Genomic DNA, 119,220 nt, shown 5'->3' on the forward strand with positions numbered 1-119,220 from the left:
TAGCGTCTATTAGCCATTAGTGTTTTTTTCTTTTTCTTTTTCTTTTAAAAAAAAGGGTTGATCCGAGGCTAATGGATATTGCTGTACTAGTCTAATAAAATATAAATTAGATGAAACGTTGGTCTTGTTTGGCAAAGACATGTACAGATCAGAGTAGTGAGTTGTTAATTTTGAAATTAGTAAAAAGTGATGATGTGATATAAAGTAAAAAGAATTTTTATAAAAAAGTGAAAAAACTTTGTATTGTAGTGAATTTTTTTATTTGAATAATAATAAAAAATTATTGATGCGATATAAAAAAGTGAAAAAAGTTGAAATGTTTTAATGTTGATTGTTATTGAAAAATGTAAAAATAAAATTAAAAAAACATGAACAGTAGCATCCACTATTGTGTACCGTTCCTGTCTTTGTCTATCAACCCCATTATTCTTCTTTTATTAATTAAGAACTGTGAAATCATTTTATAAAAAAGTTACAGTAAAAAATGTAGTACTTTAACATTTGGGATTTGATTCTTGTACAACACCAATACAACAACTGTACAACAACCCTTCACATGAGGGTGGGCCCCAGTATGTGGGACCCACCCTCATGTGAGGGATTGTTGTACAGTAGTTATATTGGTGTTGTAAATCTAACATTTTCTTTAACATTTTCCATTTGTTTAAGGAGGCATACAAAAACAAGGAGGAGGAAGATTTTAATCCTTATTAGCACTCACTTTCCACTTTTTTCGTTACAAATTACGAACATACAACGTGATAAAGAAACCTTTTTAGTCCTTTAATTCTCTCATTGTTTCAATCTTTTACAAACATCACAACGTGGTATTTTAGTTTTACTTATCCAATTAAAAGTAAAAGATTATTTCCACGCATAAAAGATTAACTAAAACACTTAATTACTCCGAAAATGGCAGGTTATCGTGGTTGATTTGTGCTACTTGTGTTAAAAGAATGGGAGTTTGTGATCATCTTTTGCTTCTCTTGTGTCATTTAGAATGTTTTCTTTCACTCGATTTAGGTTGTCTTGATGAGCAGTCGATTTGCATACTTGTTGGTTGATTGATGACAACATTCAAAGTGCTACTGTGTGGAAGACGGCATCTTCATGCCTTATATGGTGTCTATAGAAGAAAATGAATGATAGAAGTGTTGAGAATCGTGAGAAGATTTTGAAGGATATTAATTAAGTCTTTAATTTTCAACACAATATCTTTGGACAACTATTTTTGTTTCTCATTTGGTGATTAATTATTATGATTTTTTTATTCTTTTTGTCTTTACAAGCTAATCAGGAGAAAGTATAGACAAATTACACGTGATTCGATGTTAGACACTTACATTTATTACTAGAAAAAGTCTCAAAAAGATTACATCTTATTTCTTAATAAAGTTTACAATACAAAAATACCCCTATTTTTATAGGAGAATTGTAGTAGGTAAAGATAAAGATAAATTCTCTTAAAGATAATTATCTTATTATGGAACTATTTCATATATTCTTAGACTTGAAAAGGCCCTTAATTATTTGTCTTCTGCTAGCTGTAGGTTAAACATCATCTTCAGCTGCCTCCCTCGTTCATCAATCAGCAACAGTAAATTTCTCTGAAACTGATCCAGTGAAGTAAAGAGTAGATGTAAATATCATTTCAAAAAGTAACATTACACTGCACTTACATCGAGTAATTAAGAAAGTATAGTCAACGGTAATAATAAGAAAGTCAACAATTATTGTGGGATCAAAATCACATTATTAGGAGAAATTGCACAAATTGATTATGTTAGCTAGCTTGTAGAAATAGAGGCAAAATGATGAGGATAAGCATGATGCATAGGGCTTCTTATGCTTCCAAGAGAGAAACCATACATAGAGTCGCATGAAGCAAAGATTCATTTATTTTGGGAAAAAAATGTAAAATTAGTCAATGTGATTTACCTGATTTGCAATTAGCTTTTTATGGTATCAAAATGAACTTACAGGTACCTGAGGTATTTCAAATTTTGTCAATGTGACACTGACTTAAATAGGACATGCGTTATAATTTTATTAGCTATAACGTGTTACACTATCAGAATTTGCCTGTTGAAAGTAAATTATTTTTTCGACATACCTTATAAACGTTTGAGTTCATTTTGATACTACGTGGAGTTAACTACAAACTAGGTAAACCTTTATTTTGCATGCTGCAGCTAGGCATCACATGCAAACTCAAACAATAATATAGTTTGAAATTAATTAAAGGGATACAATACCTCTAATTGTTCATGAAGAAGCCTTTCAACATCAGCTTGCCGTTGCAGCACCTTGTTGATTTCCATATTAGTGCTGCAAGAGACGTTGTTAAGTAGGGTTAAGACACATTGAAGTGCCATGTTTGGCAGGTTTGTGCTGATTGAAAGGAAAGACTAAAGAGGAGAATAGATGAAGAGTAAAGATTACGAAGAGAAAGTTAATTTCTTTTATGAAGACTTATTGAAATGATGATGGCTGTTGATTAACTAGGAATTTTACATATTCATGTGAAGCTGAGGTATGCCATTTGCACCAGTTCTCTCACATTTTTCTGCAATCGAAACAGGTAGATTATCAGAAAAGTACTTTAATTGTGAATGAAGTAATTTTGCAAATACTATCTCAATGACAACACTGATTTGTGTGAAACAAGAAAGCCGTTGGCTTCAATTACAATTTGAACCAGAAACAGACTCGTAGCAAATTATGTCAAGATGCATGGAAGTAATCCCATGAGGATGGCCGTAGAAGCTTTCACTTCATATCAAACAAGCTAGGCATTAATTTTCTATGTTGTTTGGACAGTAAACGACATAAAAATAGTAATGTCGTTTACTGTTAAAACGACGTGTAAATGACACAAATTTGAATTTTTCGACCCTATGATTATTATCGTTCAGCAAACAACATAATAGAAACGACAGGAATCAAATATCGTCATTTTTTGGCATTAAGCATTACCATTCAACGACGCAAAATGCATTTTCTTTTTTTTTTTTCTTGGGTAGTATCATAATGAATTACCTTGCATATATTTTATAAAAAGAAGTGGAGCACGTAGCAGTAAAAGGCATCAGCCATGTCTCTCATGACAATTGCTACAGAGGTGCAAGATTAATTAATTTTCCCAACACTATATTCCGGACGGTTTTAAACCATTCAGAATAAACTGTCAGGAATTGATTCCTAACAGTTTTCACCTAATTCTGGACGGTAACCATCCAGAAATAGCCTAATTTTCGTAGTGTAAACAACGAATCTATATACCTCAAGGTACAGTTTCTGGGAAGATGCCCAATTGTTCAATCTGCTAAAGATAAAATGCAGAAAATATCACTTCCAAAAAAGAGTCAGAAAGGTGGCAAGCTATACATACCGAAGGCAGATTCTGGCATGTATTTTGTGGTTCTATATTTCTGCCATGCAGATGCAAAAGAAATGGTAAAGAACAAAAGTTCAGACATAAATTTTCAGAAGCTCACTAGTACAAAGGTTTCAAAATAACATCCATATATAGTTCTTAGGAAAGGCTACTTATACCTGCAAATGACTTTTCACATGAAAAATGGTCAATATATTTGAGTCCATCAGCTTCAGTATTGCTTTTGGAGTTGCCTCTGTGATCGATGAAGAAATTAAGATTATGATGAGTCTCTCAGCTGTCTCTGTCTCTTTTTTTTTTTTCAAATTAGAAAAGCTCATATCAAATTACTTACTTTCAGCACCACCAAGCAGATTGACACAGTCGACAAACTTCTCGTGAAGATCTTGGGTCCATCTGATCCGTTTCTTACTTGATATAGCTGCCCGGGATGATGAACTATGGCGACCCGGTTTGTAAATAGCATGCAACATGTTATGATCATGCGGAAGAAGCTCGCTTCCTGGCATATGGTGGCATTGATTGCCACACAGCGGAGAGTGGGAACCGGCTGAATGAATGGAAAATTTATCCCCAGAAGATCGATACAATATTGGGATTTGTGAACTGGAAGTGTTGGGAAGTTGTGAGGATTCCAAAGGAGAATTGCCTACTTCATGCTGATCATGAAACGCCAAGGCCGTTGATTCTAAAGGATGCTGATCAATGGTGCTGTATAATTTAGCCGGCCCAAAGTTATGCCGTTGTGATCCTTCCCTCATGGCTGGAGTACTCATGCAAACGTCCATGTTCCATGGCTGTAGATAATCATATAGTTCAGAAGAATAATCCATGAATTCGGTGAATTCATGTACTTGGAAATGAATCTTCCCTGTACTCCTTCAGTGATCTACTGCTGATAAAACTAGAATATATATATATAAATATATATATATATATCTCCTACAGGAATGCCAACCAGGGTAAAAAAATGTTCGCTTATTCATAAAAAAAAGAAAAGAAAAGGAATGCCAACCAGGGTAGGGCCGGTATCTGCTAACCTTGTTATACAAGTAACCACTTAAATAATGTTCTCTCACTTTAAGATTCCTTCAAGTTTTTAGTTTTGTGAGTACGAGGAAATTAATAAAAAGACATTGATTAAAGTAGTGAGGATATATATGCAACTTTTTTGTTAAATCGATCACTCATCACTCCTTTTTATCTGTGGCTTTAGACTCCTTGATAGGTGTAAAGTTCGAATTCATGGATTATTTTTTTTCCTTTTTTTTTTAATTTATTTTTTTAAATTTTTAAATTTTCAGTTATTTTTTCGTTTTTTTTTTCAAATTTATAAGGACATTTTTGTGTTACTGAAAAAATTTATTGTCATATATATATATATATATATATATATATATATATATATATATATATATATATATATATATATATATATTTTTGTTATTTTTTTGTCTTAGGAGAGACATTGACATATTTTAATAATTTGAAGAAAGATATTAACACAATTGATAATTTGAAAAAATAATGATAATTGTAGGGGTGTACAAATGAGGTGGTTATTAATCCGAAATAATCGGTAACCGCTAATAACCGCTAACCGGAAAAACCGTAAAACCGGAAAACCATAAATAACTACAACCGGATAATCGAGTACTTGGTTGCGGTTACCGGTAATTACATTCAAAAAAACCGGTTAATAAACGGATAACCGTAACCGATTTTTATTATTATATAAAATTTAATTATATATATATATATATATATATATATATATATATATATATATATATATATATATATATATATATATATATATACTTCTATCGACATTTTTGTGAAGGGTTTGTGCATATGATTTTGATAATTAAAATGAGAGATAGGAAAAAGGCTTTTGAAGAACTTGTTACGTACCAAGATGCACCGTAGTTGATAACTGCCTGAAAGGATTTCAATAAAAGGAAAGAATCATGAAACTGACGCCATTCAAATTATACACAAAATAAAAAATAAAAAAAACTTTTTGGCTTCAGTAAATAAATTCATCCATATTGCCTTTTCCGTCAGTCTATAAGGTCAGATTGCCCAAAAAAAAAAAAGGAAAAGGAAAAAAAAGAAGAAAAAAAAGTAAATTTTTCTTGGTGGGGAAGATTTTTAAATATTAGATTTAAAATAAAAAATAAAAAATTTAACATATATGAAAACCAATTATCTGGTTAATAACCGAATTAAAATAATCTGATAACCGATAATCGATAAAAACCACAATCAAACTATTGGTTATGATTGTGATTATTAAAATAAGAATAATCGAAAACTTCAATTGTAATTGAAATAAGAATAAGCTAATAGTCGATATCCGAACCAATTGTACAGTCCTACATAATTGAGTGTAGTTTAAAAATTATGTGAGCTTGAATATATAAATTGAAAAGGCACAACCTCCCACTCTGAAACCGTGGACGCATGGTTTTGTTGTTGATGCTGTACGATCTATAAAAGTTGTACTAACTGGGTACATAGTGGATGAACCAGTACGTACTACAGCTTTAAATTAAACGTCAACCTGAGTCCACCAGAGTACATCTTTTTTATTGTACATTCTCAAAGTACATGCATGTTTGAAGAATGCAGTAGTACATTGTAGTAGTAGTAGTAATGGGTCTTGTTGATGGTGCACGCATGCGAAGATCGAGCCCCAACAAATTAAGCACTCAACAAAACGACGTGGATTGCACCACGGTCTACTAAATAAACTATGTAAATATATATATGTGCGTACACCACCCACCAATTGTTAGGAAATATTTTCAACAGTGAACAAATGGGCTTGTTAAATCTTTGTAAGTCTATTCGCATATGAAACCTGAAAGGCTGACTAAGCTTAAAAGCCCATCAAGAGGCAATCTTGATAGAAGCTTGAAAATGTCTCGCAAGTACTAAATTCAGAATATTAACATCAGAAAGTATTAAATCCCAAGATACCAGGAGCTGTACGCCAGAGATGCAGATCCTGGATATATTAGGAAGAAATCTCGAAGTTAGGAAATTAGTTCCCACCTGATTTGGAGCAAAGGTTGAAACCCCTTCTATAAATAAGTACAAACTACCTAGCATGAGACAAATGAATTTTTGATAATTAAGACTTACTATAATTCTTTCCCAAATACTGATTTAAGCATCAGAGTGGGTTTTGATTGGCACTCCTGGCGAGCTTCCTTACTGATTTTTATTGTTTTGCAGAGGTCGAAGAAAGACTTTACTAAAGCCAGTGTCGCCATATTGGAAACTGTCCTAACAAAAATAATCACAAACTAGGGTACTTTGGCTCTATAGAGATCCAAACCATTCCTCATGTGCCACATCACCATAAACATTTTTAAAACATATTTAGAAAACAAAATTGATATCAGTCTCATGTTTATTGGGCCTTTGACCCATTTTTCTGAAGTACTTTAGGTCCAACTAAACATACTCTAAGGACTAAACATATACTACTTGTCGTATCAAAACCTAAGCATCCTCGGAACTTGTTGGATGGTCATTCTCAGATGTATTTGGATCCTCTCCAGGTCAAATGAACTGGAGAGTGTCTAGTCCTTGTAAAAGTAAGGGGAATTATAAGGGCTGGATACTCTCTAGTTCATTTGAACTGGAGAGTATCCGTTTCCAACTGGGACAAGAGTTCTGAGTCTTTTCAACAGGCTCTTGTATGTATCTATTTTGTTGCCGATCAAACTTCATCTTGAGCTTCCTCAATTCTTCTTTAATCAACGACTGTAAATTTTGTTGAAGCTGACCCACATAAGTAAACCGTAGTAAGGAAAGCCAGAATACGAAATTTTTAAAGAGAAATGATATTTTTAAAAGAGATTTTTAAAGAAAAATGCTATTTGAACCTCTAATTGTTGTTGAAGATGCCTCTCAAGTTCAAGTTGCAGTTGCAATACCTCCTTCGTTTGCATGTTGCTGCTATTAATATTACAAAGAAAAAAAAAACTAATTTCTTTAATGGCAATATATCAAAATAATGATGGAGTATTATTAATGCTTAATTAGGAATTTTACATTTCCATGGGGAGCTGAGGTGTGCCATTTGCACCGGTTCTCTTAGAGTTTTTTGCAATTGAGATGGATAGCGATATATATGAAAGCTTAATTATTAGTAAGGGAACAATTGTACATGACAAATTTGAGAAATTTAATGAAAAAGAAAAAAAAAATAAATTAAGAGTAGTATAATGCAAAACTGAACTAAAGTTGTCAATCTAAGCTAATAAAAATCTCAAACAGAACAGAAAATAGTTAGCCATAATCCTCTAGATTCATAGCATATATGCATGTCCATTACGCTTTTATGTTACTAACACGTAAAAACAGGAGTAAAAAAAAACAAAAAAAGGGTGTATGAAAGAAACTTTGTATTTATGTGTGATGCAAAAATAATTAATACAAACTAATATAACAAAATTAAGGAAAAATATATCAGCATTTGATATATACGTCGCATATATGGCAAGAGATTATGATATCGAGCCCATAATTAAGGTAAAGTATCCAAAATATTCTAACATTCCCACCTCAAACTCAAGGTGGTAGTGTTGAAGCCATATTGAGTTTAGAGATAAGATTACTGTCTTAATAGGACTTGGTAAACAGATCAGCAAGCTAATTAGAGGAAGCAATGGAGCACAAATGTTGATTACCCTTGCTGAAGATGAAGACGTATGAAGTGGCAGTCAATCTAAATATGTTTGGTACGCTCAAGAAAAATCGGTATGAGACCCATTGTCACTTTAAATAGGAGAACTAGTAATCTTAGAAGCACCCATGACATGTAATAACCATCACAGCCAAAAGAGTTCGCAGGTTGTCTCAGTGAGAGCTAAGTATTTAGCCTCCGTGTTGGATTGTAGGACAATAGATATATTGTTTCTTATTGAGCCAAGAGATAAGTAAATTCTCAAGTAAGTAGTAATTAGTGGTATATATACTATATGTCCGGCCGTCTTTGGGATCGTTAGCGCAAGTAGTCTACATCGGAATATGCTCGCAACTCCAAAAAGGTTTTTGAGAAGAAGTGAAGTACTCCATTGAAATAGTGTTCCCTTAACGTAGTGTAAGATATGAATTGTTGTGGTATAATGAGTAGAGGTTAGAGCAGTCATGCTGACTCACTAGATGAATAGCACACGAAATTAGTAGCATGTATTAATTTACAAGAACCGTTTTTGTGTTTTTAATTAGAAGTGTTTTGTGTTGTGAGTTGTTTGGTAATGTATTTGTCTTGTTAATAATAAAAAAAAAAAAAACGAAAGATGGAAAACAAAAACCAAACATGGTTCTCTTACACCGAGGGGTTTCGTTAAAGCTCAAACACATGACTCGAGGGGGAAATCCAGCTTTCTATCTGCTACATAATATATCGCATAGACAAGTCTTCTTCCGCATCCTCACGTATTCCTAATTTCCCTTCAAGCTGTTCCTATCAAAGTCGACACTAAGACTATTATCTTCCAAACACCTTAAGCTTGCTGTAATGGAGGTAGGAAGACAAGGTCAGACAGTAATGGAGTTGAACGTTGCTTTGTGGTTTGAACTGGTGAGACATTGGGCAGTGTAGCAATAAGGTGAGTTGATGGGGAGTGTCATCTCAGTCGTCAGAAGAAGAAGACTCTTTAGTGTTGATAGACAGCTTGATACGCACCGTTTCGAATAAGTCCTCAAGTGCACCGTTTTGATATTATATTCGCACCATTTCATTGTTGTAGTTGGGCTTCTTGTTAAAAGTTTGTTAGTTGGTTAGTTGATAGAAGAGTGATAAAAGCCCAGTTGTATCTTTGAGGAGTTTATGAAATTTGCTTGTAAGTTTTGTCTGAACTTTGGAGCCTTGGGGTGAGCTCGAATTCTCCCAGTTATGGAGTTTTGCTGAACTCGAATCAGCTATCTTTTCCGTTTCTTCAATTCATCAATACAATTACTTCTATTTTCTATCCATTTCTAATATCTCATCACAAATACAATTCTATAAATTTCTAAAAACAGAGAACTCCATTCCACTTTTGCGCTTTGAAAGGAGAGGCAATCCATGTCCACATGAAACCTCTGAAAGCCAACGCCATTTACACTCACAAAGCTTTGAGAAAAATCGTGGTCCATTGATGTATGCGGCCCTTGGTCTATTGATCGACAAGATGCGCCGCGGCCGCTTGATGATCTTCCAGGACCCCTGATCGGGGGCTGTTTGTTGATGAAGTTTTCAACTGAATACAGGGCCTCTTCTAGTTCCCGCCACACCTGGGTCATTGTAGGCCGTTGTTTGGGTACTTCCGTAACACATCTTAGGCCTAGTTGTCCCATCTTTAGCATCATCTCCATGTTGCATGGCTGTGATAGAAGATTAGCATCTAAAACATCTACAACGCTGCCTTGCTCTAAGCTTGGCCTTGCCTGCGTTTTGTACATACGACACAGTCCTATTTTATTCAAAACTTGTACAAGAGTTAATGCCTTAATGGCTATTCATTCATGCTAGGTTGGAATCTTCACGAATTTCTGGTCAGAATTTCAGAAAATTCAAGTGGGGAATGAGAGAGGGGATCCCGAGCCCCAAGGTGCTGAACAGGTGGGTCTGCACCCCAAATTCTCCAAAATTTTTAAGAGACCTTGAGTCCTGATGTGTTGGGCAGGTGGATTATACACCCTAAATTGCCAAAAAACCTACCTCGGCACTTTGAAGCTCGAGATTCCCTCTCTCATTTTCTTCTCGAATTTTTTGAAATCCGAGTAGGGAATTTCAGGATTCCGGTCTAATGAATAAAACATTTTATGATTGAGGCTAGATTCTTATATTGCTTACCCATTCAATGATATGATAATTGGATCGATTTTGGCATGTGTAAACCGCAGGCCGAGCAGCAACAAGTTGCAGTAGAATAACATCAAAGCTATAGACATCACTGAATGAGGTCAAATGGAAGCTCGAACAGTAAGCAGGATCCATGTATCCTGGTGTCCCTTTGACTTGGCTACTGACATGAGATTGGTCCTCAGTAGGCCCTGATTTGACCAACCCAAAAATCCGAAACCTTGGCTTCGAACCCCACTGGTGCTGATGGGAGTCCAAGGGGTTTCTTTCTTTAAGTTGACTGGTGCATAGTGAATTTGAGGTTGTGTCTGGTATGGAGCAGGTGCAGGAGGACTAGGGAAAGAAGGAGCAGGGTATGATGCTACAGTTTGAGGGTATGAGTAGCCAACAGGAAGAGTGCCAGCGTGTGCATTTCCAGGCTGTTGGTATGCAGCTGCCATAGGCAATGCCATTGGAACCACTGCTGTGGGTAACTGTGTTTGTTGCGATATCCCCTCCTGGGAATCAGCAAGCTTCACAATAATATTCCTCCCCTGCAAACAAAAAAAAAATTCACACAATTGCTTTTCATACTCCCTAGGGATGACACAGGAATAAACAAATTGATGCGATAATGAATATTATATTAAATAATGAAATTTGTTTAGATTGCCGCTAGGTATATAGTTTTGCTAAGTCTTTTATAAATTGATGCGATAATTTATAATTAGTGAAATACTTTAGTAAAAATTTAATCAATTAGTAGTTGAGTTATATATTAACAATACATTCTTAATCATTTTACTAAGAGAAATATCAAATAATATGCCCTCATCTAATTGAATTGATGCAGGGAAAGGAGAGTCTAGTGTGCAAACTGAGAATTTGATTGCTGGTTATGTACAGAAGCGTTTGCCAAAGAATTTAGTAACATGACTAGTAGTATTTACCATACATAGAGCTTGTTTGACAAATGGTTGTTACTGTGGAATATTTGTTTGAATAATAGTAAAAAATGATTAATGTGATATAAAGTATAAAAAAATTGAAATTGATGTATCTATTAGCCATTAGTTTTTTTTATTTTTTATTTTTGTAAAAAAATAAAAAGGCTTGATTCGAGGTTAATGGATAGTACTGCTGCACTAGTCCAGTAAAATATAAATTGGATGAAACATTATTCTTAATTGTTTTACAAATTAAGAACTGTGAAATCATTTTATAAAAAAGTTACAGTAAAAAATATATTACTTTTAACATTTTCCATTTGTTTAAGGAGGCATACGAAAACAGGGAGGCCAGGAACATTTTAATCCTTATTAGCACACACTTTCCACTTTTTTCGTTACAAATTACAAACATACAACGTGATAAAGAAACCTTTTTAGTCCTTTAATTCTCTCCTTGTTTCAATCTTTTACAAACATTACAACGTGGTATTTTAGTTTTACTTATCCAATTAAAAGAAAAGATTATTACCACGCATAAAAGATTAACTAAAACACTTACTCCGAAAATGGCAGGTTATTGTGGTTGATTTGTGCTACTTGTGTTAAAAGAATGGGAGTTTGTGACTGTCTTTTGCTTTGCTGGTGCCACTTAGAATGTTTTCTTTCACTCGATTTAGGTTGTCTTGATGAGCAGTCGATTTGTATACTGGTTGTGTAATGATCCACCCCCAATGACACAATACTGTCTGCTTTTGGCTCCCCATACCAGACTTTCCAGGAGGTCACCCATCCTGGGATTGCTCTCGCAGCGGCTCGCTTAACTGCGGAGTTCTGATAGGTTCATTGTCATCACGGCTTTAAAACGCGTTGTGTCATATATGGTGCATTTATACATATAAGCACATCCTCATTCCCAGGCGATGTGGGACGTCACAATCACCCCCCCTTGGGACCCAGCGTCCTCGCTGGCGACCCTCATGGGATCACCCCATTCTTAGCATCCCAGCGAGTGCCCGCCGGCAACCCTCTTGGGCTTGTGCACGCTCCCACCATCTCAGGCTGGGCAATGGCTCTGATACCATTTGTAACGATCCACCCCCAATGACACAATACTGTCCGCTTTTGGCTCCCCATACCAGACTTCCCAGGAGGTCACCCATCCTGGGATTGCTCTCGCAGCGGCTCACTTAACTGCGGAGTTCTGATAGGTTCATTGTCATCACGGCTTTAAAACGAGTTGTGTCATATATGGTGCATTTATACATATAAGCACATCTTCATTCCCAGGCGATGTGGGACGTCACAATCACCCCCCCTTGGGACCCAGCGTCCTCGCTGGCGACCCTCATGGGATCACCCCATTCTTAGCATCCCAGCGAGTGCCCGCCGGCAACCCTCTTGGGCTTGTGCACGCTTCCACCATCTCAGGCTGGGCAATAGCTCTGATACCATTTGTAACGATCCACCCCCAATGACACAATACTGTCCGCTTTTGGCTCCCCATACCAGACTTCCCAGGAAGTCACCCATCCTGGGATTGCTCTTGCAGCGGCTCGCTTAACTGCGGAGTTCTGATAGGTTCATTGTCATCACGGCTTTAAATCGCGTTGTGTCATATATGGTGCATTTATACATATAAGCACATCCTCATTCCCAGGCGATGTGGGACGTCACAAGTTGGTCGATTGATGACAACATTCAAAGTGCTACTGTGTGGAAGACGGGGTCTTCATGCCTTACATGGTGTCTATGGAAGAAAATGAATGATAGAAGTTTTGAGAATCGTGAGAAGATTTTGAAAGATATTAATTAAGTTTTTAATTTTCAACACAATATCTTTGGACAACTATTTTTGTTTCTCTTTTGGTGATTAATTATTATGATTTTCTTATTCTTTTTATCTTTACAAGCTAAACAGGAGAAAGCGGAGACAAATTACACGTGATTCGATATTAGACACCTATATTTATTACTAGAAAAAGTCCCAAAAAGGTTACATCTTATTTCTTAATAAAGTTTACAATACAAAATACTCTTATTTTTATAGGAGAATTGTAGTAGGTAAAGATAAAGATAAAGATAAATTCTCTTAAAGATAATTATCTTATTATGGAACTATTTCATATATTCTTAGACTTGAAAAGTCCCTTAATTATTTGTCTTCTGCTAGCTGTAGGTTAAACATCATCTTCAGCTGCCTCCCTCGTTCATCAATCAGCAACAGTAAATTTCTCTGAAACTGATCCAGTGAAGTAAAGAGTAGATGTAAATATCATTTCAAAAAGTAACATTACACTGCACTTACATCGAGTAATTAAGAAAGTATAGTCAACGGTAATAATAAGAAAGTCAACAATTATTGTGGGATCAAAATCACATTAGGAGAAAGTGCACAAATTGATTATGTTAGCTTGTAGAAAAAGAGGCAAAATGATGAGCATAAGCATGATGCATAGGGCTTCTTATATTTTCAAGAGAGAAACCATACATAGAGTTGCATGAAGAAAAGATTCATTTATTTTGAAAAAAAATGTAAAATTAGTCAATGTGGTTTACCTGATTTGTAATAACTTATTATGGTATCAAAATGAACTTACAGGTACCTGAGGTATTTCAAAAAAAGAATTTACTCCCTACAATCGAATTTCGTTGGTGTGACACCGACTTAAATAGGACATGCATTATAATTTTATTGGCTACACCATGTTACACGATCAGAATTTGTTAATTCAGTGGACGAAATTTGACTATTGAAAGTAAATTATTTTTTTGACATACCTAAAAAACGTATGAGTTCATTTTGATACCACGTGGAGTTAATTACAAACCAAGTAAACCAGAGTAATTGATTTTACATTTTTTCCTTTATTTTGCATGCTGCAGCTTGCCATCACATGCAAACTCAAACAATAATGTAGTTTGGCATTAAAGCGATACAATACCTCTAATTGTTCATGAAGAAGCCTTTCAACATCAGCTTGCCGTTGCAGTGCCTTGTTGATTTCCATATTAGTGCTGCAAGAGACGTTGTTAAGTAGGGTTAAGACACATTGAAGTGCCCTGTTTGGCAGGTTTGTGCTGATTGAAAGGAAAGCCTAAAGAGGAGAAAAGATGAAGAGTAAGGGTTAAATATCTAATTGCCCCCTGTGGTTTAAAAATTTTATTTTTTGTCCCTTCAGCTTTCATTTTTATCATAGGAGGTATTTGTGCTATGGAAAAAGACGGAAACAGTACCTCCATTCATTTTTTCGTCCTAAACTAATGTCCCGCCGTGCCATCTTACACGTGTCAGCATACATGTGCGACATCTATCCTCGGAGCCATGTCAGCACTGACGTGGCTACTATATATATATATATTTAAGGACTTAAAAAAAAAAAAAAAAAAATTCTAGGGGTGACTAAGCCACCCCCAAGGCCAGGGGCAAAAGTGAAAAAAAAAAAGAAAGAAAAGAAAATAGGTTTTGGCCTTTGGGGGTGGCCGAGCCACCCCCAGGGGCAAAAGTTTAAAAAAAAAAAAAAAAAGGTTTTGGCCCTTGGGGGTGGCTCAGCTACCCCATGGCCAAAATGGGGGTGACATGTGGCCCAAAGCCATTATATTCCTAGATTTTTTTTTTTTTTTTTTTTTTTTTTTTTTTTTTAAATATATATATATATATATATATATATATATATATATATATATATATATATATATATATATATATATATATATATATATATATAGTAGCCATGTCAGCGCTGACATGGCTCTGGGGACAAGTGTCGTATAGATACACCGACACATGTAGGATAACATGGCGAGATGATAGTTTAGAACGGAAAAATGAACGGAGGTACCATTTTCGTCTTTTTTTATAACACATGTACTTCCTATGATAAAAATGAAAACTGAGGGGGCAAAAAATAAAGTTTTAAAACTATAGGAGTGCATAAGGTATTTAACCCGAAGAGTAAAGATTACGAAGAGAAAGTTAATTTCTTTTATGAAGACTTATTGAAATGATGATGGCTGTGATTAATTAGGAATTTTACATATTCATGTGAAGCTGATCAGGTATGCCATTTGCACTAGTTCTCTCACATTTTTCTGCAATCGAAACAGGTAGCATTATCAGAAAAGTAATTTAATTATGAATGAAGTAATTTTGCAAATACTATCTCAATGTCAACACTGATTTTATGCATGAAACAAGAAAGCCGTTGGCTTCAATTAAAATTTGAACCAGAAACAGACTCGTAGCAAATTATGTCAAGATGCGCGCATGGAATAAATCCCATGGGGATGGCTGTAGAGGCTTTCGCTTCATATCAAACAAGGCATTAATTTTGTAGGTTGTTTGAATAGTAAACGACATAAAAATAGTACTAATGCCGTTTACTGTTCAAATGACGTGTAAATGACACAAATTTAAATTTTCGACTCTATGTTTATCGTCGTTTAGCAAACAACAAAATAGAAATGACGAGAATCAAATAACATCATTTTTTTTTTGGCATTAAGTGTGACTATTTGTTGGGAAAATAATTAGCTTCGAAGCCACGTGGCCTTCTATTCGACTCGGGTGTCAGAGCGTGTACCCGACCCGACCTGATAGGTTCGGCTCGGTCGGTGCCATACTAGTTCATCTCGGTCATATCACCTCGGTCATAACACATTTGTGGCTACTTCGGAACTCAAGACCCCGCAGAGTGCAGAATACACCGAGATCTTCTAGTCTGTACGGAGCCAACATATCTCGGATGTTTCTACCTCGGAGTTATGGGTAGTGTGTGCACTGTAAGATTATCTCCTCACCTTCAGCGAGTAAACATTTGTTAACTGATAAGATTCTATGACCAAGATTTATGCAGGTTCTGTTAAGATACCAAATCCTAAGATTTGGGGAACAAATCCGTATCCCAAGTTTAAAGGATAACAGATCTCTATCAGCGTGGAGTTCATTTGAAAAAAGAAGAGTCCTACTCAATTCAAACTTATTAAAGATAAGATAAAAATCTGCACGATCTATGGCCAAGACTCCAATTCCAGATATACTTTAGGGACTCTTGCAAGTCTATAAATAAGGAGATCATAACAGGTATGAGACATGCTCACTCTCTAGGCTCTGAGATTTCGAGTTGTCCCAAAAAAGTCATAAAGTTTGTACTAACTTAGTCATTGGAGTGGGCGTAGTCGGTGGCCCCGGCTAGTCGTTTGTTATTTTTGCAGATTTAGAGAAACGCAAGGAGGACGAGGAGTAACTACAGGCGAATCACAAGGCGACACATCACCATACCGAAAACTGTACCAACAGTTTGGCGTCGTCTGTGGGATCGACATTGTTCCTTCAAAAAATAAAATCCGTAGTGGTGAATGCGCGTCGTACCAATCCGGGTCAGAACAACACCCATGAAGACACAGAGTCCATTGGCCCTGAGGCCCGAATAGCCAATCTAAATCAACAGTTGGCTCAAGCACAGAAGAACGTTGAGGATCTATTGGCTCAGAATGCAGTGCTACTAGTTGCCAGAATGCTCGCACCATCACAACATGTAGAAGGGGGAGATAATAGTCAAAACGAAGGTGACCGAGTGGTTCCGGGCGAACACCCGGAAGGGTCTGGAGAACACGGCAATCCCCGGAGTGAGCTGCAGATGAATCAACCACCACCCCCATCAACCGAGGCAGAAAGAAGGTTACAGCAGATGGTCCAGGACTTGGGTGCAAAGTATGATATGCTGTCAAAGACTATGGCCGAGAAGCAAGGTGGGAAGGAGCCTCTAGCCAATATCTTCCAGAGTGTTGATTCCATGTTTACAGATGAGGTGGCTAACACGGCTCTTCCCGAGAAGTTCAAGATTCCAGATATCCCCATCTTTACGGGCAACGAGGATCCAATGGAGTACCTCATGACCTTTCGGTCGCATACATCTCTACACAAGACCCTTGATGCAGTGGCCTGTTGAGCCTTTCCACTCACCTTGTCAGGGAAAGCCCGTGACTAGCTCAGAAATCTTCCGCCGAGGTCTGTCGATAACTTCGACACCCTCGGGCAGAAGTTTCTGACACAGTTCATGTCAGGTAGGGTTAGGCGAAAACCCCGAGGGTACCTACTTTCCATGCGCCAAGGTCCCAATGAGTCTCTCGGGGACTATGTCTGGAGGTTCAACTAGGAGAAGTTGGACACCGAGAGCGCACCTAACGATTTCATCTACAGTGCCATGTTCCAAGGGCTGAAGAAGGATGGTCCCCTCATGGCAGAATTGGCATTAAAACCGCCAAAGGACTTGCATGCATTCATGATAAAGATTGATAGGTACATTAACCAGGAAGAAACGCTTCGGGCCTTTATGGGCCCCAAGGGAACCTAGCCAGAACCCTCTTCGTCTGGAAAGCCCAACAAAAAGGAAAAATCCGATATGGTGCAAGACAACAGCCCCTTGGACTATAAGAAGGAAAGAAAGAACTTCGGAGATTACAAGTGGACCCCTCTGAATGCCACAATCACTGAAGTTATGATGGCAATAGAGAACGACCCCGCTTTTCAAAGGCCGAAACCCCTCCCAGGGGTACCTCTAGCCAATCTTGCGGACCAGTATTGTGCCTTCCACGATTGCTATGGCCATCTCACCGAACAATGTATATCACTGCGACAACTGATCAAGAAGTTTATAGAGAACAGTAAGCTAGTTCGTTTTCTTGTTGGTGAAAAGAATCAGCAGGATCAAGCTCAGGCCCCGAGGCCAAGGGAAGAGGAAGAAAGGTGGTATATGAGGGATCATGCCCCGAGACAAGAAGAAAGAAGAGAAAGGGTAAGGGAGCCCACTCCTAGACCTCGGGGAGGAGAGAGACGCGAAAGAAGCAGGAGTAGGGCTCGAGAGAACGACAACATTCCTATAATCCATTCCATCTCGGGTGGGTTCAGTGGAGGAGGAGAGTCAAGTTTGGCTCAGAAGGCTTATGCTAAACAGTTGGACGATTTTGAGGTGTATTCGGTGTAGAAGCCTCCAAAAGCCCGAAGATGTGACCCTGTGGTTGTTGCGTTCTCGGACGAAGATTATGCCCGAGTTTCACTCCCGCATACCGACGCCTTCATAGTATCACTGACTATTGCCAACTTTCAACTTCGGCGGATACTAGTGAACACAGGAAGTTCGGTTGATATTCTATTTAAATCAGCTTTCGATCATATGAGTATTCCCTGGGGAAGGGTGATCCCCTGTTGTATGTCATTTGTTGGGCTTTGCAGGCGATAAGGTTTCGCCTCTCAGTTCCATCGAGCTTCCAGTCACGATAGGGACTTACCCAAGGCAGAAGGTCATCATGGTGAAATTCCTGATAGTGGACAGAGCATCGGCATATAACGCCATTTTTGGAAGAACCGCTCTTAATGAGCTGAAGGCCGTCACTTCAACTCCTCATTTGAGTATGAAGTTCCCGACCACTGAAGGCGTCAGGTTTGTGAAAAGAGACCAGATGGAGGCAAGAAGATGCTACAACCTCTCTTTGAAGAATCCTCCCGAGATTCACAACCTCGGGGAGAAAAACAAAGAAGAGGGGAGATAGCAATCACAGTTGGGAGAGCCTGTCGAAGACCTTGAAGAGTTTGAGGTCGGAGCTGTAGGGAGGAAAATACGAGAAGGCTTGCAACTTCCCCAACGAATAAAGGAAGAGCTAGTGGCGTTTTTGAGACATAACAGTGATGTATTTGCCTGGAGCCACAAAGATATGCCAGGGATTGATCCCTCGGTCATTGTCCACAAGCTAAATGTGGATCCTAACTACAGACCAGTGAAGCAAAGAAGGAGGACTTTCGCCGCAGAGTAGAATTAGGCTGTTGTAGAAGAGGTCGAGAAGCTACTAAAGGTCGAATTTATCCGAGAAGTGGATTACCCTGAGTGGCTAGCTAATGTAGTGCTAGTAAAGAAGTCAAGCGGCAAATGGAGGATGTGTGTAGATTTTACAGACCCGAACAAGGCCTGTCTGAAGTATAGTTTCCCATTGCGACGGATTGATCTTCTTGTGGACTCAATGTCCGGGCATCAACTCTTGAGTTTTATGGATGCCTTCTCGGGGTACAATCAAATCCACATGGATGAAACTGATCAAGAGAAGACTTCGTTCATTACCGACCGAGGACTCTACTGCTACAAGATGATGCCCTTCGGCCTGAAGAACGCTGGAGCCACGTATCAGAGGTTAGTAAATAAAATGTTTCAAAAACAAATTGGCAGGAATGTTGAAGTTTATGTAGATGATTATGCTAGTTAAGAGCATTCAGGCGACCGAGCAGATCGCAGATCTTGAAGAGACCTTCCACACGTTGCGGAAGCATCAGATGAAGCTCAATCGGACCAAGTGTGCTTTCAGTGTATCATTAGAAAAGTTATTGGAATTTCTGGTATCACACCGAGGCATTGAGGCAAATCCTGAGAAAGTAAAGGCAGTCCTCAAAATGCAACCTCGGAGGACCACTAAACAGCTTCAGCAGTTAACTGGAAGAATCGCAGCACTCAACCAATTCATCTCTCGGTCCACAGATAAGTGTCTCCCCTTCTTCAAGATCTTGAGGAAGGCCTTTATGTGGAGTAAAGAGTGTGAGGAGGCGTTCGACAAGTTGAATGAATACTTGATGAACTCGCCTCTACTAAGCCGACCCTCGGAGGGGGAAAAACTTTACCTATACCTTGCAGTTTCTCCCTCAACGGTAAGCTCAGCATTGGTAAGGGAAGAGGCAAGAGTGTAGAGACCTGTCTACTTCACGAGTAAGGCGCTTCATGGAGCAGAGGAGAGGTACCCTCGGATCGAGAAATTGGCTTTCGCCCTTGTTGTCTCGGCTCGGAGATTAAGGCCTTATTTCCAAGCTCATGTGATCCGAGTACTTACGGAGTACCCTTTAAGAAAAATCTTACAGAAGCCCGACCTCTCAGGGAGGTTAGTTAATTGGGCCGTGGAGCTTGGACAGTTTGATGTCGAATTTCACCCTCGGACAGCAATAAAGGGACAGGCTTTGGCAGATTTCTTAGTGGAATTATGCAACATTCTAGAAAGTGAAGAACTTCCCAAAGAATCTACTTGGGTTGTTTATGTTGATGGTTCCTCGGCCAGTAGAAGAAGCAGAGTTGGAGTCATGTTACAAAACCCCGAGGGCCAAGTTTTTCAATTTGTAGTCAAATTAGACTTCGTCACCACCAACAACAAAGCAGAGTATGAGACAGTTATTGCCGGCCTGTCCATATCCCGAGAAGTGGGCGCTACCAATGTAGAAATCCGTAGCGACTCTCAAGTAATTGTGGGCCAAGTCCAGGGATAGTTTGAAACACAGGAAGTCAGAATGGGCAGGTATCTAAAAAAGGTAGGCGAACTCCAATCTTGTTTTGACAGGGTTGTTATCACCAAAATACCAAGAGAAGCAAATATGGCAGCAGATGAGCTATCAAAATTGGCCTCGAGTAGTGAGCAAGAGATTGAGACCTCAGGTCAAAAGGTTATTTTTCTATCCGAACTGTCCATTGCCCCAAAGTCTGATGTTATGGAATTAGAAACGGTGCCAATTGAACCTGAATGGGCTGCAGATGTCATTTAGTATCTGAAAAACAGCCTCCTACCTGAAGAAAAGGTGGTAGCTCAGAAGATTAAGCTCCAGGCAGCTCGGTATAGTCTTATCGGTGGAATCCTTTATAAAAGGGGATATTCCGAACCTTTACTGAAGTGCCTCCCAAAGGATGAAGCGGGGTATGTGATGAGAGAAATCCAAGAAGGCATTTGTGGCAACCATTCAGGAGCTCGGATGTTGGCACACAAAGCAACTCGGGCCGGTTACTGTTGGCCTTCGATGAGCAAGGACGCAGCCCGAGTCGTGAAGTATTGTGATAAATGCCAAAGATTTCCAGAGTAGTAAATTCACACCCCGAGATGTTCACCGCCATTACGTCTCCATGGCCCTTTGCAAAATGGGGGGTAGACATTGTCGGGCCGATGCCCCCTGGTAAAGGCAGCAAATTTTTTTTGGTTGTGGCTGTTGACTATTTCACCAAATGGGCCGACGCAGAAGCAATGGCGGCTATAACTACTACAAACATAATTAGCTTCCTCTGGAGATCTGTGGTATGTCGATTCGGAATAACACATGCTTTGGTAACCGACAATGGGACACAGTTCGATTGCCAACAGTTCCGAAAGTGGTGCTCCGAGCTCCGTATTTGGAACTATTATTCCAGTGTACTACGTCCCAAGGCAAATGGGCAAGTAGAGGCAACGAACAAAACCCTGATGCGAACTTTGAAGAAGAAGCTCCAGAAGACGAAAGGAGCCTAGGTAGAGTACGTCCCCGAAGTGCTCTGGTCATATCGGACAACTGTCAGAACCCCAACTAGCGAGACCCCCTTCTCCCTCACTTATGGGACCGAGGCAATCCTCCCGGCAGAAGTGGGGTCTCTGAGCTTTAGGATAGCATACTACAACCCAGGGCTCAACGATGAAGGTATCAGGCTAAACCCGGATCTCTTGCAAGATGATGCTCAAGTTACCTAGGCAGCCTATCAGGATAGAACGGCTCAGTACTTTAACAAAGCAATAAAGCTCAGGAAGTTTCAAGTCGGTGATTGGGTCTTCAGGAAAGTGAGCTTGATGACCAAAGAAGCTACAGAAGGGAAACTAGCACCAAAGTGGGAGGGCCTCTAGCAGATAGTAAAGTGTCAGGGAAAGGGGGCCTATCATTTGAAGTCCGAGACAGGAAAGATGCTCCCGAGAGCATGGAATGCCGAGCATTTAAAAAAGTATTATATGTAGTCATTGTAGCTCGGCAATCATATCGTCAATAAAGAAATCTTCTTCTCAATTTATTGTCTATTGCAAAGTTATTGTGCTGCACCAACTATCCACCCGACTTCCTCCCCAAAAAACTCGGTCGAGTATTGGAGGAATACCCTGGGGACTATTTGCCAGACTCCCTTTCCAAAAAACTCGGTCGAGTATTGGAGGGATACTCAGGGAACTATCCACCCGACTTCCAAAAAAATTCGGTCGAGAATTGGAGGAATACCCAGGGGACTATCTGCCCGACTCTCTCAAAAAAAAAAAAACTCAGTCGAGTATGGGAGGGATACCCAGGGAACTATCCACCCGACTCCCTCCCTAAAAAACTTGGTCAAGTATTGGAGGGATACCCAGGGGACTATCTGCCTGACTTCCTCCCCAAAAAACTCGGTCGAGTATTGGAGGGAAACCCAAGGTACCTGACTACCCACCTAAGTTAAAGGTGGTAGCTCAGCAAAATATATGGATAAAGATACGGATAAAGATAAGGATATGACCAAGACAAAGACCAAGCTCTCAGACTCAAATCTCAAAGAAAGCATCTCGGAACAAGATATAAAATCATTAAGTTTCAAAACCTTCGGGGGTAAAGTTCAAAAACCCTCGGGGGTACATGTTTCAAGTTATTTTACAAGTTTTTAACTCTTGGGGGTAAAGTTCAAAAACCTCCAGGGGATACATGTTTTACTAGTATTAGTTCCTCTTGTTCAAAGCTAATATTTAAGAAATAGTAAGAGAAGAAGGATAAAAGTTAAAGTATTTGAAGAGTTTCTTTTACCATTAAAAACTTTTCCATTACAAAATTTGGTGCAAAAAAATACATTTTGAAACAAAAATTTGAAGTATTTATAGGTCGAAACCCCGAGCCCAATCTCGAATCTCAAGACCTATTGATTACCCCTGGGGTTTTCATCTCCTTCAAAAGGACTCGGGGCAGAATCGGTCCAGTCAGGTACATCAGGCATGAATGATGGACCAAACCCAGACATCTCCCTCACCGCATCCTCGGGAATTCTTTGGGGAACATACTGAACTGTGCGAGGGTCGAAGCCGGAAGGAGGGTCTTAGACGAGAGCTCGGAAGTTTTCGAAACCCCAGTTGAAGCCCCGAGCAAAACCAAATTCTTGGATATAGGGGACGTAACTCAGCTGCTTCAGAAGTCTTTTGATTTTCTCTTGATTAGCATCATAACGCCCCCGAATTCTAATTAAAAGGTTTTCGGCATGGTCTTGTGCTTTCAGGCTTTCGACTTTTCGGCCTCGAGCTTCTCCACTTCGGCTGTGAGCTTTTCCTTCTCTGCCACAGCAGCTGTCGCATTCTTGTTGGACTCAGACCATTCAGTTGTAATGGCCCGAAGTCCGACTTCTAGTGCTTCTCGGGCATTCAGCTCGATGGAGAGACTTACGACCGATTGCGTGCATTGTTCATTAGCCGCTTTAAGTTCTCTCTCTAGTCTAAGGATGGTCGACTTGCTCTTGGAGATGGCGGAATCCTTAGAAGTAATGCCACTGTCTTGGGTTTGTAGAAGAACCTTCTGATCAGCTACTTCTTTCTCAAGCTCTGAAATGCGATTTTGCATTTGTGAAGCAGCAAGATCCTTCGAAGTGATTTCCTCACCCCGGGCCTGTAGAAGGGCATTTTTCTCAGCCACTTCCCTCTCAAGCACTGAGATTCGAGCTTGTGCCGCAATGTTGGAGGCTTCTTGCTGAGCATCATGATGCTTCTCGAAATTCCGCCAGAGGGCAGTCATTTTTACCAAGAGCTAAAAAAAAAAAAAAAAGACAGAAGAAGAGTGAGAATTTATAAATGTACGAGTTAGTGGAAAATTCCTAAGGCAAGAGGAAACTACCTGATAATGGGAAATCATGATACCTTGTGCAATTTTTTTCGGGTGAAGTCACCCGAGCACCACCCAAAAAGTCTTCGGGGATCAAATTTTGCATGGCCTCCATCGGACGTCCCCGAATCCCTTGCCTAAGAATTTCAAAAGGTGACCTCGGTCTTGAAGTACTGGGGTCCTCGGTATTTGGAATTTGCTCCTCAAAAGAAACAGCCTCAGCCCCGGAATGTCTTGTACTTGCTTTCGGGACACTTTCAGCTTCAACATTTGGAGGGAGCTCGGACCTTTGAGGCTCTTCAGTCCCAACAGTGTCTCTAACGGTTACCTCGGGGACAAGCGGACCACCTCCCGAAATCCCTTCTTCAAAAAATTGCTGGGCTTGGGCACTTTGGGGTGAGGCCGAGGTGGTCCTCGAATTTGTCTCCACCCCTTCATTGTCTCTCTCTGAAGGTGGAGGGGAGCCCCTCGGTCCTGATATAGGCGTCAGAGGAGCTTCTTCTGCTTCGGTAGCTCCGGTCGCCAAAGAAACCTCGGGGGCTTCTTCCCCTTCGCATCCTTCCTCGGTGTTATCAGGAGATGCAAGCTTAGGCTGAAAGCCCTTAACCTCGGAAGGGCTGTATGTCGGTCTTCCCAGTATTTCTTCAGCTTCGGATATCAAACTAGCAAGGTAGCCTCGGGGTTCAAACTTCTTCCTCTTGGCCATATGTTTTACCTGATGCGGAGTTCGCTGGGGGTTTGTCTCGGGGTTATGTTCTGTCCCCTCTTCCGTCCTCAGAGATGTAGGGCTTGTTTCCCCAAAGGCCGCTCCCTCTGGCTCTTCAAGAGGAATCTCCGACCCATGATGCGATGCCTCGGAGCTAGTTTCGCCCCTTAGGTCGAAGGGTGGCAAGCTTCCCTCTCCTTGGTGTAGGGAAGCTTCGGGTACAAAACCTCGGAAGTTCATCGAACCTTCCTGTGTGCTGGTCACATGCACATTCCCCTATGGAGGAGTTCTCTTAGCACTAGATGCTGCTAATAGAATGCTTTTCTTCTTCTTCAAAGGAGCCCCCTCGGGGGTTGAAGCTACTGCTTCAGATGTCCTCTTCATGGTAGCTGGTCTCGGGGATGGAGGAGCGTCATCCTTTCTCTTGGCTGCGCCTCTGTTGGTCATTGTCTTCTTGTCTGACGGAATCTGGTACCCAAGGAATTGCCTCAAATTCTCGTCAGTCACAAGTTTATCGAAATCAATTTCCTCAAACTTCTTGGCTTTCACCCTCACCGCAGACCAGTCACTTATCTTACTAACATCCTCTCGATTAGTGGTGCTAATAAAGGGAAGCTCGCACCGATCAGATCGCAGCAATCGCCAGGTCCGATGCATCCTCCGGTTTTCAGGCAGGTCTTCGCCCTCGAGGCATTCCTACTCCCCGGAGACTCTAAAGAATTGTTGCTCCCAGTATTTGTTGTTTGTTAGCCCACTCTTAAGCTTGATGAAGACAGGGGGATGGCAGATAGATAACTCAATCGTTCTTTCCGGAGTCTGCCTCGGGCGATAGATGTGGAAGAATTGAAGGATCTTCATCTCCTTCTTCAGGCTCAGCCTCCACAGGATGTAGGAGGCAAACAGATACCTCCAGGCATTTGGCATAATTTGACTTGGGGCTACCATCAGGAACAAAACAAAGTCCCTGGCAATCTCAGGGAATGGGAGACGGAGTCCGGCCATGAACATCCTCTCGAAGAGGGTGACGTCACCACCGTTGATTGTCCGAGTCCCGGGGGTTTGGTAGAACATCCTCATTGTCGGAGGGATGCTGTAGTTCAGATGCAGGACATCCTTGTGCCTCTCAAGGATGGCCGTTTCAGCCCTGCTCTCCAGGGGAGAAAGATCTGTAGAACCATAGGATTTCTTGGTCCGTGCCCGTGAAGTTGAAGGAACTTCAGAAGTAGATCTCTTTTTGGCCATCTTGGAAAAGGAAAGCAAGAAATTCAAGAAAGGATGAAAAAGCAGAAAGAATTTGGGAAGGGAAAAGCTTGAAGAATTGGCAACAATGGTAAAAGTGAACAGGAACGGTAAGGTACAATATTTATAAAGGGGCAAAAAGTGGAGAATTAACTACCCCCCACAAGTGTCCGAGAAATGAAGGGGCGCCATCATTTCAAGTCTTCGAAATCGAAAAGACGGCTGATCAAAAATTCAAAATTCAAATCCGCATTAAAGGCGCAACCTAAAAAATGCAAGTTTGGATTTGAAAGGCCGGCGTCATCACAAGCGTGTAGGGGCATGTCATTATGATGGAAAAAGATTGCAACTATCAGATACGACATTCATGGCATGGAAAACGACAATTTTGAAAGTACAGGTAATTCCTTTAAATTCAAAAAATTAAATAAAAGGAATTAGGAGGTAACTTTTGGGAAAATAATTAGCTTCGAACCCACGTGGCCTTCTATTCGACTCGGGTGTCAGAGCGTGTACCTGAGTCGGATTGACCCGACCTGACCTGACAGGTTCGGCTCGGTTGGTACCCTACCAGTTCATCTTAGCCATATCACCTCGGTCATAACACATTTGTGGATATTTCAGAACTCAAGACCCCGCAGAGTGCGGAATACACCGAGATCTACTAGTTTGTAAGGAGCCAACATATCTCGGATGTTTCTACCTTGGAGTTATGGGCAGTGTGTGCACTGTAAGATTATCTCCTCACCTTCAGCGAGTAAACATTTGTTAACTGATAAGATTCTATGACCAAGATTTATGGAGGTTCTGTTAGGATACCAAGTCCCAAGATTTGGGGAATAGATCTGTATCCCAAGTTTAAAGGATAACAAATCCCTATCAGCGTGGAGTTCATTTGAAAAAGGAAGAGTCCTACTCAATTCAAACTTATTAAAGATAAGATAAAAATTTGCACGATGTATGGCAAAGACTCCAATTCCAGATATACTTCAGGGACTCCTGCAAGTCTAAAAATAAGGAGATCATAACAGGTATGAGACACGCTCTCTCTCTAGGCTCTGAGATTTCGAGTTCTCCCAAAAAAGTCATAAAGTTTGTACTGACTTAGTCATCGGAGTGGGCGTAGTCGGTGCCCCGACTAGTCATTTGTTATTTTTGCAGATCTAGAGAAACGCAGGGAGGACGAGGAGTAATTACAGGCAAATCACAAGGCGACACGTCACCATACCGGAAACTGTACCAACAGTATTCAAACGTTGCCAAATGCCTATTTTCTTTTTCTTTTTTTGGTGGTATCATAATGATCAATTTCCTTGCATATATATTATAAAAAGAGTACTGGAGCAGTAAATGGCATCAGCCATGTCTCTCATGATTAAACAACATATCTATATATACCTCAAGGTACAGTTTCTGGGAAGATGTCAAATTGTTCAATCTGCTAAAGATAAAAAGCAGAAAATATCACTTCCAAAAAAGAGAGTCAGAAAGGTAACAATACATACCGAAGGCAGATTCTGGCATGGGTTGTGTGGTTCTATATTTCTGCCATGCAGATGCAAAAGAAATGGTAAAGAACAAAAGTTCAGGCATAAATTTTCAGAAGCTCACTAGTACAAAGATTTCAAAATAACATCCATAGTTCTTAAGAAAGCCTACTTATACCTGCAAATGACTTTTCACATGAAAAATGGTCAATATATTTGAGTCCATCAGCTTCAGTATTGCTTTTGGAGTTGCCTCTGTGATCGATGAATAAATTAAGATTATGATGAGTCTCTCAACTCTTTTTTTTCAAATTAGAAAAGCTCATATCAAATTACTTACTTTCAGCACCACCAAGCAGATTGACACAGTCGACAAACTTCTCGTGAAGATCTTGGGTCCATCTGATCCGTTTTTTTCTTGATATAGCTGCCCGGGATGATGAACTATGGCGACCCTGTTTGGAAATAGCATGCAACATGTTATGATCATGCGGAAGAAGCTCGCTTCCTGGCATATGGTGGCATTGATTGCCACACAGCGGAGAGTGGGAACCGGCTGAATGAATGGAAAATTTATCCCCAGAAGATCGATACGATGGGATTTGTGAACTGGAAGTGTTGGGAAGTTGTGAGGATGCCAAAGGAGAATTGCCTACTTCATGCTCATGAAACGCAGAGGCCGTTGATTCTAAAGGATGCTGATCAATGGTGCTGTATAATTTAGCCGGCCCAACGCTAGGCCGTTGTGATCCTTCCCTCATGGCTGGAGTACTCATGCAAACGTCCATGTTCCATGGCTGTAGATAATCATATAGTTCAGAAGAATAATCCATGAATTCGGTGAATTCATGTACATGGAAATGAATCTTCCCTGTCCTCCGGCCCGATCCTTTAGTGATCTACTGCTGATAAAACTAGAATATATATATATATGTCCTACAGGAATGCCAACCAGGGTATCTATTAACTTTGTTAGAGCATCTTTAGCAATGATTCTCATTTTAGCTATTCAAAATACCACTTTTTCTATTTTAGCTACTAACTTTTCACCGCAAGCTCCAACAGTTCATTCTATACTTTTTTTAAATATTATTTTTTAATCATTTTATTTTATTTATTTTTTTTTTTTTTCATTTCTTTCTCACTCTCCGGTCTCCCCTAACCCCAACTTGTCTCCCCAATATATCCCAACATAGCCGAGCGATTACTGTTCGACTTCTGGCGCACGTTGTCGTGGACTAGTACTGCCTCATCGCCCTCCTTGCTTGCGTCATCCTCCTTGCCTTCCTTATTGTCTCCGCCTTCTACTAGTACTTGGAGGATCGGCGTGTGCGCCTCTAGCTCGTCTCATCCGGGAAGCCACCGGCGCAGATTGAGGCGCCTCTGCTGCAGGGGAAGACCCTCGGAGAGGAAGGGGGAAGTGGTCGGTGGTGAGGATCGGCAGGGCTGTGCTGTTCGGGGTGAACTCGACCATCAAGTACCTGCTAATGCCGACGGTTATGTCCTTCAACGGAGAAAATATTAATAAAAAATGTGTAAACAAATGAACAGTGAATATGCAACATTGCTTATTTACTGTTCATGTGTTAAGAAAAATGGTTAAAGTGACTATTCTGCTAAAGAAGAAAAAATGCTAATAATAGTTAAATGAGTTTAGCAAATCTGCTGAAAATGCTCTTATACAACTAACCACTTAAATAATATTCTCTCACCTTAAGATTTTTTCAAGTTTTTAGTTTTGTGAGTACGAGGAAATAAAAAGAAATTGATTAAAGTAGTGAGGATATATAGGCAACTTTTTTGTTAAATCGATCACTCATCACTCCTTTTTATTATCTGTGGCTTTAGACTCCTTGGTAGGTGTTAAAGTTCGAATTCATAGATTATTTTTTTTCGTTTGTTTTTTTAAATTTTTTTATTATTAATTTTCAGTTATTTTTTCTTTTTCTTTTTTTTTTTTAATATTTTTTTTTTAATTTTTCGTTTTTTTTTTCATTTGTTTTTTAAAAAGTTATTTTTTTAGTTATTTTTTTTTTCCAAATTTATAAGGACATTTTTGTCTTATTGAAAAAAATTTATTGTCATATTTTTTCTTTTTGTTGGTCTTAGAAAGGAAATTGACTTATATTGATAATTTGAGAGAAGATATTGACACAATTGATAATTTGAAGAAAATTGAGTGTAATTTGAAAGTATATGGGTAGTTTAATATATAAAATGAAAAGACAAAACCCCAACCGTGCATGCATGGTTTTGTTGGGGAGATCCTGAGCATTCTATAAAAGTTGTACTAACTTTAAAGGATATTTACGTACATAGTTTATTTAGTGGACGGACCAGTACGTGTTACAGCTTTAAAGGTCAACCTGAGTGCATCTTTTTTATTTTTTTATTTTTATTTTACTTTTTCAAATCACATCTTTAAAGAATGCAGTAGTAAATTGTAGTAGTAGTAATGGATCTTGTTGATAATGCACGCATGCGAAGATCGAGCCCCAACAAATTAAGCACACAACAAAACGACATGCATTGAACCACGGTCTACTAAATAAACTATATATATATATATATATAGATGTGCGTACACCACTCACCAATCCACTCACAAATGTACCATTGTAATCAAGACAAAACAAATGCATCATGTCACATATAATGTATGACAAGAACAACAAAGAAAATAAAAAGTGCAATTCAAATCAAATAATAAAAAAAGAAAAAAAAAAAGAAAAAGCCCATTTCCTTCATCTTCGATCTCTTCATTTTTCCTAATTAATTAACACTCTCATTCAAGTCTTTGGTCAACTTTCAAGAGCTCAAAAAGGGCCACCCTCCTCATGACTCACTTATAAGGCCTCACATGAGTCACATTTGCAAATTAGGAGGAGCACTTTGAGTTTTCTGGTGTGCTTTACCACACATTTATAAGTAATAACTCTTTATAATCTCCTCTTTTAAATTTATTATCTGTATTATGCTTAATGATGCGTGTGAAAGTTTCTTTGCTTAAGTAATGAAAATGGTATTTAAACCATGCAAATGATCATACCATATATATGTATATGTTACCTTGTCTTGTATATCCATGAGTTCATTTTTTCTTTTGTGGATTTTCCCAAAAATCAATTGATGAAAATTGTTAGGAAATATTTCCAACAGTGAACAAATGGGCTTATTAAATCTTTGTAAGTCTATTCGTATATGAAACTCGAAAGACTGACTAAGCTTAAAAGCCCATCAAGAGGCAATCTCAATAGAAGCTCGAAAATGTCTTGAAAGCACTAAATCTGGAATATTAACAGCAGAAAGCATTAAATCCCAAGATACCAGGAGCCGTACGCCAAAGATGTGGATCCCGGATATATTAGGAAGAAATCTCGAAGTTAGGAAATTAGTTCCCACCTGATTCGGAGCAACGGTTGAAACCTCTTCTATAAATAAGTACAAACTACCAGGTATGAGACAAATGAGTTTTTGATAATTAAGACTTGCTATAATTCTTTGCCAAATACTTATTTAAGCATCGGAGTGGGTTCCAGCTGGCACCCCCGGCAAGCTCCCCTATTGATATTTATTGTTTTACAGAGGTTGAAGAAAGATTTTACTTGTTAGTTTTTGTGTTAGCTGCATTCTGTTAGACAAAATCACTATCATGTACTGTTACTGATTTCATAGGGATGCCGTATCAGTTCAGAGTCTTCAAATATTCAGAGTTTATTTCTCTAATATGGAAAGAGCCTGATAAGCGTCGAATGTTGCACATTCAAGCCCCTTAACTTATATATGTTAATTCCTTAGCATTGTTATTTGTTTGATTTTGTGTTGTTTTAATGTTTTCAGGTTTTAAATAAAGATGCAATTAATTCTATTAATTTTGGGCTTAAAGCATACTTTGAGAAGACCTAGAAGATATTGGTAAGCTTAACCAATCATAATAAAAGACCTATATGATGTGGTTAAGTTTAATCAAATCAAGTGAATGATTAAATCAAAATTTCTCCACTAAGAGTCAAAATCGGATTGGATTCAAATTTGGATTCTGTACATGTCTCAGTATTTTGATCATAACTTGTGACTCATATATTATATTACAATGAAATTGATGGCGTTCGAAAGCTAATAAAAACTGAAACAAATATGTTAGAAATAGCTTTACCCTAATTCTGACGTTTACTATGCCAAATCGCCCTCCAATAAAAGATCGCAATTCTGGACGAATTTAGAATCCTTTTCCTACTTGGATTGAAGTTTCAATCTCTTACTTGAAATAAGAAGACTCAAGAGACGATTTTTCTAAAATTCCAAGGGCTTCTAGGACTTGTGTGCTCCCTATAAATAGACCCCTAAGCTTCAAGAGAATGGGTACTTGTGCTTGTACTTAGTTTTAGACAGTAAATTTTTCTTGGAGGCTTGACAAGTTGAAGATGAAAAGAACATGGCAGGAGGCCATCCCAGCACCACGATGAGCGGCTAAATTCTTATATGGGTGTTGATGTAGCTCTTTCCAAGTAACAATGATTTGATTGTATTTTAATTTGGTATTTTCTATATGCATGATGGTTGTATAACTGTGAGAATTGATCTTAATATTTATATTCAATCATTATGAATTTCTTATCTTGTCGTAGAAAGTCTTTTATATTGATTGAACTCAATCCTTCATATTTTTTTTGTGATTATGTGAGTGATTGTTATACAACGGTTTTAATTAACATATGATCAAGAGGGTTAGATAGACCATGCCTAGGAAAGACGGATTGTACTACACCCTAGTTTAGTGTAATTTAGGTAGACAGTTCGTACCAATCGAAGATGGGTTATATTTTCCATTGATTGTGTGTATCCTATTAAAGACGTAGCTAATCCATGCCTAAGGAAGACGGGTCGTACTGCATCTTAGTGGTTAGGTGGACGGTCCGTGCCAACCAAAGATGGATTATACTTATTCTTTAGAGGTAATTTCTTGACTACTCAAGTGAGACGAGCCCTATATCATGCATAGTATGAATTTTCCTTATTAATTTATGATTGACCATTGTTATGCGGTGAGTGGTGAAATCAATCCCCTATTCTTTCTCTCATCACTCTAATCTTTATTTTTATGTCTTTTAAGTTTATGCATTTAACTTAGCTATAAACAAAATCAAATCAAACATATTTTAAATTAAGTTATATTTAATATTGAAAAACTTGATAGCAATACCCCTGCAGTCCTTGAAGTTCGACACCCTCTCTATAGCTTTAACCTACAAGGATTCGTTCTATTGTAAGTGGTTAATTTTAATATTGATATATTTTGATAAACAAAAGACCACATCAATTTTTAGCGCCGTTGTCGGGGACTGCAAACGGTTATGTTATTAAGTTTTAAAGATTGAATTTAACTTGATTCTTTTCTCTTTCTTTTTTTTTTTTTTTAATTTTTTTTTTATTTTCCTTTATTTTATTTTATTTTATTTTTGTTAATTTAGTTCATGTGGGGAGGCATTCCAACACCCCATGGACCATGTTCATATTGCTATAGTCCTTATCACCATATTAAAGATTGTCCTACTGCAGGACACTTTTCTAACTATTCTTATGAGCATATGAACACACAGTTCTCTAAACCGAGGAATGATCCTTACCCTGATTCCTATAACCCAACATGGAGTAACCAGTCTAATATTTCGTGGCAAGCTCAAGCTCTTGAAAATTATGCTCCACAATTTCATGAACTATATCATTAGGCATATCCGCAGTTCAATGATCAAGCGGTCTATCCACCATCTAACTTCCGTCCTCCCCACCAACAATGGCAATCATCTCCAAATTGTGCTGACTTTGAGGATAACTGGCAGCCTTCTTCTCAGGCTACACCATTTCAGTCAGATTCTGACGTTAAAGCTCAGATATTGAAACTTATGGGTGAGGTCAATCAGAAACTCACTCAGACAGTGACCTTTCTCAGTCAGACATTGAACTCTCACTCTGAATCCATTGCCAAGATAGAAGCTCACGAAGAGGGGTCATCTCCCATCTACTGGTCGCCGTAGTAGCAATCTCAGGCTGAACCACCTCCTCCAATGAGTTCTAACTTTCAAGATTAAATGATGAAATTTATGAGTAAGATGGATCAAATAAGAGACTCTCAGACTCAGATTATGAAGTCTCACCAGGAAAAATATACCCCTCAATTCTTCGCCGAGATGGAAGCCAGGATGGATGCTCACTTTGAACAAATCATGAACCACCTCAATAGAGAAGAAGAAGAGCTACAAAGACAGTTGGTGGCCAATCTTGATGGACACTACATGGTGGATGAGAGTACTTCTTATCACGAGCAAGCCATCACCCCAATGAAGAATGGAGAAGTGGTCGAAACTCACGTGGAAGAGAGGAAGGAGGAGGAGCAAATTAAGGCCCTACAAGCTTTACATTGGGCAAAAGGTGAGAAAGTGAGCACTGAGGCTCCTTCATCATCCACTTTTATTCTCGAGACGCCATATGAACCCCGACCCTCTATTGCTTATGACTTACCAAGAGGTCAGGAGAGTAGTTTGTTAGGGCTGTTAGAAGAGCAAAAAGAAATCATCAAGGTATGAAACTTCCTTGTGTATTCTCCTCATTTTATTCCAGTTCATGATTCCCTTCCGGATGAGAAACTGTTTGAGAATACTCAAAAGAATCTACCTCGATATGCGAACATTTGGAATTACCTTTCTGTAGGTAAAATTTATTCTCTTTGGTCCAAGAGAAGAAAAGATTGGTGCTTCAAATTTAAATTTAAAGGTAAAAAAGCATTAAACTCATCAAGGATGTAGATTCTGTTGGCTTGGCGGATCCCACATATTTTGACTAAATGAGTCAGATTCATTGGTTCGAGCACAGGCCCTGTACGCTCGAGTCCTCTATCAGGCCAGGGTACATGATCTCCTTCCAGGTTTATTTTCTTCATTGTTGCTTCATTCTTAGTTTATATTTTTACAACAATGTGTTGCACTTGACTAGTATTTGCTTGGAGTATCACTCTCTTTTTCAGGATATGTGTTTTTGCAATTAAGTTTGGGGGTATGATATGCCCCACATCTACTCATTCAGGTATTTCTATCCTCTTATTGTTATGTTCAGTTATATACACACATTGGGGACAATGTATGATTCAAGTTTGGGGATATGGAAGAACGAAACACTGTCCAATATTTTGCTATGTTATTCTTGAGCATGCTGTTGATCTTTAATTTTGATTTGTATTTCATTGGTGAGCTTAACATGATGAATACATGATCACTTGACTAGGGAATTAAGAAGCTTTGTTATTTTGTTTAGCAGCATGACATATTACTTATTTCAATTTGATTCTCACAAGCACACTAGCACATAGTCTGTGGGGTATGAAATTTGAAATCAGTTATATCTGTTATCAATATCTTAGATGCAACTGGGTAACTTATTAGAGGAATAACCTTGGCATAAAAAAAAAAGAAAAAAAGAAAAAAAGAAAGAAAAAAAAGAAAAGAAGAAAGAATAATATTAATCACTTTGAGCTTTTCACTGAGTAACCGGATCTCTTGCCTCATTAAGCATTGAGTGTTCGCATCAAAAAGTGAAAGTTTTATTTGATTGATAAAATAGTTAAGTTTAGCTTTGTAACTGTTTTGACTCGAGTTAGTAAGTCTTTAGGGTGTTTTACACCTAATGTCCTAAAACCATCTGGTTTGGGAGTCATTGACCTATCACTCGTTACATGGGTCAATTAGAAAGCTTAAGGGAGCTAAGCATTGCACAGCCTGCATAATAATAATAATAATAATAATAATAATAATAATAATAAATAAATAAATAAATATATATATATATATATATATATATATATATATATATATATATATATATATATATATATATATAGATGGATTGTCATGGCACATCAGTAAGAAGTGCTTGAATATCAGAGTCTTATTCTAGTAATCGCATGGACAACTATGTGCTTTGACATGAAGTTGTAATGCCCTGAGGCACAGTGTCATCACAGTTAATAACGTTAGACCTATGTGCATTTGAGCTACCAACATAAAAATATTATTGTAGGTGGGTTTATACGTGGTTGCTTCCAAGCCAATGGAACTTCTACGTATGGGGGTTTTCAAACAAAATTTTATAAATTGGTAGCTATTATAGTGTACACGAGACTAAAAAGAAAAGTTGGTTCATTTGGAAAACTCAGTTAGTTTAATATCACTGAGGTCTCGGTATTATGTACTGAGGCGGTGAACTCATCATTTCACCTATATGGATGTGGCAAACCCCCACAACCATATAGATGATGTCCCTTTGGCTGCAGGTACTCGGGTCGTAGTTGATGGGGTAGTAGACGTACAGTTAGGATATTATGACCGAAGCTCGCCGCGACGGTTGTAATTGCGGGACCATGGGCGTCCTTAGTTTTGTAAATTTTACTATAGCTTGTGACGCCTGTGTCACTTGTTTTTGTATAAAGCCAACTTTGTTATGTATTTATATTGAGGAAAGACTTAAACCCATAGATGGTAAATGACTCTTGTTATTAATTTATGATAGATATTTAAGATGTGATTTCCGCTATTGAGTTTATATTTTTCCGCTGCATAGTAGTTAGATGTTGTACTCTGATTTACCAGGTACATATTATGGGGTATGTACCATATGTTGGCTTTGCGACACATCGTCGTGCCACTGTGAGGATCCATTTGCATTTTAAGAGATTAATGTTTAAGCAAATGATTTGTATAAAAAAAATAAAAATGGGTCGTCAAATTAGTGGTTAGGTGGACCGTCCGTTCCAACCGAGGATGGATTATACTTATTCTTTAGAGGTAATTTCTTGACCACTCGAGTGAGACGAGCCGTATATCATGCATAGTATGAATTTTTCTTATTAATTTATGATTGACCATTGTTATGCGGTGAGTGGTGAAATCAATCCCTTATTCTTTCTCTCATCACTCTAATCTTTATTTTTATGTCTTTAAGTTTATGCATTTAACTTAGCTATAAACAAAATCAAATCAAACATATTTTAAATTAAGTTATATTTAATATTGAAAAGCTTGATAGCAATACCCCTGCAGTCCTTGAGGTTCGACACCCTCTTTATAGCCTTATCCTACAAGGATTCGTTTTATTGCGAGTGGTTAATTTTATTATTGATATATTTTGGTAAACAAAAGACTACATCAGGGCCTCATTATGACAAGATTAGTGTCACAAGCATTAAGAAGGAATTTTCGGACTCCAAGAAAGACTCTGCAAAGTCTACAGCTCAGTAAAAGACGGATCCAAAGTTTATCGTCCGAATGGCCTAGTGAAACGCCTGGACACTTATTAGTCAGTAACATAAACAATGATGCTTTTAATCATGGTTCAGTCGGTTTTCAGAAGTCTTCTTCAGAGATATGTTTCTAGAATATTTTGTGCGGATTTCAAGACAGTGTAGTGAGATCCCTTGCATCCGTCCGGACGACGTGGTATTCTGTCCGGGCGCTCATCAGTCAAGCAACATTCGTCTGGATGACGTGATATACCGTCCGGACGCCCAACTGTCCAAAGCATCATTCGTCCAAACCTTCTTCTGTGTCGAGAAGCTTCAAACTGTTCCAACTTGCATCCGTCCAGACATTTCAGCAGCACGTCTGGACGACACTTAGTGTTTGACTAGCTATAGGATTTCTTTCCAAAACACAGATATGGAAAGATCGCTGCAAACGTTCGAACGATGTGGATTCCTATCCGGACGCGCTCATCCATAAGGCAAGTATCGCATTCAAAATTCAGACATCCGGACTCCAGTCTTCATGGTCCGGAAGCGCGAGCTACTTATATGGAAATTGCGTGATCTGATCAACCGTCCGGACGACCATTCCCTTGGTTCGGACGGGTGAAACCTTAATATGGAAATTGCGTGCAGCTAAAGTGCGACCGTCCGGACGACAGGGCAACACCGTCCGGACGCGGCTCAAAACAGGAAAGAATTTCAGCGAAATTTTGGAAAGCCGATTGCATAGTTGTCCGTCCGGACATCTTATTTCTACCGTCCGGACGGTGCCTAGGTTTATCAAGCCAGACGCTCATTTGAACCTGCAGCCTATAAATAGAGGTCCTTAGGCTTGAGAACTGCAAGAATTCGGTATTGAATTCTGTAGTGCTTAGGGAGTTATATTTTAGAGTTACTGTGTTGATCTGCTCACTCTCAAGCCGTTGCAAAGTGTTGTTACTGTGCTGAAACTAAAGTCTTTCTTAGGGGTTGGCCTTAAGGTAAGGGATTTCATTGAAGACCCCTTCAAGTAGAAGATTTGGTTGTGAGGCGTTCATGTTGGGTTACACGTTAGAGTTCAAGGTACGACCACTGCATAAGGGTATGTGAGTGCTATTGCTTTGTAACTAGCTTTGTCTTCTGAATATTTGATATCCTGGGTTTGGCTGTCCCGGAGTGGTTTTTCTCTTAACTGAGTTTTCGCTTCGTCAACAAAATATTTGTCTCCTTTAATTCCGTATTTTTATATTTTGTTGCACACTATTGCACACACTTGATAAATTAGAAGTCCAATTAATTTTTATTTGGTATCAGAGCAGGTACAGTCCGTGTAAAAGATTTAATTCCTGAGTTTGATCCTCATCTCTTTATGACTTCTATTTTTTTGATTACACCTTTTATCATGGATTTCTCTCAGTTATTTGAAGAAAATCATGATATTGAGCTCTTTAAAGTTTTTGCTAAAGTGGATAAAATTGTTTCTCCAAAAGAGCTCAAAAAGGTGAAGCAAGAAAAAGAGTCTTTGATTGCTCAGTTATCTAAATCACATGTTTTGATTGACTATTTGAGATATGAGAATACCGTGCTATTTGACATTATTGATACAATTGAGAATAAATTAAAAGAATTTGAAGATCTCTTGAAAGAATTCTCAAGTGATAATTTGAAAAGTATGCTTTGTATTCATTCAGATATTTCTAACAAGCCTGCTTTAATTGTTGATGATATGAGTACTTCTACTTCACATGCTTCTGATTCTGAAATAGATTCTATTGATATTAAGCCTGTGATAGTAAATACAGCTTGTTTAGAAAATTCTTGCTTAAATAATCATGTGATGCCAAAGTCCAAGGAATCAGGAACACAAGGTAAGTTTGTTCCTACTTGTCATAATTATGGAAAAATTGGTCATATTAGGCCAAATTGCTATTTGTTGCAATCCCACAGGCCTTGGATTAAACAAGATGCTCTGAGCAAAAGTGAAGTTGAAGATTCTTCCTCATCAAAATATGTCCCTCCGTATAGGAGACATATAAAAGGTAAGGGCAATGTTATTTGTAAGAATGCTAACTATAATTCTGCAGAGAATGTCAAGAAGTATTCAAACAAAAGAAGCTTGCCCACCTGTCATTACTGCGGCATCACCAGTCACATCCAACCCAAATGCCCACAGTTCCAGACTCAAAAGTCGAAGGTTCAGAAGGAGTTGCCAACAAGAGCTACATCAGGCACTCTACCTCCTACGACACTTTAAGCTCTACGGCATCAGCAACAGTTTGTTCCTGCCTATCAGAGTGGCAAATCAAAGAAGAACAAATCAAGGCGTTACAAGAGAAAGCCGCAGAAGCCCACTAACAACCATGACTATGAAGGGTTGTTGAGCCTGATGCAAGGTATGCTAAAGAGTATGGCCAACATGGACATGACCCGCAAACCATCTCCACGGGTCAAGGAGGTATGGGTCAAGAATGATGAGACCATTCACCCCTTGAGGGGGAGTGGACTCACCTAGTAAATGTGAAGTCTCCCATGCCTAGAATTTTGGTTCCTAAATCCTAGTGCATGTCAGGTATGTATGCATTGCATTGTTTATCATGTCGTATCTTATTCCTGCCTTGCATTCTGTTTGAGGAACCATTTATTCTATCCTCATATTTTCTCTTGTTATCTAGAGAAACTTCTGCAGATTTGTTTTGGGGATGATAGTTAAAAGCACGTCGGGCGGCTGCTTTTTCTGTCTTGATATTTCTAAACCTTTCTCCCTGTGGATAGGTTTGATTTTACCTTACATGCTGGGACTAGATGTCATTTCCTTTCCCATAAGCATGTCAAAAATTGGGGGAGGAGATGCATAATTTTATTTTTTTCTTGATGGCTTTTCAAATATTGTATGTGTTTTTGTCTGATATCTCAGTTCATTATGCATTACTTGAATATGCTTATAAATGATTGAGAGTTTATGTCTAATATTTGCTAAGTTTTCCTGTTGCATCTTAATGATAGATAGTTATTGAACTTAGAGCCTAAAAATTCTAGCATTCGCTCTAAGTTGCAGCACCATAAGATACAAGCAGTTATTCTTCTGAATTCTATGTTATATGCTTATATTCACTACTTTTGTGCTGAATTAGCTTTATATCTTGCCCTTCATGGTGCAAGTAAAATTTTATCTTGTCCTTTATGGTACAAGTAAAACAATTAGGTGCTGCATCTTAATGGGAGTGTATCAGATGAGGGTGGCTAGGCCCTAGTAAGATAAGATTTGACTTTTGACTAATCTAACATTGATTTTCTCTCTTGTTTAGAAAATCTAGTTGCTTTAAGTTATATCAGTGAACTTCATATCTTATTGAGAAAGCCTTCACACACACACGCATTGCATGAGTTGAGTAATCTATTTAAAATTTCTATCTGCAGGAAAATTTGTACTTATTAAATACTTAGCTCTTATTTATATCTTTGCATATTTTTGCAATGCTATTTGAATGCCTTATCAGTTGATTATACATGTGTGTTCTAAAGCTGACATTAGAGAAAAATATTTTTCTGCAAATTTTCCTCAAGTTTCAGATTTTCAGTGTGAAGCGTCCAGATGAACTTATTCTTATGTTCGAACAAGAGCAGTCTTGTCATACGTTGCCCCAGCAGCAATCGTCTGGACGGTTAAGTGACACGTCCGAACGGGATCTCTACAGGTTTAAGACTTGCGTCTTTTTCTCTGCCATACACACATCTCTGCATTTTTATTGATTTATCATGTCATGTTGTGTGTTTTTCTGGCAGATTTCTCCCGAGATTTTGGCATTCTCTGCACATTTCTTCTCATTCCATGGTATTTGCTATATCTTCCTTTGTTCTTTTAAGTTTTTGTGCTTTTTAGAATATTGGAATATTTGGTGATTTGAATTTTTTTTTCTTGAGATATTGTGCATGAAAATCCTATTATGTCTATGTGTTGGGTTGATATTGATATATCTAGGTCATTTGGATTGCGATCTTTGCTTTTGTAATACTTGAGCCTCCAATTGACAGCTGTCATAATACCACTTTCTTTTTGAGACTAACATGATCTAATATTTCTTTGTGGTGTTATTTTTGAAAATATTTTTGTTTAAATCTTTTCAGGAATATGTCGTCCAGCAGCTCCCAACACAATATTTGACAGATAGATCCTTTGGAAAATTGACTGTTGTTGAAGTCGGATGTTCAAATTCCAAAGGTCTCAGGATTAAGATGAGTTTTTTCCCCTAGCTCATGCAAACCCTTCTGTAGTATTCCCTCAGATCTATATCAGTTAGAGGGTCAGTGGTGAATCTCCTCATTTATCTTGCAGACCAGTTGCTTAGAGGATGTCAATCTGCGGATAATCAGTTTCAGGCTTTGCAAAATGAAGAGATTGAAGGTTTTTCAGTTCTTGGTTCCTGGCTTCCTTAGCTAGAAGCCGAAGTAGTACAAATCCAGCTTTTTATACGGATTTCTCTCTGTTACTTGATTTCAGTGGATTAGCATGATTTGGTACTCGGAGGATTTTTGTTCCTCTCTTTTGGGCCACTTGCAGACTCTTCTCTATTTTCCTAGTGTTTTGGATTTTAGAACGTTTTTGTCTGTGGATTTTGTATACTCTGTTTCCCCTTGTCTTGTTAAGACATCAAGGGGGAGTATATGTTTGATTTGGACCGGGATTGTATTTTTAACCGGTCAAGTGATTTTTGTCCCAGAATGGCCAAATGGGGAGTTTGTTAGTTTTTGTGTTGGCTGCATTATGTTAGACAAAATCACTATCATGTACTGTTACTGATTTCACAGGGATGCCGTATCAGTTCAAAGTCTTTAAATATTCAGAGTTTATTTCTCTGATATGGAAATGACCTCATTATGACAAGATCAGTGTCACAAGCATCAAGAAGGAATTTTCGGACTCCAAGAAAGACTCTGCAAAGTCTACAGCTCAACAAAAGACGGATCCGGAGTTTATCGTCCGAACGGCCAAGTGAAACGCCTGGACACTTATTAGTCAGTACCATAAACAATGATGCTTTTAATCATGGTTCAGTCAGTTTGCAGAAGTCTTCTTTAGAGATATGTTTCTAGAAGATTCTGTGCGGATTTCAAGACAGTGTAGTCAGATTCCATGCATCCGTTCGGACGACGTGATATACCGTCTGGACACCCAACTGTCCAAAGCATCATCCGTCCGGACCTTCCTCTGTGTCGAGAAGCTTCGAACTTTTCCAGCTTGCATTCGTCCGGACGTTTCAGCAACACGTCTGGACAACACTCAGTGTTCGACTAGCTACATGATTTCTTTCCAAAACACAGATATGAAAATATCGCTGCATACGTCCGGACGATGTGGATTCCCGTTCGGACGCGCTCATCCATAAGGCAAGTATCGCATTCAAAATTCAGACGTCCGGACTCCAGTCTTCATGGTCCGGAAGCGCGAGCTACTTATATGGAAATTGCGTGATCTGATTAACCGTCTGGACGACCATTCCTTTGGTTCGAACGCGCGAATCCTTAATATGGAAATTGCGTGCAGCTAAAGTGCGACCGTTCGGACGACAAGGTAACACCGTCTGGACGCTGCTCAAAACAAGAAAGAATTTCAGCGAAATTTTGGAAAGCCGATCGCACAGTTCTCCGTCCGGATGGCGCCTAGGTTTATCAAGTCAAACGTTCATTTGTACCTGCAGCCTATAAATAGAGGTCCCTAGCTTGAGAACTGCAAGAATTCAGTATTGAATTCCATAGTGCTTAGAGAGTTATATTTTAGAGTTACTGTGCTAATCTGCTCACTCTCAAGCCGTTACCAAGTGCTGTTGTTGTATTGAAACTAAAGTCTATCTTAGGGGTTGGCCCTAAGGTAAAAGATTTCATTGAAGACCCCTTTAAGTAGGAGACTTGGTTGGGAGACGTTCGTGTTGGGTTACACGTTAGAGTTCAAGGTACGACCACTGCATAAGGGTATGTGAGTGCTACTGCTTTGTAACTAGCTTTGTCTTCTGAATAGTGGATATCCTGGGTTTGGCTGCCCCGGAGTGGTTTTTCTCTTAACTGAGTTTCTACTTCGTCAACAAAATATCTGTCTCCTTTAATTCTTCATTTTGATATTTTGTTGTACACTATTGCACACACTTGATAAATTAGAAGTCCAATTAATTTTCATTACTAAAGCCAATGTCGTCATACCAGAAATTGTCCTAACAAAAATAATCACAAACTAGGGTACTTTGGCTCTATAGGGATTCAAACCATTCCTCATGTGCCATATCACCATAAACATTTTTAAAACATATTTAGAAAACAAAATTGATATCGGTCTCCTATTTATTGGGCCTTTGACCCATTTTTCTGAAGTACTTTATGTCCAATTAAACATACTCTAAGGACTAAACATATACTACTTGTCGTATCAAAACCTAAGCATCCTAGGAACTTGTTGGATGGTCATTCTCAGACGTATTTGGATTCTCTCCAGTTTAAATGAACTGGAGAGTGTCCAATCCTTGTAAAAGTAAGGGGAATTACAAGGATTGGATACTCTCCAGTTCATATGAATTGGAGAGTATCTGTTTCTGACTGGGACAAGAGTTCTGAGTCTTTGTCTTGAACAGGCTCTTGTATCTATTTTGTTGCCGGTCAAACATCATCTTGAGCTTCCTCAATTCTTCTTTAATCAACGATTGTAAATTTTGTTGAAGCTAACCCACAGAAGTAAACCATAGTAAGGAAAGCGAGAAGACGAAATTTTTAAGAAAGGATATTTTTAAAAGAGATTTTTAAAGAAAAATGCTATTTGAACCTCTAATTGTTGTTGAAGATGCCTCTCAAGTTCAAGTTGCAGTTGCAATACCTCCTTCATTTGCATGTTGCTGCAAGACATGTAGGTTCAAACAAAGTGAGAAGTAAATGCTATTAATATTACAAAGAAAAAAAAAAACTAATTTCTTTGATGGCAATATATCAAAATAATGATGGAGTATTATTAACGCTTAATTAGGAATTTTACATTTCCATGGGGAGCTGAGGTGTGCCATTTGCACCGGTTCTCTCAGAGTTTTCTGCAATTGAGATGGATGGCGATATATATGAAAGCTTAATTAGTAAGGGAACAATTGTACATGACAAATTTGAGAAATTTAATGAAAAAGAAAAAAAAAATTAAGAGTAGTATAATGCAAAATTGAACTAAAGTTGTCAATCTAAGCCAATAAAAATCTCAAACAGAACAAGAAATAGTTAACCATGCATGTTATGACATAATCCTCTAGATTCATAGCATGCATGTCCATTATGCTTTTATGTTACTAACACGTAAAAACAAGAGTAAAAAAAAGGTGCATGAAAGAAACTTTGTATTTATGTGTGATGCAAAAATAATTAATACAAACTAATATAACAAAACAAAGGAAAAATATATCAGCATTTGATATCGAGCCAATAAGGTAAAAGTATTCAAAATATTCTAACATTCTCATCTCATGCAAACTCAAGGTGGTAGTGTTGAAGCCATCTTGAGTTTAGAGATAAGATCATTGTCTTAATGGGACTTGGTAAACAGATCAGCAAGCTAATCAGAGGAAGCAATTGATGGAGCACAAATGTTGATTACCTTGCTGAAGATGAAGACGTATGAAGTGGTAGTCAAACTAAATATGTTTGGTACGCTCAAGAAAAATCGGTATGACATCCATTGTCACTTTAAATAGTAGAACTAGTAATCTTAAAGGCACCCATATATGACATATAATAACCATCACAACCAAAAGAGTTCGCAGGTTGTCTCAGCGAGAGCTAAGTATTTAGCCTCAGTGTTACGTTGGATTGAAGGACAATAGATGTATTATTTCTTATTGAGCAAAGATATAAGTAAATTCTCAAGTAAGTAGTAATTAGTGGTATAATATATATTCGGCCGTCTATGGGATCATTAGCGCATGTAGTCTACATCGGAATATGCTCGCATGAACTCCGAAAAGGTTTTTGAGAAGAAGTGAAGTCCATTGAAATAGTGTTCCCTTGACTTACTGTAAGATATGAATTGTTGTTGTATAATGAGTAGAGGTTAGAGAAGTCATATGCTGACTTACTAAATGAATAGCACACGAAATTAGTAGCATGTATTAATTTACAAGAACTGCTTCACAGATCAATGGAAAATGAAATAACACTTTGAGAAACTTCCATGAAGACCTCGCAATATTATTTTGTAAGGAAAATGAGAAATTTTTAGTCTGATAAAAATAAAACATATAGAAGACATACCCTGTAAAGATTTTGGGATGTACTGTGCAGTTCGATATTTCTATAAGATAGATGTAAAAGACATGGGAAAGAACAAAAACTCAGATATATACATGTTTGAAAGCATATCACAAACAGATCGAGTCTCAAACAGAAATTATACCTGCAAATGACTTTTCACTTGTAATATGGTCAATAAATTCGAGTTCATCAGCTTCAGTATTGCTTTTGGTGTTGCCTCTATGATTTTTGATTAATGAATGAACATGAAAATCAATAAGTCATATATAGGTATTCTTTTTCTAAATCAGTAAAGCTAGCTGATATGAAATTACTTACTCTCAGCACCACCGAGGTGATCCACAATCTTCACGAACTGGTCATGAAGATCTCGAGTCCATTTGATTCCTTTTTTTTTTGATGCAGCTTGCCTGGATGATGAACTATCACAAACCTGTTTGGAAATAACCAAGTAAAATAATTTCCAAAAGATAAGAATTGAATGCAAAAGAAAAATAAAAAATAAAAAATAAAAATTGTTGCTTCCTGATCGAAGATAAAAAGTGAAGGAACATATAAAGATGAAAAAAAAAGAAAAAAAAAAAAAAAGAATTAACCCCGAGGGTTGGCTCGAGTGGCAAGTCACTCGGTACCGTGCCTCACGAAATATCAAGTCTAAGGTTCGACTCCTCATGAATGCAAACAATTCTTTGAAGCCGTACAATTGTAGGCAAAAGCTCCAGCTTTAACTGACTCGTATAGAGGGGACACTTTACACAGTGTTCTGGAAATCTGGTCAGAGCTAAACCCAGGATACCCCAGTTTCTTTAAAATAATAATAATAATAAATTAAAAAAAGAAAAGAAAAAAGAATGGAAGGTAAGAGATTACAGTAAGACCCTGATTTGCATCAGAAGGAACCGAAAGTTGCTTCCTGACCAAGGCATCATTCTCACCAAGCAATAACATGTTCTGGGCATGGGGAAAAGGGTTGCTCATATTGTTGCATGGAATTTTATTCGGCTTCTCTGAGGAAAAAATGCATTGATTGCTGCACAATTGAGATTTCACAAGTGATTGCAAGGTGTCCCTGAAGTTGGAGCCAGCTTGGTCATGAGCTGAATCAATGGAAAAGTTACAGTGGGAAGATTGACAGAGTAAGATGTTTGAGTCATGAGTGGGAAATTGTGAGCACAAAGGAGGAATATTGCCAACTTGATGCTCATCATGTTGTTGAAGAAGATCCATGTAAGTTCCAGCAGCATGAAAGGCCGAGGCTGGGGATTCGAAAGGATCAAAGACACAGTGTTCTGAAACTCCCATGTTCTTCAATGGCGGTTCAGTGCAATATAGTTGGGAATAATCATCCATGGTTTTGTCGAACTCCTGCTTGGAAATCAATCTTCTCATGTTCATTTAGATCGAGCTGACAAAACTGAAATCTATAATACCCTGCAGGGAATGGTAACCAGGAACACCCAAGAACTGCTTCTGACTCTCTCTCTCTCTTAAATTCTGATTCAAAATTTCAATGAAAGACAAGCTATTTTTTCTCTTTAACTTTTCTCTGAAATTCTTGGTAGAGAATATATTATTGCTGAGCAAAAAAGCCACATGTGCTGGTTGTTCTCTCTTGTAAAGGTCGGTATATTTGGGTAAAGCCGGCCCGTTGGTATTTAATTTGATGAAATTGCTATTTTTTTTTTTTCCTAAAACAATAAGAGAAGAAATGAGTACTACAAATCTACAATCGTTTGTCAACGCTTTTTTAGGGTCATTTTTTAATTTTTTTTAGTAAACAAATATAAGTTTTAACAAAAAAAAAACTCAAAATTATTTTTACTTTTATATTGTCACACTACAACAAAAAAAAACTAGACACTTTCTATAAAATAACTATTTTATTTTAGGTAATTCCTCCTATGTGAAGGGCCCACCCATGAATGTGTGGAGAAAAAGTAAATATGAGCAGCAACGTACCCTTTTGTTTTTAGAAAAAAAAAAAAAAAAAAGGAAAAAGTGAGAAAGTCCAATTCCATTTTTGAGACAGAGAAAGAGGAGAAAAATTGGGACTTTTCTCACAATCAATTTCGTAAAAGATTGGATAATCGTTTATGGTTTGATCTTGATGAAATTCTAGTATGTTGTTTCTAACGATGAGATTGGATTTTATTTCTAGTTACTTGGTTGCTCATACCAACTTGATAAGATATTTCTTTTTTGTTATTGTTGAAATTCACTCTTTGAGTGACGGATTTATGTTATGATTCAAGAATGTATGTATTCTTAATGCGGTGGAAATTAACCTCTAAAAATTGTTCTAGAGAAGACATTTGCAATCTTATTATTGATGATAGTAAAAGTTTTAACTAGACTAGAATCCGTAATTTTTTCCTTCATACTAAATGTCTAGTTTTTCATATACAAATCTTGGTGTCTCGCTTGTGGATTGTTTGATTTATTTCTCTACATTGTTGGTAAGTTGTTTTTGTGATATTTTCACTATTTAATTTGCACAAAAAAATAATAATAATAATTTTCATTGCGTGTGTGTTTGTGATTGTTATTGGTGCACATGCACCCCCTTCCCCCTAACATTTTCTCACAAAATTGCAACTTGCAAACTGAAGATATAAATTAAATCATCAAATCGATCCGGCCAATGTCATCACTTCAGAAAAATCCATCCACATTCTCAATCAATGAAAAATTAGGGCGGCTGATTACTATAATCCCCATTGTTGCTAAGATAATATCCATCTCTTCTTCTCAATCGACCTCATATTAAAAAAAGGCACCATCCATCATATCGATATATGCATGCTTGTATCTGACCCTGATTCAGGCCCTATACATAAAGCGTGGCCACATGATTCTCAATCCATGAAAAATTAGTGGCTGATTTCTATATTCCCCATGTTGCTAAACCTTACATGTATATGACCCTGATTCAGGCCATATACATTAAGCATGGTCATGCTTAATCATGTGCTTCTTTATGACGATCTTTTTTAGATTCGATATATTTCAGGACATTACCACATAGAAACTAATAAAACCTCCGCTTGGTTCTGTGCCAACGGCAACCCAGAGGGGTCGCCGTTGCTGCTAAGCAGCGGCCCATCAAAGCCGCTGCATACAGTGGCAGCGAGGCTGGCGTCCGATAAAAAAAAAAAAAAAAAAAAATTTGGAGATCGAGCGGCGCATACAACTGCGGGTCGGGTTGGCTTTCGGATCAAGGACCGGGTAGGGTTTAAAACCCATGAGTCCAACCCAATCTCAAGTGGGTTGACCCATTCGGGTTAGCCCAATCCAGCTTTTTTTTTTTAAAAAAAAAAGGCTCATTTAAGTGGGCTGACTCGGTTTGGGCAGCCCTATAAATTGACCCATAAGCCTGACCCGATTAAGTGGGTTTGACCCAGCCCTATAAAAGGACCCATCAGCCCAATACAATAGTAGCCCATTCAAGAAAGTAAAAGGTTGAGCTTATATGGGGTTAGAACTTGAGACCTTCATGTCCATAAAGTGCCAAGCTTCAAACCATTTAGCTATGCATGGTTTTATGTTTTCTTATTAAAGTTTTATTTCCTTTATTATTTACAGTACTGTGTATTAAAATTATTGTTTCTTTCATACATGAATTGAGGAATATATTTTAATTGTTGAATTTATATTATTTAAATATACGTTGGTGTGTTTACAGTAATATCCAAGAATGCAATGTCTAGAAAAGTTCTGGGTAGGAAAGTATTGGGATTTAAGTGTGTCCAAGTGACCCCTCTCACTTTCCTGGGAACTCACCTGGTTGCACCTTGGAAAATGCTATTTACCCCATTTAGGTATTGGTTTGTTATATTCTTGGGGCTATTTAGTGGGCATCTATAAAGTTGTTAGATGTTAATGAAGTCGCAATTATTATTATGATTTTGGGAGAGCCACAGCATCCCAATTTTTAATGATAACTGCATCAAGATTACACACGTAATTATCATAATAATTTTGGGAGAGCCACAGCATCCCAATTTTTAATGATAATTACATTAGGATTACACATATGAACATCATAAAGAATTTTGTTAGATGTTCATAAACTGCAGAGTGATTATCATGATTTTGGGAGAGCCACAATATCTCGATTTTATAATAATTACATAAAGATTATACACATGAACTTTATATAGAAAAATTAACATCGTCTTGTAATTAATTCATGAATTTAATTACTTATCCCCACAGGGAAGTTTTTATTTTTATGACTTAATTAGAATAAAATAACAAATTTAGTATTAAAAGTAAAATTTCTCTCGGTTGCCCAAAAGTACGGAGAATTTTATTTATTAATATTTAAATTTGCTTTTAGTCTTATTAATAAAGAGTAAATTTCATACATGATGCAATATTTGCCCACGGTTTCTAAAACCGTCTAGAAAACAAAATTTACAAACGGTTTTTTTAAAACCTTCTGTAAAAAAATTATTATGGACGGTTTTATAAAACTGTCCATAAAATTTCAGACGGTTTTAAATAAACCGTCTGAAAATTTTCATTTCCAGACGGTTTTATAAAAATCGTCTGTAAATAATATTTCCAGATAGTTTGGTTAAAACCTTCTAAAATTTTATGGGCGGTTTACCAAACCGTCTGGAAAATTTTTTCCCATCAATCCGCATGATTCCCCTTTATTTCACAATATCCCTCCGATTTCTTTCTCAACCAAAATCACAACCGTCCGATTAAAACTTTCACGCACACTAGCTGTATTAGTTACATCGATCTCTTAAAACCAGTTTTTAAAACCTTCAATTCACGCACACTGTATTCGTAAAACCAGCCATCGATCTGTTTCTCTCTCTCTACCTCTCTCTCTCTCTCGTTCTTCTTCTTCCTCTTGCCCAATCCCCAAATTTCTCTAGTCTCTCTCTCTCTCTCTCGCTATCTTACTAATCTTTCTTCTTTTGTTGTTTGTGTTTTTTTTTTTTTTTTTTTTTTCAGAAGACGACGACGACTCACCCAACCGCCACAGGACTCGGTCGCCGGTGACGGAGATCTAGGCGTCGAGGTCTTGCTGAGGGGCTGGTTTTGACGTCGTGGTGACGAAGATCAAGGCTTCGAACTCCGATCCGCTCTAGGCCAGATTTTTGGAAGATGGGGTTCGATCTTCCGCTGTTTCTCCCTTTTTGAGCTCTCTTGGAACTGTGTTGGCCGGATTTTAATGTTGGGTTGGATTTTTTGGGTTAGATTTTATGGGGGGAGGAAGGGGAAGATTTCGCCGGCCCTTGAAGAAGCTTTCAGCGAGGGAGAAAAAAAAAAAAAAAAAAGTTTCCGGCGAGGGCCAAAAACAGAGCATTGCCGGCGATGGAAAAAAAAAAAAAAAAGGCAATAATGTCGGAAACGATAAAAATTCTGGACATATTTAGACATTCTGGACTATATTTAGACATTTCTAGACATATAAGAAATAAATCGAGACAGAAGGAGAAAAAAAGAAAATAAAATAAGTCTGGACGGTTTTGCCCAAAATCGTCCAGAACTATTTCTGGACGGTTTGGACCAAACCGTTTGGAATTCCAGACGGTTTTGCCCAAACCGTCCAGAAATTCATTTAGCGACTTTATATATTGGATGATTTGAAACCGTCCAGAAAAAACCGTCTGAAATTGATTCCAGACGGTTTTTTGGCATTTCTGGACGGTTTTAAACCGTCTAGAATTTGTTTTTTTTTTTTTTTTTTTTTTTTGTAGTGTGGGGGGATTCCATAAGTAGTTGGTCATACTAAAGAACCTAACACCATGAGGACATGTGTCATAAAGGCAACATAGGAGAATGTAAGATTTTATCTTCTATATATAGCCTATATGTCACATGTATATATGATTTATTATATTTAATAATAAATTGTATATATATATACTGTGTACGGTATGATGATTTAATTGTGTTAAATTACCTAATGGAATCAAATCAAATTAATTGGCATTGACATTACTTTGTATATTGATATCAAATCAATTTAATTAATTAATTATTCCTTGATGGGAGGAACAATTACGGTGTATATCAAGTTTGAGGATTCCTGACTTAGCCTATAAATAAAGAGTCTGTGTACTCCATCAATACGTTATTCAGAAGACATAGGTCAGAAGATACTTCTTATTATTTTATTTTCAGAAGTTCTTTGAAACGCTTGAGCAAAGATGGCTAGATGTAACTCTAAATCCTTTCTTTTACTTTCCCCTATATATTTATTTAGCATAATAATTGTAATACCCAAGAAATTTTCTAGGATGACTAAGAATACTTTGGTATTAATATTGGTATTAAATTAGATCAAATATACTTGAAAAATATATTTTATGTCTAATTTTATATCTTCAGTTTGAACTATGCATTAATACGCATTATGGATAATTTAACAATTAAGATTTAAATACTTTGATTTATAATAAATTAGTTAAAATAGTGTGAAATTTGTATGTGAATTATACAAAGTTTAATTAATGGATCTTTAATAAAAATAAATAAATAAAATAATAAATCAATAAGAAAACTTTGAAATAGGACAAGACAAAAAAATAAAAATAAATAAATAAAGAATGATTTATTGACTTTTCAAAACTTTGAATTTTCAAAGTTAGATAAGTTGAGACATTAATGGCTGTACAGGATTTAAAATTGTAGAACTTCTTGAGTGTGTGCGTGAACTTAGCAGCATGTTCAAGGGTGTTCCAGACTGATTCATTTCGTGAAACAAAAAGTCTGTAGTGCGATATGACGACATGATCCAAGACAGGCTGGTGAATTTGCTGTAACTACGTGTCAATCACAGAAACTGTTTCACCATTTAACTTTTACAAAAATTCCAGTTGTGTCCTAAAACTATGCCTATAAATAGGCCGAACCCCATCAGTATTTTTTCACATCAAAATTTACTCTCTCTCTTACTTACGCAGTGCAGTGCAATAGTGAAGAAAAAAAAAAAAAGAGATTAATATTTAGAATTATAATAAGCTTTGGAGCTACTCTAGCTAAGTGGGAGTACTAGGTATAATTCTTTTATCCTTAGCTTATGTCAATTAGAATTATTAGAATTTAAATTATGTCAATATAATGCCTAAATTGTTCGGGAAAGTGTGATTGAATATTTCAGGGAAGGATATTATATTCAATCATTCTTTTTAAATATTACAAATGCGTTGTTGTGCTTCCTTAATATTATTAGGTATTTTACAATAACACCGTTGTAATGCCCTAGTAATGTTAGAAATTTTAGATAAATATTATACCAATGCCGTAGTAATATCCGTGTGAAAATACGTGGTAAAGCTACATAGTCATTATAATGTCTGAATGACATTATGACATTTTAAATATATGTCGTTATGCTGTCCGTATTTAGACAGAAAATAAGGGAAATAATCAATGGTCTAGATATTAGCTTTTTAAAATTAATATTAGACTAATTTGTTGTCGCGCGTGTGCGCAATAAATTGCAGTGAATTATTAAAGGCAAGAAGAGCTTTTAGATAGTCTGCGAAGTGGTAAGTATAACTACTTACTGAGAATTGATATTGTTATACTTATTGAAGTATTTGATAAAGTGTTGAGATATGATTATTTAATTTACATGAGCCTGAGTATTTTATGAATAACATGATTATATGTTTTTAATTGTTTTTACATGTATTGAAATAATTTGTGAAATGAAAGATAATGATTATGAAAATAAAAGAATGACTTTAAGAGAGACATGTTATTGCACATCTTTGATTAATGAGAATAAAAGAAACTAGAAGGTTTCCTATGTTAACTGTTGAAGCCGAAGGGGCCTTCCAGGTTAAATAAGAAACTAAAAGGTTTTCCTATGTTAACTGTGGAAGCTGAAGGGGACTTCCAGGTTAAATAAGAAGCCAGAAGTTTGAGGGTGTTCTTAGGTTAATTGTGGAAGCCAAAGGGGCCTTCCAAATTAAATTAGAAATCATAAAGTTTTTCATGAACTGAGTTTAAATGAGGAGTCGAAGGTGTCTCCTACAGACATTAACCGAGGAGCCGAAGGTGCCTCCTGATAGCCGTAAACGAAAGGTTAAAGTCCTTTAGAAAGCCGGATGAGCCAGAAGAGTCTCTTAGAGAAAAATGAGAGAAGAATGCATTTTATAAAATGAATAATGTGATTTATATGTTTTGAGATTATTGAAGTGTTTCATTAATTTATATTTATATACATTTTATGAGATGCAAGTACCATGTATATTGATATATGTATAAAGCCATACATATAAAAGAAATGTCACTAAAAAGATAAGTGAATTTTATTATGTATTATTAAACAGCTCTACAGTGCTTATCTTACCAGCTATGAATTATATAAAATGATTCTTTTTGGTAAACCTATTGTAGCTGTTATTGTAATCACCATGTTGGAGACATTTTCTAAAAATATGGCTCATATTTGAAAATGCTCAGTAACTCCTTCTACTTATTAAGACCGTGAACTCATTAATCCGCCTATATAAATGTGGCAACACCACAATTACATAGATGTTGATGCAGGTATAGAAGTGGGTGAAGAGGATCCATATGCCTGTCTAGGGTATTATGGATAAAGTTTTCTTGTGCTTTAGTTGTTGTAAATATCTAGAGAATGTCTATCTTTTGGAGTGTATCTATAGTTAGACATGTTCTAAGTACTTTTGATGTATGGCTACTTATGTGCTGTTTGTGGCACTTTTGACTAGTATTGTTCTATCATGTAAAGTACAATGTACGAATCTGTATAATATAGAAGTCATCATTTCAGCTCTGATGTGTTCTATGGAGGTTATCTTAAAAAAAAAAAAAAAAAAAAAAAAAAAAATTCCGTTGTGAGACATATGAACTCAGATAATATTGAGGTTGAGTTAGTAGTACTTAGTGGAGATTGGAGATTTTCACTTTCATCTTTCATTAAGTAAAGGCAGGGCGCTACAATAATTATGTTTATGCTAACATAAAAGTGTCATGTGTTCCTTAATTAGCATGTGAAAAACACATGTTTTATTAATAGCATGTGTTTTTCACATGCTTTTTCAATACTATTGTTGGATGGTCATTCTCGAACGTACTTGGATCTTCTCTAGTTCAAGTATCCGGTCATTGTAAAAGTAAGGGGAGTTACAAGGACCAAATACTCTCTAGTTCATTTGAACTAGAGAGGATCTGTTTCCGGCTGGGACAAGAGTTCTGAGTCTTTGTCTTGCTCTTGTATCTATTCTGTTGCCGGTCAAACATCATCTTGAGCTTTCTCAATTCTTCTTCAATCAGCGACTGTAAATTTTGTTGAAGCTGACCCACAGAAGTAAACAATAGTAAGGAAAGCAAAAAATACGAGATTTTTAAAGAGAAATGATGTTTTTAAACAAGATTTTTAGAGAGAAATGCTATTTGAACCTCTAATTGTTGAAGAAGACGCTTCTCAACTTCAAGTTGCAGCTGCAATGCCTCCTTCATTTGCATGCTGCTGCAAGACAAGTCGACAAGCAGGTTCAAACAGAGTGAGAAGTAAATGATATTAATATTACAAAGAAATAAACAAAAACTAATTTCTTTGATAGCAATATATCAAAATAATGATGGAGTATTATCAACGCTTAATCAGGAATTTTACATTTCCATGGGGAGCTGAGGTGTGCCATTTGCACCAGTTTTTCTTCTCTCAGAGTTTTCTGCAATTAAGATGGATAGCGATATGAAAGCTGAATTAGTAAGGTAACAATTGTACATGACAAATTTGAGAAAATTTAATGAAAAAGAAAAAAAGAAAAAAGAAAAAAGAGTCGTATAGTGCAAAATTGAACTAAAGTAGTTGATCGCAGCCAACAAAAATCTCAAACAGAACAGGGAATAGGTAACCATGCATGTTATGTCATAATCCTCTAGATTCATATGTAGCATACATGTCCATTATGCTTTTATGTTACGAACACGTAAAAAGAGGAGTAACCAAAAAAAAAAGTGTATGAAAAAAACTTTGTATTTATGTGTGATGCAAATATAATTAATGCAAACTAATGTAACAAAATTAAGGAAAAATATATCAGCATTTGATATGTCGCATATATGGCAAGAGATTCTAATATCGAGCCAATAAGGTAAAGTATCCAAAATATTCTAACATTCCCACCTCAAACTCAAGGCAGTAGTGTTGAAGCCATCTTGAGTTTAGAGGTAGGATCATTGTTTTAGTGGGATGAGACTTGGTAAACAGATCAGCAAGCTAATCAGAGGAAGTAATTGAGCATAAATGTTGATTACCTTGTTGAAGATGAAGACGTATAAAGTGGCAGTCAATCTAAATATGTCTGACACGATCATGAAAAATATCATTATAAGAAATCGGTTTGACACCCATATTCACTTTAAATAGGAGAACTAGTAATCTTATAAGAACCCATGACATGTAATAACTATCACAACCAAAAGAGTTCGCAGGTGGTCTCAGCGCGAGAGCTAAGTATTTAGCCTCAGTGTTGGATTGTAGGACAATAGATTGTTTCTTATTGAGCCAAGAGATAAGTGAATTCTCAAGTAAGAAGTAGTAATTAGTGGTATAATATATGTCCGTCTTGGGGATCGGATCATTAGCGCAATCTACATCGAAATATGCTCGCAACTCCAAAAAGGATTTTGAGAAGAAGTGAAGTCAATGGAATAGTGTTCCCTTGACTTAGTGTAAGATTTGAATTGTTTGTGTATAATGAGTAGAGCATAGAGCAGCCATGAGCTGACTCACTAGATGAAATAGCACACGAAATGTCCGGTCACATAACTGTGAGATAAATATATATAAGACTACCAACTAGTTGTCAATAGAGTGTAGCATCCCGGAGGTAATATCATTACTAGTGAATGATAGATTAAAGTGAGGGAAACTTTTTGAACTGATCCCTGAGTTTGGGCTTGTATCAAATCGGTTCATAAGATACATGAATTATCTTAAAGCTCTTTGTGGTAAGTTGCCTTTTATATCAAATTGATCATTTTGTCCAATTTGTCACTATTTTAAGTCTTCCACGTAACTTAAATGCAATCTTAATCATGTATATACAAGTTTTTGGGCACTCTCATCTTGTAAGTCAGTTTTCGATGGTAAGTTTTATCTGAGGCTTGTATCATTAGGTATTAAAGCCAAGCAACATGTCACTAGTTTAAGTCACAGAGAATGCGACCTATAGGATAGAGTGGGCCGTTGTAACATCGCATTCAGAAATGTGGTGGTATATTACGATCCTAAGTGTCCCACATGGTTTAAGTATAATTTTAATCATGTACGTATACAAGTTTTTGGACACTATTTCCTTGCAAGCTCGTTTTTAAGGGTGAGTTCTACGCGAGACATGCATCATGCACAATTCCACCTATTTTTCTAATGGTGTTCTAATAAGATTTTAATTTTATGACCCTTTAAAAAAAAAAAAAAAAAAAAAAAAAAAAAAAAAAAAGAGTAAAATGCAAAACAAATTTTAAAAAAATGGGTCAAGCCTCACTAATGAGGGGCGGCCGCTCTTCACCAGATAAGGGGGGCCAGCCACCCTTGTGAGGGACAGCCTCCCTAGTGATCAGCCGTCCCTCACCAGATGAGGGGTGGCTAACCACTCTATGTGAGAGGAGGTTTTCCTCATAAATATAGGCTCCTTTATCTTCTTCTTTTTTTCTTTTTTCTTTTTTAAAATTTAAATTTTATTTATGTTTATTACTTTTTATTTGTAGGTAAATTATAATTTACAAGAGCTTGTTTAGAAAAATATATGGAATTTATATGAAATTTAAAGGAATGACGATTTGATACCCAAAAAAAAAAAAAATATCACAATGATTAGCTATAAGATAATTTGTATACCCATAGATCGATTGAATACAAAATTAAATCACAAGGATAAATTTAGTCATTTTTCCTTATATTAACGAGAAATTAGGCTCACAGAAAATTATGCCTGGCCATAAGTAGGTATTTACGAGAACTGCTTCACAGATGGATGCAAAATGAAATAACACTAGCTTCAAAAACTTCCATGAAGACCTCACAATATTATTTTGTAAGGAAAATGAGAAATTTCTAGTTTGGTGAAAATAAAACATAGAAGACATACCCTGTAAAGATTCTGGAATGTACCGTGCAGTCCGATATTTCTATAAGATAGATGTAAAAGACATGGGAAAGAACAAAATCTCAGATATATACATGTTTTAAAGCATATCACAAACAGAATGAGTTTCAAAATGACATCGATCTGTAGAGGGAAAGAAATTATACCTGCAAATGACTTTTCACTTGTAATATGGTCAATAAATTCGAGTTCATCAACTTCAGTATTGCTTTCGGTGTTGCCTCTATGATTTTTGATTAATGAATGAACATGATAATCAATAAATCATATATAGGTATTCTTTTTCTAATTCAGTAAAGCTAGTTGATATGAAATTACTTACTCTCGGCACCACCGAGTTGATCCACAGTCTTGACGAACTGGTCATGAAGATCTTGAGTCCATCTGATTCGTTTTTTATTTGATGGAGCTTGCCTGGATAATGAATTGTAACAAACCTGTTTGAAAATAATTAACCAAGTAAATTTATAGAAGAAAAGAATGGAAGGCAAAAGAAAAAAGAAAAAAAAAAATTGTTGCTTCCTGAAGATAAAGAGTGAAGGAACATATAAAGATGAGAAAAAAAAATAAAATTAAGAAGTAACCCCGAGGGTTTGCTCGAGTGGTAAGTCACTTGGTCTCGTGCTTCATGAAGCATCAGGTCTAAGATTTGACTCCTTATGAGTGCAAACAATTCTTCGAAGTTGTACACCTGTACGTAGGCGAAAGCTCGAGCTTTAGCCAACTCGTATAGAGAGGGCACTTTACACGGTGGTTCAGAAATTTAGTCAGGGTTAAACCCCGGATACTACAGTTTCTATAAAAAATAAAAAATAAAAAGAATGGAAGGTAAGAGATTACATTAAGACCCTGATTTGCATCAGAAGGAACCGAAAGTTGCTTCCTGACCAAGGCATCATTCTCACCAAGCAATAAAATGTTCTGGGCATGGGGAAAAGGGTTGCTCATATTGTTGCATGGAATTTTATTCGGCTTCTCTGAGGAAGAAATGCATTGATTGCTGCACAATTGAGATTTCACAAGTGATTGCAAGGTGTCCCTGAAGTTGGAGCCAGCTTGGTCATGAACTGAATCAATGGAAAAGTTACAGTGGGAAGATTGACAGAGTAAGATGTTTGAGTCATGAGTGGGAAATTGTGAGCACAAAGGAGGAATATTGCCAACTTGATGCTCATCATGTTGTTGAAGAAGATCCATGTAAGTTCCAGCAGCATGAAAGGCCGAGGCTGGGGATTCGAAAGGATCAAAGACATAGTGTTCTGAAACTCCCATGTTCTTCAATGGCGGTTCAGTGCAATATAGTTGGGAATAATCATCCATGGTTTTGTCGAACTCCTGCTTGGAAATCAATCTTCTCATGTTCATTTAGATCGAGCTGACAAAACTGAAATCTATAATACCCTGCAGGGAATGGTAACCAGGAACACCCAAAAACTGCTTCTGACTCTCCCTCTCTCTTAAATTCTGATTCAAAATTTCAATGAAAGACAAGCTATTTTTTCTCTTTAACTTTTCTCTGAAATTCTTGGTAGAGAATATATTATTGCTGAGCAAAAAAGCCACATGTGCTGGTTGTTCTCTCTTGTAAAGGTCGGTGTATTTGGGTAAAGCCGGCCCGTTGGTATTTAATTTGATGAAATTGCTATTTTTTTTTTTTCCTAAAACAATAAGAAAGAAATGAGTACTACAAATCTACAATCGTTTGTCAACGCTTTTTTAGGGTCATTTTTTAATTTTTTTTAGTAAACAAATATAAGTTTTAACAAAAAAAAAAACTCAAAATTATTTTTACTTTTATATTATCACACTACAACAAAAAACCAAGATATATTCTCTACCAAGAATTCTTGATTTATTTCTCTACATTATTGGTGAGTTGTTTTTGTGCTAATTTGACTATTTAATTTGCAAAAAAAAAAAAAAAAAAATTCGCTACATGCGTTTTTGTAATTGTTATTGATTTACATGCACCCCCTTGGCCCCTAACATTTTCTCACAAAATTGCAACTAGCTTGCAAACTGAAAATATGAATTAAATCATCAAATCGATCCGGCCAATGTCATCACTTCAGAAAAATCCATCCACATTCTCAATCAATGAAAAATTATGGCGGCTGATTACTATATTCCCCATTGTTGCTAAGATAATGTCTATCTCTTCTCAATCGACCTTATGTTAAAAAAAGGCACCATCCATCTATATATGCCTGTATCTGACCCTGATTCAGGCCCCTATACATAAATCATGGCCACGCTCACTTAATTTATTGGTTGTACTAGGTAGATCGACGGTCCACTTGCATGATTCTCAATCAATGAAAAATTAGGGTGGCTGATTTCTATATTCCCCATGTTGCTAAACCTTACATGTATATGACCCTGATTCAGGCCGTATACATTAGGCATGGCCATGCTTAATCTTGTGCTTCTTTATGACTATCTTTTCTAGATTCGATCTCTTCTATTTCAGGATATTACCACATAGAAATTAGAAACAAATAAAACCTAGCTATATATATAAGCCCCAAATAGAAAATTGTATGAATATTAATTGCATGTCCGCGATCCGTTTTTATATTTTGAAATTGTTGCAAGATTTATTTTCATTGTTGATAGTCTTGAATATATCATTCTCAATGAAAACTTTCGTCCATCTCTTCTTCCTCAGAAAACGACGTGGCTTTTAAAATTATTATTGGATCAAAATCTAATAGTGTTCAATTTCACATCTAATGATAATTTTAAAAACCATATCATTTTTTAGATGGACAAGAAGGGGACAAAAGTCTTATTTTTATCCTTACTCACTTCTCAATATATGTAACCAAATTAACAATCAATCATGCATTTACCTACCATTAATCTCCCATTCGGCTGCGTAATCAATTTGTAACAATAATATTTATTGCTGAAAAAAGTCTTTTCAACAGTAGTTGCTGCAACTAGCAGAATCAATACCAGTGTCACTAATGTTAGACTAATTGATATGCATTCTTTTTTTTCATCACTATCATGATCTTCTCAGCTAGTTGTCCAATCCCTTTATGTGTTATAAATACTTCACTAGAACGAATGTTAAAGATGTATGTTTCAAGCTGGTTGTTCAATGACAAGTTGAACTGCTGAAAAATAGTTCATTTAGATAAAACTGAGCAAGCCGAAGTAATTTCTCATTAATTAAAGTAGCAAATGAGTCATTTGGACTCAAGCACCCAACACAATGTATTAACTCATAATTCAACTACTCAAAAAGACTAAAGTTCCTTGAGTTGCATATCAATAACAGTATAATAAAGTTTCACAAGGTAATGATGTATTTTTTTCATGCCTTGAGCTTTTCTCCGTGCTTGTGATTGATATAGATCATTCATATTGGGAATAACAATATTATTTTTGGCACAAAATACGGAAACTTCTTTTAATAAAGAGTTTCATCCGGCCATCATCTCTCATAGCTTGTAAATGGTACTTTGAAAGTTTAACCAACTTCATTGCATTCACAATATCTTGATCATTTTGTTGTAATGCTTTAGATAATTCATATGTAATCCTACAAACAATTTTCATCAAATGTAATTGAAAGCAAATTCAAAATTCTAGAGTAATTTAATTAGTATATTTGCTTATGCTCTCTATTCTTGATATAAACCATCTTCTACAATTCCTTACATCTCATTAATGGCAGAAGAAAATATGTAAATAAGACTAACAAATGCATCATAATGAGAACTCCAATGCATATTTTCAGGTCTCTTTAGATTCATTTCTTAATTTAAGCTACGACCATTAGAAATTTTATTATTTCGTACTGCTTCTAACTAGGATGTTTGCAAAAAATAAAAACAGAGAGAGAAAAGGGGAGGGGGGGGGGGGGGGGGAAGTAGTGAAGCAGAGACACTTTTTTGTCGGTTGTTAGGGAAAGAGGGTGCATGTTTTTCCAAGGATGGGCAACATGGCAACTCTTAAATATATACCTAGATAAAAATTTTCAGGCAGGCCAAAGATTGGTGAATTGTATTATTTGTACATACTTTTTTGAGAAATGCTTGACATCCCTACACTTTTTTTTTCTTTCCAAAATTTGATTCTAACTTGATGTCTCACAATCCTATGAAATTGTGGTACATTTCCTAAAATAGTAGATCTCATGGGATTGTGACACATCAAATTAGAAACAAATTTTAGAAAAAAGTGTTTAGATGTCAAGCAGTCCTCCACTTTTTTTTGTACACATCAAATGTAAGTTTGTAAACAAAGTGTACAAAAAGTGTGTACAAATATCATTTATATTTATATGTATGGCATGCTGGTTAGCCCATGCACTTTTTTTTTTTGAAATAAATATAACTAATCTCATTAAAAAATGTGAATCAGCCAGAGCCTAAACAGCTCTATAAAATCAAAGATGGAAACTCTGAAACAATAACAGGATGAATAAACTCAGGGATACAATCAATCCAGCTGCGACTTAGAACCTGTTGAACTCCTACTTGTGCCAAAGTGTGAGCAGCCCTATTTCCTTGCTGTTTAATATGACATGTTTTCTAAAACTGAAATCCCTATAAAATATCTCAAATATCTTCTATAATAAGCCCATACCCACTTCAGTTTATCCCTGAATGATTTTTAGCCTATACCACAAGTAAAGAATCTCTCTCCAAATAGATCGATGAAAACCCCTTGTCCCTACAAAACTCCACCATAAAAAAAGCTACAAGAGCTTCCCCAACAACTGGATCACTCACAATATTTACCGAATGACAGAAAACAGCTTTCACATTTCCATAATAATCCCAAACAGTGCCTCCAAAACCCACATTTCCATTTTTAATATCTAATGCCACGTCCCAATTTGCTTTCACCGAACCCTCAAATGGAGGACACCACTTTATAGCACTAGCCACATCAGGATGCTCTAGATCCCTCTCCATGTGAACTGGTTCTTGGGCTCTTCGATATTCAACTGTCATCCCTTTTGCCACGCATACCACGTTCTTTGGATGAGAAAACATTCCGCCATGCACAACATCATTTCGACGAAACTAGAGCCTACGAGCAATGTCAACAAAAAACTCGACTTCCTCAGGAACAAAATTGTCAAACATAAACTCCAAAACCTCCAAAAACGAATTACCTGTGTTTGAACACTTCTGGATTTTTTTACCACAATCCCCCCAAACGTCTAAGGCTGAAGGACATGACCAACGAATATGCATCACAGTTTCCCGTTCAGAAGAACAAAAAATACAAGAAGGGTCTAGATCAATACCTCTACACTTTAGGTTATCCCTTGTAGGAAGAATATCGTGGCACGCTCTCCATAAAAAGTTTTTAAGAGAATTAGGTACTTCATTCCCCATATCCTATTCCAAATGAGATAAAGGTCAGATTGGTATGAACAATTACCATGAGTAGCTTCAACCCTTTCTTTCTCCATATGATAAGCACTTCAAACTAAAAAATCTCTCATAGTAGTCCCCCTCCATATGATAAGCACTTGTTATGTGCATGAAAGGCAATTAAAAAATGATAGAAATTTCTTACAAATTTAGTTGTTGAAAAATTCATCTAAGTCAATCTTTAAAAGTATCATGTTTTCCTTAATTACCATGTGAAATGTAAGGCCCAAGAAAATAAATAAGACTTTAGTATTAATAAATTATATTTATTAGATAATTAAGATGGAACTAAAAATAGATTTGAAGTAATTATATTTAAATAATTGGAATAAAAGGGGTTCAAGTTAAGGTGATGGAATTAGGAAATAAAATACTAATAATGAGTCCTATTATGTTAAATAATTAATTATAATAGGTAAATTGTAGTTTGATTAAATAAGGGGTCAAATATTAATTAACAAAAGATAAAATGATAGAATTAATATAAGGTGGGGTAATGCAATAATTCATAAAAGATGAGACCTTTGAATAAAAGAAAATCCTACACACTGCCACGTGTCTGGCTATGGTTGGCTTAGAGGGATATCTTATCCCTAACCTTATTCTTAGCAAAAGAAGACAAGAAAAATAAAGGAAAAATTACATTTAAGCCCCCCAAACTACCAGCTGTCTTTTAAGTAGCCCCTGAACTACCAACACTATTACTCTGGCCCCTTAAACTATCAAAAAATGCTAAAAAAGACTCATTTTATTGAAATATTCTTATAATACCCTTACAACATGTCATTTTTCAATTAAAAAATAATAAAAATATAAAAATATTTTTTTTAAAAAAAAAAAAAAAAAACTAAAACTAAAACTAATATATATATATATATATATATATATATATATATATATATATATATATATATGGGGGTGGCCATTTTGGCCAAGGCCAGTTTGGGGGTGGCTGAACCACCCCATTGGCCAAAATGGGGGTGGCCGGCCACCCTTTTTATTTATTTATTTATTTTACATATTTTCAATTTTTCTTCTTTTTTAAATTGTTTTAATTTTTTTTAATTGAAAAATGACATGTGACAAAGGTATTATAGGAATATTTCGACAAAATATGTTTTTTTTTGTTGACACTTTTTGGTAGTTCAGGTGGCTATTTAAAAAACAGCTAATAACTTGGGGGCTTAAATGTAGTTTTTCCAAAAATAAAAGTGAGGGCAAAGCCCTTTATTTTGGTCACAACCCCCCGCCCCCTTTTCCATTTCTCACGCAGCCCAACTCCCCATTTTCTTTTCTTTCTTTCCCTTCCCCTCTTCCCCTAGCAGTGCTAACACCCCTCTCCCCCTTTCTTTCTATCTCTCTCTCATCTCCCACTCCTTTTTCTTTTTCTCGTCACCGCAGACCACGGTAGCTCGAGAGAGACCCAACCGAGATGCAGAGATGGAGAGAGTGCGAAATGTAGAGATCAAGAGAGATAGAGGTTGCAAAGATTGAGAGAGAGAGAGAGAGAGAGAGAGCTCGAGTTGCAATCTGAGAGAGAGAACAGCCCGAGAGAGAGAGAGAGAGAGAGAGAGAGAGAGAGAGAGAGAGAGAGACGACGCAACAGAAGAAGAAAGGAGAAGGAGAAGAAAAAAAAATGGAGAGTTCAGCCATGGGGAAAAAACCCACGAAAATCAGGTAATGATCTATAACGACCCACCCTCTACGACAAAATATTGTTTGCTTTTGGCTCCCCTGAACCAGACTTCTAGGTGGTCACTCATATTGGTACTACTCTCGTAGAAGCACGCTTAACTGCGGAGTTCTGATAGGTTTATGGCAATCACGGCTTTAAAACGCGTTGTGCCAAGAATGATGCGAATATACATATAAGCACATACCTATTCTCATACTCAAGCGATGTGAGACGTCACAATCACCCCTTCTTTGGACCCAACGTCTCCGCTGGCAACCCTCTTGGGCTTGTGCACACTCCCCCCATCTCTAGCCGGGCAATGGCTCTGATACCATTTGTAACGACTAACCCTCAACGACACAATTTGTTCGCTTTTGGCTCCCCCAAACCAAACTTCTCAGGAGGTCACCCATCCTAGTATTACTCTCATAGAAGTGCGCTTAACTGTGAAATTCTGATAGGTTCATGTCCACCACGGCTTTAAAACGCGTTGTGTCAAGAAAGGTGCAAATATACATATAAGCACATACTCATTCTCATACCCAGGCGATGTGGGACGTCACAGGATCTGAGCTTCACCCTATGATTTCTTTATACCAGTTGAGATTTATGAGCTAAAATCTGGTTGGCTGTTGGAATTTGGTTAGCATCTAAGATTGGGTTTTTGTGAATGTGGTTAGATAATTTTTTGTTGTTTTGGATTTGTAAATTTAGGGTTAATGTTAACCGAAATTGGAAAACTATGCATTGTGGATTTTCGTTGCAATTTTTATGGGATGGATTTATAGAGTTTTGGGGGTTATGCATTGTTGATGGTTGTCTGTGTTTGGCCGGGTGTGTGTGTGTGTGTGTGTGTGTGTGTGTGTGTGTGAATGATCGATGGCTATGGTTTGGTTGAAATTCTGGCTGATTTCTTGTGTTGCTAGTGTGGCCATTGTAATAGGAGTTGGGATTATTTCGGGTTTGCTATTCCAAACGGGTTGGTTTATTTGGTAGATTGAATTTTGAGGGGTATATTGTGGTTTGTTGAGATGGTGGATTTGTGATGTTAAATTGTTTAGTGTTGTTTAAGTATTGGCTTGTTGGTGTAGAGTTTGAAGTTAATGTATTTAGACCATTTTTGTATAAATGACAAATACGGTTAGGAGTTAAAGTTGGGGTTTTATTATGTTTGTAAGAACCGAATGGTATAAGTAGATTTAGTCTTGGTGCTAAATGAGGAAGACACTCGCACCCGGTTGCAGGAGTTCCACTCAAGTGAGGTGAAGCACACTCACAGAAGTGCTAACCAAGCAGCACACAACTTAGCCAAATTTGCCTTAAGGTTAATGTTAGATCAGGTTTGGGTCAGGGACACCCCTCCTTGTATCCTCTTTAATGTCCTTGCATGTTGAGCAAGGTTTTCATACTTGATCAATGAAAATTGCTGATTTTTCTAAAAAAAAAAGAAAAAAGAAAAAAGAAGAAGAATGAGAAACAGATAATGAAGTAAAGGGAATAAATAAAAATAAAGTGTAATAAGTGAATAAATAGATAAAAAAGAATTACAAGAATCAATAAGTGAGTGAGTCAAATAAACATAGATAGCGATTTGGATATTGAAATATAAACATATCTAATATCGAAATATAATTCATAAGAGATATGGATTAATAACAAATCGATTCTAAGTATAATGCCTAGTTTAGAAGTCAATGTATATGTCTCAAGCGTTAGTAAATGAATATATTACAATATGTGATTGTAATATAATCTAATAAGAGTTATTAAATTAATATGTTAAATAAGATTAAGGCCCTATAGTCTAATCACTTAGGTATTTATATAACAAAAGAATAAAGTGTTGAATAGAATAGTTGAAGATGAAAGGGATTTATAGTTTAATCCAATTAGGTCCATAACCCATTAAATCATTTAGGTCCTATAGTCTAAACCACTTGGATGGTTAGTAATTAATAAGGATAAATAATTAAATATAACGGTTATGATAAGAATGTCGTATAATGGTAAATGATCCAAAATAACCATAAGTCAATAAATATAAATTAGTAATATTATAGAAATACATAAATAGACTTAGAATCCATTTGGAGTAGTAATTAAATAAGTAATACATTTATTCATGTACAATAAAAGTAGTTAAGTGTGCTATTGAATTAGGCTTAGTTTAATAAACATAGAATATATATATAAGGACTCAAGATACTTTGTTAACTTAAATCGATAAAGTAATGAAATTAAGAATGCAAAGATTGAATTCATTAAGTATGTAATTAATAATCAAGTTAAAACAAAGTATAAGAATATAGTAACCTTAGGTGTCTTAAGGTAAATCGAATATCTAGAATAAGTCCTTCATTGTGGACATACAGAGAAGGGCAATGATGCTTGGTTAGTTTTAGGAAAGTGAGAAATGCTATATGAGAGCTCACGTGTAGCTATATGTGGGAAGTGGAGTTTAGGGTTCGATAGTCTAACCGAGTCTAAATATGCGATTAATTGCAGGCACGTGACACGAGATTGGAGCCTAAAACTAGTTGTGCAATGTATAGTACGAGGTGAGTAGATCAAGAATGAGTACTTGAGTCGCGAGTCCTATGCGGTCTACTAAAGGTGAATATTTAACTCACTGTGAAAAGATACTAAGTTTTGTGGTGTTAAATTAGATTGCAAGAATGTTATAAATATTTAATTTCAAGCCTATATAATATTGTTGTGTTATGTGATTTGAGATTGCTTTTGATACTTCGAAATATGATTTTTATGATGATTTATGATCTTTAAAGTATGTTTTATGAAATAGAGAATTGAGATATGTTTTGTAACTTTTGAGAAGAGTTAATGATTTCATTGTATGTTTTATGAATTATAAATGTGAAATGTTGTTGAACGATGTATAAACATGAAAGCAAAAGTATGATAGTTTTATAGTATGAAGCATGAGCATGAACAAAAAAGAGAAAAATTCATAAAAATTAAAGTATCGGGACAAGTCCCCAACATTACACTAAGGGAGGGATAAGTCCCGGGGACAAGCCTTCAATGTTGTTAACTTAATGATGATGTTATGGAGGACAAGTCCTCAAAAGGAGTGAGTTGCAAGCTCTCACTACCTAGGGACAAGTCTCACATGATGATAAGTATGTATACGAAAGGATATTCTAGAAGTCGTCGGGACAAGTCCTAGAGTGATAAGAAAGAAGGAATGTGAAAGATTGATGTACAAGAAAGCATGCATGGCATATTTTATTTAATGATGTGATATATTATGTTTTATTTGAGATTTCATACTAGATGTATCGGTATGCTTATGAGTTTGAATGGAACAGAGCATGTATATACCATTATGACTGGTTTGCATATGAGGATTTAAATGATTTATTGCTTAGGTGTACATGTATGCTTGTACTCCCTGAAAGTCGTAGAGTGCATGTATGTGGGTATAACTGAGATATATGGTGTACAAACATGTATGGTATAGATGAGTTTATATACGTGTGCTTCCAAGCAGGAGACTGTAATATATACATATATTCACAGCTAAGTAGTATGATTTCATGTATTTGTAAAATGCCAATGTTTACCTCATCAGCTACGAAACCTTTTAAAAGAGATGTATTTATTAACTATAAGGTAGCTGATATTGTAAACATATGGTAGAAAGAAAGAAAAGTCGGTTTTATGTGAACACATGGTGGTTTATATACTCACTGAGACCGCGAACTCATTAATCAGCCTATGTGATCGTGGAAATTATATACTCACTGAGACCACGAACTCATTAATCAGCCTATGTTATCTTGGGGTTCCACGATCACATAGATATTGTTTTTGTTACAGGTATGTGCGTCGTGGGTCATAGATCGCGTGCGAGCTTAGAAGTCGTTGAAAAGATTCCTTCGAGTTCTTGTCTCGTGAGGCATTGACTTAATTAATCTAAGTCAATCTCTCGTTATGTAGTAGTGACTTATTCATTGTAATAGAATATTGAGATGTATTGATGTTGAGTAGTGATATAGAAGCTCTGGTTAGTTTATTCGATATATTTATTAGGTCAATTCATAGGCTAAGATTATTACAAGTATTTCCACTGCTATGTGTATCCTCTGATATGATGTACTCATGTTATGAGATGTTTAGAGTTGATGTTTGCTTCATAACTTGTAGTCATGCCACTACGATGATCCATTATATATATCGTCACATGAAAAACGCATGTTTTTATTAATAGTATACACTTTTCACATGCTTTTTCAATACTATTATTGGATGGTCATTCTTGGATGTATTTAGATCCTCTCCGGTCCAAGTATTCGGTCCTTGTAGAAGTAAGGGGAATTACAAGGACTATATACTCTCCGGATCATTTGAACTGGAGAGGATCTGTTTCCGGTTAGGACAAGAGTTCAAGTCTTTGTCTTGAACAGGCTCTTGTGTATATTCTGTTGCTGGTCAAAGATCATCTTGAGCTTCCTCAATTCTTCTTCAATTAGAGACTGTAAATTTTGTTGAAGCTGGCCCACAGAAGTAAACAATAGTAAGGAAAGTGAGAAGACGGGATTTTTAAAGAGAAACGATATTTTTAAACGAAATTTTTGAAGAGAAATGCTATTTGAACCTCTAATTGTTGATGAAGGTGCCTCTCAAGTTCAAGTTGCAGTTGCAATGCATCCTTCATTTGCATGCTACTGCAAGACAAGTCGACAAGGAGATTCAAATAGAGTGAGAAGTAAATACTATTAATATTAAAAAAAAAAAAAAAAAAAAAAAAATACTAGTTTCTTTGATGGCAATATATCAAACTAATGATGGAGTATTATTAACGCTTAATTAGGAATTTTACATTTCCATGGGGAGCTGAGGTGTGCCATTTGCACTAGTTCTTCTCTCAGAGTTTTCTGCAATTGAGATGGATAGCTATGAAAGCTTAATCAGTAAGGGAACAAATTGTACATGACAAATTTGAGAAAATTTAATGAAAAAGAAAAATAAAATTAAGAGTAGCATATATAGTGCAAAACTGAACTAAAAATGTCGATATCAGCCAATTATAATCTCAAACAGAACAAGAAATAGTTAACCATGCATGTTATGTCATAATCCTCTAGGTTCATAGCATGCATGTTCATTATGCTTTTATGTTACTAACACGTAAAAACAGGAGTAATAAAAAGATAAAAAATAAAAAGTGTACGAAAGAAACTTTGTATTTATGTGTGATGCAAAAATAATTAATACAAACTAATATAACAAAATTAAGGAAAAATATATCAACATTTGATCTGTCGCATATATGGCAACAGATTCTGATATGAGCCAATAAGGTAAAGTATCCAAAATATTCTAACATTCCCACCTCAAACTTAAGGTGGTAGTGTTGAAGTCATCTTTGTTGGTTTATTTTATTGGCTACATTCTGCCGACAAAAACACTGTCATATCAAGGACACCATAATTCCAGAAGACCGTATTGAAGAATATTTAATTAAGAATAGAAAGGGCTTAACAAGGCATTGATCAAGAAAGGAAATGGCTAAACAAGACAATGTATCTTCTAGAGAAGGAATTCTGAAGACTTTACAGCTCAGCAAAGTTAGTTTCCCTGCAAACCATCTGGACGGCAAGAAGCAGCGTCCGAACGACAGTCACAAAAAGTTAGAGTTCAATACCTGTCCAGACGACCCATCGGGCGTGAACCACCGGGAGCTCTTGGTCGCTACTTGTCCAAATGGCCCAGTGGACGCGAACCACCCAGAGCACCCGTTTGCAAGGATGTCCGAATGCAAAAGTGAACATTGCGGACGGAGAAGCTTTTGCCTGCAATCGTTCGGACGCCCTTCAGCAAAACATCGGGTTTTCTGTTGCCCGTCCGGACACCGCCAAGTATAAATCAAAATTTGAGTAGAATTAGAATTTCTGAAACTTATTTAAATGGGCTTTTAGGCATTGTTTCTTCATGAATTCTGAATAGAATTCCAATGTGCTAAGAGAATAGAGTTTAGGCAGAAATTGTTTTATGAACTATTTCTCTTAGAGTTATTTGTGTTATAACTATTCAACCGTTTGAAGTCTAATTAGAGAGGAGCTCTAGTGAAAGGATCAATTAAAGAACTCTACAAACAGGTCTAGTAGAGAGGTGTTCAAGTATAGGTACTTGTTAGAGTTCAAAGTACGACTACTGCAAAGGTATTGTGAGTACGACTGTCTTGTAACTAGCCATTTATTTTGTTAGTTGATTTCCTGGGTTTGGCTGTCCTGGAGTAGTTTTTCTATTTGGTGCAAAGAGTTTCCCACTTCGAAACCCAATATTTGTGTCTATCTCTTTATTGCTTTACATATTTGGATGGATGCTTGGTTGCGGTTAATATTAGGAGTCTAATTTTATTTTCTATCTTGAGTTTAAAGATAAGATCACGGAGATGTCTTAGTGGGATGGGACTTGGTAAACAAATCAACAAGCTAATCAGAGGAAGCAATGGAGCACAACTATTGATTACCTTGTTGAAGATGAAGATGTATGAAGTGGCAGTCAACATAAATATATTTGGTACGTTCATGAAAAATATCATTATAAGGAATCGGTATGACACACATTGTCACTTTAAATAGGAGAACTAGATAGTAATCTTAGAAGCACCCACGACATGTAATAACCATCACAACCAAAAGCGTATGCAGGTGGTCTCAGCGAGAGCTAAATATATTTAGCCTCAGTATTGGATTGTAGGACAATAGATTGTACGTTTCTTATTGAGCCAAGAGATAAGTGAATTATCAAGTAAGAAGTAGTAATTAGTGGTATAATATATGTCCGTCTTTGGGATCATTAGAGTAGTCTACATTGGAATATGCTCGCAACTCCAAAAAAGGATTTTTAGCAAAAGTGAAGTCTATGCAATAGTGTTCCCTTGACTTGGTGTAAGATACGAATTGTTGTTGTATAACGAGTAGAGCATAGAGCAGTCATGAGCTTACTCACAAGATGAATGGCACATGAAATGTCGGGTCACATAACTGTATTAACGAGAATTTAGGCTCATAGGAAATTATGTCGTAAGTAGCATGTATTTATGAGAACTGATACAAAGATCGATGCAAAATGAAATAACACTTCAGAAACTTCCATGAAGACCTCACAATATTATTTTCTAAGGAAAATGAGAAGACATACCCTGTAAAGATTCTGGGATGTACCGTGCAGTTCGATATTTCTATAAGATAGATGTAAAAGACATGGGAAAGAACAAAAATTCAGATATAGTCATGTTTGAAAGCATATCACAAACAAAGTTTCAAGCAGAAATTATACCTGCAAATGACTTTTCACTTGTAATATGGTCAAGAAATTCAAGTTCATCAGCTTCAATATTGCTTTTGGTGTTGCCTCTATGATTTTTGATTAATGAATGAACATGATAGTCAATAAATCATATATAGGTATTCTTTTTCTAAATTAGTAAAGCTAGCTGATATGAAATTGCTCACTCTCAGCACCACCGAGGTGATCCACAGTCTTGACGAACTGGTCATGAAGATCTTGAGTCCATCTGAATCGTTTTTTATTTGATGGAGCTCGCTTGGATGATGAACTGTCACAAACCTGTTTGGAAATAATTAACCAAGTAAATTTCCAGAAGAAAGAATGGAAAAGGAAAAAAAAAAAAAAAATTGTTGCTTCCTGAAGATAAAGAGTGAAGGAACATATAAAGATGACAAAAAAACAAATTTAAGAATTAACTCCAAGGGTTTGCTCGAGTGGTAAGTCACTTGGTCTCGTGCATCATGAAGCATCAGGTCTAAGATTCGACCCCTTATGAGTGCAAACAATTCTTTGAAGCTGTACACCTGTAGGCGAAAGCTCAAGCTTTAGCCCACCCGTATAAAGGTGGCACTTTACACGGTGCTCCAGAAATCTAGTCAGGGCTAAACCCCGAATACCACAGTTTCTATAAAAAAATAAAAAATAAAAAAGAATGGAAGGTAAGAGATTACATTAAGACCCTGATTTGCATCAGAAGGAACCGAAAGTTGCTTCCTGACCAAGGCATCATTCTCACCAAGCAATAACATGTTCTGGGAATGGGGAAAAGGGTTGCTCACATTGTTGCATGGAATTTTATTCGGCTTCTCTGAGGAAGAAATGCATTGATTGCTGTACAAGTGAGATTTCACTAGTGATTGCAAGGTGTCCCTGAAGTTGGAGCCAGCTTGGTCATGAGCTGAATCAATGGAAAAGTTACAGTGGGAAGATTGACAGAGTAAGATGTTTGAATCATGAGTGGGAAATTGTGAGCACAAAGCAGGAATATTGACAACTTGATGCTCATCATGCTGTTGAAGAAGATCCATGTAAGTTCCAGCAGCATGAAAGGCTGAGGCTGGGGATTCGAAAGGATCACTCACAGTGGGTCTGGATAATTTAGGAGGCTCAAAGACATGGTGTTCTGAAACTCCCATGTTCTTCAATGGCGGTTCAGTGCAATATAGTTGGGAATAATATTCATCCATGGTTTTGTCGAACTCCTGCTCGGAAATCAATCTTCTCATGTTCATTTAGATCGAGCTGACAAAACTGAAATCTATAATACCCTGCAGGGAATGGTAACCAGGAACACCCAAGAACTGCTTCTGACTCTCTCTCTCTCTCTCTCTTAAATTCTGAATCAAAATTTCAATAAAAGACAAGCTGTTTTTTCTCTTTAACTTTTCTCTGAAATTCTTGGTAGAGAATATATCATTGCTGAGCCAAAAAGCCACATGTGCTGGTTGTTCTCTCTTGTAAATGTCCGTGTATTTGGGTAAAGCCGGCCCGTTGGTATTTAATTTGATGAAATTGCTTTAATTTTTATTTTTCTAAAACAATAAGAGAAATGAGTACTACAATCGTTTGCAGTACTCACAAACGTAGTACAAAGTACAAACAATACAGTTGACAAGGGTACTAAATTGGGGCTTTTCTCATAAACATTTCCTTCAAATATTGGAGGATCATTTATGCCTGATCCTGTTGAAATTCTTTATGATTTGATCTTGATAAAATTCTAGTACGTTGTTTCTAACAATGAGATTAGATTTTCTCTCCAATTGCTTGGTTAACCAAAAATACAAGTTGTTGCTGATCATACCCACTTGATAAGATATTTCTTTTTTGTTTTTGCTGAAATACATTCTTAGAGTGGCGAATTTATTTTATATATGATTCAAAAATGCATGTATTTTGAATGTGCTGAAATTGCTTTTTTCCTCTTTCTAAAACAATAAGAGAAATGAGTACTACAGTCGTTTGTCAACGCTTTTTTAGGGTAACTTTTTAAGTTTTTTTTTTTACTAAAAAAATAAAAATTTAAACAAAAAACTCTAAACTATTTTTACTTTTATATTGTCACGTTACAGCAAAAAAAAAAAAACAAAAAACACTTTCTATAAAATAACGACACTGAAACAATAAAGAAAATTCTATGGCGACAAATTGACGACATTCGTACTTCATGGCTGGGAATGACGACACTGAGGCAATAAAGAATGATCGCATCGCATGTAAGGATGTAATCGAGCAGGTTATTCGTGAAGAGGTTTGGATTGGGTATGGATTAGTTTGGTTCGGATCAGTTTGTTTATTAAACGAATAGAATTTGAAAAAAAAATTTAAGGTCGTGTAAATTTAGATGCGACTCGTATAAACTCGTTTAACTTCATTTGTATTATTTTTTTACTTTGTAATGAGAACATGTTAAGTACTTAAAAAAAAAAAAAAAAAATGTTCTTCGTAGCATAATACATATGAGTTAAATTATTGTAATTGTGAGTATGAATATAGATATAAGTGCATTTGTGTATATATGAATGTATAAATATACTATAAGACAAAGATATAAAATTTAGACTAGATTATTTAAGATGTGAGTTTTTTTTTTTTTTTTTTTAACAAAATAACATGTGCTATTATTAATACTGCAAACAGCCCATAGGCTTACAACTTGAAAGTAAGGAACAGGACCAACTCTTTAAACCAGAAGGATCTGACTTAGTAAAACAGCTACCTAAGCAGAAATACAAACTTTATATGGACACTTGAGCCTCTCTGACAATAATGCACATTCTCTAAAGAAAGAGGCAGATCTAGCACTTAGCCAACAAATAGCCCTATAAAATTTGAACCAAACACAAGCAGGCTGAGACTGGAGAAACAAAAGAAAAACACAAAAAACACAGAGGCAAAAAACACCCAAATCAAAATGCCGGCAGTGGGGGAGGAGCCGAGATGCCGGACGGCTGTGCGTGAAAGACACGCGCCGTCACCGGGGCCACCCAGACGTAGATCCGACGCCGTAAAACCCGATGCCGCCAAGCACGGCCAGAAAAAAAGCAGAGCGTGGCCCTCACGCGCACCACAGAGCAGAGAGCTTCCAGGCGTATCGACGCCACGCGCCGACCACCGACGACCGACACGACCAAAGCTAGCGGCAGCAGGGGCGGAAGAAGCCGGGGAACAAGGCTGGGGGGCGCGTGGTAGTCAGAAATCGGCGGAAAAGTGTAGATCTGGCTTCCAAAATCAAAGAAAAAAAGTGAAGAAAAAAAAATGACCAAAATCTCCCCGCCAACGACACAGGCGCTCGGCCACTCCTCCAAATAAGACATCTTGGGATGAAAATCCTGCCAAAACGAAAGAAATAACAAAGAAAAAAAAAAAAACAAGCCACCATAGTCCAAAAAGGCTAGAGGAAAGTCAGCCACCACCAGATCTAACCGGGTGGAACAAAAGCTCCACAACCCTATAGGTTATGAGAAAAAACCCCACTGAACCAACCCAGGAGGAACAAAAAAACACCCTAACTCACGAGGAGCCAGAGAGGCCACCCCCTCCCGGTGAAAACCATGCTCAAAGGGGAGGGGCTCTAAAGAGAAAAACAATTTTTTCTCTCAACGCAGAGCAATTTTTTGCTCTTTAGAATTTTGTTCACTTATCAATATTGCCAGATTTAAGATTTGAGTTAATTTCTCTAATTACTCTAATAATAAAAAATCTTAACCATAATTAAGTAACTAATAATTAGTATTAATTTTTTTAAAAAGAATTAAACAATCGTGATATTTACTCTATATATAGAATGACTAAATAAATTGAGTAGCTCGTGAATAAGTTCGAATTTATTAAAAAAAGTAAATAAATAAATGAACAGAACTTGAATAGATTATATGGTTATCATGGTTATCTTTTTTCTTTTCTTTTGGCTTCATATTGTGAAATGATATAAATCCTTTAAGATAATTGTTGATTTGTATCACATAAATCAAGGGAATTTAGATGATTTGATTACTGTAGATTAAGAGATTTGTTAACCCTAATCTAAGGGATAAGTTTGTATTTAAAATTCTTTAAATCACATGTAAAGCTCTATAAATAGAGCCTTGTACTCAACAAAATCATAAAAATAAAAAATAAAAAAAAAAGCCTATAAAATTATATATCTCTATAAAGCTCTAGAAAATTATGTATCTCTCACTTTTAGCTAGAATAGCTAAGAAAATCATAAAATAAAAAAAAAAAAAAAAAAAAAAAAAAAAAAAAACCTTCCATCTCATTATCTACTAAAAATGCAAAATATATTTGTCTTGGATTTGTGAATAGTTACACTATTTACAAATGCATCTTTTTTTTTTTTAATATTTCTTTTGGGTCTCTCTCCTTTTTGCTTTTTTCTTTTCTCACAGTGGCTTGTAATTAAAACTAATTAATAGTTATTTTTTACTTCTTCACAAAAAAAAAAAAAAAAAAAAAAAACTCGTATTAGTATTTATAGCTTTTTCGAATTTCATTGCTGATATTAGTTTTAATCGAACTTGGTCACTACTGTATAAGCAGTTCAAAGATTACAATTCTTTCTATAGCAAGATGCAAAATAATAGTGAACTTTAATGACAATTAGAAAAATGACCATTAAAAAAAATTATTGCGTTAGAAAAATGACCGTTTTAACGAGACATGTCCGTATGAAGAAAAAAAAAAACGTTTGAAAAAAGGAAAGTAAAAAAAATACAATATAAGGGAAAATGGAGAGGTTCATCTCCTGTATATAAAGTCAATGTATTGCTAGTTTATTTCATCAAGCAAAATACAATTTTTTATTTTTTATTTTTTATTTTTATTTTTTTTGTGCAGAGTTTTTCAGTTTTGAGTGATATTTGGCTCATAGCTTCTTCAATCTTAAAAAATGACCCATGCTTCTTAAATCCTGTGATTCATGATCATTATTTGGTTTCTTGTGATGGTTTTTTAGTGATATTTTTTTGGTAATGATGGAGAATAGGGTGGTAATTATGCTGCTAGAGATGAGAGTTTTATTTGGTGTTTTTTTTTTTATATAGAGATGAGTTTTTAATTAAAATAAATAAAATATTTTAAAATTATTATTTTAATAAAATAGAAGAGTTTAAATAAGCTGTTAGAGCATTTGTAATGAAGTCGTCAAAATTTCAGCAAATTTTGACGAAATATATCATTTTTGTTATTTTAGCTACCTAGTTTTCAAAAGCTCTAAATACCAAACTCCTTAAATATTCTCTACTTTAAATAAATATTATTTTTTATTACAATTAAAATAACCACTTTTCAACCGACCTCCGTCGTACCCAACCCGTTCTCCTTCTTCAGACCCAACCCTCGACGTCGGCTTCCTGATAACGACGTGCAAGATCTCGACGGCTGGCTCTTCCTCAAAGGCCGACTTCTTCTCTACCTTCGCCGACCCGAAAAAATGAAAGATCGGCTAAAGAAGACATCCTCTGCTTCTAGATCCCCCAGAACCATAATCCCTAGCCTCAAATCGCCGCACTTGTAACACTCGGCCACGCCGTTGCGCCTATCTCCGGACCCAACCAATTCTTTGACTTCTCCTCTATTAGACCCAATCCAAGATACACCAGACCCTCGACGACCGGCTTCTCCTCTGTCGACCTTGGCTTCCTTGACGACCGGAAAGAGACGAAGGCAGTTGGTTCGTTGAACCCACGAAAATGGAATTAAAAACGAAAAAATAATAAGGGACGAGTGAAATCGACTCCGCTGAAGAGACGAGGCGTTCTGACAGTCGGCTGATTTATTGTAGCAGTAGGGAGCTTGCTACATGCGTGTTTTTGTGAAAGATCGGCTGATTTTGGTGATTTCGTCTCTTTGACGACTTCATTACAAATGCTTTTAGAGTAAGGTCTTGAAATGTGATTAGTTAAGTTAGCAAAAGTGGGTTTTGGTTAGCCATTTTGCATAAAAGTTTACATAATTAAACCATTGTGAGCATTCCTAATAGGCTTAGCCATTTTCACCTTGAGGCCAAAATGGCTAACCAATTTACTAAAAAGTTTCTCCATCCAATTATACAAATCAAATGAAAAATGTATTTATGATGCATATGTGAATAGTGCAACTCTACTGTAGAGTTGCAAAAGTGGGTTGCAATAGTGAAACTCTATTGTAGAGTTGCTTTTAGAGTAAGGTCTTGAAATGTGATTAGCTAAGTTAGCAAAAGTGGGTTTTGATTAGCCATTTTGCATAAAAGTTTACATAATTAAACCATTGTGAGCATTCCCAGTGAGCTTAGCCATTTTCACCTTGAGGCCAAAATGGCCAACCAATTTACAAAAAGTTTCTCCATCCAATTATGCAAATCAAATGAAAAATGCACTAATTTATGATGCATATGTGAATAGTGCAACTCTACTGTAGAGTTGCACTATTCACACATGTATCTCTCCTTTTTTTTTTTTTTTGGTAATTACCTTTTCCCCCCATAAACTACCAAAAAAATGCGCGATGCCCCCATGAACTACCAACTCGACCAAAAAAGAGCATCCAACTACCACAGTTACATGTTTTACCTATTTCTGTTAGCCTAACTCGTGAAAATACTTAAATACCCTCACTCAATTTCAAAAATGACCTAAATGCCCTCAACTTAAAAAAAAAAAAAAAAAAAAAAAAAAAAAAAAAAAGAAGAAGAAGAAGAAGGAAAAGGGTACTGCCGAAGGGGGTGGCTCACGGCCACCCCACAACCTGGGGGCCGCGCGGCCACCCCAGTTTTTCTCTAGGGTGGCCGCGCGACCACCCTAGGTTTTTTGGGGTGGCCGAGCGGGGTGGCTCGCACTCCCACCCCTCCACCTAAAGGGATGGCTACCACCCCCTCCGGCAGCCACCCCATTTTCTTTCTTTCTTTTTTGTTTTTTTTTAAAAAAAATATATTAGTTTTAATATTTTTTATTAATAAATTTAAACCAAATTAATAAACCAGTTTTTTTTATTATTTTTTTTTTATCAATTGAGGGCATTTTTGTCTTTTAATCAAAATTAACGTCCAAAATCGGCATATTCTGTCCATGTTAACGGGTCTAACTGACAAAAAGGGGCAAAATGTGTAAAGTTGATAGTTGGATGCTCTTTTTTGGTCGAGTTGGTAGTTCATGGGGGCATCGCGCATTTTTTTGTAGTTAATGGGAGGAAAAGGTAATTACCCTTTTTTTTTTTTTTTTCATTTGTTTCTCTTTCTTTCACAATCTCTCTCTCTCTCTCTCTCCCCTTTATCTCTTACCAAAACTCATTTACCCTATAACAATATTCTAATATATCTGTGAATCAGAGAAATTGTATTTCAGAGTATCTCCATATGGCAAAATCTATATTTGCCATTTTAAGGTCACACTCATGCGATCGAACCACTTTAGATGACAATAAAAAAAAAAATTGCTGACTTTATAGCAAATAATTATCCAAAAAAAAAAAATGACCATGTTAAAAAAAAAAAATGACTTATCGTTGAAAAAAATGTCTTAGAGTTAAAATAAAGAAAGATTAAAAAAATATATATATTTAAATGATATACTGAAATAATAGATAATCGAAATTATGGTAGCTTTTGAAACCCATTAGTTAAAATAGATAAAATAGGTTTTAATTAGTCATTTTGCATATAAAAATGCATAAGCAATTGAGAATGCTTAAGGCTTTAATGTGTGAATATAGGTCATAGATCAAACCACCTTAGTATCTATGTTTTCTCTCTTTCCTTCATCTCTTTATTTTATTATCAGTTTCGGGTCGACAACATGATGTCTTAGAAGGGTAATTAATGTTGATTCAAAATATATCTCTAGCTCTTCTCATAAAATGAGCAATATTATTAAAACATTTCCTTTTGTTCATCTTTTATTGAAGTTGTTTGGTAAGTAAGTGGGAAATGGAATATTTATTTGAATGGTAGTAAGAAGTAATTGGTGTGATATAAAATTTGAGAATGTTTTATAGAAAAGTAAAAAAAAAAAAAAAAAAAAAAAAAAAAATTGTTTTATAGTGAGTGTTTTTATTTAAATAGTAATAAAAAAATTATTGATATGATGTAAAAAGTGTAAAAAAGTTTGAATGTTTTTTATTTGATTTTTTTGGAAGGAGTAAAATGGGAATTTGAAAATTTTTGAAAGGAGTAAAATGGGAATTGAGGGTTACCAAACAGCTCCATTATATATGTACGCCCCATTCTTGAGACAAAAACACTTGACTAGGACATGGAGGGTGGAGGCCGCTATAGCATCAACGACGAGATTGGCCGGGGACATGTTTTCTTAATGAAGACAAATGACGACATTCGTACTAAAAAGAAGCTGAATGGAGATGGCTGGGATTGGGAATGACGACACTGAAGCAATAAAGAATGATGATATGCATGATTACAAGATGATTTTGGCTATTACCAAAAGAGGACATATCTCAGGGCTATCTTTTTTCTTTTGGCTTCATCTATGGTTCCAAGATTATAGACATCTTTTGGAACAAGATTAAGAAAACCAGTTGAGATCGATACTGTCTCTCTGCAACTTGATAAAGAAGCAAATTATGATGTTATTGGAAGGGAATTGATTGGACAAAGTGACAAACCATAATCAACATAATATTTTATAACTTTCAATACCTTAATTATCATGATTTTTACAATAAATGAATCCGATAAAAGAAATATACTAGCTATAATTCATGGTAATGAAAGTCTTCTCAAAGCTCAAGTGCTAGAAAATAGTTTTTCTCACTTGACCCTCTTAAGATATACAAAGCCGATAAATATTGTGCATATTTATAGGATAAAGAGAGGACCGATTTCCTTATTTATCACCATTAATTATACTTTCCATCAAAGTATGAATTAAATAAGAAACAACTTTTCTTAGCTAATTAACCAACAATTTATCCTTTAAAAAAAAAATTAACCAACAGTTTATTAAAGAGGATTAATTAACCTTATGCCATGTCATGTGAGACATTAAATTCTTATACAAAGTCCAATGACTACAAAGATATGTAAGATTCGGGCTACCTATCACAATAGCAGCGGCCCTTTACGGGCTGCTTGTCGTCTAGGTGAACGGCGACCCCTGTGGGTCACTAAGCGGCGGCCTCCTCTCATGGCCGCCGCATAAGGTTGTGGGAGGCTAATGGTAGCGGCGGTAGGGGATTGAAGTTTTCGGGTCTTAAGGTTTAGGTTTTGGGTAGGATTTTTAACCCAAACCCGACCCAATTTCATTTAAGAAAAAAAAAAAAATAACTAGTCTATTAAGTGGGTCAGCCCAATACAGAGATCCGACCCAATTAAGTGGGTTGATCCGGTTGGGCTAGCCCAATATAGTAGCCCGCTCGATATAAATATGCTTGCTCTAAATTGTGAGGGCCGAGTAGATGGATGTCAACTCAGAGGTAAAACAATTCCGATGCGCCATTCTTGAGACATAACCTTTGATGAGGACATGGAGGCCGCCGCCATAGGATCAATGACGAGATTGGGGACATGTTTTATTAATGATCAACCTTAACGAATACAAGATTGTTTGCAGGGTTAGGGAATGTTAGAAAACCCAATCTCTTTTATTTATTTCGTGATTACATTTTTATTTCTGTCCTGATTTTATTTCCTTGATCTCCTTTTATGTTGTCAAATGTGTATTTATTTCTATTTCCAAAATAAGTGTAATTCTTCTGTATTTAAGATTGTAGATTCAGTATGACCAATTCATGGAAAAGAAATACAACTTTACCCAAGGCATTTGGAGGTTAATCCCCTAGAAATGATCAATTGGAGTTCCAATCCCTTCGGAGAAATTAATTTATCCTTTTATTTTCTTAATTTTTTTGTTTTTTAATCGATAGAAACCCTTTCTATCATCTTAATCCAGCCTTCCACTTCATGAAAAAGGAAAAAAAGCTGCAGATTTCACAATATTCCTTCTATCAGTTTTGATGGTTTGCATAAGGATTTGAGTGGGTTGTATCACAATCAATCTTTCCCTATCAAACAACATGGTGGCTTAAACAAATCTGTAGCTTCAACTTTATTCAGAAAAGGAGTATACATATATATGCTTTCGAAATCAGCCTATTGACTAGATTTCCATATGTTTCCCAGAGTTATTATTTCTTCAACAAGTTAATGACTTGAGCTTTAATCATTGGTTTAACAATTAATGTAGCAACGGGACTTCGTTTGTACTTCCTCATGCTTTTGCTATCTAGGCAAGCCGTAAGAGTACTAGCAGCAGCTTCCTTTAAATTTTTGTTAAATATAAGAAATTAAACGATTTTTTTCTTTTCTATTCAAATAAATTCTACAAAGTTTTCATTATCTTTTCCATATACTATTTAAATATTATTTATATTAAATGTTACGGGAGAAAGGGAGAGGAGGAAAGAGAAATTATTTAAATATTGTTTGAAATAAATGTTAGAGGAAAGAGAGGGGAAAGATAAAGTTTTTTATATTAAATTAATGTTAAGGGAACCACTTTTGGTGCCCTAAATTTAGATACAACTTTTGGTTCCTTTAATTTAAGAAATAACAATAAAATTTGTTTCAAAGGGTTTTTTAAGAGTTTTTACTACATTTGGATAAGGGAATGACTTTTAAAGAAGCTAATGTTAGTGCTTTAAAATTCCCTCATGAGCAACAGGAATGTCTATTCCAATTGTTATTATTATTATTATTATTTTTAATCAAGAAAGCCGGACTCCATTGGCGAGCTGTGTCCAACACTATGAGGTGAAACAAGTTTACAGAGCACCAATCTGGCAGCTTATTGCACCTTGTGGAAACAGTTCAACAACACATGACAACCACTTTTTCTAAAGTTTAATCCTCATTGTCCCAAAAAAATACAAACAGGGGATAGGACCTTTAGAAGTTGAAGCCTGAACATCTTTAAGACTAATTGATGGTTCAGCAGAGGAAGTATTTGTGATTCTTGAAGAGGCCACTAGTTGTTTTCTGTTGTTGGTCAAACATCATTTTGAGTTGCTTCCCTTGTTCTTCAATTCGTAGCTGTAGATTTCTCTGAACCTGGCCCAAAAGGATGAGCTTGTAAATAATAGATTGGTCAATAAATGCCTGCAACCCCCATGATATGCAAGTGCTTATGTGAAGTTTGAGTTCCAGGTTTCACTATGTTTTATTTTTTTAATCATTTTACCAGTTAATTAATCAACAGTCCCTAGCTGATGTAGTGGGGGAAGATAAAAGTTCAAGTTCCTAAATAGTTCTTTCAGTAACAGATGGGAAGTTGAGCATCTTATGGAAGATAAATGTAAAAGCAAACAAAATAAATGTCATTATCTCGTTGGAAGAGAAATTATTTGTGAAGGATATCTGAAACTACACTTACACATGGAATAAGGAAACAAATGCAGAAAAAAAGGACCATGTGGAAGTAATGCCTGGAAAATACTGGAAAACTCCTAAAACAAGAGGATATGTATACATAAATGAAATTACTATCTGATATGAATAAGAAGAGCCCATGAGTGCACCTCTAATTGTTCATGAAGACGCCTCTGGACATCTAGCTGCACTTGCAGTGCCTCTCTGATTTGCAAGACAAAGTTCACAAGTTGGTGTCAGACTAAAGCTCTTATGTTAAAGGGTAGTGTGTATATAGAAATGAAGAAGAAAAGGAAAATTAAATTAAATACCAATCAAAAGAAGGCCAATTTCAAGGGGAGAAATTTGTATGAATTGAATGACTAAAAGATGGGATGAGATTCATGAACTTTACGTTTCAACATCGAGCTGGGGCACATTGTTCATGCTATTTATTTTTCTGTAATTTTCCTGCAATAGAAAAGGCAATTCTGGTCTGATTTATTACATAACTGGCTAGATCAAGTCATTATAATCTTATTGAGAGAAGAGTACAGTAGATTGACAAAAAGATAACAAAGCTAAACAAACACTTTGTGCATCACCAAAAATGATAATGCAACAAAAATTGCAGCTGATGACCACAATAATTATTCATGAAAACTCAGAATAATTAGACAAACTGTCTGCCCCATATAGTAAAAATGAACATAGACAAATGTAGACAGACAGCACAATTGATGCAATGGATCCTATATGAATTTTCAGCTTTTATCCAACTGAATTGCAGCTTTTATAGAACCTGAAGACAAATCCTTAGAACAAGTTTAGTATGCATTGAACATGATGTAAATTTAGCTCTAAAGACAAACTAAGATAATAATATAACAGTCACTTTGCTTGAATGATGTTGGCCTGTTCATTTCAGGGGATTAACCAAACAAACATGACAAGTGAAGGATCCTTTTGTGATGACTGGTGCCAAGTTAATTTTTGTAATAGAAGGAAAAGAGGGCAAAAGAGTGGCATGAATACAATTAAGGTGTGTTTGGCCGTCAACCCCCAAATAGAGTAAAGTGACAACGATTATAATTCATTTTTCAAACTATTTTTGCAAATCAAAAGAAAACTTCCTTCACTGTAGGGTTGAGGCCTCTCCAAATGCTTGCCTATCTGATCTGAAACAAAAAGGCTAGCCTATTGAAAAAATCTGTATAACCTCTGAAGTGGTCTGAATAAGGAGAGTGATCATACTTGAAATGCTAGGGGGCTATTGTGACCAAATTATGGTTATTATCGACCTTATGACTCAAGAGCAAACTGACACAATATATAAAAGAGTTCAACCAGCTAAGAACAGAGGAATCAAACACAATAAATCACTCAGATAAATACAAGGATTAAACCAAAACAAGGAATCACCTTGTGTCGAGTCCAGCATGTCTTTTGCAATTCGGTGTTTCTACAACATAAGAAAATGACTCAAGATTTGTGAAGGGAAAATAAAACCAGGTTACAAGCAACATCTAAAGTGGTTAAGAAAACTTCAATACCTGGAGATGACTTTTCACATGAAAAATGGTCAATCCATCAGCTTCAGTATTTCCTTTGGCGTTGGTATGGATTCCTAAGTTTTTATTTTATTTTATTTTTTAGCGCCAAAAGAAAACAGACGAAATAAGCATTATTTAATACCAGATGGGCAGATATTAAAGATAATAAAAGAAGAAATATCAACCAGATTGGTAGTATTTGAAAGGATAAGAGTAAAAGCCTACTTTTTGGAACAATGAAAGGACATTTCAACCCCAAGGGAGTGGCCGAGTGGTTAAGACCGGGGCTTCTAGGGCATTTCTCTTTTGAGGTCTCTAGTTGGAGACTCCTCGATGTTATCTCCCTCTTGGGGCCAATCACCTGGGTATAGCCCGCGATTCAAGGCCTAATGCTTGAAGGGGCGTCGAACAATAGGTCGGGGATTAGTCTGGGGATCCTGGTTGGGCCTCTACGCTCGGAACGTTCTACCATTGTGTGTGGGCTAGACATCCCAAAGTATTGTTTGGCTATAGGTGAACTAGGATACGCTACAAAAAATAAATAAATAAATAAATTCAGCCTCCCATTGCTTCACTGCCTTGCTTCCCAAGAAATTGGAAACATATGTTATTCTTCCATTGGCCCAAATTAACAACTATCCTTTGTAAAATTCGCTAATTCTAACCTTCTCATTTGTCCATTTTTCTTTTGGTTAAGGAAAAAAATTAAGTAATATGTTAGTATTGGGTTAGACACACTGTTAGGAAATTCAAGTTATTAAATTTAAACATGCCGCCAGCACGATCAAACTCTTGATGAAATTGATAGTTGCATTACTTATAACTTTTTTGTTCGAAAACAAAGAATTATGAGTTCAATACATCTTGTTTAGCAGAAAAAATAAATAAATAAATAGATGGAAATGCTCCAAACCTCTTAAAAGAAAAGGAAGATACCTGGAATGAAAGTAAAATTAATCCTTCATCGATTCAAGTCTGCTAAATTTATATGAATGACATCACTTGCTAGACGTCATTAGCAAATCTTGCTCTTGTTACATTCATTAAGGACCTTTAGATTGTGCGCCCACTAAAGCAGGAATAAATTCCATAATTTGAGCAATTAATCATTTACAAATAAATATATGCAAATGTGGGAATATATAGCATCCTCTCCATTTCAAATTGAAAGGGAGTGAAAAATATGTTAGGTCGAGATTTTGTTTTATTGTATTTTGCTTTATCATGCCGCTTTTTTAATGAATAGCAATTTTTAAGTCATTCCATGTAACGGACAATTTGAATTTACATAATTTTAGAATCTAAAATTTCAAACAAATTATAATGGGTCCTGATCCCGAATTGTGCTCGCCATTATTATTGATAGATTAGGATCATCTACAATTATATGTCTTCTTAAATTCAGGAGAGACCATTTATGGAACCTACTTGATCAAATAAAAATTGGGTTGTCCAACCACCTGTCCAGTTAAGTGTCTCTTAAATAGTCTCTCACAATCACCTTTTTTCTTTTTTTCTTTTTTTTTAACTCAAATCAAATCTATTCCAATAAAAGATGACTAAATTACAGTCTAGAGATAGCAAGGTCTCTACAAACAACATCAGATATGAATAAAGGCATCTCCGCTAACCAAGTCCTAGAAAAGCATATAGAAGAAGCCTCCTTAGCAATCACATGGGCAACACAATTAGATTCTCCATAGCAATGAGCCCAAGAACAAGAAAAAAAGCACCTCAACTCTTGCTTAATAACATCCACAAAGTGACCAATACGTGCATGAAGAGAATGATGAGCATTTATCTCTTGGATCACCTGTAAAGCATCACCTTCAAAAATAATATTTCTAAAGCCTACTTCCATACAAAAAAGAATAGTATGAAGAGCTGCCATAGCCTCTACCAAAGTAGGATCCACTTCCACCTTACACGCACTGCATTTCACACCCAGAACCTGACCTTCAAAATTTATAATAACACATGCCAATCCAATGAAATCAGTCCTTCTATTAAGAGAGGCATCCCAATTAACCTTAAAAAATCCCATACTAGGGGCCTTCCAAGATTTGCTACTAGAAGAGTTTTCACCATTTAAGACCACAACATCCTTCTCCTGTCGGGAACAAAGCAGAAATTCATCAACAGCCTTAAAGACTTCTGAATATACCATAGAAAGAGGTGAAAAAGTATCTTCAAAAACAACCTTATTCCTTCTGCACCATATACGGTAAATAATTATAGAGAATCATATTCAAATAAATAATTATAAAGAATCATATTCAAAGAAATTCATCAAAAGCCTTATAGGCTTCTACACTTACTTGAATTCTCTTATATGCATATAAATAATTATAAGGAATCATATTCTTAGTATTTAATCAAAAGGCTTTTCCAACAATTCCTCTTAAAGAGACATTTATTGGTTGATAATTGATGGGAGAGTTCGAAATATAAAACATTTCAAGCACGTGCCAATTTATGTAGTTTAAGAATAATTGCAAGTACATACGATGGGACTACTTGGTTGCCAATTTGCAGGGAATGGCACCACCACAGCCCTATCCGATTGTGCTTGATCTTTATCGTGTTATCATTTTGGGATGTGTTCATACCTATGATGTTCCTTATTCTCTTTTGTCTTTCTTAACTACAAATGTGTCTTTATAAATTAATAAAGAAAATCTAGGTCTATGCAAACTTTGTTTTTTTTCTAAGGAAAATACGTTGGGAACTATAATTTTTAGTCAAACATTCTTATAAATTGATGGGACAATGCATAACTAATAAAATGATTAAAAGCATATGGTTGACAAGTTAACCTTTAACTAATTAAATTAATAAATTAAATTTTTTACTTAATTATTTTATCAATTATAAAATGTCATGTCAATTCGTAAAGAAACTTGCAATAATATACTTAGTTGTGATGAGTAATGCTAATAATTATCTTTTTATCTTCTTAAAGTTGATATGATTTTTAAAATCACATTTGAATCAAAATAAAACAGTGATCCATTCCAAAATTCAATGGTGATTTTAAAAGCTACATCACATTTGAAGGATAAAAAGATAATCTCTAACATTACTCAGCTATGACACCTTATAAGATGGATACTACCCAAAGTTTTTTTTTTTTTTTTTTAATTCAAAGGAGGAAAAGAAAACAATTACAAGAAGGATCATTTCCACTTTTGATCCTAATAGAAGAGAAGATGGAGAAATGATTGAAAATACTTTCAAAGATTAGATGAGAAGTTGCCCATTTTGCAACTTAGGCTCCATTTGGTTCGACGAAAAATGTTTTAAGCTAAAAATGGCCCGTATTGAAAATCACAATTATTATTATTATTATTATTATATATTCACTCAATCATGTTAATTTATAAAAATTAAGTTTTATTCGCAACATAAAAATATTAATACAAAAAAATTTGTTTCCAAAAAACAATTAACTGAAAAATTTGAGTTTCAAACGGAGGTTCGGTGGTGATCCTGCAGAGTTCCGGCGATTTGAGAATGTGAAGCTGGTTTACAGTTTTAGAAAAATAAAAACCATTTTACGAAAATTAAAAAAGATTTTTTATTCAAACTAAAAATGTTTTTGGATGATTATTATTTTTTGTCACACCAAATACTAAAAAATATAAAAAAAATTATTTTACGCCAACACAAAAAGGTTGGATCCAGCTTATTCTTGAAATAAACAACTCGCACACACTTGAGGAGGCCAGATTGACCGGCGGCAAAGCTGCATGAGCTTCACAGGTATTGGCTTCCATGTGGGGATTTTCATGTAGCAAGCAAACTACGATATTGCCATTCTGGTCAGTGGTCACTGATGACTGCTGGAGCAGCAAGGAGAATTCTAATTAATTAATGGCCACATATTGATAACTTTTTGGATGCAAATCTTTTCTATAACGTTTTTATTTATTTATTATTTATTTACAAATTAATATGATAGCCCACGTATCATTTACATTTTTATAAATTTTGAAGCCTAACAACAAATTTAAGTGGGCATTTTATTATATTCAAATAATAATTATTTTAATTTTAATTTTACATTTTTATTTAAAAATCATTCATCTCGCTCTCCTAATCTTTCTTGTGACATTATTGATCTCAGGTAGGATTTTAACAATTTTAATTTTGAAAAAAAACTTTTTTCTGCATAAGCAACTATAATAGTCACGAACACTTACCACGTTATCCATTAACTAATTAAATTTATCCGTCAACTTTTGTTACTTAATTTTTTATCCATGTGGCATACGTGTTACTTACGAGAACTGTCACGTGAGTTTGTAAAGAGATTGTAATAATTCGTAAAACTATAATAGAGACGCTACCTCCGAACATGGTGGCCGGCCGCCATAGGAACAAGGACGAGATTGGGGACAAGTTTCATTAATAATCAACGTTGAGGATAAAATTGTTCTTATGGGCCAGGGGATTTCGTCTTTATTTCTCCATGCTTTTGCTATCTAGGCAAGCCCTAAAGGCTAAGAGACAGCATTGTGAAGACTGCGAGTTCTAGACACATCAATAGAATGCTAACTTCCTATTCAAAGTAAGTCATTAATTATCTTAAAAGTTTATATTAATAAAAAATAATAATAAATTTAATCATTTAATTAATATTTTTAAAACTTCCTTCCAATAATACGTAGGATATTTAGCCGAAATATTAGATAAACTTTTTACTTCATATACAAAAGGACATGAAAGCAGACAATTCATCCACCAGACAACATTATTCTTACAATTAAGACAAGAACTCTAAAGGAACATGAAAAGAACAATGCTTCACTGACATATTTGTGCACGGGTTATGCACAATGGATACGAAGCATTTCTTTGCAGATTTGCATTGTGGATGAGTTCACTCAGTTGTATTTACCTTTCATTAAGTAGATTCAGTGAGTTCACTTTGAAGGATTAAGCAAATACTCTGCTGTTCTTGTATTCTGTTGAAGGGGATGACCTTTGAAGGAACCTCATGACTTCTTAACTGCTTATATGCAAAAGACCCCAAAGCTTTCCAGGTGACTGCTTTTAAGTGCTTTGATGTATATATATGCAAAAGATCATATTGGGTTGCTTTGAGGGGCTAACTTATCTTTGATGGGAAGTGGGAATTTCCATACCCTTCAGAAGTTGAAACCTGAACATCTTTAAGACTAACTGATGCTTCAGCAGAGGACGTATCCAATTTGTGATTCTTGAAGAGGCCACTAGTTGTTTTCTGTTGTTGGTCAAACATCATTTTGAGTTGCTTCCCTTGTTCTTCAATTCGTAGCTGTAGATTTCTCTGAACCTGGCCCCAAAAGATGAGCTTGTAAATAATAGATTGGTCAATAAATGCCTGCAACCCCATGACACGCAAGTGCTTATGTGAAGTTTGAGTTCCAGGTTTCACTATGTTTTATTTTTTTAATCATTTTACCAGGTAATTAATCAACAGTCCCTAGCTGATGTAGTGGGGGAAGATAAAAGTTCAAGTTCCAAAATAGTTCTTTCAGTAACAGATGGGAAGTTGAGCATCTTATGGAAGATAAATGTAAAAGCAAACAAAAAAAATGTCATTATCTCCTTGGAAGAGAAATTATTTGTGAAGGATATCTGAAACTACACTTATACATGGAATAAGGAAACAAATGCAGAAAGAAAGGATCATGTGGAAGTAATGCCTGGAAAATACTGGAAAAATCCTAAAACAAGAGGATATGTAGACATAAATGAAATTACTATCTGATATGAGTAAGAAGAATCTATGAGTGCACCTCTAATTGCTCATGAAGACGCCTCTGGACATCTAACTGCACTTGCAGTGCCTCTCTGATTTGCAAGCCACTGCAAGACAAAGTTCACAAGTTGGTGTCAGACTAAGCTCTTATGTTAAAGGGTAGTGTGTATATAGCAATGAAGAAGAAAAGGAAAATTAAATTAAATACCAATTTTAAAAGAATGCCAATTTTAAGGGGAAAAATTTGTTTGAATTGAATGACTAAAAGACAGGATGAGATTCATGAACTATACGTTTTAACATCAAGCTGGGCCACATTGTTCATGCTATTTCTTTTCTCTAATTTTCCTGCAATAGAAAAGGCAATTCTGGTCAGATTTATTACTTAACTGGCTAGACCAAGTCATTATAATCTTATTGAGAGAAGAGAACAGTAGATTGACAAAGTTATCAAATCTAAACAAATACTTTGTGCATCACCAAAAGTGATAATGCCACAAAAGTTGCTGCTGATGACCAGAAGAATGATAGTTTCCTTCTCATGAAAACTCAGCATAATTACAAAAATTATGTCTGCCCCATCATAGTAAAAATGAACATAAACAAGTGTAGACAGACAGCACAGTTGATGTAGTGGATCCTATATGGATTCTCAGACACTACATCAAACTGAAGTAACTGAATTGCAGCTTTTGTAAAACCTGAAGACAAGTTCTTAAAATAAATTTAGTGTCCGTTGAACATGATGTAAATTTAGTTCTAAAGACAAAAAAATAAAATTAACAGTCACTTTGCTTGAATGATGTTGGCCTGTTCATTTCAGGGGATCAACCAAAGAAACATGACACGTGAAGGATCCTTTTGTGATGACTAGTGCCTTGTAATAGAAGGAAAAGAGGGGAAAAGACCACCAAAGAGAGAAAAGAGACAATGATATACATCAATTTTTGCAAATCAAAAGAAAAATTCTTTCGCTGTAGGATTGAGGCCTCTCTAAATGCTCGCCTGTCTGATCTGAAACAAAAAGGCTAGCCTAGTGAAAAAATCTATATAACCTCTAAAATCTGTATGCTAGGGCTGTTGTGGCCTAATTATGGCTATCATCATAGCTAAAACCCTACTTATTCCACAGAGAGCTAATGCAAAAAAAAAAAAACAAAACAAAACAAAAAAGGAGGAATCTCCATATAGAGGGGGGGAAAAGGAATCTCCAATAGAGCTCATGACTCAGAGCAAAGTGACACTCTTATACACAGTGCAAATCACAATCATAATAATTACTCCAATTTTCTTCAATAATACTTAATAGAGTTCAGCTAGCTAAGAGCAGAGGAATCAAACACTATAAATGACTCAGATAAACACAAGGATTAAAACAAGGAATCACCTTCTGTCGAGTCTGGCATGTATTTTGCAATTCGGTATTTCTACAACATAAGAAATGAATCAAGATTTGTTAAGGGAAAATAAAACCAGGTTACAAGCAACATCTAAAATGGTTAAGAAAACCTCGATACCTGGAGATGACTTTTCACGTGAAAAATGGTCAATCCATCTGAGTCCATCAGCTTCAGTATTGCCTTTGGCGTTGCCTCTATAGTCAATCATTAGAGAACTTGTCAGAAAACGATGGTTTTTTTTCTTTTTCTTTTTTTGAATATTTTGACAAATCCTATACCAAATTACTTACTCTCAGCACCCCCAAGGCGACTAACACACTCAACAAACTTCTCATGAAGATCCTGAGTCCACCTTATTCGTGTTTTACTTGAGAGTACTGCACTGGTTGAAGCAGAGTTGCCAGAAGTAACAGATACACTTTCAGACGAAAATCTTGTAGACTGCTTCTCTTGCTGAGAGGAGAAGCTCAGCTGTGGAAGCTGGGAGTTGTACGAATTGCAATTACCCTGAAAAAGTTCCTAGCCTTAATCTGCATGATTTATGCTAAACTTGAATTAATGCACCTAAAGAATTAAAAGTACATACCATATGATCCTGATTTCCTTTAAAAGGTATCGAAAGGTGCCCCCCACCATAGATAGTATCATCACCAGGCAACTTATTTTGTTCATGTGGAAGAAGCTTACACCCTGATGAATTGCTGCATGAAATTTTATTGGACTTTTCAGAAGATCCATAGTATTGATTACTAGAGAACTGGGATTTCACTATTGCCTGAAGGGTGTTTCTCAAATCAAAGTTGTAGCCAGCTTGGTTTGCTGAATCAGTGGAAAAGTCTTCCCCAGAAGATTGATAAGAAGGTAGCTGTGAATCATAAGTCCTGGAAAATTGGGAGCTCAATGAGGTATTACCATCTTGACACTCATACTGTGGAAATCCCATGCACCGTTCGGTTGCATAAAAAGCAGAAGCTGGTGATTCAAAGCGGCTCATAATGGTGGTGGATGATTTTGCAGGCACATTATATTGCTGTTGTGATCCTCCCTCCATGGGAACACAAGTTCCCATCTGCCAAGGCTGTCTGAATCCAATTAATTGGGAAGAACGATTAGCAAATTCAGAACTACAATCATTGATGATCACTCCATAGTTCTGATTAACTGGTTCTCTGCAATCTATCTTCTGGGTGTTCATCTACAGATGATGATGATCAAGGCTAACAAGAATAGCAAGGGGGAGCTGATTTCTACTCAACTTTCTTGTCTACCATCCAAAACTACATCACATTTTTTTTCTTTTCATATACTTTCTAGAAAGCAAAAGCCACACGCAAAGTATACGCAAATTGGAAAAGAGTAGAAGATGCAGATTAGATGGGTAAACAACAATAATGTTGAAAATTCTCTCTTATATTCTGAAAAACTTCTGGTGTAAGATATGAATATGATTGTATAAAACCACTATGCAAAGCCTTTTTTTATTCCCATAATGGATAGGAATGAAACAATGATCCATTGACATAACCAAAGCCTAAAACACGTATAAAAATAGAAATATCTCCAAGATAAACAAATAAATTAACAGGACTTTGTCCTTGCATAAAATCGATAGGAATGTTAGCTGTGTCTCCACCATCAAGAAAAAAAAAAAAAAAACATATACAAAAAATATCAAAGTTGTATATATGGGTCTCAAGAAGTTAAAGAAATTCCATAGTATTGGTAATTTATCATCTAAACATTGGAGAATATTGTTATGGGCATCTATAGCTTAATAATCTGATCTGAGATACCGGCATAAATTCCCTATATATCTGCAATTATTCCTATATCTTTGGATACTGTTGAAGTCAATTTAGCCACACACAAAAGGATGGTATAAAATTTAAAAAACTAGATCTTTTCTCTCACAAGAGATACGAATCATTCTCTCTTCCCTTGACATTGCATCTTGCAAAGTGGTTATATGAAATTAACAGAAAAGTTCTTGTTGTACTATACAAATCAAAAAGCACAGTGGACTTTTGTACTACATATTATAAGATTCTTAACATGTTGAGAAAATGATGAATAGATATAAAGATTACCAATTCCATCCACACGAATCAGCAAACGAATATTAATTGATCACAGATCTATTATATTACTATAGCTAGATCAAGAATCTAGATGGGTTTCTAAAACCAGAGAACTATAAATATGTTTAAACTAAACCAAATTTGGGACATATAACTTATGATTCAACAATTTAATTAGGAAAATTTTTAAAAAAAAAAAAAAAATTATGATTCAACAATTTGAGTACATGTACGATCTATTCGGCTTTATATTGGAAGCAACCTAATTAAAAATGTATTACCCATCACATCTTTCTTTAATTGCCTCAACCCCATGCATATACTTCTTACCAAAATTAAGCTTTTATTATTTTATTTTTTTTTTGTTACTATAGATTTTTCTTATCTCAACCTTTCTCATATCAGTTACACCGGTGTACCACTACTTAGAATATTACTTGATTGATTAAATTCATCATTTTCTATTATTCTGAGCTTTTTAGATAAGTAGTGATTTAACACCAATACTTCTCCCTCTTTCTGGTTAACTATAAGAACTAAACCTATGCCATATATTAATATCAACATTCTCATTAATTTTAAGAATAGTTATGTCATGGTTATGTTTCTTGCCCCTCATAATTCTATAATATAAATCACTGCTCATCACACGGCCATATATATATATTAATACTGTTAATTCTATAATAAAAATTCCAAAAAATTAGAATATAAAATAATAATTTGCGGAGTTCAGAAATATCTGCAGAATTCATCTTCTTGATTTTGTTAAATTAGGCGTGCTGAAAAATATTGTTAGCACTTAAGTCTTCGATCCCCTCCTTGCTCTTTTCTTAGGGCAAGCCAAATTCTCTCATTAATCAGAATAGGGTTTTGTAGAGTAATGTTAGAAATTTCTCTTGTGTCGCTCAAAAAATAAAGTGACTTTTAAAATCATCATTAGAGTTGTAATTGATCATTATTGAATTTTGATCAAACTGTAATTTTAAAAGTCACCTCATTTTTTAAGAGACACAAGAGTAATACATGAGGGACTTCTAGAACTACTCGGTTTTATGTGTATGGAGATCGGATGAAAACATAGCCTACATATAGAATATCAAATGGAGTCCACTCATCGATGAGACTCCTAACCCTAATAGGGTTACAGGCCTACACAGGTTAAGGTGCATAAAGCACAAGGACTCAACAATCACTCGTCAACATTTGAGCCTATTATTTTAGGTTATATGTACGTACAACCCGTTTTAACAAACTAAAACTCACAATCAATTAAGAAAATATTTTAATAAATGCATCTTTTCTTTAATATATGTTTTGATCAATATTTTGATTAGAAAATAGCTTAGAACAACAATTATCTACATGCTCTCCACTATTCATTGAAATCTAACAATCACATTCACCTACACACCACCTCTCAGTATATATAATTAAGGTAATAAGTCAAGATATATATATATCCTCATGGGAATCTTTAAACGGCATATAATACTATTCTAAATGTGGATGATATCAGCTGTTATATCAGAATACAAGTATATATTATGGTATTTAATTAACTCTTAGTAATACAAATTAATATTGTTTTATATCATAATATTATATATATTCTTGTCTTGCATGCCTTCATGTCATTATCAGAAGGAGTGCTGGAATCAAATGCTTTTTAGTGTTTTAGGCGGAAAGCTTGATTCCAGGCTAAATTTTCAGCCCCTTGTGCATGACAAGAAGAATATTTTAGGTGTGTTCTTGAGTTTTAAATCAGTTAAAGCTTGCTTGAATTCAAATTGTTCGCCTATGGCGATTACGACACGTCGACAAACCATTAGAGATGTGGACTTTGTTATGCTGACCCCCAAATATAATATGAATTTGTTTGTCTGACTTGGTCATTAATTATTTATTATATAGTAATGTATTAATGTTATTTAGTTGACTAGTATATGATTGCTAGATAATTTGATGATGTACATGATAATGAAAATTAAATCATAGTACTTTCATTAAAAATAAAATAAAAAATTGCATGCTGATTTTCACTGTCACGCCATTCCAATTACATTTTCTTTTATCTTTGCTTCTTTCTATTCAAAACACCGGAGAGCCATATGAGACTCTTTAAACATCCTTTTTTTTATTATTTTTATTTTTATTTTAGAAAATATACTTAACTCTCTCGAATTAATTAACTTATCCCCGAACCATCATTTGTGACCCTTGATCCCAAGGTGGCAGGGCTGATGAATGGTTTGACTACCCACAAAAAAGATTTCAGGCAAACCACCCCAACGTAACCCCGTCAACCTCTTTTTTTCTTTTAAAAAAAAAAAAAATTTGTTTTTTCGTTGAAGGGTAATTGGAAGAGTCACATAAAAAAATTTGCACGGGTAAGCCAGTGCGCAAGCCACTTCTTCAATAAGTAATGCTCAAAATGTAAGATATTTAATTGAAATTAATAAAATGAGAGGTGAATGATGGAGAAAAAGTTCGAACTCATGGATTTTGCTATGATATTATGTTAAATCAATAGTTGCATGTTTTCAAAAGTTTAAGCAGGTAAAAAGTAGTAAATTTAATCTCTTAATTATATTAATTAATATTCTAATAGTCTCAATGGTAGATTAGTGATCTAGCTAGCCAGAAAAACCAAACAAAAAAACAAAACAAAACAAATGAGATCGAGTTTACATGCAATTCATATTCCTTTGGTTGATGATTAGTTGAAAGCTTGGTGGTTGTGGAGATTGATAAGGATATAATGTCTGTTGAGAGGAAAATAGCTCCAACATTGGAGAGATATGCATGTTTAATTATGTCCTATTTTGGCCAACCCCACTTGAGATTTGAGAACCCTATTCCATGCCTCAATCAACTAATGAATTCAAAGGTATAGAAAGGTGAAACACTTTCTAGATCTTTCTTTCAATATGGGCATCATATATATGCATGGATAGTTGTTCCTCTCCAACGACTTGTTTGCCTCTTTTTTTAAAATTATAGTTAACCACCTCTTAAAACGCCTTTACATGCATCCGATTCTTTACCATTCTTCATTTTGCACAAAATGTTACACTAATTCTTCATATATGAAAATTAAATCCCCGTAGCAAATTCAGTGCTGTTTAATTGATATTTTAATGAGAATGAATTTTTTTTTTTTTTTTTTTTTTTGTAATAGAGAATGACTATTTTAAAGAATGAGAAAAAAGTGGGATGTAAAGTGTGTAAAGAATAAAAATGAATCTATTAATGGAGTAGAGAATGAGATGTAGATCGAGTATTTTTCAAAAGCGAGAGTCTTTCAAATAACTTTTCTTTTTTTAAAAAAAAAAAAAAAAAAAAAAAAAATCGGATGGTAATGCCTAACAGGTTATAATTAATATTATGCATTGGAAATGCTTTAATTTCGCAATATATATATATAATATATATGATTATGAGCCGAACTTAGGCACTTTGTTTAAAACATAAATTGTATTGGTGGAATATTTGTCTACGTACGTACAATACCCAGCAAATATCATATAATTAACCTTGGCCAGTTGTAGTCAGGCTGTTGAATTTGTTGTAGCTTGTAATTAATTAAGGTGGAATATATGGCCTAGCTAATACATATCATCATGCATTTGCACATAATTAGAGCTCCATCGAACAATGTCAAATCTACTTTTGAGTAAAATATTCACGAATAATGTGGTTCAAAATATTTTTTTACTATATATTTTCAAGCCAAAAAGAATCTCTCTCTCTCTCTATATATATATATATAATGTAGGTCCAACTTTTCAAAAAGTTTATTCGTCATATGCACAATAATTAATGTATTTCATTGTCCAATCCCAGTTTAGGGAAGATGACATTTTTATGTCGTTTTTCCTATTCAGCTACATTCAAACAAGATTTGATCGATGTTTTTATTTGCGCAAAAAGAAAACTGACCAAAGCTAGGCATTATATTATTTAATGTCGTTTTGAGATTACATTAGGGAATACGACATTTTAATGTCGTTTTAAGATTATTTTTTATTATTTAATGGAGAAGAACCAAATGGGAAGATAATAAAGAAATTAAAAGAGGAAATATCGACCGGATAGGTAGTACTTGAAGGATAATCTCAAAGAGTAAAGGGGCATTGTTTGTTGCAACGTCTTAGTTGGCATTACCACAGAAAGCCGACTTTTGGAACAATATGAAAGGACACTGAGTAATGATAGGCAGGGACCATCTTACCGGCCCCTGCCCGGCCCTTTCCTACGTGGAAAGGGCCATGCCAGTTTTATATTTTTTGAGGAATGCTACAGAGGGGACGTTCATCCGTCCCCTCTCCTCCTTTTAACATTAAAAAAATCAAATTCAAAAGAAAAGTACATTTTTCTTTGTTTTTGGTTTTCTTTTTTATTGAATTTGATTTGTTTAATGATAAAAGGAGGAGAGGGGACGGATGAACGTCCCCTCTGTAGCATTCCTCATATTTTTTTAAAAAAAATTTTTTAAAAAAAAAAAAAAAAAAAAAAAAAAAAAAAAAAAAATCAAATTTTCGAATACAGCAAAACCAGTTCAGCGGTGTCCATGTTCTCATTTTTGTCTTCCCCCCAAATTTTCCCTCCCTCTCTCCATCTACCCCAAAATCTTCCCACCGTCGACCACCGTTCGGAGCTCCGTCGTCCTTCCGGTTCCAGCGACCAGTTTCTCACGAGCCCGCCACCGTTCCGAGCTCCATCATTCTTCCGGTTCCGACGAGGTGTTTCGCACAAGCCCGCCACCATGGCGAGCTCCGTCATTCTTCCGGTTCCGACGAGGTGTTTCGCACGAGCCAGCCACCGGTTCGAGCTCCGTCATTCTTCCGGTTCCGACGAGGTCCCCCACCGTCTACTTCGATCTCCATCTCCATCTCCGACCACTAGGCACTGCCAGGCGCCATCACCGTCGTTCTCCATCTTCGGCCAAAGCCCACCCACCGGCCGTCTTCCAGTTCCGGCCCTCTTCCATCTCCGGCCGTTTTCCAGCTCCGGCTTCCCCCCAAATCCGTCTCCTTCAAGTCTAGGTCTCCGTCAGGTATTAAAGCAAACACCTTTCCTTCATTTTTTTTTTTTTTTCTGCAGTTATGCTTGTGCTTGTCTTCAATAGCATTTGAAGCCACAGACTCTTCCCTTATGGAAGGAATTCATTACTAGAAATTGGAGCCATCAGAAATAGGATAAATGTTGCAATGATGTCAGTTCATGAATTCCTGAAACCTATCCGTCCATGCTTAAGCAGAGTTAACTTGGAATAAAATTTTGAAAGGCAATGTTAAATAATCAAAGATTAATGCTTGTTTCACATCCTTTGTCTTCTTTCATCAGAAGCATATTTGGAAAACCATAGCCCCATTGGAAATCATAACCTTTCCCTTCCAATGTCATGGTACAGACCATTCTTTAGACATATGTTGGAAATTCCAGAACCCTTTTCAAATCATGGAATTATGTGTTTAAAATTATGTGTTTTTAAAAACATGTCTCCTTGTGTGATTTGAAAATGTTGATTTTTAAACCCGTGATATTTTTCAAACCATTTCTAAACGGAACGTATTTTGCGATTTTGTTTTAAAGCACTCTGTTTTTTTTTTTTTTTTTTTTTTTTTTGATGTTTTAAAACACACTTGAATAACACCTTCCAATGGATATAAAGCAAATTCCAAATAGATGTGATGGGATCATGGGAGAAAGGATGAAGTGATATGTAAAAGTCATTCCAAGTTTTCCTGTTGACGGCAGCAATATGGCCTATGTTATCTCAGAAGTTTGTTTTTGCACTTTGTACTCAAAACCTTTATCCCTTGATTGATAGCATAAAATTATGCTAACCTTGATTCAACCTTATAAAATAAAGCATTTTTTAAAAAAAAAAAAAAATTATGTGCAAGTGTAGGAACTAGACTTAGCCTCTTTAACTAACGCTTTATTTGCAATCACCCTCAAACTTCTAAAAGTGAAGATCGACATCCGCTCAAACTACTTAATTAGTTCTTTTACTTTGTCCCTTGAATGGATTTTTCATTAGCTCTAATGAAAAATTTGTTTTGTGCCATACGCGTGACAACTCCCTTAAACTACTTAGCTATTTCACTTTATCTACCCGAATGGATTTTTTGTTAACTCTAATGGAAAATGTGTTACATGCGACACGCAAGACCTAAATTCTTTATTATTTTCCTTATCAAACATGTGAAAATATAATTGCGCTCTTAGATTATATATATATATATATATATAAGGTTAGACGACTATCTTTCATCCAAATTAATTAGTAACCTAATATTGTTCTTATGCTTAGGCCTTTATTGAGTGCTATGTTTCTTGAGTGCTTTTCTTATAATTATGAACTAAATGATAATGCATTGCTATGAATCTTTATTTGTTACAGAAATTTTTAAATGGATTTATCACAATTGGACTTGATTTCACAACACGAAGATGATTGTTCATTGACACATATTGAACTTGATGATGTTGTGCCCATCGAAATGGACCCTCAAAATGGTATGTTGGACACTTCATGCTTACCTTTAATTTTTGTTCATTTGTCCATTTTCCTTTTGGTTAAGAAAAAAAAAAAGCAATTTTTGGGTTTCTTAGGATATTAATTTAACTGATTAAGAGTGTATTTGACATTGCGATTCATCACGGAAAAAATGAAATTTTAAACCAAATCACATAAATTGTATCGTTTGTGAGTGCGCTTTTTAAAAATATGCGTGTGTTTTCAAATCGCATGCAAAGGAGTGCGTTTTTAAAAAAGTTTGATTTTAAAGGCTAAATTGCAATTTTATCAAACGCATAACTGCATTTTTAAAAATCGTTATTTCAAATCGCACTTTTTGAAAAGGCAAACTCAAACGGACTCAAAGTCTAACATTTCTTTTTTATATATCAACTTAAACTTTTAAAATAAGTATTCATGTGACATGGTATCAAAGCAAATGAAAGTTTGAACTTTGTCTCCGACATTCACTTGTTGATGGAGAATTTGAACCCACATTTAAGAAAGAGTAATAGAATATTAATTTGAATAATTAAGGGTCCGTTTAGGTTTGCGAATTTAAAATATGCGATTTAAAAACAAGAGTTTTTAGAACGCAATGAAATGTTTGATAAAATCGTAATTTTGCTATTAAAATCATACATTTTGAAAAACGCATCACATTGCATGCAATTTTAAAATGTAGATTTTTCTATACTTTCAAATCGTAATTTTTAAAAACACACTCTCAAACAATACATAAGTCTACCATTTCCTATTAACTTACCATTTTAAAATAAATAATGATTTAACAAGGTTAGAGCATCTCCAGCAATTGGAGTTAAAGTAGCTACTCATAAAGTATCAATCTCTACTTTAACGACCAATTTTCTTAAAAACACTCCAACAATAATCTCTATTCCACTCTTTATTTTCTTTAAATAATATTTTTTTATTGTTTTATTTTCTTTCTCTCTCTCTCTCTCTCTCTCTCTCTGGTCACTCCTCCTCGCCGGTGGGTTCACCAGAATTTCACACCCAATCAACTTCCGACCAAAACAACAACAAACACCAATTATCTCCAAAATTAATCAAACCCAAATCCACAAATCAATGGACACGAGTAAACAGGGATTACAAAATCATCCCCAACAAATCTCATGGGTTTGTCTAAAATCCAACAAGAGATTCATACACACACACACGGGCGGATGTTCACAACACAGCCAACACACACAATCAAAATTATTAACGCCACCACAGGAAACATACCCAATTGGCCAACTAAGGAAAAATTCATAGAAAAACCCATTTCAACTGCTGGAAGCCGCCGAAAATCACTCTTCAACCACTAGACGACGACTCGTAGGAAAATCGACGCCTCTGGTCGACGGAAATCGACGCCTCCTCGATCGACCCACCTTTCTCAAATCTCCTTATCTCCGATTCTTCTCCTTCCTTCTTCGTCGAACCCTAAGTGGGGAAGTGGGAGAAATGCGGGATTGGAAGAGAGGGATGGAGATGAGAAGTGAGAGAGAGAGAGAGAGAGAGAGAGAGAGAGAGCGAAGTGGGGGAGAGGGTGAGAGAAAATATAATAAAAAATTAAATAATTGATGAACAGTGAATAGCCAATAGTGCTTATTCACTTACTGGCTATTCACTGTTCATGAAGTTAGAATAACTACTTTGCTAGAGAAAAAGAAAAAGAAAAAGAAAAAAAAAAAAAACCAAATTTAACTTTTGGGTTAAAATAGCACTCTTGCTGGAGATGCTCTTAAACACGCTGTTAGGAAATAGAAGTTATTAAATTTAAAAATAACACTACATAAAGTATAGGAAAAAATAAAAATAAAAAGGAAGAAAGAAAGAGCTACTAATGGAAATGCTTCAAACCTCTGACAAAAAAAATAAAATAAATAATAATAATAATAATAATAATAATAATGATAATAATAATGATGGAAGATACATGCAAATCCTTTATAGATTCAAGTCCACTAAATTTATATAAATAAAAATCAGTTGGTAGACGTCATTTTAGCAAAATCCTTGCTTAATTATGTTGCATTCATTAAGGACCCTAGATTGTGCGCCCACTAAAGCAAAAGAATAAATTCCATGAATTGGAAAGGAAATATTTTATATTTTGCTATTATATTTAGCAATATATATGTTGTTATTATTTAAAAATTTTAAATAGTGTGTCAATATATTATTTACCATGTAGTAATATATATACAATTAAATCCCTAAAATTTAATATGAATTGAAGATGTCAAATCGACTTTAGCACCGTCGGACTGAAAATACCATAAATAAGTCAAAGGATTAAAGCATTAAGCCCATAAGTGTTTTCGCACAATCATTTATTTAAATTCTCTCAAATTCGTGTAAAAAATTTGAATGGATTCTAATCCAAAGCATATTCCTTAGAAAGGTTAAAAAGTCTAAGGGTCTTCCCAATAAAATAAATGATGAGGACTATAATCTATTAAAAAAAAATAAAAAAAAATTGATGAGGTCTATCTCCAAAGAAGAGATTAATTTTCTCTCAAAGCTCTTTCTATTCTATTGGTTCTCAATTAGTATATATTGACGTAACTATCGGAGATTCTCTGTTAGTAGAGACGGAGCTAGCATTTAAAATTTAGAGGATAAAAGTGAAAAAAAAAAAAAAAAATTAAGAGGTAAAATTTTAATTTTAAAAGATTTATAATAATATTTAAAAAAAAATTGAAAAAAACATGGTGACAAGTCACCATAGAGCTCCGCCACCGACTGTCCGCCTCCGACTTTCGCGTCTATAATGGTCGGTTTCTTGCATTTCAAGTGGCGGACCATGCGAAAAAGTGACATCGTTACGGAATATTAAAGTGAAATTGAGAGATGCTGCTAGCTCTGATCGGACGGCTAGAAGGAATGAAATTAAACCCTTTGATTTTATAAATCGAAATAATTTACATAATTTGTCGGGGCAACCTCAGTTGCCCCACACACACACACAAACACAAACAGCTTGAGGAGACCGTACCCGCTGTGTCGCCGACAAGGACCTCGAATTGTACGTGCTCGACCACCATTATTCTTGATGGACATCATAGTAGGCTTTTCCAACAATTCCTCTTAAAAAGAGAGAGAATTTATTGGTTGATAAATTGATAGGGGAGTTCAAAATATAAAAACATTCCAAGCATTTGTCTATTTATATAGTTTTTAAGAATAATTACAAGTACATATGATGGGACTTATTGGCTGCCAATTTGCAGGAAATGGCACCACCACAGCCCTATCCGCTTGTGCTTTATTGAGTTATCATAAGGGGAAAGACGTGTGTTCATACCTATGAAATATATTCTTTATTCTTTGGGGTAATTACATTTTTCTCCCATCAAGTCATTGTTAACATGCTCTCATGAATTGACACCTCGACCAAAAGAAAGCATCCAACTACCAACTTTACACACTTTGCCCCCTTCCGTCAGTTTAATTCGTAAAAAGACATAAATGCCCTCAACTTTTTTAAACATATTAATTTTAATATTTTTTTTATTAATTACTGTTGGAGGGCATTTTGGTCTTTAAACCAAAATTAACGCCCAAAAATGAAATATTCCGTCCAAGTTAACGAAATTCTTTGACGGAATGGAGCAAAGTGTGTAAAGTTGGTAGTTGGATGCTCTCTTTTGGTCAAGGTGTCAGTTCATGGGGGCATGTTGACAATGGCTGGTAGTTAATGGGGGAAAAAGGTAATTACCCCTTATTCTTTTTTGTCCTTCTTAACTACAAATATTTGTCTTTATAAATTAATATAATGAAAACCTAGGTCTACAATGTTCTTATTTTTAAGGAAAATAAAATAAATCGGGTATTATAATATTTTTACAAATTGACTTAACAATCTATAATTGTTAAAATTTGACTAATTATAAACTGTTACATCAATTTATAAATAAACTTACAGTAAAAACTATAATATTCTTAGCCGTGACACCCTAGATGGATACTACCCAAAGTTTTTTTTTTTAGCCTATGCAAAGGGGGAAAGGAAAACAATTACAAGGAGATCTTTCCACTTCTAATCCTAATAGAAGAGAGGATGAAAGAATGATTGAGAATGCTTCCAAACACTCTACAGGAAACAGTCCATTTTATAACTTGGTGTGCACGGAAATTTGCACATTTAGGCTCCGTTTGTTTCGGCGTAAAATATTTTCTGGTATTTGGTGTGACCGAAAATAATAATCGAACCAAAAATATTTTTAATTTGACCGAAAAAACTTTTTTAATTTCAAAAAATAATTTTTATTTTTCAATCTTATAAATCATTTTTCGAATTTAAATTTTTCATTTTGAAACTATCGGACCATCGCTGGACTATCACCAAGTTAGCACCGAGCCACCCATTTGGCGAGATTTTGGTTGTATGATCCGACGTAGTATTAAGCCTTGTCCATTGCATCATAAAGGCAATGCCGTAGGGGTGAAGAGTATACTAGCAAGCCTTGATGAAGGTTCTTGTTCGTGGGCCATATACTCACAACTCACGGCTTATTACACTTGTAGAGAGAGACTTGGGTTGCTAGGCCCAACAATTTGAAAGGCTTTTTTTACAGTTCACCCATTGGGCTGTATCTTAATTGAATGAGACCAGATTATCTTACATGGATTTTATATGTATTTAGTTTTTTCAACATTTAACTTCACTCTTTTTAAATAAAAAATTTTAAAATTAAATTTGAACTATTGAAAAATTACAGCATGTATGCTATAGTGTTTTTTTAGTACTTAATCAGGTCACTTTTTTATAACAGTATTTTTTATTTTTATTTTTTCATTTTATTTAAGAAGCAATCTCTCAATCTTTTTTAGCAAAGTTATAAAGCCTAACAAGTGTTGCTAAGAAAACTATAGCTTTAATTATAAAATTTTTACAGACTGACTTGACAGTTCGCATGTCACTTACCATATTAGCTATTAAATAATTAAATATATCCATCGTATTTTGTAACTTAATTTTTTATTCACATGGCATTATGTGGTACTTATGAGACTGTGACGTGAGTTTGTAAGAATATAGTAACAAAAACTGTAACACCTCGAGCATTTTCCGGCCAAGCCTCATATGATAATCCATCAAGTTGAGCTTATTTTCACATTGCCAATTACAAATTTTACCATATCAAGCTTCCTCCAACCGATTTAAACTATTGATCGCAACAAAGACTTTAGAGCATCAAAAGTGTGATTTTTAAATTAAATCATAGAGAATGTTTTGGTTGATAATCATTTTTTAAAAAAATAAAAAATAAAAATAAAATAAAATAATGATTAGAAAACGTAAAAATAATTACATTTTCAAATTACAGGCAAGTGGTGTATTTTTAAAAATGCACGATTTTAAATGTCAAACCGCGATTTTACTAACCGCTTAACTGCGATTTTAAAAAATTGCATAATCAAATCACATTTTAAAATCATTATTTTTAAATTGAATGTTTTAAATTCGTAAATCTAAACGGACCTAAGTTATACCTAGTTTACAAGCAAAAACATAGACAGTGGGAGATATCAAGTTTAGATGGTGTCTTCTAATAAGAAATTCAATACATAGGCTTTCCTAGGCCTGGTGTTTTTATTTGGTTAGGTATTGGGTTGACTTTGATCCAGTTTAAAATATACATACGAAGCCCAGTTGAGCAATTTACATGAAATTACTCAATCATGACAACTTTTCCTTCTGTTTACTAGAAAATACTTTTTATTTTATTTATTTTGTGTGTGTGTTTACTAGACTAGTAGACTCGATCTACCTGTTAATAATATTTTTTTTTTTTTTGTCTGTATTGCGTACATAACTTGCCAAAATTCCTATCTTTCTTGATTTGTTTAAAATTAAGTAAATTAAGTCAAGGCAGCATATCCTTCATTTCTGGTACAACCATTCTCTTCATTATCTTATAATTTGTATCATTGCTGCTCCATTCATACTAACATATCTTTTTTTTTTTTCTCTCATGCATTATTTTTTTATTTTTTATTTGTTTTGCTTTTGCTTTGACTGACCACTGCCCTTTCTTTTTGTTTTCATAATCCAAGAGAAAGAGATTATGGGGCTCTTTGCCCTGAACAATTTGGAGTGCAGTGCCTGCATGTTGTTAGTAAGGACAATAGGTTAGTTACCATAGCAATTTTGAGGGATTGGGATCCGTATAAATTAGGTTGTTTGAATTTTTGAATTTTATTAAAATTCGGACAGTCTTAAAATAAAATAAAATAAATGCTATGAAGCCCACCTGTCCCGGCAGATAACATGAGGTAAACTCTGCATCTTCATACTCTTAAATTGTTCGAATTTTAATAAAGTTCCAACCGCCTAATTTAAAGGCATCCTCCAAATATATATATATATATATATATATATATATATATATATGAAATTGGAGCATGGCCTGCCAATTGGAGCATGGCTCGTTGGTCCTCAAATAAAATAAAATGACATAGTGGACTAAGACATGGGAATGAAGTAATTTATTTATTTTTAGATCAAATGAAGTAATTTTTAAGGTGAAGGAAAAACGGAAGTGAGTGCCATTTTCGACTATCGTGCAGAAATGTTGTAGCGTGTGAACAAAGGTTCTTAGTATTCGATCAGAATCTCTTACAATTTTTTTAAAATTATAGATTCTTAAAGTATGTGAATTCAAGTCATTTCATGCACCGAACGGCATGAAAAATACTACATATTAAAAATGTTACATGTTAATAATGAGATCGAATTAAGTATATTTTTATGAAGTTCTTATACGTTATGTCGTATAAAATCTTTGAGCAAAAAATTGTCTTTTGAATTATCAAAGAATAAGCGTCTCTTCAAAAGTGAAGAAAAAACATTTTGAAATTTTTTTTTTCTCGATAACATGTTATATTTTTAATATGTAGCATTTTTCACGTCGTTCGATGTAAAAAATGGCATGAATTCACATAATTTGATAATTTAAAATTTCTTTAAAATTGTAAAGGATCCTAATCTTTATGAGCAGAGTAATAGAGCCTAACGAATGTTGCTAAGAAAACTATAGTTTTTATTATAAATCTTTTACAGACTGACATGACAGTTCGCGTGTCATTTACCTTGTTAGCTATTAAACAATTAAATATATCCATCAAATTTTGAAAATTAATTTTTTTATCCATGTGGCATTATGTGGTACTCATGGGACTGTGACGTGAGTTTGTAAGAATATTGTGACAAAAACTGTAACACCTCAAGCATTTTTCCAAGCCTCTTTTGATAATCCATCAAGTTGAGTTTATTTTCACTTTAAGATATTGTTTTCATGTTGCCAATTACAAATTTTACCATATCAAGCTTCCTCCAACTGATTTAAACTATTGATCGCAACAAAGACTTAAAGAGTATCAAAAGTGTGATTTTTAAATTAAATCATAGAGAATGTATTGGATGATAGCCATTTAAAAAAAAAAAATTAAAAATTAAAAAATTATGATTTGAAAACGTAAAAAGATTTGCATCTTCAAATTCCAGGTAAGTGATGTATTTTTAAAAATGCATGATTTTAAATGTCAAACTGAGATTTTACTAACCGCTTAACTGCGTTTTTAAAAAATCGCATATTGAAATCACACATTTTAAAATTATTATTTTTAAATTCAACATTTTAAGATCACAAATTCAAACCGACCTAAGTTATACCCAGTTATACCTAGTTTACTTGATTGTTGTAATATGTGTGTTACAAACATTATTTCATTTTTAGCCATCTTTAAATGTTTTACCATTTGGTATTAAAATATATTCATGAGTTTTTATGGCAAAAGAAAAAACTAATTTATTAAAATACATATATTTATGAGTTTTTATTTTGCAACCGTTGGTTATTAAAAATTGTTTTATGGCTTTTTGATCTTCAAACATTTTTCATTATTAAAGTTTATTACCTTTAATTTGTAACGGTTAATAGTTATGAGTCTTATGACCGTTTGCCATTCATGAGCCTTAAAAGAAAAATCTAGTGTTTACATTTTTTGACCGTTTATATAAATTGAGTTCCCAATGCATTTGAGAACAATCTTCTTCTTTGGCTAAAACCTCTAACATATTTTTTTAGTGTGCATGCATATATCCCAACGTGAATTTAGTTTTAAGCCATAAAGCTATTATTATATTATTAGCTTTTCTACAAGAAAAATTATTCTTAAGTCTCCCATCTACTTTAATCAAAGGGTTGTTCTATTTGATCTTCGTTTTTGGAAGTGTGTCCTTAACGAAGATACACGTTATAGTCTAATCCTGGGAGGTTGCGTGTCAAGAGATCCGATCACACCGAGTTATACACTCCCGGAGGCACGAATCAACCTTTAAGGACAACGCTCTTGCGTGATTCTATAGCATTGTGAGATCTTTCCTTAATTTAATTTTAATCCCTTGTACAGTATTTATTTTATTATTATTATTATTTCGGATCAATATGGTCTAGCATCAACAATAATTTTTCAATGAATTATTTATTTAACAATTATTTATTTAATTGTTAATTTTTTTATTGATATTATTTTATTTCAATAAGAACTTTGTGCACCATCCAAAATTATTTCCAGCAGTTTACCAGCAAAAAACGTAGACAGTAAGAGAAATAAAGCTTAGATGTTGTCTTCTAATTAAAATAAGAAATTCAATACATAGGCTGCTCCTAGGCCTGGTGTTTTTATTTGGTTAGGTATTGGTTTGACTTTGATCCAGTTTAAAATATACATACGGAGCCCAGTTGAGCAATTTACATGAAATTACTCAATCATGACAACTTTTCCTTCTGTTTACTAGAAAATACTTTTTATTTTATTTATTTATTTTGTGTGTGTGTTTACTAGTAGACTCGATCTACGTGTTAATAATTTTTTTTTTTTTTTTTTTTCTGTATTGCGTACATAACTTGCCAAAATTCCAATCTTTCATGATTTGTTTAAAATTAAGTAAATTAAGTCAAGGCAGCATATCCTTCATTTCTGGTACAATTATTGTCTTCATTATCTTATAATTTGCATCATTGTTGCTGCATTCATATTAGCATATCTTTTTTTGTTCTCTCTCCATTATTATTATTATTATTATTATTTTGCTTTTGGTTTGACTGACCACTGCCCTTTCTTGGGTTTTCTTTTTTTTTTTTTATATATATAACATTTTTGTTTTCATAATCTAAGAGAAAGACATTATGGGGCTCTCCTGCCCTGAACAATTTGGAGTGCAGTGCCTGCATGTTGTGAGTAAGGACAATAGGTTAGTTACCATAGCAATTTTGAGGGATTGGGATCCGTATAAATTAGGTTGTTTGAATTTTTGAATTTTATTAAAATTTGGGCAATCTCAAAAAATAAAATAAAAAATAAAAAAAGCTATGAAGCCCACCTGTCCCGGCTGATAACACGAGGTGTGGAGTCCATCTATACAAAACAGGTAAACTTTGCATCTTCATACTCTTAAATTGTTCGAATTTTAATAAAGTTCGAACCCCCTAATTTAAAGGCATCCTCCAAATATATATATATATATATATATGAAATTGGAGCATTGCCTGCCAATTGAAGCTGGCTCGTTGGTCCTCAAATAAAAAAAAATGACCTAGTGCACTAAGACATGGGAATGAAGTAATTTATTTATTTTTAGATCAAATGAAGTAATTTTTAAGGTGAAGGAAAAACGGAAGTGAGTGCCATTTTCGTCTATCGTGCAGAAATATTGTAGCATGTGGACAAGGGTTCTTAGTATTAGATCAGGATCTCTTACAATTTTTTTCAAATTGTAAATTCTCAAATTATATGAATCTAAATCATTTCAGGCACCGAACGACATGAAAAATGCTATATATTAAAAATGTGACATGTTAGCAATGAGAAATGAGTATATTTTTATGAGGCTCTTACACGTTATGTCGTATAAAAGCTTCGAGCAAAACGTTATCTTTTTTATTAGTAAAAAATAAGCGTCTCTTCAAAAGTGAAGAAAAAACATTTTAGAATGATTTTTTTTTTCCTCGATAACATGTTATATTTATAGTACGTAGCATTTTTCACGTCGTTGGATATAAAAAATGGCATGAATTCATATAATTTGATAATCTAAAATTTCTTTAAAATTGTAGAGGATCCTAACCCTTTCAGCACTAAATTAAACCATTATACCATGTCCACCATCTTTGAGTTGGACTTCAAGTGCCTCATGCAAATTTAAGAGCAGAAAGAGAAAGCTTAGTTTTCAAATATTAATTAAATGATTGAATTTATAATTTGTTATTAATTTAATTAAAATTTTAGGATAAATAAAGATTTATAATAATATATTCTAAATTGTACTAGGTTATTTGAGAAATGCGGCGAAAATTTGAATTTGTCTAGAACATAAACTATTTGTAGTCTTTTTGTGTTGAAATTATCACTTTACAGTTTAGAGTTAGGTAATTGATTTGATTGGGACAACATAGGTAATGCCTCAATTTCCTAGTCTAAGAACCACAACCTAAGTGCTGGTGCAATGCATATGAGCACCCTAATTACACATTTACACGCACGAGACCATCAAATCCATATATGAAAATGATGCGAAGAATATTAATTAAGAGCTCATTTAATACTCGCAATGTCTATTTCATAAAGAAAATGAATAATTATTGTTGAAAATTAAATAACTATTCATATTTCTTAATTTTGTTGTAACGCTGTAATAGAATAGTGAATATATGATTTTTTTATTTTTATTTTAGAAAAAGTACACATAATCTCCTCAAATTACCACATCATTGTCAATGTACCCCCCAAACTATCAATTGTATTAATCTCACTCCTTAAACTATCAGAAAATGTTAATGTCCCCCTAATGACAAAAATGCTCTTCATAAAATTATTAAAATAAAATAAAAACTAGAAAAAAATATTAAAAAAATATAAAATAACAAAAAATTATTCCAAAAAAAAAAAATTAAAAATTAAAACTGTTTTTTTTAAAAAAAAAAAAAAAAAATTTAAAATAATAATTTTCAGTTTTTTTTTTTAAAAAAAAATTGTTCTTTTTCGTTTTTTTTAATTTAATAAAAACTAGTTTTTTTTTCATAAATAAATAAATAAATTTCAGTTATTTTTTCTTTTTTTTTTTTCTTTAAAAAAAATGTTCTTTTTCGTTTTTTAATTTAATAAAAACTGTTTTTTTTCATTTGTTTTATTTTTTATTTTAAAAAAAAAATCAGTTATTTTTTGTTTTTTCGTTGTTTTTTTTGTTTTTTAATTTAATAAAAACTGGTTTTTCTTTTTTCTTTTTTTCATTTGTTTTATTTTTTTTAAAAAAAAAAATCAGTTATTTTTGTTTGCTTTTTTTTTTTAAAAAAAAAAAAAAAAAGTTAAAAAATTTGTTCTTTTTTTAATTTTTTTTTTCGTTTTTTATTTATTTTTTTTAAAATTTTTTTTTATTATTTTTTTAAAGTTTTTTAGTTTTAGTTTTAATTTTTTTGAATTTATGAGGACATTTTTGTCTTATTCAAAAAAAATTAGGGTTATTTTTGTCTTTTTGTTGGTCTTAGGGGGACATTGACATTTTTTGGTAGTTTAGGGAAGCACATTGACAAAATTGGTAGTTTATGGGGTACATTGACAATTGAGTTGCAGTTTGAGGGGGGTATGTGTACTTTTCCCTTTTATTTTTATCAAAGCAAGAAAAAACTTTCAGCCGGCCTTAGAGAAAAAACTCTTAGAAAACATATCTGAGAGGAGAAGGAGATCTCTGATCCCTCCTCCTCTCCCTTTCATTTTTTACTCCCTGCTCCTACCATTCCCCTCCCATTTTGGTTTTTTCTTTTGTTTGTAGATGCTCTCCGACCAGATCAGCAATTTCGATTTCTTTGTTGTGCATACGTCCATCTACCTCAATGTTGTGCTGCTCATCTCTTATATGGCCGCCGATGTTGTTTGCAAGTGTGAGGGGGTTATCTCTTACAGCTTGCATAGTTCGGTGTGAAGGGTTATCTCTCACGACTGATTTAAATAAATTTTTCTAGAATATTTGGCTACCCTTGTCTTAGATCTAGTCTGCTCGGAGCAAATTTGTTCTTTAACTATTTTTGTACATGGATTAGCTAAAAATGAAAGTCATAAATAAGTACTTTAATGTAATAATTTTGCTTGTATCTATGACTTTGTAACCTCGTAGCATGATAATTTTGCAAAGCTTTGTACTTTGTGATGTAAGAGTTTTATGCTCGTGATATTTGATCAATGAAATATTCAGATTTTTCGTTTAAAAAAAAAAAAAAATATTGAATATGTATGCATTTGTTTGGTACAATACAATATACTGGTGAATGGAATTATATTGTGAGAAAATATCCTAAAGCACCTTTAATGGCTTTATAATACCCTTTTAATTTATATTTTTAAGGACTTTTTTAAAAAAAAACATAAATATATAGATATATTATATGTAACTTTTTTTTTAGTTCTTATTTAATATTTCTAACCAATATTAATGTAGTGTCTGCCTTAACACACACATATATTCATCGGAGTACCAAAGGTCCAAATGCCATGTACCATTTACAAACAGAAAGTGTTGTATTTGTGTATTAATAATAATTAATCAATCGGATAATACAGATAAAGGAATGAGATGATATCAATATTCCCATCATAGAAAAAGCATTAGAAATATCAGTCTCCCTTATGCAATTTGGATTCTATGCCCTGTTTAAAAAAAAAGTGATATAAAGATAGCCAAAGCCACAAAACTATCCATCATAAGAAGCTCCCCACTAGTAAACTTAAGTACTAAAAAGTTTACTCTGTATATAATAATAATAATAATAATAATAATAATAAAAGTTACTTTCTTAATAATAATAATAATAAAAAGTGCTAAAAAGTAACGGCTTATATTGACATCAACAACGTCTAGTGAGCTTCATATTTTGATGGTATAGAATTTCGAGACGGCCTCATAACAATTTATAGTAAATCACTTGGAGCCATGACTTCAAAAGAACATAATTTGAGTAGATTTTGACAAATTGTGAAAAAGATACTCGAATAGTTTTAAATTTGCTTTCTAGTAGGCAGATTTACCATATTAGTATAATCGCTAAAAATGCGGCACATGGTTTAGTTAAGGCTGCCGTTAAACATATAATAGATTAGGTTTGGATAGAAGAAATTTCAGATTGTATATGTGATATTGTTTTGTTAGAGCAATCTGCTTTATTTCATTGATTGAATAATGAAAGTGTTATAACTTTATTAAAAAAAAATAAAATTATAGTAAATAATTAATAACTTCAAAAAAAAAAAAATCTAGAATGAAACCCAAATAGAAAACTTGAGTGAGAGAGAGAGAGAGAGGGTGATTTTGTTTTCTCAGTGTTAAGTGTTTTTGTTGGAAGATTAATCGATGTGCTATTAATTCCAACATAAGATAAATAGTTATTCCTCTTTTTGGAAGGAGTAGTTATTCCCTATTTTTGAGGAACAACTGTGGAATAATTATTTTTAAAAATAAAAATTTAATCAAACAACGGAATAACTATTTCATTCCGGTGGTCGATTTCGCATACAAAAAGTGCCTTATATGATTAAATTTATTGTTTCTTATCAACTTAATTTTTTTCATAAATACAGATTTAATAAAATACACCCGCTTAATGTAAGAGATATTGCTGCAAAATAATTTTGCAAGAGAATTTCTATATACAACATTAATTTTTATCATACTTTTATGATCCAAAGCAGAGTTTCTATCGACCATTGTTAAAACTGATAATAATTAAAAAAAAAAAAAAAAAAAAAAAAAAAAAAAAAGAAGAAAAAAGAAAAAAAGAAAAAAGAAAAAAAGAAAGAGGATCAAATAATTGATTGATAGTATCACATCAACAAATTAAATGAGACAAAAGTAAAATAAAAATATAATGTACGCATCACTTAATTTTGCAATCTCTAATAACGGGGAACACGGTGAGTATATTCCGAATTGGTCATTGTTAGCGAGGGTTGAGTCATGCCTTGAAAATGTGAATTTATCTTGAAGAGAAACTATCTTGTCGTTTTTGGTGTTGAAATTCATTACTTCAAACTTAGGTAGTTGATTTGATTGGGACAACATAGAGATAATGCCTCAATTTTCTAGTCTAAGAGAGCACGTTTTAAGTGGCCTGCATACGTTGTCTAGACACATCTATATATACGTGGTCTAATTAACATTGCCCACAGTCTTGTTCGAGCTAGGAAGATACCGCCTATGTGCTGATGCAATGCATATGATCACTCTAATCACACATTTACATGCATGAGGCCATCAAATCGATAGATGAAAATGATGTCCGATTTGGATGCAGTCATGGATGCATGCATGATTTCTCCTTGGCTAGCTTTTTCCATGTGCTTAGCAATTCATCATTGGATGTGAAGTCATGGAAGCTGTCAATGATTAAGAACAAGTTCCATCTTAAGTAACATTTTTGTAAACGCATAGAAAGAGTGAACAACTTATCTACACTCCATCTTTGCATTTTGCAAATAAAGAAGAAGATTGTTCTAGGGATCATGACTCACTGCCCCAAGGAAAAGGTAATAAGGCTAGGCCTTGTTTTCTTTTGACCAAGTACAAGATGTAACCAATTTCTTTGAGTGCACGTATATGTAATATGTTGGTTGTTTCTTTAATTACTACTAAAACAACTTGGTAAAATTAATAACCGAGTGGGTAGATTTGGGTAAATGTGATCTAATTAACAAATATATATATATATATATATATATATATATATATATATATATTCTTTGATCTATAGTAAAATTAAAAAGAGCCATATTGTAACCAATTTCAATGACAGAATATTTATATTCCATCTTTTGGGTATATCTTGGGGGTGAAAAGAATTGAAAATAGAATGCGACTAATTGGATCTTGAAAAATGTCTGGGATACTACTGTTTTTGCTATAATTTCTATACAAACTGATCGATATGACAGTCCATACATGATGAAATAATTAAGAATGTAGGGGTGACAGTTTGTGTTCGAGGGTTGGGTTTGTATTGTATCGAGACATGGCTATAAGATTATATAAGTCCCCTAACCCGACCCATTTAACTAAACGGGTCAAATCCATCAACTTTAACCCTCTAATTTTGTATTGGGTTTGTGTCGGGTTTGCGGGTCATGTCCAAAATTATTTGTCTATATGTTGTATGTCAGGATTTGGTCGTATCGAAGCATATATAAGTATAAGACTATATAATTCAACACTAACTCGACACATTTAATTAAACAGATTAGACTTCTCAACCCTAACTCTTTAATTTCGTGTCGGGTACGAGAGTCGTATTAAAAATTGCCAACTCTATTGACAAGAGTAAAATGTTTTGTTTAATAATGTAATACCCTCATCAATCTCTATTTTACACTTTTTAAGTGATTGGGATTTATTCGACTACTTATTTTATATATATATATATATGATACACAGATGGGTAGCTCCCGGCCAGCATAATTTTCTCCGCCATATTAGCTCAAGAAACAGGAAGGAAAGTTCATGTCCTGCCCCTGTGCCCCATTAACATACTGGGTTACATGTGTTAATATATGCTACCTTTGCAAAAAGGAAAGGAATATGGAAAAGATAAAGAGAGCACCATATATTATCACTGGCCCACCCTCGATGGAGCATCATATATGATTCAGATAAAAAAAAAAAAAAAAAAGGAGGGAGAGGGAACCCACAGTAACCACAGCACAATTTCCAAAATTCATCACTCTAGCTTGAGTTTAAGAATCTAGAATGCTGAGAGTAATTGATACCTCTAGCAGAAAGATTTTGGAGACAAAAAGATCGATTTTATGCATATTATATAGTATTTGTTTTACTCATGGTGCCCAAACTTTGGACTAATAATCAAACCAGTACTTAAAATATTTGGGATCGAAAAATATTTTTTGAAAAAGTTTTAGATTCAACCTTTCTATATATTAACCCTTTTATTTTCTTTGATAGACAAAATATGTCTTGCCCGAAGAAAAATGATCAAATTAAGTGAGACAAGCTTGTCATTTTCTTAGAACAAATTAAAATGATTGTTGCATGTATATATTAATTAGGAGAAGTGCATGGGTGACGTATTAATTATGAAAAACAAAGTGATTTGATTGTGGGCGATACGTACAAGAAGATGAGTCTGAGAGACAACTGTGTTGAGAGGTGGAAGAAGGTGGAAAGTTGAAATATTGAATTACATGGGACTTTCCGTGACAGTGACAAGTGATTCTGAGGGAATATATTAAAGGGACGTATTCCAATCTTCCAATGTGATTGAATGTATCTTTTGGTACACACTAAAGTTGGCTAAGTGTTTTACTAACTGTTTCTACTGCAATCACTTTATTTCCTTTCTTCTTCTTCTTCTATCGATTCTCTCCACACCTGCTACTGCTTTCTTTCTTTCTTCCTTTCTTTTTTCCACTATTTTTTACTATTCAGTTAATACTAACTCATTATAACATATATTCTATTTAATTTCTGACAGAATTTAGTTACAAAGTTTTCATATTAAATATGGTTAAGTTATTTGATTCATTTGTACTTGAATTTGTATAAGGATACAATTCTGTAGTTGTATATCCTCCTATACAAATTTGGTAAATGTTTGAATCATATATTCTTCTATATATGCGAGTTTATCTTGACTCCGGCAAAGAAAAATTACTTTATGCAAAAATAAATGGTGGAGATCGATCGATTGCATTCAATAAAATAATAATAATAAAAAAAAAAACTGAAACTCTCCTTCAATCTTTGTCGTTTATTTTTGCACAACAAATTTCCAATGATTTGTTCGCTCATGTGAATTCTAATCATGCTCATTTAATTTAGGAGTGCGTCACATATATACCATTTGATTGCTGCATGGAATAGATAACTACTACCTGTTGAAATTTGTGGGGAAATATAAAATTTGTAATACTATATGCAAGACTCCTATATATATATATCCATCTCTTATCTCTCCAAATGTGACGAGGCTTTTAAACTAATTATTATTGAATTTGAGAAGGATTATTATTAATTTTTTATTCAATGATTATTTTAAAAGTCATGTCACATTTAGAGGGATAACAAGATGATATGAGTCTTGCATATAGCATTACTCATATAAAATATAAGAATAATAGCATAAGCAAGTGATCGAGAGAAAAGAACACAATAAATTTACAGGCGGTTTAATGTTGACACCTACATCCATCACTTTGAATGGCTCTTAGTACTACATAGTACTATCATTGACTTTTTCTTTTTCTTTTTTTTTGACAATGCAAAAATCTCTATCTATAGGGTAGTAAGTGAATACAAGTATGGTAATCAAATCTCCATAATTTTATTACAATCCTAACATTTGATTACAATAAGAAATATGATACATTTACAATTTATGTACAACTACAACAATATTATTTTATTTTTCAAACTAACCATTGGATCTGTTTTCTTACATGTGGATCATATATATTCAATGGTTTTTTTTTTAAATAATAAAAAAGAAAAAAAAAATTGTTGGAGTTGTATAAGAGTTATATAGGAGTTGTAAACCTATCATATCTCTCGTAATAAACCCTTAAATAAAGAATATTTCGATAAAAAAAATAAAAAATAAAAATAAAAAAAAATAAATATATATACCCCATGTTTCATTGATCAGCACAACTTATCAAGTAGATCGAGCAAACCCCAAACATTAGCCGTTTGAAAAAAATTATAGAAAACATATATAATTAATTAAGTCTCTTTTATCACAAGCAAATCAACTTCTGCTTGTCGACATTTATCCACTTTCTCACTTCACTGAGTTTGAAGGTACGTCAAACCCATATTTGTATATATACTCTAATCCTCAGGAAGGTGGAAACCGACGGCCACCTCTGATTAGAAGGAAAGAGTTCAGAATTTTCTCACATACCAAACAAGCTTAAGTCTCTTACATAATTTATTTAATTTGTTTGTATACTTATTGTCGTCATCAGTTGTTTTTTTTTTTTTTTTTGTCATTGGACTAGTCAATGCTTTTTTAACCAAAGTCTAGAACGTACTGACACTCCATTTTAGTTTTAGTATATTTTTTTCGTCTTCTTCTTTTGAATATGTGGGGGATATACTTGAATTGTTAGGATTATGTTTAATTAATTTGTATCTATCTATATATCTTTTTGGATTACGTTTCTTCCTTATCGTCTTTGGTTTTTCATATATATCGTTCTAGGAGTCAATGCATGTTTGCTGAATTCTGCAAGAAACCCTAGTTGGATGAACATGTGTCTATTTCGGCATAAAATATTTTTCAAAAATTATTTACTTCATTTTCGGGCGTTTAGTGGGGTTAGAAAATACTTGTGAATTCAAAAAAAAAATTTATATCCTTGTCAAAAGTAAATTTACCAATGAAGGGGGAAATGGATTATGTCTTTCTAGCTTGAGGCATAAGTTATTTTTCTGAGCTTATCATCTACGTACTCTCTCTCCCTCAACTTCTCTCCCCGAACCATATTATCACCCACTACCCACCCCTATAGAGAAACATAATTGCTTCATGCATGTTAAATCATCACTTATTATAAATAAATAAAAATGGTTAATTTAATCATTTAATTTATATTCTAATACTCCCTTCACATGTAGATTCAAATTCTTCCTTAATTAGTGAAACCCAGCACGTTGATTAATGTTTAATAGAAATGGAAGTTAAATGATGAAGACAATATTCGAACTCAAAAACCTTTGCTCTAATATATACCATGTGTAAATAGCCACTTATCTCAAAAAACTTAAGCTTATAAGAAAGAGATAATTTAATTATTTAATTTATATTCTAACACTCCCAACGACCTTCGGCTCTCGCCCGCCATCTCTTTACCTTGTCTTGACGCTCCCATGTGGTGACCCCGGCCTACCCCCGAAGAGGAATTTAGCCGCCATCTCCCATCATACGCCACCCTCTTCCTCCTATCATATCCACCATCTTCTTTTAGGAATGTAAATCCGGCCGGTTATAAGCAAACAGAAATCGAAAAATCAGGAAACCGGTTTGGTACCGGCCGGTTGGAAATAACCGATAATCGGCTACTCGAAGCCGGTTATCGGTTTTAACATTTTTATATATCCGGTTATAACCGAAAAATTGGAAAACCGAGTATATATATAAATAATAATTAATAAAATATGAAAATTACTAAATTACACTTCTTT

General features: G+C 35.0%; 8 protein-coding genes and 1 long non-coding RNA gene across 14 annotated transcripts; 1 reads left to right on the forward strand and 8 right to left on the reverse strand.

Annotated features, from left to right (window-relative positions):
* Positions 1–1,385: 1,385 nt before the first annotated feature.
* LOC133874167 (myb family transcription factor PHL5-like) lies at positions 1,386–4,533 on the reverse strand. The gene is made up of 6 exons (XM_062312015.1): positions 3,732–4,533; positions 3,556–3,632; positions 3,392–3,431; positions 2,515–2,566; positions 2,256–2,328; positions 1,386–1,613 (listed from the first exon to the last, which is right to left on the reverse strand). Exons 1-6 carry the CDS (start codon positions 4,228–4,230, stop codon positions 1,527–1,529), a joined length of 828 nt encoding a protein of 275 aa, XP_062167999.1. The 5' UTR covers positions 4,231–4,533; the 3' UTR covers positions 1,386–1,526.
* Positions 4,534–9,397: 4,864 nt separating this feature from the next.
* On the reverse strand, positions 9,398–10,494 carry LOC133873198 (receptor-like cytoplasmic kinase 176). Its single transcript, XM_062310929.1, has 2 exons — positions 10,257–10,494; positions 9,398–9,847 (listed from the first exon to the last, which is right to left on the reverse strand). Exons 1-2 carry the CDS (start codon positions 10,398–10,400, stop codon positions 9,398–9,400), a joined length of 594 nt encoding a protein of 197 aa, XP_062166913.1. The 5' UTR covers positions 10,401–10,494.
* Positions 10,495–13,204: 2,710 nt separating this feature from the next.
* LOC133874150 (myb family transcription factor PHL5-like) lies at positions 13,205–28,174 on the reverse strand. Its single transcript, XM_062311995.1, has 6 exons — positions 27,604–28,174; positions 27,442–27,518; positions 27,282–27,321; positions 15,229–15,283; positions 14,137–14,209; positions 13,205–13,433 (listed from the first exon to the last, which is right to left on the reverse strand). The coding sequence occupies exons 1-6, from the start codon at positions 28,094–28,096 to the stop codon at positions 13,347–13,349; spliced, it is 825 nt and encodes a 274-aa protein (XP_062167979.1). The 5' UTR covers positions 28,097–28,174; the 3' UTR covers positions 13,205–13,346.
* Positions 28,175–28,551: 377 nt separating this feature from the next.
* Positions 28,552–46,191, reverse strand: LOC133873199 (uncharacterized). Its single transcript, XM_062310930.1, has 4 exons — positions 45,673–46,191; positions 45,121–45,235; positions 44,945–45,021; positions 28,552–28,767 (listed from the first exon to the last, which is right to left on the reverse strand). The coding sequence occupies exons 1-4, from the start codon at positions 46,189–46,191 to the stop codon at positions 28,552–28,554; spliced, it is 927 nt and encodes a 308-aa protein (XP_062166914.1).
* An 8,226-nt stretch (positions 46,192–54,417) lies between these two features.
* LOC133873200 (myb family transcription factor PHL4-like) lies at positions 54,418–58,280 on the reverse strand. Its single transcript, XM_062310931.1, has 5 exons — positions 57,762–58,280; positions 57,244–57,358; positions 57,068–57,144; positions 56,904–56,943; positions 54,418–54,479 (listed from the first exon to the last, which is right to left on the reverse strand). Exons 1-5 carry the CDS (start codon positions 58,278–58,280, stop codon positions 54,418–54,420), a joined length of 813 nt encoding a protein of 270 aa, XP_062166915.1.
* A 10,121-nt stretch (positions 58,281–68,401) lies between these two features.
* Positions 68,402–72,541, reverse strand: LOC133873201 (uncharacterized). Its single transcript, XM_062310932.1, has 8 exons — positions 71,987–72,541; positions 71,762–71,839; positions 71,480–71,594; positions 71,304–71,380; positions 71,166–71,205; positions 68,839–68,893; positions 68,614–68,683; positions 68,402–68,509 (listed from the first exon to the last, which is right to left on the reverse strand). Exons 1-8 carry the CDS (start codon positions 72,539–72,541, stop codon positions 68,402–68,404), a joined length of 1,098 nt encoding a protein of 365 aa, XP_062166916.1.
* Positions 72,542–82,075: 9,534 nt separating this feature from the next.
* On the reverse strand, positions 82,076–84,187 carry LOC133872279 (uncharacterized). Its single transcript, XR_009900998.1, has 4 exons — positions 84,076–84,187; positions 82,986–83,124; positions 82,824–82,878; positions 82,076–82,356 (listed from the first exon to the last, which is right to left on the reverse strand). It is a non-coding gene; the product is annotated as an uncharacterized LOC133872279 (long non-coding RNA).
* Positions 84,188–88,880: 4,693 nt separating this feature from the next.
* Positions 88,881–93,549, reverse strand: LOC133874098 (myb family transcription factor PHL5-like). Of its 3 annotated transcripts, XM_062311930.1 has the most exons (8): positions 93,440–93,549; positions 91,939–92,434; positions 91,643–91,859; positions 91,470–91,546; positions 91,340–91,379; positions 90,246–90,300; positions 89,990–90,059; positions 88,881–89,523 (listed from the first exon to the last, which is right to left on the reverse strand). In XM_062311930.1, the coding sequence occupies exons 2-8, from the start codon at positions 92,419–92,421 to the stop codon at positions 89,317–89,319; spliced, it is 1,149 nt and encodes a 382-aa protein (XP_062167914.1). In that variant the 5' UTR covers positions 92,422–92,434; positions 93,440–93,549; the 3' UTR covers positions 88,881–89,316. The 3 variants fall into 3 exon arrangements, with proteins under 3 accessions (XP_062167914.1, XP_062167913.1, XP_062167912.1); XM_062311929.1 differs by lacking the exon at positions 93,440–93,549 and having other exon boundaries at positions 91,643–91,832; positions 91,939–93,341; XM_062311928.1 differs by lacking the exon at positions 93,440–93,549 and having other exon boundaries at positions 91,939–93,336.
* A 4,446-nt stretch (positions 93,550–97,995) lies between these two features.
* LOC133873850 (early nodulin-20-like) lies at positions 97,996–111,979 on the forward strand. Of its 4 annotated transcripts, none has more exons than XR_009901166.1 (3): positions 97,996–98,489; positions 99,843–99,958; positions 111,811–111,979. XR_009901166.1 is itself a non-coding variant. In XM_062311632.1 (2 exons), exons 1-2 carry the CDS (start codon positions 98,004–98,006, stop codon positions 103,244–103,246), a joined length of 528 nt encoding a protein of 175 aa, XP_062167616.1. In that variant the 5' UTR covers positions 97,996–98,003; the 3' UTR covers positions 103,247–103,798. The 4 variants fall into 4 exon arrangements, 2 of the variants coding, with proteins under 2 accessions (XP_062167616.1, XP_062167615.1); XR_009901165.1 differs by lacking the exon at positions 111,811–111,979 and adding an exon at positions 103,205–103,798; XM_062311632.1 differs by lacking the exons at positions 99,843–99,958; positions 111,811–111,979 and adding an exon at positions 103,205–103,798.
* Positions 111,980–119,220: the final 7,241 nt, after the last annotated feature.

Source organism: Alnus glutinosa, chromosome 7 (genome assembly GCF_958979055.1).
Source record: "Alnus glutinosa chromosome 7, dhAlnGlut1.1, whole genome shotgun sequence".
Classification (NCBI taxonomy): Eukaryota; Viridiplantae; Streptophyta; class Magnoliopsida; order Fagales; family Betulaceae; genus Alnus; species Alnus glutinosa.

Coding starts and splice junctions, on each gene's coding strand:
- LOC133873199 (XM_062310930.1), bottom strand. CDS start 46,191: ATGAGAAGATTGATTTCCAAGCAGGAGTTCGACAAAACCATGGATGAT. Junction 45,236..45,672: donor ATGCAAATCAGGGTCTTACT/GTAATCTCTTAC, acceptor ATTTCCAAACAG/GTTTGTGATAGTTCATCATC. Junction 28,768..44,944: donor AAGTGAAAAGTCATTTGCAG/GTATAATTTCTG, acceptor TCTCCGTTGAAG/GACATAACCGTCGGCATTAG.
- LOC133873200 (XM_062310931.1), bottom strand. CDS start 58,280: ATGAGAAGATTGATTTCCAAGCAGGAGTTCGACAAAACCATGGATGAT. Junction 57,359..57,761: donor ATGCAAATCAGGGTCTTAAT/GTAATCTCTTAC, acceptor ATTTTCAAACAG/GTTTGTTACAATTCATTATC. Junction 54,480..56,903: donor CATTCCAGAATCTTTACAGG/GTATGTCTTCTA, acceptor TCTTAATTGCAG/AAAACTCTGAGAGAAGAAAA.
- LOC133873201 (XM_062310932.1), bottom strand. CDS start 72,541: ATGAGAAGATTGATTTCCGAGCAGGAGTTCGACAAAACCATGGATGAA. Junction 71,206..71,303: donor AAGTGAAAAGTCATTTGCAG/GTATAATTTCTG, acceptor TCTATCTTATAG/AAATATCGAACTGCACGGTA. Junction 68,684..68,838: donor CCTCAGCTCCCCATGGAAAT/GTAAAATTCCTA, acceptor CTTGTCTTGCAG/TAGCATGCAAATGAAGGATG.
- LOC133874098 (XM_062311928.1), bottom strand. CDS start 92,547: ATGAACACCCAGAAGATAGATTGCAGAGAACCAGTTAATCAGAACTAT. Junction 91,547..91,642: donor TCGCCTTGGGGGTGCTGAGA/GTAAGTAATTTG, acceptor GATTGACTATAG/AGGCAACGCCAAAGGCAATA. Junction 90,301..91,339: donor CATGCCAGACTCGACAGAAG/GTGATTCCTTGT, acceptor TTTCTATTGCAG/GAAAATTAGAGAAAAGAAAT.
- LOC133874167 (XM_062312015.1), bottom strand. CDS start 4,230: ATGGATTATTCTTCTGAACTATATGATTATCTACAGCCATGGAACATG. Junction 2,567..3,391: donor CATGCCAGAATCTGCCTTCG/GTATGTATAGCT, acceptor TTTCGATTGCAG/AAAAATGTGAGAGAACTGGT. Junction 1,614..2,255: donor TTCTTCATGAACAATTAGAG/GTATTGTATCCC, acceptor TCACTGGATCAG/TTTCAGAGAAATTTACTGTT.
- LOC133873850 (XM_062311631.1), top strand. CDS start 98,004: ATGTTCTCATTTTTGTCTTCCCCCCAAATTTTCCCTCCCTCTCTCCAT. Junction 98,490..99,842: donor CAAGTCTAGGTCTCCGTCAG/GTATTAAAGCAA, acceptor TATTTGTTACAG/AAATTTTTAAATGGATTTAT.
- LOC133873198 (XM_062310929.1), bottom strand. CDS start 10,400: ATGGATCCTGCTTACTGTTCGAGCTTCCATTTGACCTCATTCAGTGAT. Junction 9,848..10,256: donor ATTATCATATCATTGAATGG/GTAAGCAATATA, acceptor TACAAAACGCAG/GCAAGGCCAAGCTTAGAGCA.
- LOC133874150 (XM_062311995.1), bottom strand. CDS start 28,096: ATGGATTATTCTTCTGAACTATATGATTATCTACAGCCATGGAACATG. Junction 27,519..27,603: donor TCTGCTTGGTGGTGCTGAAA/GTAAGTAATTTG, acceptor CATCGATCACAG/AGGCAACTCCAAAAGCAATA. Junction 27,322..27,441: donor ATGTGAAAAGTCATTTGCAG/GTATAAGTAGGC, acceptor TCTGCATGGCAG/AAATATAGAACCACACAACC.